The sequence below is a fragment of the Amaranthus tricolor genome, chromosome 8, assembly GCF_026212465.1.
Source record: "Amaranthus tricolor cultivar Red isolate AtriRed21 chromosome 8, ASM2621246v1, whole genome shotgun sequence".
Lineage (NCBI taxonomy): Eukaryota > Viridiplantae > Streptophyta > Magnoliopsida > Caryophyllales > Amaranthaceae > Amaranthus > Amaranthus tricolor.
The window spans coordinates 26,210,827-26,313,635 of NC_080054.1; the positions used below are offsets into that span (position 1 = coordinate 26,210,827).

At 32.6% G+C, this 102,809-nt stretch overlaps 11 protein-coding genes across 21 annotated transcripts; 4 read left to right on the plus strand and 7 right to left on the minus strand.

Annotated features, from left to right (window-relative positions):
• Nucleotides 1-4,432: 4,432 nt before the first annotated feature.
• LOC130821133 (serine hydroxymethyltransferase 7-like) lies at nucleotides 4,433-10,289 on the plus strand. 2 transcript variants are annotated; one of them, XM_057686779.1, is made up of 4 exons: nucleotides 4,433-5,840; nucleotides 7,539-7,944; nucleotides 9,234-9,335; nucleotides 9,418-10,289. In XM_057686779.1, the coding sequence occupies exons 1-4, from the start codon at nucleotides 4,743-4,745 to the stop codon at nucleotides 9,639-9,641; spliced, it is 1,830 nt and encodes a 609-aa protein (XP_057542762.1). In that variant the 5' UTR covers nucleotides 4,433-4,742; the 3' UTR covers nucleotides 9,642-10,289. The 2 variants fall into 2 exon arrangements, with proteins under 2 accessions (XP_057542762.1, XP_057542763.1); XM_057686780.1 differs by having other exon boundaries at nucleotides 4,440-5,840; nucleotides 7,539-7,893.
• A 2,126-nt stretch (nucleotides 10,290-12,415) lies between these two features.
• On the plus strand, nucleotides 12,416-29,063 carry LOC130821134 (kinesin-like protein KIN-UC). 2 transcript variants are annotated; one of them, XM_057686782.1, is made up of 21 exons: nucleotides 12,416-12,923; nucleotides 16,459-16,559; nucleotides 17,041-17,163; nucleotides 17,574-17,759; nucleotides 18,197-18,418; nucleotides 18,506-18,668; nucleotides 18,958-19,107; nucleotides 20,120-20,208; nucleotides 21,167-21,379; nucleotides 21,503-21,637; nucleotides 22,734-22,913; nucleotides 23,326-23,649; nucleotides 24,031-24,150; nucleotides 24,257-24,385; nucleotides 24,472-24,587; nucleotides 24,698-24,792; nucleotides 25,160-25,285; nucleotides 26,116-26,241; nucleotides 26,415-26,558; nucleotides 26,640-26,768; nucleotides 28,127-29,063. In XM_057686782.1, exons 1-21 carry the CDS (start codon nucleotides 12,596-12,598, stop codon nucleotides 28,273-28,275), a joined length of 3,348 nt encoding a protein of 1,115 aa, XP_057542765.1. In that variant the 5' UTR covers nucleotides 12,416-12,595; the 3' UTR covers nucleotides 28,276-29,063. The 2 variants fall into 2 exon arrangements, with proteins under 2 accessions (XP_057542765.1, XP_057542764.1); XM_057686781.1 differs by having other exon boundaries at nucleotides 12,417-12,923; nucleotides 24,025-24,150; nucleotides 28,127-29,058.
• Nucleotides 29,064-30,825: 1,762 nt separating this feature from the next.
• Nucleotides 30,826-37,807, plus strand: LOC130821736 (E3 ubiquitin protein ligase RIE1-like). Its single transcript, XM_057687521.1, has 6 exons — nucleotides 30,826-31,236; nucleotides 32,793-32,912; nucleotides 36,468-36,600; nucleotides 36,691-36,849; nucleotides 37,523-37,660; nucleotides 37,793-37,807. The coding sequence occupies exons 1-6, from the start codon at nucleotides 31,205-31,207 to the stop codon at nucleotides 37,805-37,807; spliced, it is 597 nt and encodes a 198-aa protein (XP_057543504.1). The 5' UTR covers nucleotides 30,826-31,204.
• On the minus strand, nucleotides 33,819-44,276 carry LOC130821135 (probable UDP-3-O-acyl-N-acetylglucosamine deacetylase 1, mitochondrial). 3 transcript variants are annotated; one of them, XM_057686783.1, is made up of 10 exons: nucleotides 44,069-44,276; nucleotides 43,680-43,988; nucleotides 42,457-42,663; nucleotides 41,711-41,812; nucleotides 41,258-41,322; nucleotides 39,213-39,357; nucleotides 38,344-38,413; nucleotides 35,876-37,828; nucleotides 35,647-35,782; nucleotides 33,819-34,025 (listed from the first exon to the last, which is right to left on the minus strand). In XM_057686783.1, the coding sequence occupies exons 1-7, from the start codon at nucleotides 44,144-44,146 to the stop codon at nucleotides 38,351-38,353; spliced, it is 969 nt and encodes a 322-aa protein (XP_057542766.1). In that variant the 5' UTR covers nucleotides 44,147-44,276; the 3' UTR covers nucleotides 33,819-34,025; nucleotides 35,647-35,782; nucleotides 35,876-37,828; nucleotides 38,344-38,350. The 3 variants fall into 3 exon arrangements, with proteins under 3 accessions (XP_057542766.1, XP_057542768.1, XP_057542767.1); XM_057686785.1 differs by having other exon boundaries at nucleotides 33,819-33,990; nucleotides 44,069-44,236; XM_057686784.1 differs by having other exon boundaries at nucleotides 33,819-34,035; nucleotides 44,069-44,236.
• Nucleotides 44,277-47,633: 3,357 nt separating this feature from the next.
• Nucleotides 47,634-48,551, minus strand: LOC130821737 (uncharacterized). The gene has a single exon (XM_057687522.1). The coding sequence runs from the start codon at nucleotides 48,549-48,551 to the stop codon at nucleotides 47,634-47,636; it is 918 nt and encodes a 305-aa protein (XP_057543505.1).
• An 8,347-nt stretch (nucleotides 48,552-56,898) lies between these two features.
• LOC130821137 (heavy metal-associated isoprenylated plant protein 21-like) lies at nucleotides 56,899-58,474 on the minus strand. The gene is made up of 3 exons (XM_057686786.1): nucleotides 58,303-58,474; nucleotides 58,147-58,222; nucleotides 56,899-57,348 (listed from the first exon to the last, which is right to left on the minus strand). Exons 1-3 carry the CDS (start codon nucleotides 58,375-58,377, stop codon nucleotides 57,053-57,055), a joined length of 447 nt encoding a protein of 148 aa, XP_057542769.1. The 5' UTR covers nucleotides 58,378-58,474; the 3' UTR covers nucleotides 56,899-57,052.
• Nucleotides 58,475-59,149: 675 nt separating this feature from the next.
• LOC130821138 (uncharacterized) lies at nucleotides 59,150-67,141 on the minus strand. 2 transcript variants are annotated; one of them, XM_057686787.1, is made up of 11 exons: nucleotides 66,987-67,141; nucleotides 66,763-66,866; nucleotides 66,581-66,651; nucleotides 66,448-66,497; nucleotides 63,320-63,393; nucleotides 63,182-63,244; nucleotides 62,766-62,856; nucleotides 62,043-62,105; nucleotides 61,479-61,558; nucleotides 61,080-61,151; nucleotides 59,150-60,555 (listed from the first exon to the last, which is right to left on the minus strand). In XM_057686787.1, the coding sequence occupies exons 2-11, from the start codon at nucleotides 66,792-66,794 to the stop codon at nucleotides 60,474-60,476; spliced, it is 678 nt and encodes a 225-aa protein (XP_057542770.1). In that variant the 5' UTR covers nucleotides 66,795-66,866; nucleotides 66,987-67,141; the 3' UTR covers nucleotides 59,150-60,473. The 2 variants fall into 2 exon arrangements, with proteins under 2 accessions (XP_057542770.1, XP_057542771.1); XM_057686788.1 differs by having other exon boundaries at nucleotides 59,158-60,555; nucleotides 62,766-62,853.
• Nucleotides 67,142-69,593: 2,452 nt separating this feature from the next.
• On the minus strand, nucleotides 69,594-74,195 carry LOC130821139 (uncharacterized). 2 transcript variants are annotated; one of them, XM_057686791.1, is made up of 5 exons: nucleotides 74,060-74,195; nucleotides 73,872-73,927; nucleotides 72,629-72,702; nucleotides 72,189-72,310; nucleotides 69,594-70,372 (listed from the first exon to the last, which is right to left on the minus strand). In XM_057686791.1, the coding sequence occupies exons 3-5, from the start codon at nucleotides 72,698-72,700 to the stop codon at nucleotides 69,796-69,798; spliced, it is 771 nt and encodes a 256-aa protein (XP_057542774.1). In that variant the 5' UTR covers nucleotides 72,701-72,702; nucleotides 73,872-73,927; nucleotides 74,060-74,195; the 3' UTR covers nucleotides 69,594-69,795. The 2 variants fall into 2 exon arrangements, with proteins under 2 accessions (XP_057542774.1, XP_057542773.1); XM_057686790.1 differs by lacking the exon at nucleotides 73,872-73,927 and having other exon boundaries at nucleotides 74,060-74,183.
• Nucleotides 74,196-76,361: 2,166 nt separating this feature from the next.
• LOC130821140 (sulfhydryl oxidase 2) lies at nucleotides 76,362-89,481 on the plus strand. 2 transcript variants are annotated; one of them, XM_057686792.1, is made up of 12 exons: nucleotides 76,362-77,032; nucleotides 81,622-81,646; nucleotides 81,737-81,829; nucleotides 82,682-82,860; nucleotides 84,529-84,598; nucleotides 84,705-84,773; nucleotides 84,859-84,932; nucleotides 85,083-85,239; nucleotides 86,540-86,580; nucleotides 88,225-88,371; nucleotides 88,477-88,968; nucleotides 89,121-89,481. In XM_057686792.1, the coding sequence occupies exons 1-11, from the start codon at nucleotides 76,791-76,793 to the stop codon at nucleotides 88,955-88,957; spliced, it is 1,578 nt and encodes a 525-aa protein (XP_057542775.1). In that variant the 5' UTR covers nucleotides 76,362-76,790; the 3' UTR covers nucleotides 88,958-88,968; nucleotides 89,121-89,481. The 2 variants fall into 2 exon arrangements, with proteins under 2 accessions (XP_057542775.1, XP_057542776.1); XM_057686793.1 differs by having other exon boundaries at nucleotides 88,477-88,923.
• A 124-nt stretch (nucleotides 89,482-89,605) lies between these two features.
• LOC130821141 (uncharacterized) lies at nucleotides 89,606-93,307 on the minus strand. Of its 4 annotated transcripts, none has more exons than XM_057686797.1 (8): nucleotides 93,177-93,307; nucleotides 92,212-92,469; nucleotides 91,573-91,644; nucleotides 91,420-91,487; nucleotides 90,927-91,020; nucleotides 90,754-90,840; nucleotides 90,579-90,673; nucleotides 89,606-90,502 (listed from the first exon to the last, which is right to left on the minus strand). In XM_057686797.1, exons 2-7 carry the CDS (start codon nucleotides 92,434-92,436, stop codon nucleotides 90,596-90,598), a joined length of 624 nt encoding a protein of 207 aa, XP_057542780.1. In that variant the 5' UTR covers nucleotides 92,437-92,469; nucleotides 93,177-93,307; the 3' UTR covers nucleotides 89,606-90,502; nucleotides 90,579-90,595. The 4 variants fall into 4 exon arrangements, with proteins under 4 accessions (XP_057542780.1, XP_057542777.1, XP_057542779.1 ...); XM_057686794.1 differs by having other exon boundaries at nucleotides 90,583-90,673; nucleotides 93,177-93,303; XM_057686796.1 differs by lacking the exon at nucleotides 93,177-93,307 and adding an exon at nucleotides 92,997-93,077 and having other exon boundaries at nucleotides 90,583-90,673.
• A 1,403-nt stretch (nucleotides 93,308-94,710) lies between these two features.
• Nucleotides 94,711-101,751, minus strand: LOC130821142 (uncharacterized). Its single transcript, XM_057686798.1, has 9 exons — nucleotides 101,328-101,751; nucleotides 100,254-100,438; nucleotides 98,718-98,896; nucleotides 97,659-97,943; nucleotides 97,500-97,558; nucleotides 97,051-97,087; nucleotides 96,863-96,934; nucleotides 96,161-96,482; nucleotides 94,711-95,508 (listed from the first exon to the last, which is right to left on the minus strand). The coding sequence occupies exons 1-9, from the start codon at nucleotides 101,437-101,439 to the stop codon at nucleotides 95,086-95,088; spliced, it is 1,674 nt and encodes a 557-aa protein (XP_057542781.1). The 5' UTR covers nucleotides 101,440-101,751; the 3' UTR covers nucleotides 94,711-95,085.
• Nucleotides 101,752-102,809: the final 1,058 nt, after the last annotated feature.

Here is a 102,809-nt window from a genome sequence, read left to right on the forward strand (position 1 = left end):
CTTCATGTGGCGTTTTTGTGCTTAAGGCAAACCGCCATCTCAAGTGGCGGTTTTGTCTGAAAAAATAAAAAAAAATTAATTTTCCACGTGGACGGTATTGTGGAAAATACTTTCCCAAAAAATGCAAAGTGAGAATTAGTCTTTTTTTTAGCCATAATCTGGGAATAGACTCGTTTATAAAATGTTTATAATCAAAGTGAAAAATAAAGAAGTGTTTAGAAAACTAATTTTCAATTTTGACTTGTAATTCATTGTATTTTTTTTATTTAAAGACTCTTTTTATTCCAGCAAGTTTTATATAAGACCGTTTTATAGTGAAATGACCCCATATAAGCAGTCTATTAGCAAAAAATTCAAAAACAATGAAATATGAATTGCACATAGAGCAGCTTTTTTTCAAAAGACTTTGGGCTGACCAAATTGAGGTCGTCTCATGGTGAGACGGTCTCAATCAATAAAGAATTAGTGAATTATGTTTATTTACATTTATTTCTTCAGTGTGTGTAATTTCTCCACAAATTCCTGTTTTTACATGATTATTCAGTATTTTATTTTACAATGCACTGTTGTTTTGAATTTAAATTAAATTATTCATTTTTATGTAATTTTCCTAAATTATAAGAGTATTTGATTTATTTTGCCAGCTACTATTGAAATTTTATTAATAAATTAGATCAAATAATTTCAAATTTGATAAATATAAAGAAAAACCTCATTGCATACAACATTTATTAATAAATTGGACCAATTGCAAACTGCAGCCTTGAAGTTTAGACATTTTAGAATAAACAACCTTGAATTTTTTTATTTTTTTTACAAACAAGAATCTTCAAATTACCAAACACGACATCAATAAAGCCACTTCATCGGATGACCTGCTAAATGACCATTGATCATTCTAAATGATCTTTGACTTTCAATCGAATTCATTAATGTAACCTAATACCCAATTACCCCCAAGTAAACCTTTCTTCCCCAACCTCTCCCTACTCCTCCCCAGTCACCACCATTCTTCCACCCCAACACCACCACCACCACCAAATCAGGTTGTGAAAAATCTGAAACACTTATATAAAAACGTCTTTGTTAAAAATTACTATTTTAATAAGTAAAATGAGTTTGTCATTTTAAAAGTTAAAATTTACTACGAATTTAGATATAAGTTTTATTATTTGTAGGGACAAAATAAATTATACGACGAAAAATATGGATATTAATACACCTCATACTTGATAAATATGTGTAGGAAGCCATATCACTCCTAATTTAGCCACCTAAACCTATGGCTCATCTAATATTCACCAGTCATCTCAAGCAAACATATCATTAAGTGAAATCTGTATAAAGTTTACAAAGCAATACTCATCTCCTTTTTCTACCATCTCAAATTTCTGGAAAACAAAAACATAGAATCTCATCATATTAGAAATCCCCAATAGCTAGGATTTGAAGAAATTCAAGCTACTCTTCTTGAATAATCTGGTTTCTTGAGCAAGTGGAAGCTAATTGGGATTGTTTTGGAAATTATAGAATTATGGGATTGAAGAAATCAAGTAAAACCTTATCTCCATCCTCTTTTGGTAATAGTGAGTTCATATTCATCTTCCTCCTTTTATGTGTATGTTGATTTAAAGGTTAATAGAACCATTAATTTGACATTTATATATATAATTGTTAGGTTCTTTTGGTGGAAGCTCTTTTTGGTTGGATTAGTGAAGTAGATCTTTGATTTTGGGTGGATTACAAAGTGTTGATGAGTATATGAATTCAATTAGTAATTTGGTTGTTCTTAGTGTTGAATAGTATTGGTTGATTGGGTTATTTGGTTTCTAGTATTAGAATTAGTATTTTGGAAATTGACAGAAACTCAATAATCTATTTTGGCCATTTTCGGGTCCGTTTTGATTATTTTTGGGTTCTGGTATCTTCATAAGATTTGTAGAGCTCCAAGTCCCGGTCGCGTGGGCACATAAATCGCCCCAAACTGAGTTCGTATGAGGGAGTTATGTTCAAAATACTAACAGGCTATCATGAAAATCGACAATGAGTTTTTTGTTTTGCTATTTTTGAGGCCGTTCTAATTGTTTCTGAGTTTTAGTGTCTTCATAAAAATTGTAGAGCTCTGAGTTAGGGTCGCGTAGCCACTTCAATCGCCCCCAAATGAGTTTGTATGAGAGAGTTATGACCAAAATACTAACAGATTGTCATGAAAATCGAGAATAACCAATCATGAGATTAATTGTTCAAATTGGGATTTCAATTGGGTATTTCTTTGATCAAGTATTTAAGATTGTTTTATGTTTCTTTATTGGGTAATTATGGATAGTATGAGTTTGTTGAGTATTATTGATGGTGACGAAAAAGAGAGCTTGGATTGTTATCTTTTGGCGTTATAAATTGATGCACACAAGGTGTTTGTTCAAATGCATCAATAAAGTTATTTGGTTTTCTAATTTGATTTTTGGTGTTCGAAATTTTGGATTTTGACTTCGTTTGAATTTTCTTCTAGTCCTTGATCAAATTATGTTTTGTAAATATAAGCTTTTAAATATATTGTACTATGAAAATGAGTTATGGCTATTGATTTCAAAGAAAATCAAGTGATTTATTGATTCGTTTTATATTGAGATGTTTGACATTGAAAAATGTCCGTTTTTGAGAATTGGCAACGGATATTTATATTCGGATTATTGTGAAATCCTATAACTTGATAATAGGTAATGGTTATTCGGATCGGTCTCGAGCCCCCGATCCCGTTTCGTTCTTGCAAGAACCGTATTTTCGGTGATGACGATCACCTGTGTTCTCAGGATTTAGATTAAGCCTACTTTCTAATGGTCCATAGATTCCCACGTTTTTAAGTGTTGTTATATCATTGTTTTAATGAGACTTGAATAAATACGTTTGGTATATAAAGTTTTGTTTGTTTCGCAAATGAAATCATATGTTTCATTTGTCATATTGTTTCGCTATTGACTTGTAAAGTAATAGCCGTATTTTGATTTTTGCTATTAACTTGTAAAGTTATAACCGTATTTTGATTCATTATGAACCAAAGGTTCTTAGTCGTGATTATGTCGATACCAAACGGTATTTTAAAAGAGTTTAAGTTTTGGTAAATTAAACTTTTATAAAGAGTTACCAATTGAGCAAATAAATAATGTAATTAAAGATGTCTGTTGACGACTTGTATATAAAATATAATAGTTTGTTGGATCATTCAACAATTCAATTGTTGACAGTCTTTGATGGGGATAGATCCATTTTCAGGTTAGCTTTGCGGTGGAAAGAATGCCTACATGTATTATGTGTTATGGGCGAGGCGAGGACTTCTTTTGGAAATACATTTTGTAAATTAGTTATTCGTAAATTAAATTGTAATAATTTCATAATATTTTGTAAATAGTATTTACTTATTTAGGTAAAAAGTTTTAAATAACTCTGATATTAGTTTGTTGTGATCATCGAATCACAAGTCGAATTCAGTCCATACCACTATAAGTCTTTCGCTGTGTTGTGGACAATAATATTATACTGTTTACGTTAGTTTGGGCTATTTCAGAATCATACATCAATAACATCAATAATTACCCCCAAGTAAACCTATTTTCAATGTTTTAGTTTTTAATTTAATTTTAAAAATTAATAATAATTATATTTGGATACATGATTTTTTTTGGGAAATCCGATAGATGAAGAAAAAATTTATAGAACCTTTAGAAGATAAAGACATATAAAGGTCGAATCTTTATTAAGAAAAAGAAGAGAAATTTGACGTGGTAACCCTATGGTTTTGGGTTTTTCATGTGCTAACTAAAACTTTAAAAAAATCAACGCGGTAATCCTGAGGTTTACCAAATTGTTCTATCATAACCTTTTTTACACATAAAACGATAACAAACATTAATTTTGAAACTTTAAGGTTGTTGTATGCTTATTTATGTTATTCACCATTTCAAATGCCATCAATTTAACCTTTTCCACCAAAACATAAATCCTAAATCTACCATCTTTCATCCAAATCATATTTTTTCCCCCCAAATCCAAAAATGATGAAGTTAGGGTTTTTGTTTTGAGGGAAAATGTTAAAATTGATGGCATTTAAAATGGTGAGTCGCATAAATAGGCACATAACAACCTTAAAGCTTCGAAATTAACATTTGCTAATGTTTTATGTGCAAAAAGGTCACGGTGGAACAATTTGATAAACCTCAAAGTTACCGTGTGAATTTTTAAAAGTTTTAGTTACACGTAAAAGACTCAAAACTCAGGATTATCCGTGAAATTTTAAATAAAAGAAAGATCAAACTTTTAAATGATAACCCCTTATAAATCGGACTAAACTTAAGAAATTAATTAAAAAAAAATCAGTTTAAGAGGAATAATTTGTGAAACATAATAACATGAGAATAAAAGAAAAAGAAAATCCGAAAGAAAAAAAAAAGTTCAGGTGCATCATCGGCTCATCGTCCCCCCAGCCCCCACGGCCCCACCCGTCTTGTTCTACGAATGAATTCTCATTTCTCAATTTCCATCCCTTGAATACTCCTTTACTGTACGTTCCTCTTCCTCATCTTTACAACCCTGTTCTTCCCATCCGCCATTAATGGCAATTTCCTTGATTTTCCCACTCTCCATTTCCAATTCTTCATTCTTCAATCTTAACTCCCTTCTTCTTTGTTTCTGTTCTTGTTGATTTTTCAATAATTTCTGAATTCATTATTATTTCCAAAGAAAAATTCATGGATTTGACGAACTCTCAATCTAATCTCTCTTTAGGGTTTTTATCTCACTCTTCAGCTCAACGTCCTCCAAACCCTAACTCGAATCGAAATTTAATCACTGATGACTCTATTTCGTTCCAGATTGATTCGAGGTTACGCGAGTCATCCACACCGATTTCATCCATTCCTCTGCAATTGTTGGAACAAACTGCTAATAGTTGCAGGAATGAAGATAAAGGGATAGTTAATGAGAGAGAATTAGTTGATGAAGATACTGAGGATAGAGAGGATGCTAATGATGATGATGATGATAAGGTTGAAGAGGTCCGTATTTTGGGTCATTCCTTGTGTTTGAAACGGCGTCGTAGGGAAGGTTCGTTGTCTTCTTCTACTTCTACCGCCAAACGTGTATCTGTCGATTCAGCCCTTGAATTGCGTCGTTCTGCAGTTAAATCGTGGGGGAATCAGTCGTTGCGATTGGCTGATCCTGAGATTTTTGATATTATGGAAAGAGAAAAGCTAAGACAATGTAAAGGGATTGAATTGATTGCGTCTGAGAATTTCGTGTGCAAAGCTGTGATGGAAGCGTTGGGTAGTTTTTTGACCAATAAGTACTCTGAAGGAATGCCTGGTCAGAGATATTATGGTGGAAATCAGTACATAGATGACATTGAAACTCTATGTTGTGAGCGAGCTTTGGCAGCTTTCGATCTTTGTTCGGATAATTGGGGTGTAAATGTTCAGCCATATTCTTGTACGTCTGCGAATTTCGCTGTTTACACCGGACTTCTGTTACCAGGAGACCGAATTATGGGTTTGGACACCCTTTCTGGAGGGAATACAAGTCATGGTTGTTATACTCCGAATGGGAGAAAGGTGTCTGGAGCTTCAATATTTTTTGAGAGCTTATCTTATAAGGTTAATCCTCAAACTGGGTATGTGGATTATGAAAAGCTGGAGGATAAGGCTCTTGATTTTCGTCCCAAGATATTGATATGTGGTGGTAGTTCTTATCCTCGTGATTGGGATTATGCTAGGTTGAGGCAGATTGCTGATAAGTGTGGTGCCGTTTTGATGTGCGATATGGCTCAAATCAGTGGCCTTATTGCTGCTAAGGTTCGATTTTGTGCTGTTTTTCTATATTATTCACTTTTATTGCACTATCTTTGTATCTCATCCTGTCTTTGGACTTGACTTATGGAACAATTGCTTGTGGATGTGCTCACTCGTATTGATCAAGATATTTACTTCATTTTTTATTTTTCGTGCTCAAATGATATGGGTTTTAGCGTCTAGTGTTGTTGATGAGGGAAGAATACTTGGGATAGGATTGAATGGAGACATAAGAGAAGGTTTTGTTAGAGCAAGAGCCAACTCTCACGATAGAGATGGCTTTGATCATCTTGTAGCATACTCAATGGCATGCACACTTGAGAGATGAAGTGTGTGCAATGGAGTATGGGAGAATTAGCTTTGGATCACTTGATCAAGTGATTAACGTTGATGATCGAGGGAAATGTTGCACGACCAAGACAACCCCTCGAGCAAAGTCAGAATCACCGTGAAGTCTTCACTCGACCGGGTTGAGCGGCCCGGCTCTCTCTCGAGAAGTACAGGACCCCAATTCTGACGCTATTCTGTTTTGTTGCGAAAATTGCTTGGGCTTCAAGGCCTTTGGTCTTAGGGTTATAATATGTCTTAGGCTATATATAAGGGTCTTAGGACATTATTAGGAGCATGTAGAGAGGCTAATACACAAGAGGTAACTAGGGTTCATCCATTAGAGTTCTTGTATTAGTGTGTATGAGTGAAACCACCATGAAAAGTGAGGTGTTTACTTTGAAAGAGTGTTCTCAAAGGTTGTGAGGCTTGTCATTGATGTATTGTTGAGTATATTAATGATAAGAAAGTTGTTTTGAGGGGGAGGTATCCTTAGATACCTCATATATTTTGTGTGTGCTCTTCTATTGTGTTGTGCTCTGTTTTTGTGCTTCTTTGTTCATTTGTTTCTTCACCAAACATCCGAAACCCTTGCATTACAGGTTTCAGTGCCATATTGAAGGTTAGATGAAAGAGAAGCGTTTGGTTCAGGCATATGCAAGTGCAATGACGGTAGTAAGGAGGATAAGAAGTTGGAATTTAGGAATAGAAATAGAGGGCGAAGAAGATACAAGATAAATGGAGGGTTAGAATGGAAAAGGAGTCAAAAAATATTTGAAGAATTTAGATTTACATTTTATAGTTGATATTTAAAATGAATGGAGAATTTACGTGGACGACTATTGGGGTTGATTTATTAGTTCATACAACCGATCTAATTTTTTAAAAAGGTTTTCATTGTTGATGTGTTGTAGTGAGACTGGCGTTTTGCTTTTTTGCCACATTTTGTGATTTATATATAATTTTTAGGTTGCAGGATAATTAATCAATTTTAGTGTAAGGTTAGGAGGTTGCTTCTGATTTTCTGAAGGGTTGAACGCTAAGGATTCACAAGAAGCTTCTTTTATTCTGAGTTAAAAGCATCAGTTCTGTATTGATATGGTTGAATCTCGTAGAAACTTTTTCCTTTTTGTACTAATTTTGAGGAAGATCAGCTAGGTAGAGGCAACAAGGCTATTGAACCTTATTAAACTTACTGCTGGCATTTATATTCATATGGGGTGGTTGCTCCCCTCCCCCCTTGGGATGTGTAATGACTAATATGTGTGACGTTAATTTACTTGTTTGAAAGCTTTGTATGCTGGGTATGTTGGTGTTTTTTGGTTATCTTTAGTGTGTCCGTTTCCTTAGTTTTTCAGTTATTGATGTTTGCAGGAATGTGTCAGTCCTTTTGAATTTTGTGATATCGTTACATCTACAACACATAAGAGTCTCCGAGGTCCTAGAGGAGGAATAATATTTTATAAGAAGGGCAAGAAACCCAAGAAGAGAAGCTTGTTGTCAGGTCCCTCTGGTGACTGTGAGCTATATGACTTTGAAGATAAGATAAATTTTGCTGTTTTCCCAGCTTTACAGGGTGGTCCTCACAACAACCACATTGCTGCTCTAGCTATAGCCTTGAAACAAGTTGCTACCCCGGAGTATAAAGCATACATGCAACAAGTCAAAAGAAATGCTCAGGCTTTGGCATCAGCTTTATTGCGAAGAAAATGTCGGCTAATAACCGGTGGTACTGACAATCACTTACTACTTTGGGATCTAAGACCCCTTGGTCTCACTGGTATAATGTTACTTTTTGTTGAAACATGCAAAACTATCTTTCTTGCATATGTGTATAACCTAAAATTTGTTTTGGAGGAATCCTAAGCTTCTAGATTATTAAACTATGAAAACCTTAAGTAGGAGGGAATTGATATTTTTAATTATGTCCTCCAGTGAGAAATATGTAATACATCACATTAGTCATTATTCAAGAATATTAGTTTATAGGCAAACAGTAGAAAGTAGCAAGAAACATTAAGTAAAAATGTAAATGGATGTATTACAGTAGAAAATAGACATACAGGCATTTGAGAGGTATACAACTCTTCAAATTGAGTTTATACTTCAACCTAATGTATATACAATTTTTTGATATGTTTGCTTAATGAATATTTTCTTGTCTACCATTAGGATTCTAGCTGTTAAAATTTTAGTGTGGTTACATAACCTTGATCTATTCAAATTAAATTACAAATTGGTCAATTTTAGTTCGATATCTGGTAAGATTGCTATTTCTTTCACGGCCCGTTTGGTAGGTGGTAATAAACGGTGGTAATGAAAGAGAAAATTATTGTAATTTTGGTTGAAAAATCTCTTGGCTACATTGATGGCTATGCTTGTCCAACTTCAATCATCTCATTTTCTCCATAAAATTCATTCCAATGCATTACCCATTGGGAGATATGGTATTAGGTAGTAATGGAAATTTGTAAACAAAAAAACTTTTTTTTGATCAAAGTTTCATCACCATGTGAATGACATGGAACTTTTGATGAAATTTTACACTATAAATTATTCATTACCACCATTTAGTACCACTAACCAAACGGGCCGTCAAAGTAGTAATTTTAGTTCATGTTTCTTTCCTCAATTTTTATCCTGCAGCTTAAGATCCTCTATTGAAATTGGTGATATATACATGTTTACTATTGTTGTAATTACGTCACATTTGACCTAATAAAACATCTAACAGACATTTTCTAAATTTAAACTTTAGAGACTTGCTGAATGATATGTCCCCTTCAATGTTTACTTGATCCCTTACGATGTTCAATGCATTGGTATACTTTTTGCCTTTTTGTCCTTGCTGAGAAATGTGACCAAATAAGTCGGGGTGTTTTTTTTTAAAAATAAAAGAAGGATGTGTCAGTTGTCTTTACAACTACTTTTGATCGTGTCCGAAAGAAGTTACTTTCTTCTTTTATTATTTAATTACTGTACATCTTCACATCTTCACAAATGTTATGCCTCTGCTTATGCAATTTCTGTACGCCTTCGTCGAACTTACTCTCTTCTTTTATGTTATAGGTAAGAACTTTGAGAAGGTATGCGAAACGTGTCATATTACCCTGAATAAAGTTGCGTTGTTTGGCGACAATGGCACCATAACACCTGGTGGTGTAAGGATCGGTAAGCGTTGATTATCATGGTCTCATAACAGTGAAAACAATCAAATGTGCATTTTTTGCTAATCACCTGTTGATTTTGACAGGTACCCCTGCAATGACAACAAGAGGCTGTGTAGAATCTGATTTCGAGGTGATTGCAGACTTTCTGATTCGAGCGGCCCAAATCACAAGCATAGTGCAGAGAGAACACGGAAAGTTGCAGAAATCCTTTTTAAAGGGTTTGCAAAGCAATAAGGACCTTATTGATCTACGAACGCGTATCGAAGCTTTTGCTTCTCAATTTGCCATGCCAGGTTTTAACATGTAGTTCAATAATAGAATGTGCCATCCTGCACCTTCTGTGATTTCTGATTAGAAGCAACACTTAGTTCATCATTCACTTAGTTTTCCTGGTTCTAGTGTACTTCATCTAGAAGCTTCTCTTGCATCAAACCCGAGGTGGATGATACATTTTTCGACCTGATTCTAGATAATGTTGCTGCTGGTCTCGAGCAGGCCGGATATATTTCGTCTTTGCTCACATTATATAACTGATTCTTGGCTATATTTACGGTTTGTTATTATTCTTTAGGACAGCACAAGTGGTATATTTCCTGCGTTTCGTGCAGCTGGACCGGCTACAGTATCTTAAAATCCTCCTGGATTTATATAACCTGCACAAGGGGTTTTAGTTTTTGGAACTCTTGATTGTTGATTAACCATGTTTTGTATGTAGTGTAAAGTCAAGATTAGTTACCAATTACCATACAGTTATACTCTTTGGTACAGCAATGAAGTGATAATTTTGGTTAGCAAGGTCTCAATGTTTTTCTATTTTTTTAGGCAAGGTTAATTTTTTTTAGAATTTCTCCATCTTGTATAAATAGAATTTAAAAGATTTCATGTGTACCAAGATAAAAAATGTTTTCATGAGCCTATGTACAACAATAGCATTCTATTAATTAATGTCGTTAAGTAACTTTCATCTAAGGTGAAGTTTAGGGTTAGATGTCTGCAACCTTATTTTTGTTAGTGATAAGGCTGACAAAAAGGTTGATTTCAATTTACTGGTGATAGTAAACATATGTGCAAATTCACTTAAATACGAAATGCACGTAATTTAATGAGTTATTTTATTTTTGTCCATTATAATTTAAAATAAAAAAATAAGCTTACCCATTTAGTTTAATTCAATTTGGGGTCTAAAACTCTTAAAGAATGCAATTCAGCTAACAACACTATAATCCCAATTTATTAACTTCCATAAGAAGGAACTCAATTTTTTTCCAATTTTTTCACACGTACAATTTGAAAGTTACAACCCTTATATATGTATATATAAAAAAAATTCCTAATGTAGTGTTTGGGAACAACTATTTCATTTTAAATTATGGATTTTAATTATGAAATCATAAATGGAGAATTTGAGGATGACAAGATTTGGGTTGTCATTCTCAAATTCTCAACTTTAACTATTTAAAAAATAATGGTAGAATTTGATCCAAATCTAAATTTAAAATTTTTTAATTTGCCAAACAATAAATTTTAATCAATTCCAAATTTTCAAATAAAATCATCGTTCCCAAACATAACATAACTAAATTCTTAATTTTAATTAAATAACTTAATTAAGTCAAAGGATAAAAAGACAAAATAATTAGATCCCTTAATAGCTAAAAATAATGAATCGTACACTAGACTCTTACTTTCTAAAAACTTGCACTAATTAGAATCCCACCATTTGTGTATATGATGATTGAGTTTGATTTTATTCCTATGGAAATTAAATTATACTCCATTAACGCATTGAAAGGAGTAATGTTATCGTTTTGAATAATTACAAACGGTATCCAAATAGTATGTAAATACTAAATAGTGTATTATTTGTACTATAAATATACATACACTCTTAGAGCATCCTTACTCATGATCCAAAAAAAAGGTCATTTTACTATTTTACAATTTTTCTCTCTCCTAAAATTTCATCTTTCAACCTAATTTTATTAACAATGACCTCTTTTAAAAGGTCATCATCCTCTCTTTCTTACTTTTTTTTCTACCCCACCATAATTTTTCTCCCTTAATTTATTTAATATTTATCTATATTTTTTTTATAATAATATTTTCATGTACAAAGTTAATATAATTTTTTATTTGATTAAAATAGATCTACTATTTTATAATTAAAAAAAATTATTCTTTTAATAAAAATAATATTTGAAATGATTATTTTGGTATTTTTTTAACCAAAAAAAGTAGGAAAATATGAACAAAATATGTAAAAATAAAATTATGTCAAAAAATATCAATATGGGTCTCATTTTATAGATCTCGAAAAAATATGACTGTTGGTATAATTTTTTTTTAAAAAAATTATTTTAAAACGAAAATAGTCGTTAAAGGCAAAAAACGAGTATTTTTTCTCACCCAATCAAAAGCCGCCAAGTGGCCTGCAGCTGCACGCGTGTCAGAGGGGGCAGGCTGTTAATTTTCAACGCCCAATCAGAACGCGACATGTGGCAAAAGTTTTTGAAAAAATATGGGGTGACCGTTCACCAGAATGGGTCACCCCTAAGACCATTTTACCCAATCTTTTCTCTAACCAACCTAATATTAGATCACCATTATTATTATTTTCCTTATAGTTTGGTCATGTGACCTTGAATTAGATCACCAATAATAATGCTCTTACATTGTAATTTTACGAAGATATATCAATATACTAATCTAATCTCTTCTACTACTCTTTCTTCTTATATTCTTCCTACTTCTTAACAATTAAATATATATGTGAAAAGAAAATCCGATCTTCATCAAAAGTAAAAATTAAATATAAATTTTTGTATGAGACGGTCTCATCGTGTGACATATTTCATAATTGGTTAAATAACTCAATAATAAAAACTTTTAACTGAGCTTCTTATTTTAAAGTCGTTTCACCTTGAGACTATTTCATAGAAAAGAAACTAAAAATTAAATAAAATTATTCGAACAAAAAAAAAAAAGCAAATTTTGTGAAATAGGTGCATTATTACAACCGCGGGAAAAAACGGGAGAGAAAGACAAGCATAGCATTACCAGAATAAGCCAATGAAACATTAATAATTGAAAATATCAATAATTTAGCTTTGCTATGCTTTCCAATTTCCCCTCTTCAGTCGTGCTAGCAAGTAGGAGTACTTCTCTATCGTTCTTAATGAATCAACGACTACTTCCCCATTTCTCATCAACAATTCCTTCAGAAACCCTTTTTCAATCTCTTTCAAGAGACACGTTTCAACAATGGCGACCCAGAGATTAGGGAAGGATAAGGAGAGACAAATATGGCAGACACCATCTTCATCTACTACTACTTCTTCGTTACTTAATGTTTCCGGTAATTCTTTAACGAAGAGCGTTAATGGACCTGTACAGTCTCAATCTAATCGATCTAAAAGTGCTGCAATGGCTAGGCGTTCTGTGACCCCGAATTCTAGAGCTCATGATTCTAAGCGGTCTGTCACTCCCGTTTCGAGTAGTGGTGGCGATCATGAGCCTTCTAGAGTAACTACTTCCAAGCGCTCTGTTACTCCTCTTCCTAGAAGTAACTCTATTGTTGCACATGACCCAGGTTTTCTTTTTTCTTTAACCTTATTTTTTTTTTTTGAAATTGTTGTTTTGATGCTTGCATTGGTTATGCTATTTGAAGAATTTGATTATTAATACATCAATTCGACTTGAAATGGGTATTTTTTATTTTTTTAATTTTTTTTAATTTTTTATTTTTTACTTACATTAGTTTTATGATATATCTGAATAGTGCTATGTAAAGTTGTACAAGAAAGTGCATTTTTTATTTAGGTATTTATCTACATCTAGTGCAAGTAGAAAGTGTTGATCCGGAACTTATTGAGTTTGGAATATATGGTTGATTATATCCAAATAGAAGTAGAAAAAGATTTATATCAGTGTGAATTTATAGTGAGAATAGAGTAAAACTACAAGGGTGATGTCTGAGTTGATCTTGAAGATGTTGAAGGATGGTATTTTCTTGTATGTTGATTATGTCAATGTGACATAATGATGGCATTAGCAGAGCAAATTGTGCTAGTTTTACTTAAGGGCTACAGAAGGCATTTTGATAATTGGGTCCTTATTGGGTTGAAGACCTAGCACATTCGCCTGAAACACGAAGTGGGTGATGGAGAAAGAATAGTCTTAGACTTTTTGTCGGATGTGTCTTATTCCTCTACACACGACATCTTAGTATGCTGTGTGACGTATGCATGACACGAACAACGACCATTTAGGCATTTACTCTGCACATTATCCTTGTGGAGATAAGATTTCCAATCGTTTGAATATCTGTTCATGATTTTTCTTAAATTGTGTAAATGCTCTATAGCTAGTGAAGAGATCGAGCTCTTTAAGGAAAAAATAGTAGCACGAATATGCAATGGTAAATTAAGAGCTTGTTGATGTAACAATTTGCATTATTAGAGAGAGACTAAATGTGTAGAGAGAAAATTGCACTTGTAGTATGAGGAGCAAATGCGGTGTAAGTTGTTAGTTGGACCCCAACTATTCAAACTGAATATCCATTCATGAATTTAGTGTACGTTTGATAATGCCAGCACAACAAACTGGGCCTATTTTTCTAGAGGGTTTCAGAGGGAATTTTGGTAGTTGGGCCCTTATTAAGTGGAAGACGAAAAAATTAACTCTATGCGTAGAAGGTGATGGAAGAAGAGTTGGTATAGGTGTGCCTTCGTGTTCGGATAAGGTTTTCCCATATCCAAACATGTTGAATTTAACCATATGTTGGCGTTATTCGATAATAGATTTTGACATTGGAGCACATATGGTGTTGAACAATGTCCATTCGGGCTGCTCATTATGCTTATGGAGATAGGACTTGCACTCGCCTGAATGTTCATTCACAAATTTCCTTTAATTTATTTAATGCTTGATAGTGGGTAGAGAGTTCGAGTTTTTCGAGTGAAAGAAAGCATGGGAGGGTGTTCAAGACTCATATGCCAATAGCTAACATGAGGTTTGCCGTATTTTACTCTGTGTTCGTGTACACCTAAATGATGATCACCTTTGGTTAGGATCCCAATGGAGTACTACAACCTTGGGCAAAGGTGTCTAAGGTGTACGATTTTGCTTTCACTACTATTGAAGAGGAAAACCTTCAGCTTCAAGGTGTCTAAGTATGCTATGGGAAGGAAAACCTTGGGAATATGGAATACTAAGGTGTTTAGGTTGTATGTTGAGGAGGATAAAATTGGACTAATTAACCTAACGCATCCAAGTTTAGTGTTAAGGAGGGTAGCTTGGGCTAATAAGCCTTAAGGTGAAATATTGCTACTGATCCTCGACCCAATGAGCCTTATTGTGTTCGAGTCTGTTATTGGGAAGGATAAACTTGGGCCAATGGGCCTTGAGGTATTCAAATATGAGGACCTACCTTGGGCCAAGACACCAAACTTATTGGGCGTGCAATAAAGTTGAAGTTATGAAGTGGGGGTAGAGTGAAATACCAAAGAACGATGCCGGAGTTGATCATCATAATGTTTGATGATGGACTTGTCCTAGCGATGAAAAAAAGTGCTTGGGGAGTCGTGTTTCGAAAGAACCTGATTGAAAGGGTAGAGTGAGGTGATGTGAATATGAATGGTCACTTAGTGACCAATGATGTGACAATTTGCAATGTTATAAAGAGAAGTAGTGACTGTAGAGGGAACAAAATTAAAGTTGTAGAATGAGAATGAGGGATAAATATTGTATAGGCTTCTGATTGGACCCTACTATTTACATTGCATGGTATTGTGTGATGACATCAACATGATGTAATGATGACGTCAATATGATGTAATAATGACGTCAACATGATGTAATAATGACGTTCGTGCAACACCGACTCTTTTTGTAAGCAAAGCATTTTGGTATGAGGCCCTTTTTGGGCTTAAGGCCTAGAGGGCAAAACAATCGCTGTAGTATTTGCTTATGAAGAAATTGGAGTCCACTAATAATAAGAAGATAATGGAACATAATTGTTTCTATAGGAACATTTGCTTGAATTTCTTAATCACAAATTACTGCTTGCTAGTTGAACCCAAGTGCAATTGCACCCAAAACTAAGATTAGTGGAGAAAATGGTAGAATGATTCAAAATTTCCTTTCTTATAATGGCATTAAGAGAGATAAATTAAAAGTTTGCATGTGAAAATCATCATTAATTTTTTTAAGTAATGGAGAAAATATAAATTGCCATTGTTTACGTACACTAAGAGATAAATGGCGGAACACACAAATAAGTACCGAAGCTAATAAATTTACTTTCTACTAAAAATGGTTAGGGTGCAAATTGTCAAATATGAAAATGGTGCATGTAAAAAATGGAGGAAGTATATGGGTAAGATGGGGTTGTGTTGTCAAATTCGCCCGAGGAACTTGTCAACTTTACTTTCCAAGTCCAATTGCATTAATTTTAAAGTTTCCCAAGTTGGGCATGTTCTCTTCATATATCAATCAATTGAACCTAATTTCTATTGAAGAAGACTTAATTTTATTAATCAAACTGAATTTTTACTTAATAGATCTTTTTTTTAGTTACTGAATTCTATTGTCTTTCTGCTTTGCAGTTATTTAGAATTTTTGTTACTATCATTAGAAAGAACTGATTATTTACTTACAAGAACATAACTACTTTTTCAAAAATAAAATATAAACTGTATAGTATTTTTGAAGTTGAGGTGAACAAGGCTTTACTGTTGTTAGCAAAATATGACAGTTCTATCTTCTTATTTTTAAGAAATTCCAGACGTCCGGAAATTCCAGATGTCTGAAAAATATGGGCAAATGGTGGCCTTTCCCTTTGTACTTTGAAATTTAAATTGGGGATGCGATTTGTAATTTGATTATAAACTTTGCTGAAAAGCTAATGGAAGGTTACATTCCAAATTACAAAAGTAGTGTGTGATCTGAAGATTTGTTTTGCAAAATAGAACTGTTGAAATTATGATGATATCAAGCTTTTCTTCTCTTGATCACTTCTTTTGAGTTGTAAGGGGCTTGGATTGTTTGACTTGAGCAAGCTAATGTAATGTCCAACTGAGAAAAGCAAACATTTTACCCATCTGGTTTTCTATTTCCCATTGAAGAACCTGGAAGAGTAAGAGTTGCTGTGAGGCTTCGACCGAGAAATCATGAAGACCTTGCTTCAGATGCAGATTTTGCTGATTGCGTTGAACTACTCCCAGAGGTAGTTGTCTCTTTCTCTAGCTCTCTCTTGTTTTCAGTCAGTTATGTATTAAAATTGATTGTCATTTTCTGATGGCTTATACCCTTTATTTCACTTATCTTAACTTGATCAAATGAATGAAATCACATAGAAGGGAAAGAAAGGACTACAATTATATTTGTTCCCATATTAAATTGTTGATTGATATTTTTAACTTGCTAAAATCCTAGATGAGATTTAGTGTAAATCTGAAAGGAGAATGAGGTCTGGGTCTGTGTCCATATATTTTTCTCTTGCTGGTAATTGGTTGTGATGATGTCTTTTTGAATTTAAGTCCATGTGATTGTCATGAAGTGCAAAAATGAGTTTTGTACAAAGGGCGGAAATTTTCGAATGTTGAGGATTATGCAAGAGTGTACATACTGTGGAATGTTTTTATAATTTTGAACTTTTATGTGTTTGGCTGGGTATCTTGCTGACATATAATCATATTCACATGCAGCTGAAGAAACTAAATTTGAAGAAAAATAATTGGAGTTCTGATTCTTATAAATTTGATGAAGTTTTTACTGAAACTGCTTCCCAAAAGCGTGTTTATGAAGTAGTAGCAAAACCTGTTGTTGAGGTAATTTCTTGTTTGATTAACATGTACCTTTATGTTTCTGCTACAGAGTTTTCAATTGACATATTAGTCCCTTGAGAAATTTTGCTATTCTATTTTGTACCTTCCCAAATGCGTGTTTATATTTTGTTATCACTCAAATTAAGATGTGTGTCATTTTTTGTTGGTAAGAATTGATCTACCAGAATCTGACCTTGAATAGCAGGCTCGACACTTTGGGAATAAAGGGAATGATAAGGGATCCCCATTCCATCCTTCAAAGTGTCCCTAGTGGGGATTGAACCCTCAACCTTGAGGTTGGGAGGTCCCTTTTTTTATCACTAGGACAAGCTTAGCTTGGTAAGATTTGTGTTCATACTTATACGGCTTGGATTGCTTTTATATTGATTATACAACCTCCACATGCTTTGCAGAGTGTATTGAGCGGCTATAATGGGACAGTTATGGCTTACGGTCAGACAGGTACTGGGAAGACTTACACCGTTGGCAATCTAGGAAAAGATGATGAGTCAGAGCGTGGAATCATGGTTAGAGCTGTGGAAGACATTATTCGTAGTACATCTTGTGCTAATGAGAGTGTGGAGGTTTCCTATTTACAGGTATTTGGATGCAATGCACTATGCTATAGAGTGAGACAAATTGCATCCTTAATGCATCATAAGTATATATTTAGGTACATTATGAGTATTGGCAGTTTGATGCTGGAAAATCTGTATAGTCTTGGTGAGAATGTCTTATGCTCCGTTTTGTACGAAGAAAAAATTAATTTTTCATTTGGCTAGTGTAATGGTATATATAAGTTCTATAAGGATTTACAATTATGATGCTTAAATGATACTCCGGACTTACAACTTTATTTTCCCTTGCCATTCTAAAGCAATCATGATTTACAAATTTGGAGTTTTTCATGGTATTGCTTTTTAGATTTTGCCATTTAATATATCAAATCTGGATATGAAAGGCTCTACCCAAGTGTTATCAGCAAAGTACTGTTTTCTGTTTTAGCTGTAACTTTTCTTTGATTATTTTTCTCTAGCTATACATGGAAACGTTTCAAGATCTACTTGCACCTGAGAAGGTTAATATTCCTATTGTTGAGGATGCCAAGACCGGCGAAGTTCTGTTGCCTGGTGCCTCGGTGATTAAGATTCATGATCTTAACCACTTCATGGAACTGCTTCAACATGGTGAAGCAAATCGCCATGCTGCAAACACCAAGCTCAACACAAATTCGTCACGTAGTCATGCTATATTAATGGTGAGAAGTGGGATGGAACTTTTTTGTTTAATATTTTCTTCTTTTTTTTCCCAATCTGTATATCATTTTGGTGTTAATCTGTTTCAGGTTTCTGTTAAGAGATCCATCATTGGGAAAGCTGAAACTGATGTGCGTTCCACTGTAAAAGTGACTGGTAATGAGGCACAATTGGATGTGGGCGTAAATATGATACGAAAAGGCAAGCTGCTAATTGTGGATCTTGCGGGATCGGAAAGGATAGATAAATCTGGTAAGCTGGTAGTGGACGTTTATTTATCAATTTCAAGTTAGTTGAAATGTTGAAAACGTTATTGTGGTTGATAAAGGGTACCTTTGTCGTATATTTGCGAAAAATGAAGCCCCGATTGAGGCTAGGAGTTTTAGTTTGCTGTAAATATTGTTTGTGGCTGTTACTTCTTTTGTCTGTAATGGTGTTTGAGGATGGCATGCAACTGACTTTTTAGGTATCCTCTATGAAGCTAATGCTCTGATGTTTTTATCATATATTCAAATCACAGTACCTTGCCTTTTTTTGATAGGCAGCGAAGGCCACTTGCTCGAGGAGGCTAAATTTATCAATCTCTCCCTCACTGCTTTGGGAAAATGCATAAATGCATTGGCTGAAAGTTGTCCACATATCCCAACTCGAGAATCCAAGTTAACAAGAATACTACGTGATTCATTTGGAGGTTGTTATTAATACCCTCATTTCTTTGCATGGTCTAAAGTACCGTTCAAGCATTTGCATAAGTTGCTGATTTTGTGCAAAATATTCCTCTAACCTGAATTTGAGTCTAAAATAAAACTTTAATGGACAATGCTTGCAATATTTGACCATTGCTAATCTAAAATCTAATGTCAAATACATTCTAGCTCTTGTAAAGTAATTTTTTGCCATGTGATTTTCGTAAACTAATCTTTCAGTGGCTCACTAAATCGTTTGCACTTTTTTATATGAAGTTGTAGATGATGTTTGCAATCAAGGGTCCATCAAAAACAACTTCTTTTTTATTGCAAGGGTATAGTTGTATACATCTAAATCCCAAACTCCACCTAAGCAGGACCCTATTGGCACTGGGGTAATGGCATGTTGTTGTGTGAAATATGTAAGATGCAAATAGCTTTTTTGGGAAAAATTTGGAATCGATGGATAAAAAGGATGTAGAGCTGGTAAAATCTGGAATGTCTGGTTTGGTATTTTCACTCATTGTCTTGGAATTTCCATGTTTTTGCATGAACTTTTTTTGTTTAGTGTGATCATCAGTGTAGAAGGATGTTGATCCAATTTCTATGTTTTTTTCAATCAAAATGCGTCATTAAATTGTAAAGTCCTCTTCCTTGTAATGTTGCGGTAGATAATTGTTTTTTCTATTCAACAATTAAATGTGATGATTTCCTGTTACTGAGCAACTGGGGTAAAATTTTGTACATAAATTTATTTACCTTTGCGGATGAGTTCCTTTTTATAGGTATTGTTGTAATCTTAAGTTGTTACTTTGGGTTAAAACTTAAATCAAGTGATTTGGCAGTTTTTCCCTTAAAGAAAAGGCCTTGAGGCTTGACGTCATTCCTTTGTTATTTCTGCTACCCAAAGTCCAAAACCCTGTTTCCATCGGATATAGTAATTTATCTGATTTAACTGTTGGTATGATTCCGCCATGGCACGGTACTTGTTTGATTTGCATTTTTTTTTTCAATTAGGCTCTGCTAGGACTTCTTTGATAATTACAATTGGGCCTTCAGCACGGCATCACGCAGAAACTACTAGCACTATAATGTTCGGGCAAAGAGTAAGTAACTTGTCTGACATCATGGTTAAACTTTCTATGGATCAGAAACGCTTGATTTCTTATTTTTATATTGCCTCTGTTATTCATATGAATTTACAAGATTTATCGTCATTTCTGTATTAGATAGATTTAAAGAGTAAGTAACCTGTCTGACATCATGGTTGAACTCTTAATTGCCTCTTTTGTGCTCATATGAAATACAAGATTTATTTTTGTTTCTGTACTAGATAGATTTATTGGTAAATACCTGTGAAAACTGTCATTTGTCTTATTCTTTCATGCTGGTGTGCTTTCCGGAAACAAGTTGGATCTAATTACTTTGTTTTAGGCATCTATTGGTTATCTTCAATAAACTACAAACAGATGCTATCTGTCTTGTTTCAATTGGTCTGTTGTCATGAACATTTTACCTAGGTTTCCAATGTTTGTGTGAGGCGACTCTGATGTTCTGTGTCGTTAAATGTTCCTTGCTTTTATGATGGATTGTAAACTCTTTTTACACTGTAACGTATCCTCTGTAAACTGCTATTTATCACTGTTTGATTCATGGATGGGACATAATGATTTTTAGTTCCTGTTGTTCAATTAGAGATGGGCTCTTGAGCTATGTTTTTTTTAATAAAAATCTCTTGCATTATTTCAATTTTTTACCTGATATAATTTTATTTGGACTTGTGACTTGTATGACTCTGTTGAGAGTAATGATACTCTACAGAACGTGAATGTTCCACCAAAATTTTTTTGTTGAGTTCTAAAACAATAAAAAGATGTTGATATCTGACCAAAATAGTCATTTATGGGTATTTTTGAACAGATTGTGTGTACTATGTAGTCCCCTTCTAGCGTAAAAAATATCAAATGCACACTTTATTTCAATCTTTTAATGAATTCATCCTCAAATCAAAAGTTGATTCCTCCATAAGACTTAATCACTGATTGATGTATGGTGCTATTGCAGGCTATGAAAGTAGTTAATATGATGAAGGTGAAAGAAGAATTTGATTATGAGAGCTTGTCAAGAAAGCTTGAAAGCCAAGTTGACCATCTTACCAAAGAAATTGATAGGCAGCAAAAGATGAGGGACAACTATAAGAATGAAATGGAGAAGAAGATCAAAGAGTATCAAAGTTCATTTGTTGAGGAAGAAAAGCGACTAGTTGCAAGGTCTAAGGTAGTTGCCTTGCTTTTGAGCTTCTATGATTATCTCTAATTTCAACGAGTTCAATTCTATGAGATCCATACCTCATCTATAATATTATGAATTTTTGGATGTCATAATTTTATTTGTTTGCAGATCTTAGAGAAGGATAATGCTCGCTTGGAAATGGAGATGAAAGCTATTTTAGAAGAATTAAATAATCAGAAAGAGTATAATAAACTATTGCACGACGAAGTAGCACGTCTTGAAATGGATATAGAACATTATAAGGTATCTCCTTTTGACTTCTATTCATTTAGTTAATGTTTTATTAAATTATATAGCATGTGTCGTTTCTTTAATGCTTTTACGTAATCTTGATTCCCATTTGATTTGCGGTGTTTGGATGTTGGTGGTAATAAGGATATGGTAGTACTGGTTCTGCAAAACCATAGAGCTAGATCGGAACAAAATGAAAAAAGACTAATTGTTTTAAACGATCTCATCATTGATTTGTTTTTCATGTAGATTACCCCATATTTTGGGATTAAGGAATTTACTTATTCATGAAGACTCTTGAGTTACATGAAAGAGAAGTAAGACACCATCTATCTAATAAACTTATTGACGAGTGTTTGTTCGTAGGTTCGTTCTCGTTAGCACTTATTATTGCGTTGTTCATGATGAGTCCAGCACTCGTCTCTAATCTGAAAGGGACAGTACTTATTGGAGTGTCTTACTAAGATTAAGGAGGACAAATTAATTGTAAATAAACATTATTTTTCTGTAATTGAATTAGGGACAGCAAGTCCGCGATAGTCTAATCTTAATGAATTAGTAGTTGAGTCCACCAACTTTTTGAGCTCCTCAATTTGGTTGTCAGCTTATCTGATGATTTCAAAATGAAGTAGAGTTTGTTCTAGAGACAATTATGAAGCTATTCTGATAAGAACATTCAGGAACATTGGCCAAAAGTGTTTTCTTCCACTTGATAATTGCATTTAAAGGAACGACTGGGACACGACTAAGGTTTACTATGATATCTATGTGTGTGTATGTATGTATATATATATATATAATCCTATATAAAAGTCAAAAAGTATTTGATATTCTTGTTTGACACCAGAGATCTGCTCACCGCCCATCTAGAGTGTAAAAAATGGGATGAATAATTTCGTTGGAATGAGAAACAGAGTATTGTAGAGTTTTTCAGGCTCTGGCTCATATTTCCATGTATTCTAGGAGTTGCTTTGGCTCATAGTTGCATGTATTAGATAGATTCACCCATCATACCTCTTCCAATATCCTTGCACTGTGCAAAATAGTTGATTGTTGTTTGAAATATTCTCTGGGTCTTGGTTGGTGATGATCTTTGTTTATGATGTAGCAAAATCATCGTGAAAGCTCCACATACCAGAAAGCTCTTGCTGATACTACCCAGATGTATGAAAATCAAATATCGGCTTTGATTGAACAATTGGAGGATGAGCGAATTCGCTATGAAAGAGCTGAAGAGAAATCAGAAGCCTTGAAGGCACTCTTGAATGATCATGAACGTTCAATGAAGGTTAGTTTGCTTCCTCTTCAATTACCGTACCATTGCCACAATGCTGGTAACGAGGTTCCCAACCGATGGGAGGTAGAGATGGCCAGATGTAGAAGTGCAAAACCCATCCACATCCCAACTCAGAGTTACGAAGCCATATTTTAAATATTCTTCTACTACCTAGACTTTAATTTGTTTTCTCAAATGATTCCAACTCCTTCCTTCTTCAAAGTCAAATTACATTTTAGATTTTTATTATGATCTAACAAGTACACAGCTATGGATGTTATTGTACTTGCACTCTCCATTTTGACGTTTTGGTGGCTTTTGCTGGTTGTAATTTTCTGTTGTTCACAATACCTATTTGTTATTTTTGACAAAAATTGTATCTAATCTATGACTAAGGTCTAATGTTGGGCTTTTCTCGTAGTAGCTATGTCAAACAGAAAATTCCTCTTATCAGAACCAGCTCCTTGACATGACGCAAACACATGAAAATACAATAGCACAGCTAACTAAGCAGCTAGAGGACATGAATCTACTCCGTGAAAATACTGAGAAGGAAGCTGATTCTCTCAGAAAGCTTTCAAGTGATCAGACTTCTAAGCAGAAATCATTCTCAGAAACTATCCAGCTTTATGAGGAGAAATTAGCCATTTTAGAGAAGCAATTAGAAGAAGAGCGTGCTAGTCATGAACATGCAAAAGAACAGATTGAATCATTGAAGAACCAGCTGTGTGAACAGAAAACAAGCCAGGTAGTTAATTTTATCCAATAAGTTGTAGCTTTACGCGTGACATGTTTGTGGTGACTGTTATATACTTCGCCTTCCCCACAAAAATTACTCTAGAGCATGAATCTGTATGTGTAAAATGAAAAATTCATTACTTGAAGCATGTGTTTTAAAAATTATGTTGTGAATGAGAAAGCATGATTTTTTTCCAGGTTTAGAAAGATTAAGTGTATACTAATTGTATTTCATGTTGGACACAAGTATTTGGTATTAAATATTTTAATAACATATGGTACTCATTTTTTGTGAATATTTATGGCTGAACATGTAATGTTTAATTTGTCATCAGAATGGCTTATTCTTGTTTTAATTTCATCATAAAGCTGTTTCTGCATATAGAATCAGGTGAAGAGCAAGATTACTGATTTGATGGAAAGAATAGAAGAAAAAGACCAAAAGTATAAGGCAGCTATTGATCAAATAAAGTCTCTGCAAATCGAAAATGTAAATTTGCAATCAGAGAAGGTACATCAACAATGTAAAGCAAAAAATTATATAGTATCGCTTTATGTAGCCAGATTCAAAGCTGAATAACTTATATATGATCTTTTATTCTTTGTAAATGATCAAGGAAACATTCAAGAGTGAAGTTGATGCTTTGAAGGAGAAACTGTTGATTGAGGAAAAGCAAAGGATGACACTTGACAATGAACTGGTTAAGTTAAAGAAGCGTTTCTCTGAAAATAATGAAGGCGTTGAGGTAGTTTAATTGTTGTAGTCGCCTCTTTTGTTCCTGAAATTGGCCTTTCATGATGAAGACTAAAGGTTCAGTATAAATTTTTTCAGGACAAGAAACCGTATGTTAAACAGCAAATGAGAGAATCATCGTCATTTCGGTCAGCCATAGGTCTAAATAGATCTATATCCGGCCAGAGGGCAACAATTGCCAAGATATGTGAAGAAGGAAAGATGTTTTTTCTTGTATCATTTTAAGTTTTTGTTCAATGGAAAGGTATCCAGATTCTACCTTAATACAAACAGAATTGCTGATCTATTGGTTCTTTCTTCCATCAGTTGGGCTTGAAAGGATTCTAAAATTGTTATCATCTGAAGATATTGAAGTTCAAATGCATGCATTAAAGATGGTAGCAAATCTGGCTGCTGAAGGTAATTTATTTATTTCTTTGTTATCTTCCGAAACCCATTCAGTCTCTGTAAGTGTCTACTTTTCTTGATGAAATGTCCCTATATAAATAGCACCAAAAACTTATGATATGTTAGCTAATGGTGATAAATTACCTTTACAATAGACAGTCATAAAAACTTATGCCAGAATATACATTATTATACTCTCAATATATTTCTTTGTAACAAATGAGCTGTTAAGAGGAAAACAAAGCATCCTGTTGATGTAGCAATCTGTGTATTTAGACTGGCATTAGAATCGGTCACACCATTTATGGATGTTATATCTGTAATATTCTAAGTTCTTTGACCCTTGTTTTCCTCCTGACATCTTTTCTATACATATCAGATATAAATCAGGAGAAGATTGTGAATGAGGGAGGGCTAGATGCACTACTTATGCTATTGCAGACCTCTCAAAATATCACCATTCTTAGAGTGGCTTCTGGTGCTGTTGCTAATTTAGCTATGAATGGTATGTTCTTGTGGCTTTTTGGCTATTTGGTAACCATAAGCCTTTCATTGATAGAGAATTAATTGCTGTTCTACCAAAACGTTGTTTGTCAATTCTTGTAACATTAATGTTACTGCATTGCAATGAAGCAGTTGTAACAACCTCGATTTTGAAACATAAAATTATTGAATTATAAAGGGGAAAATAGAAAAGCATAAAGTGGTCATTTGCACTTGCCGAGGTTGATACTATGCTTTATATTATTTTCTAATAAATACTCATAACAGATAGAAATAGAGTTTATAACAGTGTAAAACAGAAAATAATGAAAACTCAATTCACCTTTTAGATGTCCCAAATAATTAATAAAGCATGAGAAGTTAACTTCTGTTATCCACATACTTCAATAAAAAGTAGTATCCAAACCTTTGGGTAGTTTTAGTAACCTGAAAAGGCAACCTTTGCGAGTTTCTATCTGCTATCAGTTAATTTTTCCACGTAGTATTCTACAAAAGGTTTACACAAGTACTTAAATGTACATACTTTCATTAGAGGTAGCCACAGGACGGTTCCAAGCTAGTTCAAGTGCCAGGTTGGTCCAACTGATCCTATCCCTGAACCAGCCTGGTTCAGGCTGTCCCTGTTACTTGTTAAAAAAATTCAAAATGAACTTATTTATAAAAATTAAAAAGAATCGAAGAACCTATATGATTCTCTCTTTTGACTTCGAAGCCAACACATCTCTAGGTCTTCTTTCTTCTCATAATTTTCATAATAACCTTGTTCTGAGAATGTTTCAAATTATAGTAACATTTGAATGCAAAAATAATTTGCATTGATTATCTTCTCAGAGACTAATCAAGGCTTGATAATGAGCAAGGGAGCTGCACGGCTTTTGTCAGACACTGCATCAAAAACAGATGACCCTCAAACTCTTCGAATGGTGGCTGGAGCAATTGCAAATTTATGTGGCAATGGTAAGTGGAAATGAACTACCAATGATATAGAAGTTCAAGTCACCTTCTTGAGGGAGGTTCCACAGAAGAGCGGTCCCCTTTGATAACAATAATAATGACAATAACAGATCTGCCTTTCTAGTTGCTTAGTAACATTTGGATTCTCGTCACCTAATTGCTTTGTTTTATTCCAGTTGCATTACACACCGCACTCAAAGAGGCCGGAGGCATTAAGGCGCTTCTTAGCATGGGTCGTGCTACAAATGTCGATGTTATTGCACAAGTAGCCAGAGGATTGGCAAACTTTGCCAAATGTGAAACACGAGAGGTTATTCAAGGTTTGTGCATCCATTCTTTTTGTGGTAATGAATTATGCTTTAATTTGTTGGTTTTAGACGTTGGAATTATTGCCCAAACAGGTAATAAAACAGGTCGTTCTCTTCTCATGGAAGATGGTGCACTTGAATGGCTGATTGTCAACTCGAAGACTACCTCTGAATCAACTAGACGCCATATGGAACTTGCCCTTTGCCATTTAGCACAGAACGGTATGCTGATAGTTCGATTCATTTTAGCTATATTGCTTACATCAGGGAATTACTTTTTATATTTATGAATCATTTCTGGCTTTTCTTTTAGTTTAAATTAGGAAATCCCCTCAAATAATTCGAACAACATGAGGCTGACTACTGCTAATGGCATATTCTTGACACTCAAAAATCAACTGCACAAACAGGACCTACTAGATACCAAAGATTCTATCAGAAAATGTATGAAAACTGAATATAAGAGTGCAAAATTAATAAATGCATTGTGTTCTTTTAGTGGCTAGACGATAAAGTATATTGCTATTTCACCAATGAGCCATAAAGAGTTCTTGTTATGATTCATGGTTAGAAGTGGAAGCGATGAGCAAGTCAAAATTGAGTTGAATATTGTGGCTTGAAGGTGTAACTAATGAATTGAACAATCATGCAAGTGATTAGATAAAAATGCAAAACATTAACAAACAAGAACGCCAAATTTAACGAGGTTCACGAATGTGGTTATATCTTTCCTTAGGCTAGTGTTTTGTAATATGTGTTTAAAGGAAATATGGAGCTACTACCTCAATCAAAATACATTGAAGCTATTACATAAGAAGATACTAATTGAAGTGAGGAAGAAAGTAGGGGGAGATAAATTACATCATCCTTGCCGTTATATTTTTCCAAGTTGCTTTGCATGGTCGTCATAGTTACTTGCCATTAGCTTTGTCTTTGTTGGTCTAAGCAATGTGGCCTAACAAATTTATGACTAGCAGATGTACTAGACTTCAACTTATACATAGAACTAATAGAGTTATATTTTACTAGATTAAGTTGTCTTTCTAACTTATAAAGAGTTGAATAAAATTGTACCGAATATATATGAAGTAAAAGAACTATGTGAGTTTATTAGAACCTATTGAATAGTGAAAATATAAGCGTGAAAGTTCTATGCACAAAGTATTGAAAGAAAACTTTCCGTGATGAGCTTATTAGAACTAAAAATAAGAACTCAAATAAAAGTTGGGGAAGAAGAACCCCTAAACGCCAAACCACCCGTTAAAACATTTTCATTAGTGCCTTTGCTCTTAGTTGAAAGTGTCACATGATTCGCTAATCTTCTCGCAAATTGTAAATCGCAAAAAGCGAACTATGGTCGGTTTTGGGCTATTTTGGGCCATTTTGAGCAAGTCACTAATTCAAAAAGCGAATTAACTAGCGAATTATGTAACACTGGTAGAAACTAAAAGGCCTAGATAGACTAGTGTCTCAAATTTGCTATGTTTTCCATGAAACTGTTGGTCACTGAAGGTTTATACAACACTGTTATGTCCTGCTCATTTTTATCTAACACTAGAGAATGAACCAACTTTATGCAGAGGATAATTCACAAGACTTTATATCTACCAACGGATTGCAGGAGGTGGTGCGAATATCATCTGAATCTGCTAGAGAAGATATCCGTAGTTTGGCTAAGAAAACGTTAAAATATAATCGGATGTTTCAAGCGCAGGTGCCAACAGACTAGTAAAGGTGCACTTGTTGAGTGTAGAGCTTCGTCGATCAGCTCTTGATTTGTGTTTGCTCGTTTAGGTTGTATTTGTAGAAATTGATTTGAACTTGTTATAGTTTATTTATATTGGAATTCGTTGTCATCAAAATAGATCCTACGTTGTACACTATGTAGCAAGATATACATATTTTTTTATTTAGAGGTGCAACCGTTCAAGTCGTTATATGTTGGCCTATTTGACGCATCACACGGAGCTTTATGTTGATGTGATTGGCCTATAGAAGAAAAGAAGTTCCATAGTAAAGTTTGTGTGGGTTTTTCATGTAACTATGAAGAAGCCATATTACTAATAATGTCAACTTTCGAGTATTGAGTCTTGTCTCAGTTGGAGCAAATATCACTTTTTCTAGATAAGGTCATAAGTTCGATTTTTTACTTAACTCTTTCCTTTGCCTAGCTACCATGTGTGTAACATCCCTGAATTTCCGACCCCTTAACAAACCCTTAACGAAATCAAAACCGTAAAGGACGAGAGGAAATTCGGGTGTTACAATGTGACTATAATCCATAAAATTACAAAAAATAATTTAAAGAAAATGAAATTATGTATGGTAAAAAAATTAAAATTGCTTGAGGAGAATACCCATTCAAAATTGGTTGATATTCTCCTAAAATAAACTTGATCCATTAAAATTGCAATGTAGGAGTAGGATTTTCATTGAAAATGGAAGAATTCTTTTTTGGGGTGGGATTAGATATGATGAGCTACACATCTCAACAATGAATGATGTATTTAGGCATACAATATTCCGAAGATTCAACACACAATTCACAATGGTGTCCATACAATGCACGTTACAAGAAGATATGAAGATTATACAAGTCTTAGTTTTATAGTTAGGTGTTTGCTAATAATTATCAAAAAAAAAAAAATCCTTTATATTTAAAACGGGTCAATGTATAATCGATAATATTTATCATATTGCTCGTGATCTGATTAGTTTTAAGCGGGTCGGATACCTAACCAAAGAATTTTAGGTTTCCTCTCAAAATTGACTTCTCATTAAGGCCTCGAGTAGGGTTTTTTAATTCGTACATCCTTCGTAACTATTTGATGTTTCCATATAGAATATTTCATGTAGATTAAGAAAATTTGCATTTTTTAGATGGTTGTGATATTATTTTATTCAATAATAAGGTTAATTAAGAAAAAATGAGAATTTTTAGCATTAAAAATATATGGGAATCGCAAACATTAAAAATGTTAAAATAAAGTAATTAAAAAAAATGAAAATCACAAACATTTTAAAAAATGTTAAAATATAGTTTAAAAACAATTAGAACCGCAAATATTTTTGTAGGAACATCATGAAAAACTTGGATTATTTTAGGTAATTTTTCCTTAAAAATATTAAAAAAAAGTTAGTGCGAAAAATAAAAATTGCAACCCTTCGAAAATGTTAAAATAAAGTTAGTGAAAAAATATCAGTACTGCAAACATAAAAAAATGTAAATAAAGTTATTGAAAACATATAAGGAACCATAAGCATTACAAATATGCTACAATAAAGTTAATAGAAAATATATAAGAATTATAACTATTAAAATATTAAAATTAAGGTGATTATGGATAAATATATCAACAATTTATGTTATACTCCGTTCGTTCCTATTTGATGGTCTCATTTTTCATTTCAAATTTTTTTATTTGTTGTAATAATTTCTCTATTTATATCATAATTTCTGGACATAATTAATATTAGTCACTCTAATTTTAATATACTCCTACAATATTTTTTTTAATATTTATGATCCTCTATCATTATTTATACATTTTTTAATACTTATAGTTTTCATATATTTTACAATAACTTTATTTTAACATTAATCATTGTTGTCCTATATTTTTTCATTAATTTTATTTTATGTATATTTTTAATATTTATGATTTCTACTTTTTCTTAATTAACTTTATTATTTAATAAAATAATATCTTTATATCTAAAAGATTAAATTTTTTAATTCTCATAAACATTTGTCATAAGAATATCAAATATAGTAATAAATAAAAAGATTCTTTAACCAACAAAACTAATTGAACCAATTAAAAAAACATCTTTTCCCAAAATATTGTAATTTAAGAAAATAATTCTCATTTTACGTCAAAGGGAAAAATAATTTCCTATCTACCGTCCACGCCAGACAGATTTAAAAAAAAAAATATTCAGAGCAAACCGCCATCCTAGATGGCAATTTGGTAATTTTACCAAACCGCGGTTTACTTTATTCTATAATTTAAAAAAGCAACAAAAATGTTGAAAATGTGGGGCGCATGTTTTGATCCTACAACCTCACAACTTAGCAACTTAAGTGCTAATCAGTGAAGCAAAGGAACTTCTATAAAAAAATAATACCTACACACTAATTTAAATTTGTATTTTGAGATGAGATAAATCTCAAAATTGTTACACGAAGCAAAAAGAATTCTACTAAAGTAAACCGCCATCTTGGTATTTTCATAACCAACTAAAATCGCCACCTTAGATGGCGGTTTAGTAATATTGTAATTTTTTTTAAGTACTGTATTAAATAAAACGCCAAGTGAGTTAACGTTTTATATTAGATTTACACCAAAATCGCTGTTTTAAGTGGCGGTTCTAGAAAAAAAAAAAGAATTCTCTTACCGGTCCTACGTGTACAGTAGATAGAGAATTTTCCCCTAAATTATAAATTATTTTCCTAAATTACAATATCTTAGGAAAAGATTCAACAATACGTTGGTAGAAATTTTGTCTTTATTACTTCAAATCAATCAAGTGAATTTAGATAAACTCTTCGCCATTTTCTACTGAATTCGAAATAATGACAAGGTATTGATAATGGTGGTTTAGATCTTGAGGCTGGTTTGAATGAGAATGAGAGTGATGGAGATGATGATGAAGGTATGCCTATCTTTGAGGCTTCTTCTCAATCAAGGTTTGAATTTAGATTTTCGTCATTGTTTGCTAATTTGAGTTGCTGTTAGGACTATTCTTTACTGTTGCTGGATAATTTCTTGCTTGTGGGGTGGTAGCTTACTATTGGAATTGTGATTGTTATGTTTAGTGTTTGAATTTGATACTGGATTGTTTTGGAACTGTACTTTGTAGAATGGTTGAAGTGATACTTTAACATAGGAAAGCTTAGAATCAAATCATTTGAATTTTTTCTTACGATCAGAATAAAAAGAGTTGAGAATGGATCTGAGTATCTTATCAAATTAGTTTGGTTTACTTTGTTTGAAGTAAAGTTGATATTACCAAATTAGGTTGATTATAGTTTTCGGTTCTCATAATGTTTAGCAAGCAGTGCTTTGATTTTATATCTAGTTGATTGTTTGGAATTGGGCGTATGCCTGGGTTGAATTAAAGGTAGTTTGCACTATTTTATTTTGGGTTTTTCTAGTGGTTTACTCTTGTAAATGGTGTGTATGATAAACCCAAGTTTTGGAGATTGAGAAATCAGAGATTGAATGTGAAGTTTGAACTCTTGTGTAGCCTTGCTAGAAAGAAACGCCGTGTGAGAAAGAAAATGAAAGTCAGCTTAGTTGATCAAACACAAAATCTATTTGAGAAATTAAGATTTGGCTGAGTCAGATTTTTGAAGAGAACTTGGATCTTGAGAAATTTACTTTGGTACTGAATCCTGAAAAAAGTTCCAAAGAACTAGCCTTTGTAGTGTTTTTCGTATTACCATATAGACTGTATGAAGAACAAATCTAATCCAACAACCGGATCAGCTAACGCTGAAAATGGCGCTTTATGTACTGGATTTATGATAAGAAATTGTTGTTGAATATTTGAATAGTATGTTTCTTTATAACATTGTGCTGTTTTTCTTTTTGTTGGGTGGATGGGTAGGTGGGGGAGAGTTGGGTTTCTGGTTTGGTAAAACTGGCTCTTGTTTACAGCAGACGTACAACACTAAAGATTGTGAACTTAAAAACTAAAGCTTACTACGATATTAACTCAAGTGGTCATGATCTTTATTCCTTCATTAACGCGACTTAAAACTGATTTTGATACCTAGGTTTGATCCATGGAATAAAAATGCGGTAACGGTTAGATTGCGGTAAAGAAACATTAATTCGGTGATGGGAGTGATGCAGTTATTGAAACGCCTAAATATCGGTTATCGGATCGTTGTTTTTGAAATCCTTTACAATGCGGCAAACACGATGCGATGCGGCCTTATTTTTACACTAAGGTTTGATTCATATAAAGATCATATGCAATTAGGGTCCCTAGAAACGTTATGCGAAGCTTGCTGAAGTTTCTTGACATATTCCGAGCATGTACATTACACATATTTCTCTCTTTGGTGATAAGTTTTTGAAATTGAACTGTTTCATGGGTTGCTTTTGTTGTAAATTGTTGTTGTGCATTGATTCTATTAAATTTTGTTGCCTATTCTCTTTTGAATTTATTTATGATCCTTTTTTACATGACTTCTTAGCCCTAAATCATGTCTTATATGTTTTCTAAATGGATCAGTTTCTCAAAACGTTGTGAATCTGTAAACACAATGGCATCTTTTCTTTGGTGGATAGTTGGCTTCTGTTGGGTTGTTTCTGGTGGTGAACAGCTATTACAAGATGCCCCACGGTTGTATCGGTACATTCTTACTATACTCTGCAGGCACTCTAAGTCAATAACAATCCCCACCGTAATCCCCCCTCCTCACAAAAGAAAAACTCTAAAAAAAGATGTGAAAAGTAGTGCAAAAGGCAGAAGGGGAGATTTTGATGCGAAGACATTTTGAGCATTTCACCATTTTAGGAGTTTGTGGTGATTGAATTCTATTAAGTTATTAATACCCATACAAGCTGTTGGATATTACTGATTTTTGAGAACAGAGAGATAATTTTTGGAGACACTTAATTGAGATTATTTCCTCCAACGGTTCAATTTGCTCCTTATATGGGATTTTGTATCAAGTTTTCAATTATAGCTTTGTGCCCTTTCTTAAGGACAGTAAGCTTGAGGGGTAGATTGGAGTCTTGGAAATTGTGAATTTTGTAGTGACTCCTGGAATTTTGGTGGGCCTACCTTTTGTAATTTATGTGAACTTTTTTTTGCAGAAACAACTATCTTTTGTGATTCATCTTTTCTCTTCCCTGATCCATTTTCTACTTTGAGGAGCATCCTGAAAACATCTCAAAGGAGAATATTGAGGATTTTTGAGAATGATAGCCCCTTCATATAAATGAGGGTTTCTTCGTGTTCTTTCTTGATGATTTTGTTTTTTGTTTTGTTTTGCTTTGCTTTTTACTGAAAAAATTGTTGGAGACTTAGGATTGATTGGGGTTTGTTCCTTTGAGAACTTATTTCTGTCCCCTTTCTGTTCCCATTTCGCATCAGGGGATGTATTGAGAACTGCAAGGGAGAATATTGAGGATTACCGAAACAGCCCAAACCAACGTAAACAATATAATAATATTGTCTACAAAGCATAGCGGAAGACTTATAGAAGTCTGGGCTTAATCCAACCTGTAGCTCGATAGCCGCACTAAACCAATATCAGGGTATTTAAAACTTTTTACATAATTAAGTGATTATTTACAAAACATTATAAAATTATTACAATTTAATTATACAAATATCTAATTTACAAAATATATTTCCAAAAGAAGTCCTCGCCTTGTCCGAAACACATAATACATGTAGGCATCCTTTTCACCACAGAGCTAACCTGAAAATGGATCTATCTCCCATAAGGGATAGGCCCTATAAAAGACTGTCAACAATTGAATTGTTGAGTAATCCAACAAACTACTATATTTTATATACAAGTCGTTAACAGACATCTTCAATTAAATTCTTTATTTGCTCAATTGGTAACTCTTTATAAAAGATTAACTTATTAAAACCCGAACTCTTTTAAAAGACCATTTGGTATCGACATAAATACGATTAAGAACCTTTGGTTCATAGTGAATCAAAGTACGGCTATAACTTTACAAGTTAATAGCGAAAATCAAAATGCGGCCATTACTTTACAAGTCAATAGCAAAACAATACGACAAATGAAACATGATTTCAGATGCGAAACAAACGAAACTTTATATACCAAACGTATTTATTCAAATCTCATATTAAAACAATGATATAACAACACTTAAAAATGTGGGAATATATGGATCGTCAGGAAGTAGGCTTGATCTAAATCCTGAGAACACGGGTGATTGTCATCACCGAAAATACGGTTCTTGCAAGAACGAAACGGGATCGGAGGCTCGAGACTGATCCGAATAACCATTACCTATTATCAAGCTATAGGATTTCACAATAATCCGGATATAAATATTCGTTGCCAATTCCAAAAAACGGACATTTTTCAATGTCGAACATTTCAATATAAAACGAATCAATAAATCACTTGATTTTCTTTGAAATCAATAACCATAACTCATTTTCATAGTACAATATATTTAAAAGTTCATATTTATAAAACTGTGAACATACAAAACATAATTTTGATCAAGGACTAGAAGCAAAGTCAAACGAAGTCAAAATCCAAAATTTCGAACACCAAAAATCAAATTAGAAAACCAAAGAACTTTATTGATGCATTTGAACAAACACCTTGTGTACATCAACTTATAACGCCAAAAGGTAACAATCCAAGCTCCCTTTTTCATCACCATCAATAATACTAAACAAACTCATACTATCTATAATTACCCAATAAAGAAACATAAAATAATCTTAAATACTTGATTAAAGAAATACCCAATTGAAATCCCAATTTGAACAATTAATCTCATGATTGGTTATTCTCGATTTTCATGACAGTCTGTTAGTATTTTGGTCATAACTCTCTCATACGAACGCATTTGGGGGTGATTCAAGTGGCTACGTGATCCTGACTCAGAGCTCTACAATTCTTATGAAGACACTAAAACCCAAAAACAATCAGAACGGCCCCGAAAATGGAAAAACAGAAAGCTTATTGTCGATTTTCATGACAGCCTGTTAGTATTTTGGACATAACTCCCTCATACAAACTCATTTTGGGGCGATTCAAGTGCCCACGCGACCGCGACTCGGAGCTCTACAAATCTTATGAAGACACTAGAACCCAGAAACAATCACAACTGACCCGAAAATGGCCAAAACAGAACGCTCAGTTTTTGGCAATATCCAAAATACTAAATTTTATACTAGAAACCAAATAACCCAATCAACCAATACTAATCAACACTAAAAACAATCCAATTACTAATTGAATTTATATACTCATCTTAAATTTAAGTTGATACTTAAATTTGAATCAAAGACCCAAATTGAATCTACAATTACTAAACTACTTTAAAACAATACTTAAATATAATAGTTTGTGAGTTACCTTTGAGCAAGATTAATTCCACACAAAATTTCAGAAAATTAAAACCAAGATCCACTTTAGCTTGTAAGTTCTTCAATAATTTGATGAACTTCAAATTAGCCTCCTCTTGATGCTACTTTAATTACCCATAAAAAGCCTAACATAAAACAATTAAATATCAATTTGAGGCCCTATTAGCCATGAAATTAATATACAAGTATGAAATCAAGAACACATAAAGAAATCTTACTTCTAACCCAAAAGAGATGGAGATGGTGATAGTACTAGATGTGTTCTCCTTCTTCTACAATGGAAAAGTAAATATCAATTTTTCAGATTGAGTTTATACTTTGGAAGAGGATAAATTTTCAGAAATTTTACTCTAATTGATAATGAAGGAGAAAGGGGAATAGAGTGTACAAGTTTATAGATAAGAAGGGGTTAGCTTGATGAATCATAAGTTACGTGGCAAAATTACGGGTGACTCAATTTCATATTCATACTTATTAAAGTATGAGATGGATTATATACCCATATTTTTCGTCGTATAATTTATTTTGTCCCCACAAATAATAAAACTAATATCTAAAAATCGTAGTAAAATTTTACTTTTAAAATGACAAACTCATTTTACTTATTAAAATAGTAATTTTTAACAAAGACATTTTTATAACTGTTTCAATTACCGATTACGAGACTGGAAGCCTTCTCCATGTGAATGATGTTGTTTTATTTCAACTATGTTTGTTCTATTATCAAGGGTTGGCAAAGGGTATACATCGATGATCTAGCTTTTCTATTATCAAATATGTAATTAATTATTTTAATTTGCATCTGTGCAGGCTAACTGTTTTCTATCTGGCACCTGATGTTTTCTTTGCCATATTTTGTGTTGTCTTGGTCTGTTTGATAGGGATTGCCCTATGTTGCTGTTTGCCATGCATTATAGCACTTCTTTATACAGTTGCTGGGCAAGTATGTTAGTCTCCCCTACACTAGCAATTAAATGCATATTTACTGTGAGGCCTTTGACCTACTGCATGTCTTTTTTGGTTTGGAAAGCAGAAAGCTGCCTTGGAAGCCGATCTTAGTGTACTCCCGAAATATAGATTTCAGATGTTAAATAATGATGAAAAACCTAGTGTGGGAGCTGGGGTGATGGTGTCAGTAGAGACTGGCTGTGGATATGTGGCAACTGAACGCGTTCTTTTATCTGAAGATGCAGTAAGTTCCTTTTCGATAGTTAGAATTGCTTGGATTTCACCAGAGTGAAGTTTTCTTATTAAATTTATTGTATACTTTTGTGATTGAGATATCTTTACTATAGCATTATTGCTTGAAATTGAATGAAAAATCTTTCTTCGTTTGTCTTTGTTCCCCTTTTCTTCCCTTCTTCTTTCGCTCACGGTGACATATTCTTAAATTTTTATGTAATGATTGACACTGGATACTTTCGATATGATACAAAACTGACCAAGCTTGAAAATTTATCATGAATCAAACATATTCTTGTAAACATTTTCGCTTAGTTTGCTGTTTGCCCTGTATGACGGTGACTTGAATGCGGTTGACAAGAATTCTAGCTCTGTATCTGTCTGAGTTCGTACGAGGATGGAGTGCTAATATCTGTCCGAGTTCGTGCGAGGATGGAGTGGAGCTTCATGGTCTACCATGCAATCACCACTTCCACAGAACATGCATCGTGAAGTGGCTTAAGATGAACGCGACATGCCCCCTTTGCAAATACAACATTGTCAAAGGAGCCGATGTTTGAGCATACTATTTATATCATCATCTTTTAAATGTACAGATTTCAGGTACAAATAAAAAAGAATTAGTGATGAATTTGCTTTTCATTTTGGTGCTTGATCTTCTTTATTTTTCCTGTTTCTTGCAGCAATCATTCTTTATTGAAGCTATTCAGCTGTTCCCACTGAATGTTCCCGCGTCAGCCTGTTTATTTCGGATTGGGTTCAAATTTCACGTACTTGATGAAAGAAAGATCTGTCGGTATCCTTTCGTTTTTCTTTCGATTGTAATTATAGTCGTATAGAAATAGAGGTACTCAAAAATCATGCGGGTTTTAAGTTTTGAAAGTCTTCGCAACTGACATGCAGCACGGCTCATTAGCTTATTTACTGTTGAAATGTCGCGATATTGTGTTCAGACACAAGTTATTTAATGTAAATACCTTGTTCATCTTCTGTTATTTTGAGCAAAAATATATGATCAGAAATAATTTACCATCTCCAGATGTTTAACTAGTAAATTTAAAAAAAAAAAAAAATCAAACTTGAAACGAATCAATGATTCAAATCTAAAAACTGAAAATGATCAAATTTGAAATTATATTAAATAAAACTTGAAAGAAAATTAATGATAAAATCAGACACAAACCTAAAAAAATTTGAAGTGCTATAACTTGACATTAAACCAAATCATTATTTAACGGTCTTGCTTTTGAATCTACGAAAATACATCTAAAACTGACTAATAACTGAACATATATTGATCTAAAATTGACTAATAAACGAACATATATCGAAACAATCCAATATTAAAATTGAACTAAAGAACAAATGCAAATACAAAGTTTATGAACCGAGTCGAACTCGATCCGAACCAACTCTAAATTAGAACGAATTTCCATAGATCCAAATTGCAAACCAAACCAAATCGTAATCAACTCAAAACTCGAAAAAATAATTGAATGCACACCTCTAGTTCACGTCTTAATTTGTGGTGAGCTTAGATGGCGTACAAGATCCGTATGCAAAGCATGGCCAGCCTATGTAAAGAGACCAAAGTTAGGTCGTAGAAAGTAGAGACAAAAGGTTGAAACAAATATCATGCCATTTGCTATAAGTGACAGCTATATATTTAGTACGAATATCCCCAAACCAAAATCACGTTAATGTCGGACAGCAGCCCCGTGCTGTAATAACCCTTTTCGTAAATGTAGTATCCATTACCTAATTACCTAAAACTAGCTTATTCCTCAAGTTACTTTTAATAAGGTAATTACCTAATTACCCCTTCATAAACCAATTATCCACAACTACCAGTTCATTGCAACTTGCAACTATTCTGCGCTCCAGGACTAGTGAACATAATTCGCTGGTTAGTTTGTTTTTTGGATTCACTATTCGCTCAAAATGACTCAAAAATAGCCTAAAATCGACCATAAATCGCTTTTTCAATTTGAGAATCACGACGGAATCGGCAAATCATATGACACTGTCTACTGTCTAGGATCATGGTTAAAATCGACAATTTTAGGAATATCAAGACAGCAGCGGTCCTTCCATTTCCTCTTGTTGTAAAGATAAGGAAAATTCAAAGGAATCATGAAAAAATATTGTTCAACATGCTCAAGTTCGATAGACATGAGTATTACTAAATAAAAACGAGAACAATCCTTTAAAAAATAAGCTCAGCAAATATAAGTAGAAAAGAACAAAGCTTTGAAAAAACAACTAAACCAAGAACAGCATATAGTTAATTTTACTTTCTGAGCATAATAAGGCGTTTGAGCTCCATTTGAAATTAAACAGCTGAAGTTACACTAGTATGAAAAAGAAATTTACCTTATACGCAATAATATGTGCCACGGGAAGACCCTGATTACCAGATTCTGCCAATATAGACAGATCACCAATGAGATCTAAGACTTTATGGCGACACGGTTCATCAGGAAAACGCAGTGGTGAATTTAACCAACCTTTCGAGGCACTGCAAAAATAAAATTCGAAAACTTAATCAAGTAAAGTTTAAAATCTCTAAATAAACCCATGCCACAAGAACGAGAATATCATTCACTAGTAGCCAATCTACAGAATTCACATAGTCCCTTGCCTTTATAACAAAAATTCTAGGATGTCATTTATGGGCATTTTCCCACGAAATTTGCCCCATTTTTCTTTTTAGCCTGTCCCACCAAATTTGCTTCAATTCTATTTCTAGCCATGACTCACTCTTTCTTTAATTCTCATTCACACAATTAACTGACCTTTGCATCTCATCCCCACATTTCTCTCGCTTTCCTATAAAATACCACCTTAACCCACTTTTCTTGATTTGTTCACCGATTGCCTATGGAACATGTATGAGGGAGCACATTGCCCCATCATCAACAACGTGGCTTCCGTGTAACCAAGGTAAGTGCATCCATATTTGTGACCAATCTTTAGGCTCCCTGAATTTTCCCTCACCTTCCTTCCATCTCATTTTCTCTTTCTTCCACTTCACTTTCCTTAACCTGTAAAATGTATGCATTTGGGAAGGTTAGTTCCATATTGATGGTGATACTCTTAAGTGAAGGATCACGCAGTTTGAACCTTGTAATCACAAAGAGGTGGTTTTTGAATGACCCCTTGATTGCAAACACCAAACTCCTTTGTGCCCATGGGTTTGCCTCATCACCTAAAAAGGCTCACATTTGTTTTACTTAGTGGGCTGTGGACCAAATATATGGGAAAAAATAACGTAGATAGCTTTACATTAATAAGAATCTCACATTGTTTGAATTAAACAACACAACTTTACAAAATTAGAGGTTACTCAACTTATGATAAGGATGTTTTTTCATTGCTAAAATTTGTTTTGCAAGCAACATTACATCACCTATTAGCATTAGTTTACAAGAAAGTCATAGCGAAACAACACATTTGGGCTTGCTCAATTACTTGCTCGAAAAAGCAAGTGTGCTCAATCTCTTCTAGTAGTTGTGCTCAAACGAGCGAGCAACATGCAAGAATGGTCCGAGCGCCTTCCTTGCTCAAACGAGTACACACTTCTAGACTTATGTCACACTTAACGTATGTAATGTCCATGAGATTTCCTTTGATAATCTAGATATCCAACAGTCCTCCCCCATTCAAGGTACTGAACTAGGTAACTATATACAACTAATGTAGTAGGTCAGAGAGCGTAGTGAACTAGATATCAGTTCCTCATTAGCAAGAGTACAAGACATGAATGCACATGTGATAATGTGAAGAGGTGAAGTCATGCTCAGTCTTTAAATGTGAAGAATACAAAGTTCTACATTTCCACAAGGTTGCAACCAAGACCATAGCAGAAAAATACGATAACGGAACGGTAATGTGATAACGAAAGTGATGCGATTATCGTAACACCTAAATATTGTTCAAAACCATAAGATTTGTTTCACCTTTACAACGCGGGAAATATTGATTATTTTTTTTTTTTTAAACTTTGACAATGCAGTTGACGCGGCGCGATGTGGCCTTGTTTTTACATTATGACCCAGACAAAAGCATTCATTAGCTTTAGAAACATAGCTTTCCTAATAAAATGTAGTGAAACATGTTTTCCCCATGAGCTAGGAAAAGGAACAGCAAAGGAACACGAGGATTCAGCCAACCACAGAATCAAGGATACTCAATAAGTTAGCCAACTCCAACTCAAATTCATAAAGATCCCTCCAAAAATGAAAAATTTAAGTCCACTAGGGTTTAATAAACAATAAACATTCTATAAAGCAAGGGGAAAGGTTACTAAAAGGCAGACGAGCAATCAATAGCAGCAAGTATCAAAGCACACTGATGATTATGAAAAAAGTCTCAATTCCGTGATACATTAACTCCATTAACAAAGCTAAGAGACTTACCTACAAACAATAGCATTTTCTAGTGAACCACCTTTTATGAGTCCCATTTCACGCATCTGCTCCACCTACCATAAGGATTTATATAGATCATAATCTGAGCTTATATTTGTCCAAATTAATAAATGTTGCATGGACAAAGACAGAAACCAAGTAACTTGTTACTTGTCTAATACAATAAACAAAATATCATAATGTAAAACCACTATAGCAAAACATGACTATACAAGGATTCCAATTACAAAACATGACTATAGATTCTAGTTGAGTGACACTTTAATTTACACAAGTCTAGTTAGACTGTCACATGTCATCCAATGTGACACAGTTACTTAGTAGTAAGCTAAAAAACTTTCAGTACTTAAGCATCGTTCTATTGGTATGCAAAAACATTTCAAAATATAAAACATGTTGAAGAGTCAATATCTTTTCCAAGCAGTAATTTATAAAACCAACCTGTTCATAAACACAAAAGGTTCTGGCAGACGCTATATCTGTTGCATAGAAAGACCTGTTAAAAACACCGGAAAAGAACCACTGGCAGCCAATGGAGGGAACCTGCAAACAAAGTGAATGAAACGAGTTTCAAAAGTGCTTTAACCAGAAAACTAATCCAGCTAACCATTCTCAAGAACCTTGAGATAATGATAGGAAAAAATATGGAACACAACTAAGTCATGGGGATCATATAAATATGAATATTTTTCAAACGTTCTATGGCCTTGAACTGAAAAACAATGTCCTATCAAACTTGGTAAACAAAAAGATCATGAATTTACTTCACAGATTGGTATATCTGTGACACTTCTATTTCCAAATGTTGGGATAAGTTCCTGATCAAACTAAGAATTTCCAGACTTCAACAGAAGGTCAGATAGTCAGGTATCATGTCAACACAACTATCAACTACCCCAATGCTATTTATCCTGCTATCATGCAATGCAACATTCAAATATTCAAGGGATCAAGAAGTCGTAAATTAAGGTAGCATAATACCACAGTTTAATCATAAAAGACCTCATCTTAGTGGGAAATGTACTACATCACTATGACTTCCATGGAATGGAAAGAGAACATCAACTATAGAAACACAACCCAAGTGCTCATTATTAGAAAACACCAAAAAAGAATCAGATAGTCCAACAATAAGACATAATCAACCAAAAAATATCAGAGACAAAGAAACTGAGAAAAAAGTAAACCTCAGGGTAATTGATGCCGTAAGTAATCTGAATCTCCTGGGATGGAAATGCTGCAATAAAAGAGTCATTTCTCTTTATATGAATAGGAGCATTGACAAATGGCGCCATCTTCTCACACTTGTTTCCCTTTACATCAATAGCATCTTCCAAACCAACTTGTTCTATTGCTTCCAACCACTCCCTTGCTGAACCATCCAAGATAGGCACCTAATAGGCTAATACCATGAGAACGGTAACTCTTAAAAATTGAAGCTCTTAGAAGTTCTCATCTCAACTGATAAAACGTAAACTAACACGTTGTTTAATATTGTATAAAAGATGTCCATGAGAAGTAGACCTAATACTAGGACCAAGTTTAAGGCTGCAAAAGTTTCCATCACCTTTGACAATAATACTAGTATGATAATATTGGAGAATATCTTACCGCCATGTGAACTACTCTGACAAACCTCATATATAGTATAAATGCACAGTTGCGGCAGATTTGGTGGTTGATTTATCGTGTTTTGGAAATTGATCATATTGACACACATCGAAAACCCAATTCATATTGGTGATTGATTATCATGTTTTGGAAATCGATCATTTTGACACACATTGCTATTCAATGAGAAAAAACAATGATTTTGGTGGTTGATTTATCATGTTTTGGAGATTGATCACATTGACACACATTGATATTCAATGAGAAAACCCAATTGATATTGGTGGTTGATTTATCATATTTTGAAAATTTACCATATTATTACAAATTGCTATAATTTAGAAAACCCAATTGATATTGGTGGTTGATTTATCATGTTTTGGGAAATTACCATAATGTCACACATTGCTATACAATGACAAAACTCAATTGATTTTGGTGATTGATTTATCATGTTTTGGATGTTGACTATATTGTCACAAATTGCTATTCAATGACAAAAACCCAATTGTTCAAACAACCATATATGCCACAAGAGTAAGGATATCCAAAGAAAACTATATTGTCAAACATTGCTATACAATGACAAAACTCAATTGATTTTAGCGATAGATTTATCATGTTTTGGATATTGACTATATTGTCACACATTGCTATTCAATGACAAAAACCCAATTGTTAAAAAACTATATATGCCACAATAGTAAGGATATCCAAAGAATTACTAAAAAAACTATCATGAAATCAGACAAAGATACATAAATACACATACTAATATAAGAGAATAAGATGGAAAAACCTCGAGAATGGAATCATTTGCAATGGAGGGAGAGATCTCGATGCAACAATTATCAACACCAGATGCCTCTAAAGCGGAAAGCAGATGCTCAACAGTAGAAACCATGACACCATCCTTACGAAGAGTAGTACAAAGAGGCGATTCATCGACAAAATCAATGGAAGATGGGATAATATTAGAACCCATTTTAAAGTACCTTCCTGTTTTGGCAAGTTCAGGACATAACTTGACTTTAGTCGATCGGCTTGAATGTAGGCCAATCCCCTGCTTCTCTATAGATGTTCTTAGCGTTTTCTGAAGTTTGCCCGTCTGAAAAAAGGAAAAGAAAGAGTCAAATATTGAAATAAATGATAAAGGGGAAAGAGAGGAGTAGTGGGTGATTATCGTACTGATTTCCATGACACCATTGGAGATGATTTGAGAGCTTTCAAGCATGTTTTGGCCGTAGCACCGCCGGCGCTACCCATTTTTGTTGTTTTTCCGAACAGGGGTAACTGGTTGGCGTCATTTATACGCCTAGTAGCGGTGTAAACCGTAGACTAGAGACTAGACTATATTTTATTAATCACAAATTGTGAGAGACCATTTTATTTGAGACTATTTATAATTAGTTTCATTATATATTTTTTAAAATATTATAAGTAAGCATTAAGAATAATGTAAGTAGATATTTAAAATATTGAAAGTAGACATTAAGGATACAGTAAGTAAGCATTAAAGATAATATAAAGAGGCATTAAGAATATCATAAGTAGACATTAATCTTTAATGGGTTAGGCTTGAGATACATCATACATCTCTCAAAGAGACGGTCTCTCAAGAGACTAATTGTTTATTAATTTATACTTCCTCCGTCCCAAAATACTTACAACATTTATTTTCTCACGCGATCCAATGCTCTAATTCAATCCTTAAAATCCATAATTATCAAAAATTAGAAAAAATTGATATTAATAATCGTTACATTGAGATTAATCAAACAAGATTCCACATGATCATGTTTTAATTTATAGATTAAAAATTAATTACAAATTAAAGGGATAAGTGAATAGTGCAAGTATTTCCAATATTACCAGTAAATTAGAACAGAAGTAGCTAATTTTGTACAAAACTGTTATGAGACAACTCATATAAGAGGAGGTCTTAGTAAATAGTGGTGATTTATGGATTTCATAAATCACGCTTAAGTGGTAAGATTTGATAGAATGGAGTTTTGTGATTTTAATTTACCTTTTATAGTTTTGTTTATTTTATTAATAATCTTTTTGTCTTTTTATTGTGATTTATAAATCACGGTTAATTCACATAATTAGTCAATTTTATCAAGGTTACATTACAAGTGATTATTGTAAGCTATAAAAAAAATAATCTCTTTAAATCTCTAAGCTATATATTTAGTCAATAAGTATACATTGGATCAACCTAATATATATGGTCTCACTGTGAGACTATATTATTTGAAAATTTGTGATTTTACTATTATATTATTATTATTATTATTATTACTTTCTATTCACCCCGCTACTGAGGCAACATTTTAACCTTTAATATTTCTAATTATTTTAAATTAAAAATTATAAAAATTATTATTAATAATCATTATATTGAGATGAATCAAACAAGATTCCACATGACCATGTTTTAGCGTATAGATTAAAAATAAAATATTATCTCTATTCTTTAAGAAGTTCTCAAAATTAAAATGTCACTTTAAAATTTTTTTATAATATATTCTAATAAATTAAAGTTAAAGTTCGGAATTTGGTTTTATCACAGTTAGAATAAGTATTACTTTCTCTTTACGAAGGCCATGGGTTCGATTTGTCACCCAGTCCTCTTTTTGTCTCAGATTAACCCATTATACAAAAAAAATTTAAAAAATATAAACAAATTAAACTAAAAATTAACAAGTCGAGCAGACTTTTGCACACAATTGTTTTTCACCTTTATTAACAAATTTAATTTGTGGTCGGTCTTTTTTTTCGAACAAATTGTGTTTAAGTGCAAAAGTGTACAAATTAAATAATAATTAGGCTTGATAAACACTATTATTTTCATAGTCAATAACAATATCTATTCGGACTTGGGAGTGTGAATTTACTTTTAAGAGTGTGTTTGACTTGCAACAATTCTACATAATGGGAATTGTGAGTTGTACACTTTGATTATGCACAAGTTTCACATGCCCACACCCCACTAAATCAACCATTTCAACAAATCTTGAATTTGACACTTGTTTGAGATTTGAATTTTTTTTTTATTACATGTTCGATTAATAGAAAATGAAAATTATGTGAGAATTGAACTTAAAATTTTATATAGAAAATTTTTACTTTTCCTTTAATTGAAACAAAATCTGATTTTCAAAACTATGATCAATTACAAAATTTGATTGGATGGTTCAAAACAACATAAAGTGGATGGAGGATATGTTGATTTCTGCTCTCCGACCAATTAACTTTTTTCATGCTCATTTGTATTTATTTAAATGTACTTAATTAGCTTAATGATTGAGAATTCTCTATTTCAACCTTATTACATGAATTTTTTTTTTTTGAAAATATCTTACATGGATATTCAAATTTCTGCATAAAAGGTAAATTATCTCTTTTCTTTTCTAGCTAAGTCTATTATCTTTCATTGATAATGGCCACTACACATTCAACAATTAAGAGTTTTTATTTGTGCTTTTTATATGGACCAACATATTATTGCTAGAAAAGAGAGGGTAATCAACAAACTATTGACAATGTGTAAGAAAGATATTGTAAGCTTACAAATACGAAAAAATTACAATGATAAGGGAAAGGAAGATGATAGGTAACGAGAAAGTGTATCTTATTTGTTTACATGATAAGAAAAAGAACAAGAAAAGAAAATGAGTATTTTTCCTTTAAATATTTTCACTTCTAGAAATATTTTTTTTAACAAAATTTGTATATGTTTTCCATTTAAACTCCTCTTATCCAAATCTCTTCTGTTTCTTTTTGTTTTCCAAAAAAGAAATTCTTCGGGACTTTTCCTTTCAAATCTTTCTTCTTCATTTTCCTCAATTTCTCTCTATCCAAACACAATATAAGTAAATGGAGAACGTATTCTACATAGTAATATGTATACATTTAAGGGTTACAATACATTCATGAAAGGTTTACCTATCCTCTTTATACAGAGCGAGATAAGTAATAAAAGGCTCAAACATAATAAGAAAAGGCGTGCACTAAACAGAAAGCGAAACGAACGTTCGCTTGATCGAGCCCTTTAGCTCAATTGGACCATGTGCGAGGAAGGGGGCGACAATTTTAAGTTTGGCTTCGTCACTACTGAGCTCGAGGGCTAGATCAAGCCATGCTTCATGAACCAACTTTTTAAAGTCCTTAGCACTTTCTTCGTAACCACACGAAGTTCTATGAAAACACATTTCTTTGAACTCTTTCCACTAAGACTAATCTTTGTCCAACTCAATGAAGACATAAATCCTTTTTCCCATTTTCTATAACTCAATTAAGACTCTAAATTTGATTAAGTTAAAACTTTAATAAACCTACATATCAATCACAACACCATAATTTTGTCAATAACTTCATAAATAGTAATACATTTTAACTGAATTTTTTTAGTTTACACCATATAACTCAAATATATAATAATTTTTAAGTTATATAATACAAACTAAAAACACATAAAATATTAAATATAAGAATCTAATTAAAATGATATTATTCATATAAAAAAATAGTCTTTAATAATAAAGTATTTACAAATCAAGGGAACAATAGAGAGTTCATCATTTTCAACTCACCCCTTTCCCCTTGACCAGTTTACCACATTTATTTATTTAATAAATTCAATGTTTTACAATTAGTACATCATTTTGGAAATTATATTACTAATTCCAAAGAATTTCCAATTTCATATTCTTAATTACCATCAACATGAACCAAATTTTCTATAGTCTCACTCGGCAAACTCGTGGGTTGACTCGTCAGCGTCCCACCATAAATCTTCCGCGTATTCTTCTTTCAATGGCGATTTAAATTTCCTCACATCACCAACCATCAATCCCATACTAACGTCATCCATGGCGTAAACTTTTCCAGTTCGCCCGCCGTCAACTCCAATTAAAGTAACTCTCCGGTCCGACCGCCAATCCGATTGAAACGCCGGTGACTTTCCATTGGTTCGCAAATCCCAAATATTAATCCCCGTTTTTCCGTCGCCGGTAATGAAAACTGCCGGCGAAGATGAAGCCGCCGGAATACCCTCAATAACTTTTCCATTTTCATAATTATCTAAATCTAAAAAGGAAAATGCATCATGAACTTCTACCAATCCTAAATCCAATCCATCCCAGAGTTTTACAACGCCGTTTCCATTAGAAAAATCCGACAACGAGAAATTTTCAACGAAGCTTCTTCGCCGCCGAAGGAGTTTGAATTTACCTTTTTTTCTAGGGTTTTCACTAAAGCTACGGAAACTACCCTTGACATTGAAATCATCATCATCGAATCTAGAAAACTCTTCAATTATATCTTCATCTTTGTCGTCCTCATCTTCATCGGAGGAAGTTGCAGAGATGGAGTAAACGTCGTCGTTTTCATCATCATCGGTAAGAAACGCATCGTCAAATTGAGCTAAAAGAGGTTCTGATGCAGCTAACAATGATTTCGATTTATTATGGAAATAAAGCATTAACAACTTAAATTTATTAATAATGCTACTAAAAGCATAAACTAAAGCTAAGAACAGAGCACCCCATTTCCATAATCTATGAGCATTAGAGAGCTTTCCAAGCTCTAAAGTAGATGATATTCGAGAAATGAATGATGGATTGTGTAAAGAATCTGTCATTCGATTAATTACAGGGATTTCCATTTTGGAAAATGAAATTGGTGGCGATCTTACAACAATTGGGATGGAAAGAAGAATTGAGAATTGTGTAGAATATTGGGTAGAGAGAGGAGAGAGAAAATGGTAAATGAATGTAAGGAAGAAAGAAAGAAATTAGAAAGAAAAAGAGAATTGAGTAGAAGAGAAGATAGGTTTATATAATCGAGTTTGGAGAAGTAGTCTTCTTACTTGATTGGTTAATCGTGATTTTTTGACTTTTGGTGGTTAGGAGATAAGACTTGCAAGTTATCACCTAAAACTTTTAACTAATTTCATTATCATCTTCAATTTGATATCCGACTCAAAAACAAAGTTTGGATGAAGGAAGATGACAAATAATCCACTCTTGTACCCACTTGAGAGGGAGCACCAGAGGAAGCGGTTAATTTTACCCTCAAGAGGTGAGAACCCTGCATAGAAAAAAATGTGATTGACAATGTTGCCTCAAGAGCAAAACTACCTGCAGAAAAACAATATTAGCCAAAACCATAGTTAGGAAAATTTTAACTAATTTATACTCATGATTTTATCTAATAAAAATTTGATGTGAATTTATTTTTTTAATTATATATGACTTTCTCAAATAACAATAATTAGAGAATCAAATTTTAACTCGATATGACTTATTTGATCTCATGAATCGAAGGTGCAACTCGAAATAGATAAAATGCTAGTAATTTTCATCGATCATTAGTTCTCACTTCATTATTATTCGCTTGGTAAATTAACCATCAATTGAACTTTTGCTATACTAACTTCTTATACCATATTAAGAAATCAACTTAATCAAAAACTAAAGTTGATGATTAAGATCCTATAATCTAACATACAATTCATGTCAATGAAAATCATATAACTTGTAACCCATTGTTTTATGCTCCAAAAATGAGAATTAAAGGTTTATAACAAGTAAAAAAGAAATAGATTCGTATACAATTAAAAATTACTCGTAATCCACTACTTTTTAAATTTAATATTCATTAAGTTTTCTATGTTTTTTAAATTTGAGTAAATCACCGTTAATTACAAACTCGTGACTCATGTCTACTTTGTATATCATATATGACACAATTTATCTTCTTCAACTATATTTATTTTGGTAAATCGAATGTTATTTCATTTAAAGCAAATACTTTTTATGTTATATCTTAAATTTATTTTCATTTAACTATTCTCTTAAATAAATATATTTATTTTATTTCAATTGATAGAGGCTTGAGCATTAATTGTTAATGAGATATTATGTTTGTTATAAGAGGTTATGACGTATTTGGTGTCAATACTACACAAATGATTCCTATTTAATATCCGACAATCATTTTGTAACCACCCATCTAAGTGGAGATGTTGATAAGATCAATTTTTCCCCTAAATTTTGCAGTACCACCTTACCTAACTCATAACATAATGCATTATTCCACAATTTATTTTTGGCTACGTAGAATAAAAAATTGGGTATACTAAATTAAATTAATTGGGTACATAGAAATAATATTGGAGATGATTTCAGAGAGCTCGTGATAGTAATGAAGTTATACAAAAATTAAATTGAGGCAAATTTATTTAAATAAAGCAAAGTAAAAATGAAACAAATTGAATAATACAAATCAAAAAATAAAGGTGGAATAGGGGAAGCATAAGCAAGAATGCAAGATGAGAAGGAAAGAAGTTAGGCGTTGCTCCACTATCTGAAAAAGTGCGTGAAAATAGGTTAAGATAAAGAAAGACTCTCGATTCTCCCGTTAAATAGATAGAAAGCATCATAGTGGAGGGTTAAAGAAATCGAAAAAGACCTAAGAAAACATGGATTGAGCAAATAAAGAACGACTTGAGTGTATTGAGTCTTTTTGCGGATCTGACTAGGAATAGGAATCGTTGGAGATGTCAAATCCATATCTTAGACTATTATCAGTTCATAGCTACCTTCATGACCTAGTGTCTAGTTACTTCTTATCCCTATATTTTTGTTTCTTTATTGTCTCATCATGGTTTTATTTTATCTATCTTTCATCTTTTATCTTTATTTTATATTTATGTTATTTTATGTAGACCTAGTCTTTTTTGCAAGCAGGTGTTCTCTTGAGACACCGTTGTCACTCATATCCTCTTATGCAAGGATTCTTCTGTTTGTGGGTAAAATCGACCGTTTTCTTGTAGTTCTCCTTGTGAAGGGAGTACAGGTATGGATTGTCCATCACCTTCCCTCACCCAGATCCTGCTCTCGAGCGGGATATTGGATATGATGATGATGATGATGTATTCATACATTTGTTGATGTAATATTTCAATTTTAAGTACTTTTATGTCCTTCTAGGATAGTAGCAAAGAAAAAATTAGTGTTTTTCAAGGAAAAATCGAATATTTTCTCTGTCCAAACTCGTCAAAAACTGTTAACTTTTTTCTTTTTTCCTTTATTTTTCAATTTAAAACATGAAGGAAAATAAAAGTTAACTGTTTTGGATGATTTTAGACGGAAAAAATTAGAAAAGGTTACGGTTGTAAGATGCTCAATAACACGAGGGTACCATTGATAATCGAAAAAACTTAGGGGTACCTTTGATAAAGTGAAAAAACTTATGGGTACCATTAATAATTTCCCTAATAAATAAAGAGAACGAATAAATAATGTGGATGAAATTAATGGAGTTTTATTATGTTTGAATGAGATTCAAAGAAAGTGGTGTGCCGTTGTAAAAAAATAATGTAAAATGAAATGAACATTATATAAAAAATGAAAATCAATGCTAAATGAGAGAAACAAAAGTTATTAAAAGTTAGTATTAATAAAATTTATATTAAAATAGACTATAAAATAATTTACATAACTACCCTTCCGTCTTTATATCTTCTTAAATAAATTTACAAATTTTAGTGTTAAACTTTGACTACGATTTTTCATTAGTCTATAAGAAAAAACATATTCATGTGGGATTATACATTCTATAAATCAAATTTTTTTGAATTTTTAAAAACTTACCATTAACATTATTTGATTTTATATGTTTGCATTGAAATATGAAAAAAAAAAATAAAAAAATAGGAAGAAGATTTAAAAACAGAGAAAATATATTATAACTTAAAAACTTATAATTAATTACAAATTAAATTAATTGATAAATGGCGTTAAAAAAACAAATCCGAATATTTTGATTAGCATGGAAAGGAGGTCGGAGTTAAACCGTCCACGGGCATGTAGAGTTGTGTTGAGGTGGAGGATAAACATTAAACAAATGGTTGTCATAATCTTATGTTGCTACACGTCAGATAAAGTTGATACCCTTTTTTGACTTTAAATGAACTACATTTCACTTATTATATTCGGTAGCGGACAACCCTTGACCAACAAAAATAATTATTCTTAATTCTTTGCCATGTAAAACCATATATATATATATATATATATATATATATATATATATATATATATATATTGAGCTGATTCAATAAATATTTATTATCTTAAATGATTATTTAAAGTTTTAAAATAATCAATCACAGTTTTAAAGTATTAATCATCATCATCATATCCAATGTATCCTGCCTATAGAAAACTATGGTCAGGGTCTAGAGAGGAAAGAACGGCGGCAACTCATACCCATAAAAGAGAGCGCGACCAAAGAGTCCTTCGACTCGAGAAAGAATAAGAGCAGTTTCTGCAACGGTTAGGGCCGAGTGAGGCTGAAACTGACTTCGCAGGTTTGCATCGTATCGGCCAAGCGTGACCCTTAAACATAAAAAAGATAAATTCAATACAAATATAAATAAAACAAAGTAAAAATAACAATTAAAAGGAAACAATAATAATAACAATAACAATAACAATAATAATAATAATAATAATAATAATAATAATAATAATAATAATAATAATAGAACGAGTAAAAGCTAGAAAACAAGAACACCGACTTTTAAGTGAAGAGCAAATATACCCATAAACGTCTCTTGAAAATGATTGAAAACGGCGGGTTTAATTACTTTTAAAGTATTAATTACTTTTTATAATTTTAAAATGATTAATTTATAATATATGCTTCATTTTATTTTGATTAATTTCACAAATATATTTTATTTTTTGATTAAATATTTATTTATAGTGTATATTTATAGTTTTTAAAAAAATTATGTAAAAATAAGTGAAATTTTATATTAATATGACGGTAAGTATATAAAACACGAAAAATGCATTAGCATTAAGTACACATATTACTCCGACATTAAATTCTTTCCTCCAAAAATAAATGGTAGAGAAGAAATCCTTCTATATAGAAATAGAAATATATATTAAATGTATTATTCTCAATGAAAAATCAACATCAAATATCTATTTACTTTAATATTCAAAATAAGATATTCATCATAATAAATGTTTTTCATCATAAACATATATTCAGATATAGTATTCAATCAATATAACTTATTTATAAAAAGCAATATTTAGATTAATAATAATTAGTAACCGTTCCACAAAATTTACATTAACTTTAATTTTAAGTTATTTCACTCATTCTACATAATTTGCTTATATATTTAAAAATTGATCTCATCCCATCTTCTATTATCAACCTATACATATGTAGTTTTTCTAATACTCCGTATTGTTCCTTTAAATGTCTTATTTAGTTATCAATAGTATTCATCAATTATTCTTAATATGTGTTTTGTTTTTAATTTAAAATTTAAAACATAATTAAATATAATCTTATTTGATTCGTCTAATTATAAATTTTATTAATATCAACTTTTTATAATTTTTACCTTAAATACAATTAAAAATATTTAAAATTAAAATAACATATTGACAAATATATCAAAATGAATAGTAAATTTAAAAACTAAAACTCAATAACTTTTTTCTTTTAAATTGTCGTAAAGACAGAGAAGTACATTAAAAATAGCATAGTGTGTGGCCGGCGGAACACAAAGCCAAAAAGTTAGTGGTCATTAAACAATAGACGGTCTGATCCATAAAATGAATGACACGTGGAGAAAGACCAATGGATTGGGCAGATCTTTTACAGTAGCGAGGAGCAGCATTTCTCCGCATCCACTAGCAAATGTGTATTGTGGACCCAATTTTGTTTTTTTTTTTCCTTTAAATAAAGTGGGCACATTTTTGTGGTCACTATTCTTGGATGTATGCTCCTCAAAGTAGTAATGTCAATAATAAATCAAAATTTTATTTTATTTTATTTTATTATATATATATATATATATATATATATATATATATATATATATATATATTAGTACAACCTCAAATTTGGATTACTAGTTTTTAGAGCTCTATCTTTTATTTTGTAAATTATTGTCTTCAAAATTAAAAATTGTGGATAATTTGAGTCGAATTCGATTCATTGTTATCTTTAGTTATGATCACTTTACTTGTTATTCATGATAAAATTGCTAATTGCATGACAATCACGAACTACATTTGACTATCACTAATTAAAAGTGACCCTTTTCCCTCTATTTTATGTGTAAGCAGGGGTCGTTAAGGGGGTATACAGGGTGTTCAACTTCACAAGGCCCTAAATTTAAAGGGCCTCATATAAAAAACCATATTCATATTACATAAACTTAAAATTAATGTAGTTAGAAATTGTGTGGAGTATCTATACAGTTATCGTACATAAAAAAATAAATGTGTTGAATTTTTATTTGGTTTAAGAAAAACTCTCTTTTTAATAATAAAGGGCCTCAAGTTTAAAAATTTATGAAAAATAAACATGACTTTGAATTACTTTGCTCCGCCCCTTTGTGTGAGTATTATAATTTTTTTAAAACAAATTATTTTTTTCAGAATGGCGTCATTATTGTATTTTTTTTAAAACAAATGATTTTTTTCATAACTTTTTAATTTTGTAGTTAGCTCATCTTTCTAAATGAGTATATATATACAAGTATATTAATTTAGGAAGATGGGCTAACTATACAATGACCCAATAGAATATACTAAACACAATACATTTCAAATGGGTTATGAAAAATTCTTTATTAATACTATCTCATCGTGACATGGCTGAATATGAACTGGCTTTAATACTTTATATTTAGTTTTTAACATAAAATTGAAAAAAGTAATTTTTCATTTACTAAATTAACTTTTTTAAAAAAATATAAAATAAGCTGCTTGTATGGACCCTATAGGTGAAACGATCTCGTACAAGACATGTTGAATAGTATTTTACTTCAAAATTAGTACGTATCCATATGATATTATGTATGAGATTGCTCTAGATGGGTCGATGGCTTTACAAAAATCTAATACTTCTAATAAAAATGTAATGATTTGAGGTCATAAAACAATGGAATATTATCTATTTTCTTTCTCGAAAATTCTACCTTCTATATGTCAAAAATGCCATACAAATAGGAGGCTATTGTTGTGTCTTTTTGGAGAGAACAAATAAAAAAAGAATTAAAAAGAAAATGCATGAATATATAATGGAATGAGAATATGAAACCTAACATGATAAAGATGAACGCAAGGTTGTTGCCTTGTTGGGATTCATAATCTACAATTTTGAAGGCATATTTGGAATTTACTTGCATACAAATTCTAAGCCGCGGTTATCTGACTTTGTTTTCGAGTAGGATATTAAGTTGATGATGACAAATTCCAAATGGTTAAATATAAACGATTTCAAATTAGAGGTTAAAACAATGGTGAATATAAAACTCAGTCACTGAGAGCGAAATATATTTTAATAGATACATATGAGAATATTGGAGATGGAAAACTTCTAAATAACTTGAGACATGTCAACATGGCTACAATTAGATTTTCGCTATCTGTAGAGGCGGATTCAAGTTAAAAAGACTACTAGTAGTATAAATACATATTGATGATCTAAAAATATCGATCTCATATTTTTTTTCACCTGAATACCGTATGAAATTTTGCTGAAGCATACGACGTTATCTTATCACTACATAAAGTCTATAAGTCAAAAGCTTATATGGTTAACATATGTACACAACATGTTTATAAAACTTACACGTGTGTATTACATTACTATATAATTAGCTGTTATAGCTGTTGATTAGTTTTTCTTAAAAAACTTCAAGTTATTAGGGAAGTTTAATTAAGAAGCTATTACTTCATATAAAAACTAGTTAGTTGTTATAAGTGATTTAATATGAAGCTACTAAAAAAAAAAGATTTTAGAATGTTTTTTCTCTCTGATATCAATCATTGGATCACCAACTATTATTATATTATTAGTATATAAACATGTGTAAGAGAATGAAAATAAGTATCAAAGAAAGAGAATTATATTGATTTCTACTAACAAATAAGTCGTTATAATTTAAAAGTTTGTATTTTTGTCATGAAAAAGATTGAGTTATTAACCAATATCATAAAAACACAAAATAATAAAATAAATTAAATAAATTCTTTATTTAAATTTAAATTGCTCATACCAAACACGACTTAATTGAGACTCATGATGGTTACTTAGACGTTGAAATGGTATCAATATGTGAACTTGGAGGATGGGTGTATGATCAACAAAGCCAAGACTATACACCACGAGCTACATGAGCAATCGCTTAAGGCCCTGATATTTTAAAGGTCACATTGATATATTTTAGAGACTAAAAAATTATAAAATTTTATTTATTATGATAATCTTAATTTATAATATCCTTGAAATTATTGGTCCATGATTGTTAAATTTTACCTTTTTACTCATCAATATTTTGTTCATAAACCTTTTTCTTGAGGAAGAAGTAAAGCATGTGGACATCCTAATTACATACCACCTCTATATTTAGGTTTTATGGATATGTATTTCATTACGGTTACTTCTACAAGTTTCACTTTGAATAATATGATTATGTGTTAACGTACTAAATTCTACAAACTTATGATAATTATATTGGAAATTGCGCACTGCCAAAAAGGTCAAACATGTTTAATAATGGTTAGCTTTTATCAGGGCCGACCCTAAACAAATGTAATAGCACTTCAATAATACTTTTAAAGATGGGAATATATTTAAAACATCTAAAAATTATTAAGTATAATACTTCCTCCATTCTGAAATACTTGCTACTAATAGTGACATGTTCAATGAAAAAATATCACTATCAATAGCAAATATAATGAAACAGTAATAATTAATATAATAAGCAAACAAACAATACACTATTTCATTCTTTACACATCAAAACGCCATTTAATTCACTTTTTACAACCTAGATCTACCTATTAGTACAAAATTTTAATATATGACACTCTAAGTATAATATTATAATTGAAGTATATATGTTACAAAAATCTAATCATATTAAAGTCAAATCAAAACAAAGAAATAATAACGTTAAGTGTACATTCCAAGTCCCACATCGAAAAAATAAAAAATTATTGACAAATATAAAAGTGATGGAAATTCAAATTACTATAAGGTATGAACAAATACATACAAGCTCAGTAAAAGCGCACAATATCTTACATATCAATTTGTAATTGGTGGACCCAATTACATGATGGAACAAGGAGCATTAGGGTTTTCATCACTAAACATTGAAGTATATATCTGGTCAGGAGCATCAGGTGTTGCAAATGCTTGGGGTACATTTCTGACATATCCGGAAGGAGCTTTTTTATCGTAAGCTTGAGGTGCATAAGGGTATGTGACCAAATTATATGGGGTATATGCCCAAAATTCAGCTCTTTTTCCTGTACTTTTTATTTTGTTTAACACCCTTTTCGGTTCTACATGTCCTCTTACCGTTACTTTACTCTGTTTCCTGTTTACCTCCACGGAGTTCACCCCTATTTTTTGGATCACCAAACACCAACTTATTAATAGATTAGGACTTACGAGTATACGATATTGGTATAACATACGGTAAGGAGTAATTTTATAGTCGTTGGCTTTTAAAGTCGAATTTTTTTTTTAAGTAATTGAAAAATAATTAAAATTTGTATAAATTATTTAAAGTTAGCAAATAAATTCTAAATTTTTTTATATCTTAACACAAGTTATGAATTATTCAATAACCTTTTATATATATATATATATATATATATATATATATATATTATTAAATTAATTATAACAACAACTACTTTAGAATTATAACCTTCAGTACTATGATATGTTATACATATATATATAGAGAGGTGAGATTCATTAAAATGAACTTAAAATTAGAAGAATAAAAAGCATTATATATTATTTCATTTCAATAATGTAAAAATATATAACATCAGTATGGATTAAGAAAATCTTAAATTCTTAGGATCACTGTGTTAAAAAAAAAAAGATATTTTTGAGAATATTTCGATTTTTATTATAACATAGTAATTTTTTTATACGGTTATTGGAAAAAAAATCCTTTCTTATTATTTTTATTAAAAGTAATCTTCGTATTTGATCATATACAAAAGCTGATAGTCGTTTAAGACGCATGATAAATTATATAAGATGATGGTTGAATAGCCATGATATGTTAAATTACTTTTATAAGTTAATGGTTGAAGTCTGTTATATTCTATATAAGCTGTTGATCGAAGTCCTATGTTATGATGATTAGAGGTGTAAAATATGTTATATAGTGAAGGTATTACCTTTGATATGAGCAACAGAGTTTGTAACTCTCCTTTCACATCCATCACAGTCCATTTTCACTTTGATTTTAACAGTCTGTTTATGGTCATAAAGAGTTACCGTAGAATTAATTAGATAATATGAGAAGAAAAAGATGAAGAAAGTATGAGACTGACCTGAAATGGCTTACGTTTCTTGTGTTTTGGGAGGGTAACATCCCAAAAGTCTAAGACATGGTCCAGGATGCCCATTTGTACATCTTTCTTTCAATCACTAAATTTAAGGGAAATAAGTGAGAGGATGTATGATAGTAAAAGAGAGCAAACTGGTTGAGTTAGAAACTTAGAATAGGAAGCCTAGCTAGAAGTCATTGTGTTTATTTAAAGGGGATAAGAAACCTTATAGTTGTGTTATGTTTGACTTTTTTTGATGTGAGTTTAGCAGATTTGGTTTTTTTGAAGATTAACAAAGGTTTTTGATGTGAGATCAGATTTTGTTTTGATCACAATAAGTTTCACTTTCTCTAGATCACTAAATAAGGTTTTGGATTCATATTCATTTACTCGCTCTTTCTTTCCTTCAATCTACCCTGTAATACTAATAAAAAAGGGTCAAAATGCCAACAAAAGAGGTTATCTATTCCCTCTGTTCTTTTTTGGTCTTTCCATTTACTTTTTACATAGTTTTTAAAGTAATTTTTGTCTTAAGATATCTAAAAATACATTATTAAAAATCGTAAAGAATACATTAATAATGTATTTTTAGATATCTAAGAGGGTAGGGGCTAACGGGCTGTAGAGCCTATAAGATAAGGTAGGGTAGAGAGAGCCTCTAGATTAGGGTAGGGATAGTGTTTGCATCACTCTTATTACTGCATCATCATTTTATAATCGTGATCATAATTTTGCACTATGCTTGGATTCAGTGGAGGAGAATACATTAATTACCAATCTACAAGTAACAAAATCAATTTTGCACCTCCGTAGATATTACCTTGATTGAAATTCAGAAAAAGAAGCGCTTCCAACTTTGTAGCACTGGATCGAAACTGCAGTTTTTTCGAAATGATTTTTAGCTTTTAGTTCTTTATTGTGTTACTCGAACTCGTCTTCCCGACTTTATTGTGTTACTCAAACTCATCTTCCCATACATGACTCAGATGTGTGTTACTCGAACTCGTCTTCCCGACTTTATTGTGTTACTCAAACTCATCTTCCCATACATGACTCAGATGTATGTTACTCGAACTCGTCTTCCCGACTTTATTGTGTTACTCAAACTCATCTTCCCATACATTGACTCAAATGTGTGTTACTCAAACTCGTCTTCCCGACTTTATTGTGTTACTCAAACTCATCTTCCCATACTTGACTCAGATGTGTGTTTAAGCGTCCATCTTTGATTATTTTATGAAATATTCCCCTATACTTTGAACCAAAAGTAATGAGAAGATTATTTTCAACTGAACTTTGATAGCATATATTATGTTCAAGTGCAGCTTTCTATAAATAAGAACATCTCAAGATTTAATGAATCATTATAATTTAATACATTATAATTCGAAACCAAAGAACTATAAATCTTTACTCCTATTTCGAAATAAAAAACATAATAAAAACCTAACAAAATCCAACAAATCCAAGGATTTATCAAGATATGTCGATCAAGGATTCAGCCTCAAAAATAAGACAGCGGGAATATTACATATACACGCTCTTTAAATCAACTTGTTAAGCTGACCGATTAAAAGTCCAACCTGATCCGTGAATTTTCATTTCGTAGATCCAAGCCCAGGCTTGTGATAGGTTCTGCCTTGTTACACTTACACACCTCTACTCGAAATTAAAGCTTTAGCTTCATTCTATCTTCCAGCATTTACATCTACTAATTTCGAGTTCTGCTTCTTTTCTATAGAAGCATCAGTTTGAACATCCATTGATTTGATCCAAGTTCTTTTACAGATCAAGTTCAAAATCCAAAAAATAATCAAATCATATCGAACCATTTTATTGAACGGCCCTAAATTTATTGCGCACTGGAACAACCGAGATTGCGACAAATGGGATTCATGAAGACAAGAAATTCACAAATGATAACAGTACACAAGTGTCTGATATTTATGATTATATCACTCAATTCCTACGCACTTAAGGTCAGGTGCAACCTGATGAATATTTACATCATAGCATCCCAAGTCGGGAAGCAATTACAATCTCTACGAACTTCACATCACCTAACTTAACAGAATTCACAGCTGTGTCACTACTCGGAAACAAGGAAAACGATACTACAAACGATAGCATTTTTACAAGCAGCAATAAAGGCAGAGCAAACTGCCTCAGACGACTTACATGTCCATGTTGTCGAATATCTCCTCATCCTCCTCAAAAGTTAACTCTTCAGTCAAAAATTCATCAGCCACCAAGTTACTGAAAGAAACGTGATATGCATGGTTAGAACTCGGAACATTAAAGGAAATACAGCTTCTTGCGAAATACTTCTTTGTCTTCATGAGTTTGTGATCGAAGGGTTTGACATAGGTTTCTTTTTTTAAGTATAGGCTATGGGAAGGAAGCAACGAGAATCGAACCCAGGACCTTGCCCGGGAAAAGTGGTACATGCTCCAACTTAAACAAGACTTGATTCTCACAAAACCATAAATATTATAGAGTACTTTAGTTGTTGAAAAAATAAAACAAAATTTGAATTGTGTGGATGATAATACTAGACAGAAGAAATGTGTGGACAAGAAAGTAGTAGGAACCATTTCTATGGAAGTAAATGTATCAAACTAAGTGAGACCAACAAAAAATGAGAAATAAACTACGAGTAAAAGTTTTCTTGTTTCAATAACGTTTTCCATTAACTTATCAGAGTTATGTTCAAGACCAGGAAATAAAACAGAATTGCCCATAATGCTTTCAGGTTCAAAGTCTGAAAAATGATATTATACCTCAAACAGCAGAACCGTAAGCTCACAACACGCTTTAGTTTTCTGTTGTAGAAGAAGAAATTGAAAGACCATCTGCAGAGAAGAAACCACAAGCAACGTGTCATAATAAATGCTTGACAACAAGTACATACTTTTACTTCCTCTGGTTTTTAATAATTAATACACTTCTCGTTTCAAGCTATCCAATGAAATATTTTGACCTCTTAAATCTTTAGTTGCGCATAATAAAAAATTGTAAGTTAATATTATGAAAATATGCAATAGAACAAATTAAACAAAATCATATTTGACTATGTTTTTTCTTAGATACATTAAGAATAAAATGCAAGACAATAAGACAATTTTGTTTAATGAATAGGGGTAACTAAACTACTATGCAAGTGCAACAATCTTACTTACATGGCTCCTCTTTGTAAAAAGGGATCTGCATCAGTGTCAGGATTGTAGCTGTAAATTTCACATTCAGAGAGTTTCACCACCTGCATTGGGTAAAGATACATACAATATTTACTTAGACTTATCTAAATTCGGTAAAAAAATGCACCAAGGGATTAACTTGGCCCAACATGGCCTACATACCAACAAGACATCCCAAGCACGACATTGATAAGAAGTAATTACTGTATATATTTAATGTAATTATGAAATAGAAACTAACATAACTTTGTTTGATAACATATAACCTTTCCCGTACACTAAATTTATGCTAAAAAATTATAATAATATTTTGAAAGGGTGGAATGGTGCGTAAAAGCCCAAGGAAAGACATGAAACGATACGGACAGGCCGTGGGATAGTGCCATGCCTGGCTCAGTGTTCAAAACTATCAGTCACAGCACAAGGTTAAGTGATCATACTTGGCATTCGCAATGCAGAACACAAAGCACGACACAGCACAGCGAGAGTTATCACTACCTACGTAATATTTCTGAAAAAGGATCTATAAAATTGCGTCATACATACTTCATCCAATGCCTTGTACAAGTCTTCAAGAAGGGAGCTACCACCATTAGCCTCTACCCATACCTAAAAACAAAAATATACAAAGTAAACCACCATAATATCAAAAAAGCCTTTCTTTCAATTGATTTTTACACTAATTCTTTCATTATAATGAGAAAGTTAGTGAAGCCATCTTAAAGCAAAAAGGTACCAAGTAAACTACTCATGACTTTAGAGTTTAATTTTAACAAGTAAATAACGCACATTTATTATTTTTTCGAACGAATTCCAACTATTTCATGAGTGAATCATGATCCAGGTCCAACTGAACTTTTCAAAATTGCAAAAGTACCGAGTAAAAGTTGTATGAAACCCCAAACCGGTAAATCTTATTTCACATGAAAAAACCGAACCGGAAATTTAGACCATCCAAGTAACTAAATTACAGTTTGTTTTACGCTTTTAACCAAACTTTGTGCAGCCTCAAGCGGATTTTCTGCTTTCTTTTTTTTCTTTGTTGAGTGACGGAAAACTATTTCACTCAATAACCATCGGCCACTTAATACCTACCCAAACTAGCAAATGCAAACACACCATGGCTCAAATAATTTAAAAACGAAAAACAAGAAATTAACAATCTTGAAACATATATAACAAGGCTAGGATAGTAGGATACATTTACTAGATTAAAATTTGTGACAATGGCCCAGCGTTTTATCACAAAAGCTAGGAAAAGGTCAATACCTTTGATGCTTCTCTCATGTAAGAATCAAATATTTGCTCAAAACTGTCCCAGCTTTCATCTAATAAGAACTGATGCGCCTTCACAGCACTGCTAAGAAGAAAAGAAAATGGCAATATCACAATATACAAAACCGTACAGCGATAATTGTACAATGAATTTCAAAATTAGCAGGAACATCACTCAATATACTGTGACCAAAAATTTATTGTGGGAAATGGAGAGACTTGAACTCTCAGCTCCTTGAAGAGCGACAGTTTTAGAACCGTCTGTCAAACCTCTTGACAACACTCCCAAAGCCAATTATTAAAGGATTACATACGGGTTGCCATGCCGCCATTAAGCTGACGATGACATTACCCATAATCCTCTTTTCAAAAACCTTAATTACATTAAAAATATCAACTAATCCAATTACCTGAAGTCATAATCTGGGTACATATGGTACAAAGTAAGGACAAGGTAAATCAGCGTCTTCCGGCTGAAGAAAAAGTAACGGATCAGTAAGAACAAAAAAAAGACTTCCATTTGTTCCACAAATAGAGAAACTAAGTACCTGGTTCTACTAATCAGATTATCAGCAGGTGATGAGGAATCTGTATCAGATGAACGGCCAAGATAATCAAGAATCTGCAATAAATAAATATATAAATTTAGAGCTATAATGCTGGATTTACAACTATAATACATCTTACAAACAAAAAGCACAATAATTGTGACGATAACATAAAGTAACTACTACACCTTTGGATCTGGACAAAAAAATATCTCGGTAAATCAAGAAATGGCTAGATAAAAAAGAGCAATAATCCAAAATTGGAAGAAAGATTTATAGTTCTTTAGTTTTGGATCATAATGGACGATAATAAAATAGTTGAGCAAATCACACATCTTTATATAAAGTTGTGTATGATATTTACTACCAAAGGTTAATCGGAATAAGAGAATTTTGTTACTACTAAAGGTAAGATTGCAGAAATCCTACCCCCAAACCCGAGTTAGGTGAGACTTGGAAGCCGCTTTATGGCATTGCAGTAGTAAAGCATTGTTGATACACAAAAAAAACTAACAAACAATCAACAGTAAGAAATTAGAGTATACTCCCTCCCTCACAACAAATTTTATCCTATTTGCTTTTTGGGCACAATTCATTAATTGAAGTTAATATTTTATTTATAATCTATAAGTTGGGGTTGATCAAGCAAAGTAGAGTTAACAAAAAAATTACCACCCCATAAACCCACCAATGTGAAGGCGAGAACTAGAAGTTTTCACAATTTTCGATTTTTCTAAAATAAGTTGGTATAATACTAAACTCTTAGCCCAAAATGTATCATTGATGTTTATAGAGGATTGTTAGCAACTTGTTTCTAAATTGAAGCAAAAAATACCAACCACCCTTACAATTGTATGATCGCTATGCAAAAATATGATTTCGATCACGATCGAAGTAATAGTTACGAAACGGATATCGTGAATTCGTGGTTAATATTGATGCTTTAGCAATCAATGTAGTCTATATTTTGTTTGCTAGTAAACACAAATACCTTTACAATACGGACGGGTACGATGATACGGCCTTGTTTTAGCACAATGGGTGTGATGCCACAAGAGTTGTTTAATGGAAAGTTGCAAGCCATATAGTACACTAAAACAACTCTCTTTGCCCTATTATGCTACTAGTAGATAGCACAAGTGATCGTTGTCTATGCCATTAAAAAGTTTCAATCATAAGGCATTAGGTCATAACAAAGCTATTGATTTTTGGAAGTTTAAACTCGACAAAGATGCCAAACCTTGCGTTATTTCATTGGTCTCACTTTAAGAGTTTGTCTTTAAGTCGTAACAACTCTTGCTATTGCGTCTAAATAAGTTGAAAACATTGATCATCTATTAAGTCTTACTTTGTATGAAATTCATAATGTCTTTCCAATTGATCGACTCCTCACTATTTCCATAGTGATTCAATCCCCTGTTAAGAGATGTTGTGAAGTATCATCGTAGTGGCATGCTACTTCTTGATCACATCTTATACTATCTCAACTCATATCAACACAAGTAATTACATGATATAATGCACACTGGGACAATCCTCTACTTATTTATTCCATTAGCACACTTACATCCATTTGAAATCACAGTTATTTTTATTTTAGTTTTTCATTTTCATTTTTGAATTGTTCAAATTTTCAATGTTTTAAAGAATTTAACATCTAGAATTTTCCATTGATTTCAAGCGTTTGCATTAATTTCGAAAGTACTTTCATCATCAATTCGACTCACTTTCAAGTATCACTCTTCTAATTTATTCTCTTTGATCACTCGTAAGATTTACATAATTTCTCTTTCAAGTGTCATGTCTAGCTAGCGCCTTTGGAGGGCGATTGTTAAGGCACCTTGATAGGGCTAGGCGAAGTAATTCCTCAAGGTAAGTGCCTTGGAGCCTTATAGAGTCTAAGGGTAGGCACAGAGTGCCTTATAGCACCTTTTAGTCTTAGACTTGAAAGCCCATTTGGTGCATCCATTAATAATAATTTTTTCTTTGATTCTTCTTTAATTTTCTCCTTTATCTTTTTTGTTCTTTATCAATATTTTTCCCCAGTTTAAAAGCGCCTCACACCCAAAAGCTAGAGCTTTGTCCTAGAGCCTAAAGCCTAGACTTGGGAACCTTCACGCCTAAGAGCATCTCACACATTTCAAAACTTTTATAACTAAAGTTAGAATCATGCTTTGATCATTTGATCATGTGTAGTAAATAGTTTCCAAACAAGAGTTGCAATCGAACCCTAATGTTCATAAATCAATAGTTAACATCTTATCAAATTAAATTTAATGATTAAAGTTTATTAAGTTGTAAATAATTATCACCAATTAAATCCTTTATAATCCAAAATTAAAATTTGAGAGTTGAGATTTTGTGGTGTTTAGGCTTTGTGATTATTCCCAGAGGGCAAAGAGTTCAAGTTAATGAGGTCGTTCGTAATACAAGTTCTTGATGCACATCCCTAATTAGGGTTAATTAGATTAATTAATTTATTCTTCTTCATAGTTTTAATGTCTATTATTACATAATAATGAAAATATTTGCATACTCTTAAGTTTTCACATCAATATAGTACAAGATATGTATTAAAAAGTGAAGACAAATGTTTGGGAAATGTAAAGGGGAAAATTGGATTTCCAAATCACAATCGGCCTTCACCAAAAATCAACCTTAAATCCCTTTTTGTGATGGTTTTTAAGAGATGATTCAACCTTTTCAAGAAGATAGGTCAGTGTTGCATGTTGTTTTCTTACGACATCATTATTATAGTGAATAAGCTGGAGAGAGGTAAATGCAAAAATTGAAAGTATAAATAAAACTTAAGAGTTACAAGATTGAAACCAAGCAAGGTAAGACGGAATACATGAAATGTCATTTTAGTACAAAAGACATCAAGCCAAGTGAATGCTTCACATGGCCTTGATCAATCTTCAATAATAGCATTCTATTATCCCAAAAGTCATTCAATAGCTATCACCTCGGCTGAGTTTGGGAATGTTAATGTATTCACAAATCACAATAGCCAATATTACAAACATTAACCACAATTAATGTATTCACAATCCAAAAACCTAGATGTGAAGGGTAACATCAACAGTAAGCTAAACATACAGCATAAAACAACAGAAATGTTCATTTACCTCATGCTCCAAACTGAGAGAAAGCCTTTTGTCTACCCCTGTGTGCTTACCTATTCCACAAGAAATAGAATGCACTAAGATCGGGCAAAACAGATAGATCCAGGAGTGAGTAGGCAAAATGACAAATACTTACAAGAGTATGCCTCCAAACATCCCTTTATAGTACGCTCACTAAGGTTGAGATGACTCAAGAAATCGTTTATTCTGTAAAAGAAACCATTAAACCCTAAAAATAAATTCCTATACAATAAATCTAAGAAATTTATCAGCGTAAATCTAATTATCGCATTCACCAGAATTTGAAGAAAAATTTACCGATTCAAACCAGTGTATTCTAAAAACTTCATGATTTAAATGACAATTATGAAACGGCGGCGGCGGCGGTAGTCTAAAAGTTCTACAGAAATCCTTAGCAATTTCTGAAGAAAAACAATCAACATTAATAAATCACAATTAAATGAACAAGTAAACAAGAAATTCAACTTCTAACTCAAAAAAAGCAAAACAAATCGAAATAAGAGGACGGAAAATAACCATACCTGTTTTTAAAAACATACGAGATTATGCCAAAGAACTCAGGCGCGTTCGTCAACCCTCGTTTTTCGTTCTTCTCTTCTTTTCTTTTCTTTTCTATAGTTTCTCTCTCTAGAGATCTGGTGGATAAAATATCCGGCAGAGAATACTATACAAGCCTTTTTTCGAATATTCGAATTATTAGTATTTATTTATCACCATAAAAAAATATTCGAATAAAGTATTCGATCAAACGACTTAAATAAAATTCTATTTAATTATATTTTTTTTTACACATTAATTGTATTATATGTATTATTTTAATTAGTCATATAATCTATGCACATTCTATTTAAATATTATAAAAAGTAAGTATACGAAAGTATGCGATCAAACGATTTAAACAAAATTATATTTTATTATATTTTTTCTTACACATTAGTCGCATTATATAAAATAAAAATAAACTTTATTAATAAATAGTAACAATAATGATAATGTAACAAGAATTTCAAAACTAAAAAAGTACTATCCTTAAAATAGATCGGTAAATAGTGATGTTGATGGATATTAAAATAATTTTATCTTGAGAGTGTAATTAATATTTTATATTAATAAGAATAGGATTAAAAAGTAATAAAAAAAATTATTTAAAAATGATGATCGTACTATAATAATTTTATCTTAGGACACAATTCCTTTAAAAGCCCCCCCTTTTATTTTATTTTTTTTATCATAATAGTTATGAGACACTTTATGAATTTTAATTTTTAACCCATCAAATAAGTATAGCGAGTTCTTTTTACTCACCCTGATCTTATAGTATGGTTTACCTTCTTCATTCTCTCCTACTATGTCCACATTCAACAATATATAATCACCCTTTTTTTCCTCCCTAATCACTAATGAGTGACGAGTGACGAGTGACGACCATTTCACACCCTTCTTCATCCACAAAACAATCCCCTCCCAAATGTCAAAAGTTCTAAACTATTAAGTATAACACAAATTTTTAAATGAGACGATTTTTTAGTGATATTATCTCTATTGGGTTGATCCATGTAAATTTAGTCTATTAAAGTGACCATTTACTATTTAAAGTGATCAATTAGAAAAATGAGTTAATTATATGGTTATGTCTCATGGTGAGACGGTTACATACAAGACGAGTTGATTGAATGTTAAACATTTCTCGTTTTTAAACACAAATTCTTATATGAATACGTCATTTATACATGAGTTATATAACCAAACTAAATACAAATTATGAAAATGTAAACTTTTTATTTTGCTGTCACGAGAGTAATTAAATAACATAATTTATTCTTTTCTTGATTTGTGTAACTTCAGTATATATGAAATATTTTGTAAAACACGAAAATATAAGTGATTTGAAAAAAAAATAGCATTCTTTTCTATTTATGTTTAATAAAACTATATTATATGTCAAATATTGTAAAAAATGCTATATAACCGCAATATTTTGTTCATTTTTAGTGAATCATTTTGTAACGTGTGAATCTAATATTTAAAAAAGACTAAAAATTATTATTTTGTCTAGGGCTCCTAAAATATCAGGAATTAAGTTATATTTATGTGTCCCACCATTGTTAAACAATTGGTCTTGACTCTTGACAAGTGTTGTCAATATAGTGATCTTCTTCTATTGAGTATTTGTCTATAGTGAGATCAAGTGATAGTGAAAGTACATCAAATCAAATATCACAAAATGTAGTATATGAATGGTTCTTGAAAATTCTAATACATTGTACATTAGACCCAATACCTGGTTGAGGAAGCGTCATTTGTGCTCCTAAGCTTGAATCTTGGATTTGTGTACTATTCCATGGTTTTCCCTTTCACCGGGGTTTGATTATCACCACATGCAAAAAGATTTGTTTTTTTTCTCCCCTTTATCTTAAGGATTTCTCTAGTCTATGCGAAATCCAAAAGGTGTTAGTCATGTAATTCACAAATTAAAAAGATATGGTCTGATGTGCCTTATATATGGGTTAAATAGTCCAACTAATGTTAATTATAAATAAAATCAAATATAAAATCCTAGTTTTGAAACCATTTCACTGATAGTCAATTTCTCACAAAAATAACTACAAGTAATTTTTATCATGTATTTTGAAAATCTCTTTCTATTGCTTTTCATTACCGGTAAAGTCAAAGTCAAATAAAAAAGATGAATTTCGACTAGTCATGTGAGATGAAACTTATAATATCATGTCAACGATACAAAACATTTCATAAAAACTAATGCTAAAACACATTTTCATTAAAACTAATTTTTACCGAGTATCAAACGTAGCGCAAATATTTCAAAGAAACAAAAAGCTAATTGCCATAAAAAAGCAAAAAGGCTAATCATCACAGGTTCTTTATTTAAAAAATCTAAGATAATCACGATGATTTGAAAACCACTATAAAAGACAAAAGAAAGATCTAATAAAATAATCAAAACAAAAAAGAAAATAAAACCATTAAAGTCATAGACCTTTAAATACTTACCACCTACTTGTGATTTACCAAGTTGGTAAATTACAATTATTTACGTAGCAAACCTGTTCCATATGGATACAATCAGGCACGCATGAATGGGCGACAGAAAAGTAGCAAGACACAAGCACTAATTTCCTTCAGTACCGAAGAAAATTTGATGTATTTCAAAATCATCTTTGAAGTTTTAACTGCTATAAAGTATACACAAATACCAGTAGGAATTTACTCCAAAAGGGTAAATAATCAACAATCTAGAAGTAAAAAAAAGATGTTACCAACTACCGAGTAAAAGTAAATAATATGTCGCCAACTAGTTCATCGTTGGCATTACGAGTCAACCGGAGAGGCGTGATGGACGGAAATGAGCCACTCGCCATCAACTCTTTCCAAAACATTAGTCGCAAATTGTCTTCCCCAGTTACTACCTTTAGTTTTAACCAATTCGACACACGTTACGTATCCAATATCTCCTCTAACATGTACTTGAACATCTCTAAGCTCAATCTCCAAGGGGAACTCGTAGTCTACCCACACGTATTCCCAACTCCTCATTACGAGATCATAACCAGATATACCACTTGCACCGGGATGCACACAGCACACATAGTCCCCTTTAGCCCAAAGAGCTTGCATAGAGGCTAAATCTCCATCCCTGAAGGCGTTGTAAAACCGAGCATTTGCAGCAAGTACTGATGCCTCGCTATCATCGTGAAGAACTCGAATTCTGTCTCTGATCCTTGCGGCTTCTGCGTAGTTTTCCTGCTCGATAGCTATTTCTAACTCTCGCTCCAAACTCTGCTCGTTCAATAATATACTTTCGCCACTTACGGCTCTTCCTGAATCGTCACTCTTTGCTTTACATGGGCCCAATGAAGAGAGAAAAGGCCTTCTACTAGATGCTGCACTGGATGGAAAATAACATTACATTTTTTTCTACTGCCTCTAGTGATCAGAATTTCAAAGAGCATTTCAACAATCAGTGAATGCAGACAATAGCCTCCGCCTTTCCGCTTTCCAGAAAATTTGATGAACAAAATTAAAGAGAGAAAATATAATACGACGAAAGCTTGGATTCAATCGATTATTTTTTTTTTGGTGTAAAGAGAGCCACAAGGGAAATTGATGTCTCCTAAACCTGAACAGACTTTCCCAGAAAAGATCTTTCTTACTATATTTTTTTGTTTGTCCAGAAAGTGTAGCAAAAATATGTTTGCTATCAAAGGTCAACAAGAAACAAACTCTTTGTAATTACAAGTTTGAGGTGGTGTAAAAGGTCAATAAGAAACAAACCCTTTGTAATTACAAGTTTGAGGTGGTGTACATAGACCCCCCAAACCCGCATTGGGGTAATGGAATGTTAAAAAATGGTTACGAACAATAACTCTAATATTTTAGCACCTCAATTCATAAACAATACTAATAATGATAATGACAGTAAATTTGTATGTAAATTTGCAAGAGATGCATGCCAATACATATGGTAATGACACTTTGTCCCGTTGAATGTGTTTTTCTGCACATTAATTCTCACTGCCACGCGATACCACCTTCCCAAATGTGATTGGATGGTAATAATTCTTACATATAAAGTGATAGGAGTATATTTAGGGGTGGACAGGCATTACCATGGATGTCATTGATACGAGAGTATGGGACTACCCAAAATCTTGGAGTACTAAAAGCTTATTACCATAACAACTGTAAAACATAACTAGAGAATGATACAACCAACGTCAGTCCACATTGTGCAAACTACAAAGGTATTTTTTTTCCCTGATAATGAAACATGAGACTATTCTTGATCAAGAGTCTGAAAATCCTATCACCGTCCAAGGATTCCAAATTTGTAACACTCACGCAAGCGTACTGCATATATTATATTTCAATTAAAACTTATGCGCTTAGATTCGGGAACTATACTTGAGCCATTCTTTTGACTTCCTATAAGAAGTGTACTCTTGTCAGCTACGAAAGAAAACATCAAACTGAATCTCTGCCTTCTTTTCTGTTCATCACAATCATCTAAATCCTTAAGAGTGGAAGGATGAAACTCTTAAAAGTTTTGCTCCATAAATATTTACTCCTAAGCTACCACTCAAGACTTATCTACGGTCCAGAAGAAGCCAAATATTACTAAATAGTCATCCACCACAGTTATTATGATGGTGATAACATTCTAGCCCTAAAATGTGGAAGGTTAGAGGCTTCTAGTTCTTTATGGAAATATGCCCATGCTAAGCAACAATGTTTGAAATCAGAAAAAAAAAATTACTAGCTCAATGTTTTTTCTCTCAATTAATTATTCAAGAAAACTCAGGCCCCAAGGACTCGAGCTACAAAACTTTCTCTTTTCAATGAAATATAAATTGCAAAATTAGATTTTTAGTTTATCAAATATGATTTAGGAGATGATGGCATGTCTGAAAATGATTCAGATGATGAACATGTAGTTGGCAGCATCAGAGATCAAGCTTTTTTCTAAAAAATTTTACATAGCTCTTGCTGCAATTGAACAAAGAAACCCAAGTTATTTAAGGTTGAGCACATCCCTTTAGACTTCCCTGAGCCTCGACAAATAACACAACTACTGATTCAAAAGTATCTAGCTGATCACACAAAGGGGTTGGAAGAAACACACGCATTTTACCACAAGAATAGAAGATAAGCTTGGACTTAAGAATTTGATTCACACAGAATACGTGATTAGGAAAAAAGCTTACTGTATATCAGCTTGGTTGAAACAATTCCGTAGCTGCTTCCAAGACGAACATCTATGTATCCTCAAAGTGTTGATGCATGTAGACGGAAAATTATGAAGCTTCGCAACACTTAAAGCATTCCCCTGCATAGGAACTTTTAATTAATAGATGACTTCTACTTGAAAAGTAAAGAACACTTTAAATATTCCATTTAGTAAATAAAGCCTCAGCAATAGCAAAGCCTCCGCAATAGCTGTTTATACTTTACACAAGGAAAATTCCAAGTATTAACATGCATAAGATATGCCCATCCCTTGGCAAAAGACCCCCCTCCTCTCACCCCCAATTGAAAAAAGAAGGCCCAATTCACACATTCCATGCAATATGACCATTTACCAATACTATGACAGTACAAGGTAAGAAAACAAAATAGAAATAAACATCCTAAGTGTGGGACTTACACTATGGCAGATATTCAGTGGATTAAACACTGAAGCATGCTGCAAATTAACAGAAAGCCTGGGTTTCATCATAACTGCAAATAAGAGAGAATTTAAAATCACTTTAGATAGTAATAAATACCAAAAAACTAGAAAGGGAACCTATAAGATGAAGACATTATAAAATGTATTAAATTTTCATCCTGTCACAAACCACCAGAAAATGAGAGGGATAATAACAATAATAAATTCAAGAAACACGAAAATGTTTGGAAATTTGGTATTATATGGTAAAAGGTAAAAAAATGAAGAAAATATAAGAGAAAGAAACAAACAAACAGGAAAAATAATTGAAAGGGAAACAAAAAAATTAGGAGGGAAAATGTTGACAACATTGATTCTATTTCCTCCCAAAAGGCAAATCTTGTATAAGATTTTAGAACAAACAGATAGGAAAAGCACTTCCTTGGTTGCAAATAAATGCCCCAATTTTCTTAATAACCATCTTAAATATATTACCTCATTTCTTATTCTGGCATGTGGTCAACTACATATTCTTCCACTGCTCTTATCTTCCGCTTAGTACCTTCTTTGAGACTCCCACTAAGGTATGTTTGTATTGGGCGTAAATATTCAAGGTGGAAATAAAAGTCTAACTATGAAATTGATGGTAAGTAGAGGTGAATTTAAAATGAGAGATGAAGAAAAGAACATAAAATGGTATGCGGAAGATGGACGAATGGGAAATTATCATCATTATTTTGGGGTGAAGGCGAGAAATATTTCAGCTTCATTCCTCTAGGCTAATTATCTACCTCATAATAAGAAGATTAATTCACCATTTCTCCTTCACCATCACTTTAGACCATTTAGCTCCAATGACTTATAAAGTGTGCACACCAAAGATGTGGGATAAATCAACCCAACAGAAGAGAGTATGAATTTTTGTGATAATGAGCTGCCTAACTCCTAATCGAAATAAACCAACTCAAGCTCAAACAACAGAATTTATCCATTGTTCTTCCAATAAGAATGTGGAAGCTTGTAAAACTCCAGCAAAATATCAAAAAACATTCACAGACTCGCAGTAATGTCCATTTTCAGATAATTCCTCACCAAACAACTTTGGTCGTTAATCCAACAGCCACGACATAATAGAATGATCAAAATGAAGAACAAATATAACATAACAATCGGCAGAATTGCAAAATTATACGCAGATTCAATTTAGTTTTTCAAAAAAAGTAAATTAAAAATCAGTAACCTTGAAGTGAATCTGCACTGTTCAACCTTGTTTCTCGATAGACAACTTCAGTGAATCTTAAATATTGCAATGAAGAATGAACATCAATTTAATCAGAAAAAATAAATTCTAAAAAATGTCATAGATACAATTCAGCAAATGAAATCAATCAAATAGAATAGCTAAAAATTGGATTTCAGACTTCTTACCTGAACCTCGACAACACGAGAGACACCGCCGTCCCAGTTCTCCTTTTTCTTCGATCTTACTTTTCTCCTTTTCTACTTCTATTATCTATTTTCTCAACTCCGACCCTTTCTATTCCCTTCTCACTTTTTATCTATAAAAAATAAAATGGAGTAATTAATAATAATAATAATAATAATAATAATAATAATAATTTTATCACAAGGTAGGTTGATCGAGTCAAACTCAGGACATCGGTAGAGCGATACTTTCTCCTATTGAAATAAGACCGATTCTCATAATACCTCATAATGTTATATAAATTTAAATATAGTAAATTTTGCTTTTTGTATTCATCTTTTTATTTTTTGCTCTTAAACTCTACATTTGACTTTATCCATCTATATTTTCATTTTATTCCTCTCTTAAAAATTACATTTGATATAGTTTAAAATGGGATGATTTCAACAAAATACACAAATAAAATTTAATAAACGACAAATTCAACTCAAAAAACGAGCAGATTGTGCTATTTTAAGTTAATGAAAATAAAACCTAAAAAAGAAACGTACATGCAATGAGTTTCTATCCTTGGACCAAGCGCATGAATTGGGTTAACTAATAAAACATCTAAAATTAGAATAATCCAAAGCCATAAAACTAGGGTTAGGGGATGGAGCTATCAACATGTTAGGCTTCTTGGTTTAGGAATAGCATGAAACTCAACCAAGATCTCTAACTCATTTGGTGTTCAAATATTATAATATAATATATAATTTTAAAAAATTTTAAGTGGATTATTAAATTAATGATGATGATATAATTTCAAATAACATGTAAACTCTATGATCGTAATTTTACAATAATTTGGGAGAAAATGGATATTCAAAAGGGAAAAAAAGTTAAATCATGAAGTGATCAAAGTTATCTAAACTATGCTCTTTAAATTGTAAGTTAATTGGAGTATTTAAGTGTACAAAAACTCAAACTAGAATCATTCAAGGAAATGTCATAATCTTGAAAATCAAACTGCGGAAAATGACATGATACATCTTACTATGCTTTACCTTTAAATTATCTATTCATTTTTGTTATTATATATTATGATATATGTTCTATTTGTTTGCTTAACTTGATGTTTAATTTTTTGTTCTGATCCTACTAAAGTATAAAACAATCGTGTGATTGTTTGAATTTTACTGTAACTTAATAAATATATTAAGTTGAGTTTTATCAATAAATTTGTTTTTTGTTAGAGATATGCTTATAATAAGCTTGAAATTGGAATTTATTATTACTTTAATTTCACTAGAATAAATATTTTTGAGACCTTTTTAAAATGAGAAACTTGTAAAGGTTTTTAAAAAATATGTTTTCTAAAGGTTATTAATGACCCATATACTAATAATTTTGCTATCTCAACATTACAAAAACAATGACCCACACTTGTTTCATCTACAAACAACCCATAGAGTTTCTAAAATAGTGATTATTTTTTTATAATGTAGATTAAATATTCCATATAGGTAAGGGTAATTCATTATTTTTCTTAAGTGGGGAGAGTTAAGCCTCTATAATAAGGCGAAAGACAATATTCTCAATCATTAGTAAAGCTGTTTTTTAATTTTTGAGCGAAAATTAAATATGAGCTTTTGAGCACAAAAGTGTATGCCCCTTTTTAAGTAATGGTAATAAAATACGTTTGTTATTTGAATGAATTAAAATACACTAATTTGTCAATTAAATTAATTGATTGATGAAGAAATACAACAAAACAATAAACAACTCGTCTTGTATGAGACCGTCTTACCATGAGACGGGTCCATATAATAACTTTTTTCTTCAATTGATTAATTTAAGATCATAAGTAATAGTTTTAAGGTTATAAGTAATCACTATAAGACTATAAAAAATAATTATATTAAAATTATAAGTGATCAATTTAACATTATAAGTGATTGTTTTAAGACAAAAAATATATATTGGGCTAGCCCAATAAAAATGGTCTCACTGTGAGACCATCTCATATAAGAATTAGTGAACAATAAAAGCATTACTTTTTTAATTGGAATAATAATATTATTAAGTTACTTTGGTTGAACAATTATCAATGAAAAAAATACCTACTAACCATAAATCAAAAATCAAAAATTATAAAATAAGTAATCATTACCAAGGTAATGATTTATTATGAAAAAATATCGACATAGATTATGTGAAGATTTACATGTGTTGCTATAAATATTATATTTTATATATATAACTGAAAAGGCAAATATATAAACTTTTTCGGGCCTTAAAATAACGGAATCATGAGTCGTCTCTCATATCGCCCGAGTCGGCTATGATCACTAGAGTAACCCATGATTTTCAATTATACTAATTGTAGGGTTTAACTTTAGTTTGTCATTTATGATTAATCAAAAATTTGTATTATTATTGAGAAAAAATTAAAAAGTTATATAATTCCATCTTTTTATTAATTTATATATTTAAATTGATTTTAATAGCATTATTAGGAATAGTATATTGTTTTGATACAAATCATAGAGTAATTGTTAAGACAATCAATCACGTTACAACCGTCCATTTTTACTTGATCGAGTTGATCTCCACGGTCCTTTCTCTTTCTATCTCTCCTCTCCGCTCCAGCACCAACGCCATTGTTGGCGCTTTAAGCATACTCCTCAACTGATTGTGTACATCAATCAACCATAATCACTCGCCCCTGCATTTTCTTCATTTTTTTTGTGAATGATTCAACAAATTTCAATGTACCGGTTTGTTGTAATTATTCTTGTATTTACTCAAATAAGCGTCGACGTTTCATCATCGTCATCGTCGATCGGATCTCGGTCACTTCTTCGAACAATTAGTGATGATAAAGGAATTAGTGAATTGCATGATGTTGTTGTTGAATTGAATGATACTAATTTCAAGGATGTTCTTCGAGAAGCACCTTCTCCTTTTGCTCTAGTCGAATTCTTCGCTCATTGGTTAGTTCTGCTTTTCTTTGGTATAATCGATTCAATTATTGATTAGAATTGTTATGTTAATTGAATTGTGCTTAGGTTTATTTGATTTGTGGTTATAGTCTATTGAATTTGACAGCTATAACTATTTTTGTTATAACGATCTCATTTGGGGGGTGGGGGTGGGGGGTGGGGTTTGGAATTTGGAATTTAGATTGAAAATTAAATAAAAATGTGTGATTTATTTACTTTATCAATTATTATTTTGTCTTTAAGATATTAATGTGCGTTGACCTTTGTAATTGGACGTGATAAAACAGTATTCTTGTGCATTATGAGAAGATTTCTGTATACTTCATACCAGTTTTCATGACCATTTATTGTTAAACTAATCTTTAATTAGCATTGGTTAACTGTCACAAGGGTAAACCCCAATTGCATGTGGTTAGGAAAGATTGTTCAATCGCTCTATAAGCACTGCTTGATATTGTAGAGAGTTAGGAATTCGAGGTTGAATTATTGTTATTTTTTTTGGGAAATATATGTAGCTCAGTGAAAACATCTACAAATTGCTTTTGTTTTATACTACCATTGAATTGAATTGATATGACATATGAGTATCTCATCAGGCAGCAAAAATCGGGATATTTAGGTGCTGAAGCGTATTTTTAAACCCAAATATGTGTAGCTCTTAAGTCATTTGGCTAGCTTTATTATAATTCAGTGATTGAATCATCGGGTGACAAACTGATTACAAATGTTAACCCAGAGGTCAGAGCATTAAAGAGTTTGTTCTAAAGAATTTTTCATTGTAAGCAAAGTGCTAAAAGCATTTTGTTTTTTCTCTTGATCTTATTTCAGTGATTACAAGGTTCTTAGCAGTCTAATCACAGGGTTCATAAATTACACCCTTAAACTTTTGGGTTTAGTTATTATGTGAGGATGACAAACTGATATATCATGCTTTGGATTTGTGGCTTTGTAAATTTTGCTACATAAAGTTGTATACCCTTGCTAATTGCCCCTTTAGTTCGAAGGTCAAAGTCTCGAGACAGCTTCACTAGGGGATTTAATCTCTTTTTGGTTTTATGGTTGCCAAGGAATAGTAGATGTTTGGGCAACAGTGTCCTTCTCTTGGCCGGTTAGAGTATGACTCATGAATCACGACTCCTGTAAATGTGTTCATTTTTGTTATTCAGCCTAACAGGTTTTTCATGTTTACTTTTTTCTGTGGTTTGGCTCCATGCCCAAACTCCACCCATTCGACCACTTTTTTCCTCTTTGTTTTCAAGCTCTTCTCATCTGTGTAGTCAGTCGTCAATATATGTGCCAGAGCCAACTTATTGCTATTATGGGGCAGCTTAAGTATTTGAAAGAAAGTTATTGCTTGGGATAGATAATAGGTTTATGGCTTTAAATTCACTGGAGGTCAATATTCGTGATACAAGTACTTTAGTTTTGAAAGATTCCTTCTCTTGTGCCTTGGCGTTCGGTCATCAAGCTATAGAAAAACCCACCAATTCAGCTTCAGTGACCCTTTGTACCTTAGAGTTCCTTGTTATTTATGACACCGAGTGGATTCTGTATGCAAAACTAATTTGATTTATGCGTTTTCTGATTCAGTCACTTGGATCACGATGTAGTGTCTCCTCTCCCCTATTTTCGAAGATATACAAAGGAAAATTTCTGCTATCGTGCAGAGCATTTGACTTGTAAAATAAACTGCCCCATAATCGTTTACTGAAAGTAGATTGGTTACTAATGCGTTATGTATCAGAATTCTACATCTGAAACACCTAATTTTCTTTTCTCTTTCACGAGGATTAGTGGAGGATGTTAAAAGAGTTTTTGACATGCAAATGCACTGTTGCAAAGGCAAGGGCACTGATTTTTGTACGCTGCTTCATATGGGCATTGGGCACAGAGGCATTGGGCACAGAGAACCAGTTGGAAGTTCCAGCAACGGTAGCACTTCAAAGATTGCAGATGATGTCTGGCAAATGGCATCTCATGAGTGTTATGACATACTTCACAGTTATCAATGCATGACTTGACAACTTGCAAAATGATTGTTTATGTGTAAATAGCTAGGTTCTTATAATGGGATTATAGTGGTTAATATGCTAAAATTAAACTTGTAACAAATATCTTACATGATTTATAATCACATTTGAGAGAACAACAAGTTTGAAATTGGTAACAAAGCAGCCTTAAAGTAACATAATATCCTTTGGGAGCCAATCTCTTGAAATAAAGTGTTAAGAATTAATGAATGGAAAAAAATCAGAGTTCTCATTGGGAGTTCGGATTTAAATTGTAAAGTCGTGTTCAAGTAACATTCCCATTTTTTTCCTTTCTCTTTTTAAGGCTCATTCTATTATTAGACTGTTGGAGAAGATGATGAGAAACTTTCTTAGGGAAGGAGATATTGAGGAGAAGAAGTTCATCTAGTGAATTAGAACCAAGTTAAACTACCGGCAGAACGAGGAGACTTGGTGGTGGGGGACTTCGAGCCAAATTATTAAGCATTGGTTGGAAAGTGATTTTAGAGATTTTCTTGTGAACCGAAATCTCTCTGGCATCAAGGCATTAGAAGTATTTTTGGCTCACATTCTCGATGGGAGGTACGGGCTGGTTCTTATATTAACCCTTGGAAATCTATCTCGCAGGTTTGGGCTAACTTCACTCTTTTATTCGGTTTTTCAATAAGGTCAAGTGATTGGATACAATTTTGGGAAGATAGATGGATGGGATTAGAACCTTTTCAGTTTCCTTTTTCTTTGTATCAATCATCATCCAACCATGGAGCTCCTTTCTGTGATTTTTTAGCGTGAGAAATAATCAAGTGTCTTGAAATCTTTTCTTTAGACACCATCCACTTGAAAGGGACCTTAATTCAGTGTCTGAACTTCTTTCTCTACTTCAGATGTTTCACCCTTCTTCGAATTTAGATGCTTGGATTTGATCCCTTGATCCATCGAAAATTTTCCTGTGCCTCATTGTATTCCTGCTTCGTTTCTCCTTTCAAAATCTTCCTCCTTTTAGCTGCCAAATTAATTTGGGGACTAAAATTCTCCAGTAAAGTTAATGCCTTTGTATGGTTGGTTGTCTTAAGGAAGCTTAAAACGACGGTGAATTTACAGACTAGGAAATCTAGTAAGTCTTTTATATGCTTAAAGGATGATGAAAATACTGATCATCTTTTTATGCAATGCAATTTTGCCTAGGGTCTTTGAACTTGACTTTTAAAGATCGGCGGGGAAGAGTGGGTTGCTTGAAGAAGAATTTAGATTTCTAATTTACTAATTTTCATGGGTTTGGTGGCAATAGAGATCTCAAGAAATTGTGTATGTGTTATGCAATTCTATGGTCTATCTTTGGTGAATTTTTAACGATCGTTTCTTGTCCTTATAAATTATTTGGGATAAGGCAAAATTTTTAGCTTGGTATGGGTGAAGGCCTAAGGCTAATGGCATCTTTCAACATTGTTCTTGAATTTCTCATCCCTATAATGTACTATTGAAGTGCCTTCATTAATAAAAATTTTCTTTATAAAAAAAAAATCCGTGGTGGCAATATATGTGAGCTTATCTAGGAGACTGTCTTGCTCCTGTACCCTTTGATTGTGAAACTGAACATAAGTTGCTAGTTGTTGAGAAGTCTTCCTTTTGTTCTTATTCTCACATATTTTGGTTATCCTTTTCGGATTTGGGAAATTTTCATTACTTCAAGCTTTGCTGAATTCATGTGGCTAAGCTCTATTCTTTATTCTGTTGTGCTGCTACTTCGCTGCAGTTTTAGTTGTCTCAGTCTACTACTTGGAGACTGGAGTTTACCACGACTAATTTCTTGTGGAGGTCATTAATTTATTACTTTGTGCCTTTAAAGATTAATAGGTGACATTTGTTTGATTCTTACTACCAAGAACATGAAAGAGTTTTCTAGAATGAACTAATGATGCTTAGATTGACCTTGCAGTTTGAGCCTCCTTTTAGTAAGTAAGAATTTAATGGTGAGTTGGCACTATGTTGTTTGGACACTCTACCTCAATTATTGGTGTCGGATTCTTGACACATTCATGGGTTGCACATTTCAATTTGTTCAAAATCTTGTGATTTTTTCATTCAAGTCGAACACTTGGATATGTATTCGACGTCAATGTCCAACATGGGTATACGAGTCCAAGTAAGATACAATTGGCATAACTTTTTCTATTTGGTTGTTTTGTTTCCTTCTCTGAAAATAGTTTCTTATGTGCAACAACTCGACATTTACCAACTCAATATTCGAAAATATACCCAAAGGCACACCGCTGGACGTTATGTATCCCTTAGTTTGCATTTGCTTGCTATTTTCTTGGGACAAATTTTTCTAAACCCTCCCCTTCACTAAAATAAAAGAGAAAAATGGAGGTTGTAAGGTGTTTTGGTGGGTGCTTGACTCGTATCTTTTTGTCTGTCTGATTTCACAGGGAAACAAGAGCATAAAAAACAGCCAATTTTAATTAATTTTCAAAATATCCACGTAGATACTTATGTTGTTAATTATGAGCCCTTTTACTTTTGATTTATATTTTCATACGCTAATTTTAAATTCACTACGTTATCTGACAGGTGCCCTGCATGCAGAAACTATAAGGTAGCGTTAGTGATGAGTTTATTGCAAATCGTGCTTTCTCATTCTTAATGGACTTTGATGCTAGTTTTGCATGAATATGTCTTCATGCAGCCTCATTATGAAAAAGTAGCGAGGATTTTCAATGGGCCCAATGCATCACATCCAGGAATCATTTTGATGGCTAGGGTAGATTGTGCTTTAAAGGTATTGCTGAATTGATACCTTGTACGTTGTACCTTTTATCGCCCCAATGATTGTAACACTTGTGCACTTCTTCAATATGACTGTCTATCTTTATGTCTTTCTCAACCTTTTTACAAAGGCAATATCCCGAGGGAGAATGATAACAGCCAAACATTAAATGCTCTTTCTAAATTGTGTATGTATCAGATTGAAGTTTTAATGGTTTGAGGTGAGACTAATGTATGATACTTCTTGCTTTAATAAATTGATGATATGTGGACTTTCTTGTCCAACTTGATAGCATTGCTTATCTGATGCTTTAATGTTTTTTGTTGCCAATAATTTTCCTAGGAGATAGACATTTATGTGGGTCTTTTGAAGTATCTGTAATGTTTTTACCGACAGTTCACAAACGATACTAGTAAGCTTTTTTTTTTTTGTATTTTACTGTGCATCGAGGGACCACAATGTATATGTTGTAATTTAGTTTGCTTTAGGTTTCTTATTTTCTTGGACTTCACATTTTTAGGTCTCCTACTCTTCCCTTTCTATTTTCTTGCCTTCTTTATGCTCATTTTTAGCGTTAGATATGTAATTCAGCATCATCTTATTATAGCCATTGTGAGAGTATTCAATATATTTGTTGAGAAAATCCCTGAAACTTGCTGTCCTAGTTCACTGTTCTTTTGTTAACATCTGCAAGTGGGAACTGCTAATATTTAACTTATATGAGTAATATTTTAATTTGGTATTCATAGTGTTTTTTTAGTAGCATTGGGAAAATATAATGTCATTTCATAGCATTACATTGTCACATTTTTAAAAGTCCTAATTTGTGATTGTTTGTATCTTTTGGCTTTTTTGGCAGCACAGATAAATTCCAAACTTTGTGATAGATTTTCAGTGGATCGCTATCCTATGCTTTTTTGGAGTAAGCCTAGTAATTTTGTATCAATTAATAGTTGGGATGGGAATGATGGTGAAATAGTTTCAATCAAAAATGTGGGCACAGCCGAACGCTTGCTTGATTGGATTAATAAGAAAATGAACAGGTACAGATTGCTTTGTTCTATTTTTTACCTGGTTAGCTTCAAGTCGATGCAATTCTTTTCCATTTTTTGAAAAACCTTACTAGAATTGAATTTAGATGAACATCAGATGATCTCTGAAATGGAGTTCTCTGTGGTTCTCTATCTTTTTCTTTTTAGTGGTTTGGTATTGGAATTGTGTTGACTAATTTTCACTACATTGAGTCCATGATATATGAATGTCTGTAGACTACGATATATTATGGCACCTTATATATGTAAGTATACTAATTTTTGTAAATTGGCACCCATTAATATTTTAAATAAACACTTTTATTATCATTGTTTTGGGTCAGATGTCACCTAAAATAGTTTTCTCATGGAGAAGAGAAAAAATGTATCGGTTTTTGCAAACTCCTTTCACCCTCTTTCTTTATATCTATCTACTCTTTTTAAGAACAATATCACATTACCCCAATGCTACTTAATTGGTTTTGGCCTGGATGGGCAAGGGGCTCAGATGTATGTAGCTTTACCTTTGTAAAACAGGGAGTATGTTTCTGAAAGACCCTTGGTTACAAACACCATATATGGCTTCACTTAAATGAAGTTCACATAATATAATGAGCCATTTTAGTCTATTTTTCTCAACTCCTTTAAGACAAGTAAAATATTACCTAATAACTCAGTATGATAAGAAGCTGGCCATACCCTGAATACTAATCTAGGTGATGCAATCTGCAAACCACATGGATGACTAGCTGTCTGTTTGACAACCAGGAGATCAATTAGCATGATGTGAGGCATCTTCTTTAGAAAGAAAATCCTTCACATAGGATTTAGGATTCATGGTTTGAATTTGTTGTTTCTTTTTACATAAAATCACTAGTCCTCTTTTTGTGCAAGAATGTTGGGTACTGGGGTTAACACCTATTGGTATTCTTATGAGTAATAAAATATTATTCAACCAAGAATAAAAACTGATTTTTCATCTCACAAAATCATTGAAGGATAAGTATTTTGTTTATAATACATTTTACTTATGTACCTTAATTACTTTGCTGGCTCTAATTTTCTTTTCTTTCTTAATAGACACGTTCTTGAATATTTCTCTTCTTTTTAAAACATGATATTTGTCGATTCTCAATGAAGGTTAAGATTTATGGTTCTTTGGTTTCAAATTGTATTGAACTAAAGTTGAATGACTCATTAAAACATGTACACTTCTTATTATATGAAGTTACCGATGATGGTTACTAGCAAGGGTCAATCAGAAACAACCTGTTTGTTATTACAAGAGTAAGGTCGTATACATCAGACCCCCAACCCTCCAAACCCTACCAAGGTGGAAGTTTAGATGGAGCCACTTAGTGACATTAGGATAATGATTTATTGTTGTGCTTTTAAGATAATACTGTGGTATTTTTTTTACATAAGTTCTCCCCTGTCTCCTAAGAAGTTTATACTACTCACTTTTAACTTGTAAATTACTCTGTTATTAAGCTCTCATATTCTCCACCCAAATTGTTAAAATGTACCGTCAATCTACATGAAATAATGATATGCTGATATGGTTCAGTTGCATAACTTTTCACTTTAAAATCTTTTTTTCCACCTTGTCTTCCCATGCTAAATATCTTCTCATTTCTGTTATTTTCCTAAGAAAAGTAGTGTTTGATTGCCTTTCTACAGCTCATATGGATTTGAGGACAAGAAATATGAACACGAGCATCTTCAATTAAAAGGTTTAGTTCCTGAGCAGGTATCAATGTTATCTCTTTGAGTTACATTGTTTTATGTTTTTTCTTCATTCAAATTTTTAAATTCTTACTTTGTTGTTATAAAATCCCTACTGTTCTGCATTTAAGATTGCACAAGCCATTTATGATGTTGAGGAAGCTACGGCTTCTGCTTTCGACATAATTTTGCGGCATAAGGTACTTTCCACCTGCTGATCTTCGATCTGTGCCTTTTGCTCTTATGAGGCTTCTATTGATATATTTTATACACGAGGAATGACAGATGATTAAATTAGGGACCAGAGCTTCATTCTTGAGATTCCTTCAACTTGTAGTGGCTCATCATCCTTCAAGGAGGTATGCCAGAGTATTGATAACAAACAGTCCATTACTTGCTGTGGGCCTGTAGCATTAATATTTGTTTTTCTTTATGTATCTGTTGTGTTAAATGTCAATTGAATAGAGTAAAATCTCTAATTTCGTTTAATTTTATCCCTTTTATATCAGATGCCGTAAAGGAAGTGCTCAGATACTTGTGAATTTTGATGACTTGTATCTACCGAGGACTCTTGCCGATAACAAAGAAAAAAGCCTCTCTGATAATGCGACAGATATTCTTAGGAGTTTCCAGATTTGTGGAAAAGATGTTCCTCGTGGATATTGGGTGGGTACTTTTGTTTATCTTTCCTATGATTTTCGTCTGATACGTTGCTGCAGAGCTTTTATATGTCCCTTATGGGGTGTAACAGAAGTGTGCTCTCATCTTGGGCTTTATTGGTTTGAAGTTAGATTAAAAACAATCATTTTAGGCTATGGTATGTGGAATGAAATGCAATTCACTACCTAGTTTTGCTTTGAAAAACGTCCAAGGTTTTTGGGTTAGAATGTGGCCTCAAAAGATGCTCTCATTTGAACATAGTTAGGGAGGGGAGTTTAAAGTGTCATTGCTTGATTACAAATCTTCGATTTAAGTGATATTTTGATAGATATCCTGTATGTCTTTCTCTTGTATTTTGATAGATATACTGTGTTTGGTCCTTCCATTCATGTTCTAATGGAAAAAGATCATAGGTTAGGTCTATAGGCTGTTATGTTTCAGGAGGTCTGCAAGGGTAAATGATTTTAATTTTGAAGAGTTGGAATCCTTGTGAGAGAGGGGCATAGAATTTGGAATAATTGGATTATAAATCCCCATACATCGGAATGCTGCTTGGTGGGCATACGTAAATATCAAGTTCCTCCTCTTTACCAAGTTTCTCAAGTTTTATTCATTATGGTTGTTTCAGTTCCCTTTCTCTGGCCTTCTCTTCTGTTCTGCATATGATTTTCTAAAATGCCTTATGACTCTTCCCACATTGTGAAACAAAGCAAGATGAACAACATAATACAATACCGGTTTTTTAAAAAAGTGTAGACTCTAGACCTTTCATGAGGACAAAGTTTTTTTGGTTTTCGGTAGAGGGGAGGTTCTTACCTTTTGTCTTTCCGTTCCTTCTCCTTTTCTGGCCAATCAGCATTCTTTTTAACCATCTGTCCTTGCCCAATGCTTCCTCCCTGTTTACCCATTTCTTCTCATTGCCCATAAATATAACAAACCAAACACCCTGTCATACTGCTCGGTTTTGGCAAACTGCAGAGTCAAGGAGTTTTGCCTTTCTCGTAATATATAATAATGAATCATCAACAAATATTGGGCTCCCAACTCCCAACTACAGATATCTTTTTGACTGTAGATGATCTGTTTCCATAATCCCTCTACCAAAGAGCTTTTACTCCTATTTCATGGAATAAACAGATAGGGTCATAGGAAGTAATTGCTGGACAGTGAATTAACGTTACAGCTTTAATTGACAATAATATTGACACTTATCTCTTGGAAAAATGTTCAAAATAATGATGAATTCTTTATGATTTTAATAATTCTAAACTCTAATCATATTTTGGTTTTCCTTGGGATGTTGCAGATGTTCTGCCGAGGAAGTAGGCATGATACTAGAGGCTTTAGGTAAGTTTTTTAATGTTCTGTTGTTTAAAATTTAGATTTACTAGAATTTGGCATATCCTGTTGTGGCTGGTGTAATTTTTATACGATTGCCTCTATTTATCATGCTGGATATCGGACAGGCATTTATTGGTTGTCTTGCTAAAAATCTATATCTTTGTTCGTGCTTGGTTGCGGTCTGGTTCAATCTGCTGTTTACAAAATAACATGAGCATAATCTGCCTACAGTGCGCAAACAAGTTATTAGTAGTCTAATTAGCAAGTCTTTAAAGGATTTATACATTGTTTGGTAAATTCTTGTTCCGAAAAGTTGGTGTTTCCTTGTAAAAATGACTCAGGTTTCTGCAGGATCAAAATATTGTTTTTCTATGATGTGAATTCCTGGTCACCTTTCTCTTGTTCAGTTTTTACTTGAATTGAGGTGAAGGGTAGTTTACTTGACTTGAGGTGAAAGATTGAACTTTCTTAACTTAGTTTTTACGTGGTTTTGGGGTCACAAGGCTCTTAGTGAAAGTCTTTACGTGGTTTTATGTGGTTTAGGGTCGCAAGGATTGATACACTGTTTGTTTAGGAAAGTCTTTTAAGTTGTATAATATTCATTATAACTCGAATGATATTTAATTTTGAGTATATTTGAAATTGAGGGAAGCTCTTAGTGAAATACTTGAACGTGAGATTAAGAACCCACGAATACTACTGAGTTTGTAGCCTTGTAGGTTAATGCACTCGGACTATTTTGTGGATCTTGTCTAATTTTATGAATATGAAGTCTTTATTTTGTTTTCCTTCTAAAAGGAAACTGGTTTTTTGAAATTGGATCCATACTAAGCACGTGTTTCTTGTGATTAGTTTTCAATTTTTGAGGTGTTTTCATTTACAGTTATAAAGAATTCCATCAGTAAGAAACGCAAAAACCTTAAAAGAACAACATTACATTATCCCAAGGGTAGTAAAATGGCTCCCGCTTAGGGGTTAGGCAGGCTGGTTGTTGCAACATAGGGTGATTGTATTAAGGAATACGATGTATCATTTGGGTGGTGGCTAAGTTCCATGTAAGCTTTGTATAAAATATTATTCGTGGTATTGATTGAATCAAACTCTTTTGATTGAATATTTGAACTCTTAAGCATGGAGCCTAACCATGGTCAGAGTTTGTAGTGAAGGGATCATAAGCCTTGTTTTTGTTTTTTTGATGGGATTGATGTCATCCTTCAAAAATACAGAAATAAGATTTGACTTGCCTTTTAGTTATGTATGCTTACCCATTGGTGGAATTTGAATGATTTTTACTTCAACTTTTTTTACTGCTCCCTTACATTTTACATTGCAAGTAGGAATGCTTTTTTATTCTTCACCTACAAAGGGGCATGTTATCTTTGGGATCATGGTAATGTCACTATATGAATGTGAGGATGTATTTTAGAAAAGGGAAACCGGAAACTTCCAATTGAGCCCAGTTTCGGAAACTTCGGCCCCGAAACTCTAGATTAACGTTTCATAAACTTCGTCCCCGAACTCCAAATAAATTTTTTTAAAAAGGATAGATTATATTTCCGAAACTTTTTTGTAACGTTTTGCAATTCCTTTTCTGTTCCCTGTACCATATCATTTTCCTTTCTAGTAATAAAGGGCTTGTTTTCTCTGCAGTTGTGGATTATGGGTCCTATTGCATTCGATTTCTGTGAAGATTGAAGATGAAGAGAGCCAAATGGCATTCACAACCATATGTGATTTCATTCACCATTTTTTCATTTGCGAGGAATGTAGAGAGCACTTTTTTAACATGTGTTCGAGGTGAAGATTTCTAGATCCCACTAGACTTCACTTTATAACCGATTCTTCTCCTTGGAAGCTTAGCTTAGTTCAGGGTTCATTGATGTGATCTTATTTACTTTTCAGAGTCTCTAGTCCTTTCAACAGTACGCGGGACTTTGCCCTTTGGTTGTGGGAGGTGCACAATAAGGTCAATGAAAGGCTTAGTAAAGTAGAAGCTTCTCTTGGAACAGAAGATCCCAGCTATCCGAAGATCATCTGGCCTCCGAAACAGCTGTGTCCTTCATGTCATCGCTCTTTGAGCCAGAAAAGCGAAGCGAGCAGTGAGAAAAACTGGGACAAAGATGAGGTTTTCAAGTTCTTGGCTAATTACTATGGAAAAACACTGATGTCTCTATACAAAGACAAAGGACTTCTAAGGGATGATAAGGTTCAGATTCTACATTCTGAAGAACAGACGGCATCCACAAATCCTATCGTTGTGCCTATTGGAGCAGCACTCGCTATTGCAATTGCAAGCTGCGCATTTGGGGCACTGGCCTGCTATTGGCGTTCTCAGCAAAAGAGTCGAAAGTATAGACATCTACACTCTTTAAAGAACATATGACTATTAGGAGGGTAATGAGCTCTTTTTAAGATGTCCGGACTTAAATCAACAGGAAAAAAAAATCAAAAATGAAATTTGGAACTTAGTTAATTGAGGTATAGATTATTTTCAACTTTATTTCATTTGGAACTAATATCAATGTTCTTTTCACCCTTGATTTCAGACCAAGAAGAAGCTGGTAAGATGGGGAAACCGAAGGAACCAAGAAAGTGCACATTTTGTGAGGATGCATTGCTCGAAGGAACGATACAGCTGGGTTGAGAATGATGTTCTACGGCTTCTGAACTCTACCGTACATTATTTCTTTACAACTTTGATGTAATATTTGATAGTTGATGGCTTGAGGCAATGTATAGAGCATTAGAAATTATGGTCGGCGTCGTTTAACTCACAAAAGTTGCCACATAGTTACATGGTGCAATGTCTGTAGACTATAAGGAACAAGAAGGGATAGTGTTTGTCAATTTGTGTTTTGTTGGCCAATTTTCAAGTAATGACCAGCCATTTTTCTGATATTTTATTTATTTTGCTGTCATTTCTTAACCAAATTTGCTCATCACTTTGCTGAGTTATTTATTCATTCGGTTAATTGGGTTGATTTTTGGTTTGATTTTTTAGGTCAAATAAAAATCGGGTCTTGTCTCCATGTAAATATTAACATAATTGTCCGTCTATTTTTAAAGTCAGGGCAAATCAGGTTGATTATATAATCGGGTTAAAATATCAGGTCGTCAAGTCTATTTTAAATATCTCTAACTCTAAGTTGAGTAGGTAATAAAAATTCATTGTAAATAATTGCGCTAGGGTAATGAAATGTTATAAAAGTATATTAGATGCATAAAAAATGAACAATGAAAGTGTAGCTCTACACAATGTTCTCTCCGTTACATAATTTCTTAAACTCATGAGAACACTCAGTTATCTGTTAATGAAAAATCTCAATTAAGGGTGCACGCAGTTCGATTTGGTTTAATCTGACACTAAAATTAGACCAAATCATAAATTTTGGTCTTAAAATTTTTCAGATTGGACCAAACCGTTTAAATCACCAGACTGGATTGGACCAAATCATTCTACAAAGGTCTAGTCCGATTTGTCTAAGTTTTGTATTTTTATATTTTTTTCCAAATTAATATATCTATTTTATGCAAATATTTCGCAACTTCAAACACCAAATATAATAATTTGTAATTAATTGATTGCATCAATGTCATCCAAGTGTATAATATTATAAAAAATAACTACATTTCAAAATATCTAGATAGCAAACCTATTTTTTTAAATAAAAATTATGGTTTTCGGTCTGGTTAGGCCTGAAAAATATAAAATCGAAACCAAACTGTAAATGTAATTTTTTTAAATAAAAAACTAAACCGAATACTAAAATTATGATTTGCGGTTTGGATCAAACTTTATTCAACCCTAATCTCGATCTTTTAAATAATCAATGTATTCGGATGAAACGGTAAGAACGTTGCGTATCTTGGTGATCGTTCTCTTCTTCATCCGATGAAATCCCAATGTACTACTTCTATTAGGAGTTTCCTGTAAAATCGTTGAGAAATCTAAGTATGAGAAAACTCGAGAACAAACAGGTTCAAGTAACGGATGAGCATGATACCTACATCTAGGGTTTCTTTATCGTCTAATTCGAGTGACCGCTATCATCGTCAAATACACAAGCGATAAAATTCCCAGTATTCGCAGCACTGCGAACTGAAACAAACGCACAAGGAAACACATTCAAAAAGAAAGCCGGTAGATGAAGTTCTTACTTGATAGATCAATGAACTTACAATGAATCGGGGAAGAAAATTGTCATCACCATCAGCAACAGCAAGTATGATCGGCAGCATATGGCGTAAAATCAAGAGACCGACAAACTGTATTCAAGTAAATATATGAGAAACAAAGCTAAGATGAATCAATCAAACGTAGAGCACGAAAAGAAACGAGTTAGAGTCGATACAATAACAATTACAAACGCAATGCGGCTTATGGAACTTCTCGATGAAGGCTCCTCCAAGTCGGAAGAAACTGACAACTCTGTTCTTATCTGCCAGCTTCTCAATAAGAAAAACGCGCATTTAGCACTTGGTGAATTGAGAAAATTTTTTTAAAAAATAAGTTTATAATAGAAAAATTACTGAAATTAAGATTCGAAAAATTTTAATTCTCAAAATAAGCGTCTTTTTATCTGAGCATGAGGTCAATTTTGTTCGCTATTATTAATAGCGAACAAAGAAACTGGTTAAAAAAGTAAAAATTCTTTGTTTGCGGTTGGTACAGCGAACAATGTTTTTTTTCCGGATTTTTTGATCTCTGTTAAGTAAGAGTGAACATATCAAATTTTAGGCTTAGACAAGAAGACGCTTATTTTAAGAATTAGGGTACTTTTTTATAATAAGCTTATTTTGTTGATGATTTTGTAAATTTGATTGATTGAGAGATGAGTAAATTACCTTAAACTCATAGGAATGCGCTCATATTCAATTAGAACTTTGGGTGCCGTATAACCTGGTTTATAGGCCTGTATTGCATTTATCATAAAGTCAATTGTAGTGAATGATGTAGCATAAGGTGAAACTAAGCTTGGACAAAAGCCAAGTTCGCACCTGGTGGCATATTTCGCAGTTGATATTGCCTTTCTGATTGCACCATTTTTGTACGCATTTACGATGAGCATACTGCGCCCAATGTACAAACAATATTAACTACTTATCTTTATCTACATTATAACAATTACCCACATCTCTATCATCTATGTTAGTTGTTACTCGAACGAACGAGCAAGTAATTTCTATGTTAGTAGCTACTCGAATGAGCAAGTATAGAGCTATCTAGATTACAAGAAATACAATCTATATGTTAGTGGCTATTTGAACGAACAAGTATAGAGCTATCTAGATTTCAAAAAATACCCAAATCTCTATGTTAGTAGCTACTCGAATGAGCAAGTAAAGAGCTCATTCGAGCATAGGATTCAAACATTAGCTCATTTTGAATGAATAATTAGCCCATTTCTCTAATTAATTATTCTAAGATTTAGTGATAATTTTGAGACCATAAATGCACATTGGGTAAACCCAATAAAGGTCTCATCATGGAACTTTTTCATCTAAGTGTTTTCTTGTCGTCGTCATAATCATTATCAACTCAATATCCTGCTTAAACACAAAGTCTGTATCAGAGGAATGTGGTTAATTTTAGCAGTAAGCATGAACAACAAATCAAAATGGGGACAAATTATAAACCTTTAAGCTGCCACAACAAGAACAAGGAGTCTCCATATTAGAATCAAAATCTTCATCCTGACAAATTCTGCACTCTACCAATTTCCTGCCATCTTCAATATCAATATCATCTTTTGGCATTTGTTGTTCAACATGCTTCCTTTTCGGGTTTTTACTCGAAATCACAGCATCCATTGTTGATTCTGTTAGCAACCGATTCACTAGTAACGCCATATGATCACCCATTTTCTCTAAAATTGATCTTCACTCTGTTTGTCACTGCTCATCCAAAATCCAAGTGTTAGTGTAAAATATGCAAACTTTATGATAAAAATACAGTCTCGTCCAGAGATGCGCCTTACATATATGAATGGATTTTATAGTCCATCTCATACATCATGTCTCTAAGATAAGATTATTTCATATAAAAATTTGTGTATATTATGAAATATAAGCACCTTGTTTTGTTTGAGGTCGTGTCACCGAGACACGATTATAAATATCTCATTAACTAGTGTTAAAAGAGTTTAGTAAAAATATACCCATTTGTGTTTTCGTGCTCAATTATAAACACTAATAATTAAAAAAATTAATTGGTTTTTTTCCAAATCAAAACTGAAGGAAAAACAGGGGAATATGCAACAAAACCATTTCATTGATCATACTCGTTAGCGGGTTCCACCTAAGATTTGAAGAATAGATGTATATAACCTAAATTTTTGGAGTTTGATTCCCACCCTAGTCCTCCCCTTTCCTTAACTAACCCGTACTAAAAAATACACATAAACTAATCATCATCATCATACCTGTTGTTCATAAAAATCAAGGTTTGAAAGGGAAATAAAGACTATAACTCATAATCATAAGGGAGAATGTGGATAAAAAATCCTCGACTCAAGAAAAATTTTTATAAAGAGATCAATTTAATAAGCCATTGAAATATAATAATATTATTAAAATAATAAATGGTTTTTAGCAATACATACCTTTATGAAGAGTTATAGCAAAACCCAAATGAAAATGGATGGAATAATAATAATAAGTTAAAAGAGATCTGTTTTTTGCTCATAAAAAAGTAAAAACAGTTGATATATAAAGTTATGGGGTTTAAGTATGATTAATAATTACCGAATTTTAGGGAATTAAGTTGAGAATTTATAAGTAAAATATAAAAATTAGGAACCATTCTCCCTACAAATCTCTTCATTGTTGACTATTACCCTTTTTTATTACTGTTTAACCGCCATTTTAAGTGCACGTGTCACTTAGAGAATTCCCGCCAATGCCTAAGTGTTATTACTTTTTACTCCTCATTAGTTTGTCTCACTTGTAAATAATGCCAATCTATTGAATTAGTTGTATATTTATTGTTTTAAAATGATAATTTATTAAATAAAAGTGATTATTTATAATTTTTAAATAATTATTTTTATAATTTTAAAGTTCATAATTTTAAAATGATAGATTAAAAAAATAAATTAATTATATAGACTTATATCACAATAAAATAGTTTTATACATAACTTAATAGTGTTACAATATACCTACAATGATACGATCATTAGGAAGTCTTAAATGACAATTCATATACTCCGTCAATCTGGGTCTATAAGCCTTTTTTTTAACTATATTTATTAATTATAGAATATTAATTTATATTTTATCTTTTATTTAATTTGATATTTTTTTAAATTTTTTTTAATATAATAATTACTCAAACTAAATGACACACTTAAGCCGAAAACAGAAAAAGTATGTACCGACTAATAAGTTTGAATTATTATGCATTCAAACAAAAAAAAAGTTTGAATTTTTATTAGTTTTATATTGTTGCTACTTGCTAGGCTATGTCATGTGGTGCTAAGTCAACTAAAGGGGGAAAATAAAACTAGTCAAAATCAAAACAAGTGGAGTTGGTCAATGGCCACCCTATAAACCCCATTTATTATCCTTCCAAATTATCTTATTTTTTATTTTAATTTGTTTAAATTTATCTTATTTATATTTTTTTATCGTAATTCCAAAAAGCTAATGAACGACTTCAAAATTTATCTTATATATAAGACCGTCTTATTTGAAAATTTGTGTAAGATAATCAACTAATATATTTTGGCTAATACACTAGCGATTATAAAAATAATTATCATATTGAGATTCTATTTGAATGTATATTTCAACAATTTAATTAAAACAAAATTTATCTCATATTTACCGATTCTATATCATTCTTAAAATTTTAAGGAAATTATATTTATTGTTGAACTATACTTCTTTGAATTTTTGTTTTGGTTAAGTAAACATAAATTCTCATTTTGGGATTATTTTTATTTTTCACAATATGTGACTCAAACTTGTTATTAATGGTGGGTTGCATAAAATGTCACCAGATCTAATTTACTAGAAAAACACAATTCACTAAAACAAAAGAAAAATATCGACCTAGCGTTTTCATTTGTGTTAAAAATATAACTTTCAACTAAAACAGTTAAATTATTGATATTATTAGCGATTTTTTTGTTATGTCTTTCCCACTAAACCTAGATCCTATGTGAGATGTGGAATGAAAATTTTTTTAAAATGACAAATTTTAATTTATTTATTAAGCATTATTTTGAGCAAAAGTTGGACTTCATTTAAGAAACTTTCTTGTAAGTTTATAACATAACATACCATTTAGTAATAGCCATTTCTTGTTACTTGTTCAAGTGTACAAATATCATGGCTCGTTTTATACCTATAAAACTGTATATTATACAATCGTTACACATACATGTAATGCCACAACCCACAAACGCGAGATAGTGTCTCGCACCACCTCGGTTTCTTGATCATTATGTGGAAGGCCGACAAAAAAAATCACATACGAATACAAAGAACGAAATCACGAAGCCTCGACTATAAGCCTAAATCAGGTACAACTCTAGCGGGCGAAGTGACGACAATCCTATCCTTATTTTCGGTGCAACTGCCATTTATTGACGCGGTTTTAACAAACACTTCCTCCCTTTGGGGGCGGTTTGCATAGACTAACCAAAGAATAAGGCAGAGCATTATACCAGCCGAGATGAACCCTAAACCTACTTTTACAATCACGAGGTAATGCTCCAATGGAGGGCAGTACTTGGATGTGATTGTCATGAACGTCTCCCGCAAGAAATTGCAGTTCTCGAGGTCCAGCATTGCAGGGGTGTAATGTAGCACAGCGTAACTGGCGTTTACTGCCACGACTAGCTGACCGTACACCTTTGGCGTCAACCTTCCGGGGCTTGTGCAATTTTTGTTATCCAAGGTTGTCGTGCAAATGTAATTTTCCCACACCTGCGTTAAAGTCCAGGTACGATCTTTATGTTAGTACAAGTTGGAATCGGAAAAAACTAGCACCAATGAGTTTTCACAGCTTAAATTTTATATTGACGCCATCAAAGAGTACAAATTGTTGGAAAAGATAACCTCATCGAACAATTAGAGGGAAGTTGACTAATATACAAGCTTGACGGGCTACTCCTCCTATTACCAATTGGTTTTAGGATGAAACCTCATCGGGTTTATGTTCGGTCAACTATCCTCTTATGCGGGTCTTGATGTGTACAAGCCCGTAAACAAATTTATCACAAATTACCATCACAAGCGCACGATCAGATATTCTCACATCACAATCATTTGGTGTAGTGTTGCATAATTAACCAATTAATCCTTTTTTGGATTCACGATTCCAAAAATAGCCCAAAACGGATCATTATTTGCATGTTTCAATTCATGGTGTGCAAAGAGATTAGCGAATTATGTGACAGCGATTTGGTTTGATCATTTTATGTTGGCGGGATTAAATCAGATTAACAGTCATGCAGATATAAGCAAGCCTTTTCTTGGACATTGTCCCATTTAATTTGGATGCACAAACGTTTCGAGGTAATTAAAAAAATAAAATAAAAATAGACAAGCAACTCTAAAAAGAGAGGAAAATACGCACCGTGGATGCATTTTGCAAAGAAACCTCCTGAGATGAACACTCACGATCTTTCATTTTATCGTCGAAAGGGTAGCATAAAGGGGGTATCAACGGTCCAGATTGATTGTAATAGAATTCATCAGACGGAGGCCGATCTGTGTTTGCTGCGGTGTAGATATAAGTATTGACAGTGTTTACAAGCATGCTAACAACTTTTCGACTTTCGTATAGTGTATTGTTGGTTGCTGTCTCATCGTCACATGGAAGAATGTTGCCAAGAGTTGTCTCCGCTTGCGGATTATCCACCCACTCTTTCATTGCCACACATGAGTCCGAAATAGCACTACGGAAGAACCAAATTCATCGCACAATTAGTTCGGCTACACAACACAATGGTCGCAATGTCGTGGACGCGGCATCTCGAGGTGTTACTAATCGTTTCGCGGACATTGCAATGTGAAATGTTAACTTAAAAGAATCCATTTTATCATATCAATTGAAGTTTTGTAGAATATATACTTAATTCGAACCGTAGTATCTTTTAGAAACTAATACACTTTTAAAAAAAAAATAATGGTTAATACGTGAGTTTTTAAATCACAGGTTGCATAACGAATTTTACGGTTTGGTAAGCTAGAAATCCGTAAAAAAAGCGGTCATTATGTAACATAACGGTCTCATTTTCCATGAATTGATAAAGAAAATTTCTTAAATTCAACTTACGAATTGAAGATCATAAAAGTTCCACAGAGAGTCAAAGTAATCGCTACTAGTATCCATCCACTGAAAATGAATCTGCAGTACAGATAACGGGCAAATATCAATGAAAGCGAACAGAAAAAGAACAAATCTTTTGTGGAGTTGGTGACACGAAGAAACAAGAATATGAGAATCGGGAAGCAATTTCTTACATGTGAATCACATTTTGGCACCCGAGGAGAGAAAGGACTGCAGAACAAGAACACAATATGTCAATCCATAGCATAAAATGAGCTAATCATCAGGGAGATTATTTTTAAGCCGTGAAAATTCATCACATGACCAAGCCATGGGCCCACTCGTGTGATAAACCCACGGGGCACCCGTGGGCTCGAGCCCACAAACCCACTGATAATGAGCTTTGACTTGCATACACACTTGATGCGATTCACTTTTTAACAAAACCATATGATTTTGGGAAAGAGTGAACCTCATCAAGTATGCATGCAAGTCAACACTCATTACCTGTGGGTTAGTGGGCCCGAGCCCATGGGTACCCGTGGGTGTATCCACACAACTGGGCCGATGGGGTGATCATGTGACGAATTGTGACGGCCTAACAATTATCGCTAATGGCACAAGTCTGATTAAAAGAACATACCAAGACCTAAAACAGCCAGAACAAGCATTACAGAAGCTACTATGATTAACGCTGATTTTCTGCGGAAAAGAACAGTGAATCAGAACATATAAGTCGAAAAGTGTCCTTAAAACATGAAAATCTGTAACGTGAACTATAAGTAGGAAGATTACTTCATACATTGTAGTGAAGACTCTTCTAAGTTTTACAGAATTTTCATTGGTTTTATCAGTTAGTATTTCAGCACCAGAACTCAAGCGCGAACGAAGATCATCAATCTCCTGCATAGTACTCTGTGGAAGATTGAATTGAGGGACGTCAACAGATTTCGCAATTGATAAGAAATCCGAAACATTTCTCAGCATTTGAGCTGTGTTGTCTGACTGGTTTACAACATATTTCAACGTATGCAACACTTCGTTATGTAGATCAAGTTGGCCAACCGATAAAAGAATACAACCCACCCTGCGTATATCAAAGAAAACCGGGATAAGAATTCTGAAACTCAATACAAAAAAAATCAAGCTTGCAAGAAAATAATTCAAGCGCTAGTTGTTTTTTAAATTTACCTAGAGAAAAGTATAGTTCATCAAAAAGATGCTACTGCAAAGCTATATATCATTTTCTTCATTTTCTTTCAAAACATTTAACAATTTTCGGTTTATACAGACTCATCATCATCATAGGAAACTATGATCATGGTCTAGCGAGGGAAGGAATGCGGCAACTCATACCATAAAGGAGAATGCGGCCACAGAGTCCCTCGGCTTGAGAAAGATCCACAGAAGAATCAAATTTGCTTCAATCTAACAATTTTCAGTTTATAAAGACTATGCTTCTCAATTTCAAAATAAATAAATATACACAATTCTATATACCTCTATTTACTTAAAAAATTGCTTTCAATAAAAACCCTCGAGAATTGAAAGATGGGTAAAAGATTGGTACATAGGAAAATCCAACACACGAAATGGATCACAAGATAGAGTAAATTCATATTTCAAGTCATCATGAGCAACCTAAAATATAGGACAGTGAGGACTACAGCATGGATTAGCTAAACGGGTTACAAGGAAAAATAATTGAAAATATATAGGATCATGAAGTACACATGAGAATAAAGCCCAGAATCCCAGATTCTTTACTCGTGAATACAGTGGACGGCGATGTTATAGTATACCAAAACAGAATAAAAATATAAGAAGCATGTAACATGCAAGGAAGAATTTGGGCATTTACATGGAAGCGCATGAAAACAATAACAGCAGCACAACTCGAATCTTTTCGGATTGCTTTGAATCTTTCCCTTTGAAGCTTATTCTCCATCCAAAACAATGGTGAACAAGCAGCGTTATACCAAATAAGATCAACCATATGAGTGTGACGATGAAACCAGCAACGCCGGTAAATGCAACAGACTGCAGCAAAAAAACAGATTAGAAGTTGTCGATTCAACTGTAGCATAGCATCTTAAGCTTAATACATTAAATCAAAAAACCATATTTCAATCAATCATTGAAAGACTTTTAAAATCACCATAATTTTATATTCCGATTCCTATCATAGTCAATATAACAATAACAACATTCCATTTTCCCAGTGCCGCTAATGGGCTAACAGCTATGCAGGGCTTGGGAAGGTTAGACGCACACGCTACACTACCTTACCCTTGCAATAACAAAGAGGTTGTTTCTAGATGACCCTTGATAGAAAATGTTCATCTACAGCTTCACATAATAAGAAATACACAAGATTCATCGAGTCATTACATTACATTATGATTTCGATTTTTATCGGTCTTATGGTCACATTACGAGTACTATATTCTCAAGAGAAGTTTGGAATTATCATTTTTCAATATTTTCCCATACAGAAAACAAAGCTTTGATAGCAAGTTACTCCATGAAAATACATAAAATTTCAAGATCAAGATTCATGTAGAATTACATAGTAAGATCTAAACACAAGCAAGACAGTTTATTAGCATGTGCAACCCAAAACATATGTTAAAGCCCATGTGAAACCATTCTTAAAGAATAGACGCCTGGAAGACACCAATTAGCTTAGTTGGTAAAGTTATGGCAATGTTACTAGAAACCTATAGTCCATGGCCGGTTCTTGGGGCATCACAGGTAGCCGATTGCCTAGGGCCCCCGAAATAAGGGGGCTCTAATAATAAATGGTGCTATTCAGGTCCGGTTCCGAGCAACGCTTTTTAAGTGATTTGTTATAGACCTTTTTTATATTTGAAGTAATATAATATTACAATACATTTTGTATGTGGAAATTTTTTTATCTTTGAATATGATGAAGGGCCCCATATTAAAAGATATAGGGCCCCATATTAAAAGATATAGGGCCTCCATAATCTTTTGCTCCGTCAATGCTACAGTCACCGAATTCAAGCATCGATCAACTGGTGTAATTTTTTTATAAAAACAAGACTTGACAAACATGCAAAAAGACGGAAAATTAAAAGCAGCAACTAGATATGCCAACATCACTTATAATTAAACAGGTAAACAACTGCACCAAGGATTTAGTGCAAAATATACAAAAGTAATTCACCAACTCTATGATGGCAGCAAGCTGATCTAAGATCATAACAAATACAATAATACCAAAACATTTTACACAGATCAAAACAAACTAACTCAAACAACTAAAGCCATATTAAATTGTCATATTCACCAAGATCAACCGCTCAGCAAGACAAATACTGATAAACAAAAATAATCTGCATATGAACCCAGAAAAAATGACAAATTCCCTTACCGCCCAGTAATGCTTATTTGAAATATCCCAACCACCCTGATAAATCTTAAATTTTCGAAGAATATCGGGTCTCTTGGTTCGATTTCCAGCCAACATTAGAGGAACCTTAGGCTCATAGGAGGCTGGATCTGGTGCTTGATCTTGACCTAGAATTCCATCATCTAATGGGCCCAGATTCTGGTTACCTGCATAATTCATAGATGATCATTAAAACGGCTCATCAAAACACATGCACTCTTTATTTATTTAAAATTACAAATAATGTTTGCTACCAAGAGTCAATCGAAAACAATATTTTTTTATCACTTATAGGTTAAATTTGCGTACATCCGACCCTCCAAACCACCCATAGATGAGAATTATGACATTTGGGGTTATGAAATGTTGTTGATCATTAAAAACTAGAAAATTCTTTATCAAATCTCCAACATTTTGGAAGTGTAAGAGTAAGACAAAGGCAGACCAGAGTACTAAGACAGTGATTAATATTGGTCAGAAAATCATAAAATTTCCCTATCAACCTAAAAACAAATTAAATGATCATTGAATAAATAAAAGTAGCATACACCAAATCAAGAAAAAGATGGGTATTTAAGGAAGTTGATAGGGAAAATGCATCATAATCTGGTAATCAACTGAACATTCCTTACATTGATAGATATTTTCTAACAAATTGTATCAAGTTGCTCGTTTTCAGCTTCTATTTTATTCAAGCAAGAATTTTATAATCAACTTCTTTTTTCTTGGGTTATATAAATCCATACGCAACAAAAACCAATACCCACATTGTAAATTATCCTAAAATAAACAATAAAAATTGCATTTCACTTAAAATTACTTCAAAACCACATTAATAATAGTTTTTCGCAGGATAAAAACACATAATTAATCATGAAGTATCATAATCAGACATCCAAAAGGAGAAATTTCATCCAAACAGCCAATAAAACACAAAACACCCCATCTAACATCATTTTCCCAGAAAAGTTTAAACCCAGATCCCAAATATGGGATTAAACTAAATAACAGGAAAAAATGATGAGCCAGAAGAAATAAGTTTAAGAAAATGATTACCCAATATGAAATTAAGAGGATAAAGAGATTGTTGGTGATGGGCAGCAGCTATAACAGAAGAAAAACAGGTAAAAGAGGGCAAAAGAAAGAAGAAAGCTCCAAGATTGAACATAATTGGAGCTTCTGAGAAAAACCCAGTACAGATTTAAGGGAAGAAGTGGCATGGATCAGAAGCTAATGGGGGATTAATAGTAAAATCAGAAAGTGTGGATTGTAAAAAGTATAAAATGTTGCTTATAGGTTACAGTATGGAGCATTGAAATTAAGAAAGGATTAAAGAAGGGTATGAATGTGAATGGAATTGAGGTTTTAGGGAAGGAGAAGAAGACAAATTGGGTGTTGAATCATGCTTTTTTGGGGAGAAATTGGTGCAAAAAAGGAAGGGTCTATATCATGTGAAAAGAGAAAAGGGAAGTAAAAGTAAGGGTAGGAATGGAGAGTTGAATATAGTAATGAGAATTAAGAGGATTTAGTGGGACTCTGACAGTATCTTCTAGTCATAGTAATACTCCATTAGTTAATTAGTTTTAGATGCCATCTTATTTTTGTTTATGGGATTGTGAGGGTGTTTGGTGAAGGATTGATATCGGGTTATAGTAATTGATTTGACTAACTAATTTTATTAACTGGTTTGATCGGTTGATTTTGAATTCGTTGTTATGAGCAGCTTGTTTAAAAATAACTTATTCATATCAATAAGCTATTTTAACCAGCTTCATCAAATACTAGCATTGGCTGGTTTGGTTTGACCACCCAACTCTCTATTTACATCAAAATACGCTAAAATTACTCAATAATTTAATTTTTCCAAAATACCCCTGTGTTTTTTATTTTGTGAATTGGATCTTGTTAATGTAGTACCAACGTTTTTTTAGTAAAGTAAATTTTTTAGAAAAAAAAAAAACTATAATTTTACTTCCCAGATGAAAAGACTTGGGTGCCCCAATCCAATCGAGACTCCTAAGGGCCACAAACAAGCCTCTCGTCAAATGTAGCATAAATTAGAATATTATGTGGTAAATTAGAATAAAAATATTTTTATTTTGGTGAAATATATATATATATATATATATATATATATATATATTGATTATATTTATTTAATATAGTATATATTTGAAAATTTAAAAATTTATTATTAAATTACACATTAAAATTTATTTATATGATTTTTATTTCGTTTTTTAATATATTCTTTTAAATTTATTATTATTTTTATTAACAAACGCGCTCGAGTGTTCATTAGCTTTTAGGGGGCGTTTGGTTGGGGGTCTTAAGGAAAGGGAAAGGGAATGGAAATACCCCATTCCCTTTGATGTTGTTTGGTTCGCATTTAGAATGATTTCGTTTCCCCATTTTAAGGTTTAGGTTTACCCAAATGAGGTAAACCTCATTCCCCACCTCCCCCTTCATTATCCCATTCCATTCCCTTCCCCATTCTTGAAGCTGTCCTCTCCAAACCCTACTAGCGTGCTGCCGCCA

Bases quoted from the DNA above. Each gene is read 5' to 3' on its own strand.
- LOC130821133 (XM_057686779.1), top strand. From the start codon at position 4,743: ATGGATTTGACGAACTCTCAATCTAATCTCTCTTTAGGGTTTTTATCT. The intron at 5,841-7,538 runs GTTCGATTTTGT...TGATGTTTGCAG, and splicing joins GTGGCCTTATTGCTGCTAAG to GAATGTGTCAGTCCTTTTGA. The intron at 7,945-9,233 runs GTATAATGTTAC...TTTATGTTATAG, and splicing joins AAGACCCCTTGGTCTCACTG to GTAAGAACTTTGAGAAGGTA.
- LOC130821134 (XM_057686781.1), top strand. From the start codon at position 12,596: ATGGCGACCCAGAGATTAGGGAAGGATAAGGAGAGACAAATATGGCAG. The intron at 20,209-21,166 runs GTAAGTAACTTG...GTGCTATTGCAG, and splicing joins CTATAATGTTCGGGCAAAGA to GCTATGAAAGTAGTTAATAT. The intron at 24,588-24,697 runs AGGAAAGATGTT...CTTTCTTCCATC, and splicing joins ATTGCCAAGATATGTGAAGA to AGTTGGGCTTGAAAGGATTC.
- LOC130821736 (XM_057687521.1), top strand. From the start codon at position 31,205: ATGCCTATCTTTGAGGCTTCTTCTCAATCAAG. The intron at 31,237-32,792 runs GTTTGAATTTAG...TAAATGGATCAG, and splicing joins GAGGCTTCTTCTCAATCAAG to TTTCTCAAAACGTTGTGAAT. The intron at 36,850-37,522 runs GTAAGTTCCTTT...TGTTTCTTGCAG, and splicing joins TTCTTTTATCTGAAGATGCA to CAATCATTCTTTATTGAAGC.
- LOC130821135 (XM_057686783.1), bottom strand. From the start codon at position 44,146: ATGGGTAGCGCCGGCGGTGCTACGGCCAAAACATGCTTGAAAGCTCTC. The intron at 41,813-42,456 runs GTTTACTTTTTT...CTTTGTTTGCAG, and splicing joins ACGGCATCAATTACCCTGAG to GTTCCCTCCATTGGCTGCCA. The intron at 38,414-39,212 runs GTAAATTTCTTT...CTCTTTACATAG, and splicing joins CACATATTATTGCGTATAAG to GCTGGCCATGCTTTGCATAC.
- LOC130821737 (XM_057687522.1), bottom strand. From the start codon at position 48,551: ATGGAAATCCCTGTAATTAATCGAATGACAGATTCTTTACACAATCCA.
- LOC130821137 (XM_057686786.1), bottom strand. From the start codon at position 58,377: ATGGGCATCCTGGACCATGTCTTAGACTTTTGGGATGTTACCCTCCCA. The intron at 58,223-58,302 runs GTCAGTCTCATA...GACCATAAACAG, and splicing joins AGAAACGTAAGCCATTTCAG to ACTGTTAAAATCAAAGTGAA. The intron at 57,349-58,146 runs GTAATACCTTCA...TCCAAAAAATAG, and splicing joins CTCTGTTGCTCATATCAAAG to GGGTGAACTCCGTGGAGGTA.
- LOC130821138 (XM_057686787.1), bottom strand. From the start codon at position 66,794: ATGAAGTTTTTAGAATACACTGGTTTGAATCG. The intron at 63,394-66,447 runs GTAAATGAACAT...TATTTATTGCAG, and splicing joins CTCTCAGTTTGGAGCATGAG to ATTCTTGATTATCTTGGCCG. The intron at 61,559-62,042 runs GTATGTATGACG...TACCCAATGCAG, and splicing joins TGTACAAGGCATTGGATGAA to GTGGTGAAACTCTCTGAATG.
- LOC130821139 (XM_057686791.1), bottom strand. From the start codon at position 72,700: ATGATGAAACCCAGGCTTTCTGTTAATTTGCAGCATGCTTCAGTGTTT. The intron at 72,311-72,628 runs GTAAGTCCCACA...GTTCCTATGCAG, and splicing joins CACTGAATATCTGCCATAGT to GGGAATGCTTTAAGTGTTGC. The intron at 70,373-72,188 runs GTAAGCTTTTTT...TTTTCCATCCAG, and splicing joins TTCAACCAAGCTGATATACA to TGCAGCATCTAGTAGAAGGC.
- LOC130821140 (XM_057686792.1), top strand. From the start codon at position 76,791: ATGATTCAACAAATTTCAATGTACCGGTTTGTTGTAATTATTCTTGTA. The intron at 85,240-86,539 runs GTGGGTACTTTT...GGGATGTTGCAG, and splicing joins ATGTTCCTCGTGGATATTGG to ATGTTCTGCCGAGGAAGTAG. The intron at 86,581-88,224 runs GTAAGTTTTTTA...TTTTCTCTGCAG, and splicing joins CATGATACTAGAGGCTTTAG to TTGTGGATTATGGGTCCTAT.
- LOC130821141 (XM_057686797.1), bottom strand. From the start codon at position 92,436: ATGGGTGATCATATGGCGTTACTAGTGAATCGGTTGCTAACAGAATCA. The intron at 90,841-90,926 runs GTATCGACTCTA...ACTTGAATACAG, and splicing joins TTGCGTTTGTAATTGTTATT to TTTGTCGGTCTCTTGATTTT. The intron at 90,674-90,753 runs GTAAGTTCATTG...CGTTTGTTTCAG, and splicing joins ATTTTCTTCCCCGATTCATT to TTCGCAGTGCTGCGAATACT.
- LOC130821142 (XM_057686798.1), bottom strand. From the start codon at position 101,439: ATGTTCAATCTTGGAGCTTTCTTCTTTCTTTTGCCCTCTTTTACCTGT. The intron at 97,944-98,717 runs GTAAATGCCCAA...TGATATACGCAG, and splicing joins TTGTTTTCATGCGCTTCCAT to GGTGGGTTGTATTCTTTTAT. The intron at 97,559-97,658 runs GTATGAAGTAAT...TCTTTTCCGCAG, and splicing joins AGAAGAGTCTTCACTACAAT to AAAATCAGCGTTAATCATAG.